This window comes from Homalodisca vitripennis, chromosome 3 (genome assembly GCF_021130785.1).
Source record: "Homalodisca vitripennis isolate AUS2020 chromosome 3, UT_GWSS_2.1, whole genome shotgun sequence".
Taxonomy (NCBI): Eukaryota; Metazoa; Arthropoda; class Insecta; order Hemiptera; family Cicadellidae; genus Homalodisca; species Homalodisca vitripennis.
Window position 1 is genome coordinate 30,433,033 of NC_060209.1, and position 144,179 is coordinate 30,577,211.

Consider the following 144,179-nt stretch of genomic DNA (forward strand, 5'->3'; position numbering starts at 1 on the left):
ACAGCAACAAAATTTGGATGGAATGGATTTTTACAGTATTTTCTCCGTTTACGTCATGTTATCGAATCTTAAGTCACAGACTTAATAAATGTTCAATAATTAGTTCAATTCCAACATTAGTTCCCTCATGAATAAACAAATTGATTCATTGGTAGTCTATTACAAACATAAATTGTAAAAGACATCCTCCACTTCGTCAATACAAAATTTTAGGAGAGAAGCCATAGTGATAATACTCAAGAAAAATAGTATTTTAATTTACTGAGATAAAATAATAGCACAATAAAGTCCACAATTCATTGAATCTAATAACCTGTGTGTTTGGCGTTTTCCTAAAATATTTCATAAGATTTAGGTGTACTAAATCCTGAACCTAACCGTTATTGTACTAAATCCTGAAACTAACCGTTATTGTACTAAATCCTGAAACTAACCGTTATTGTACTAAATCCTGAAACTAACCGTTATTGTACTAAATCCTGAAACTAACCTCCGTTATTGTACTAAATCTGAAACTAGCCGTTATTGAACCGTTATTGTACTAAATCCTGAAACTAACCGTTATTGAACCGTTATTGTACTAAATACTCGTACTTAAACTAACCGTTATTCTTTGTTTGAAGGTTATTTTTTTTCAGTGTCCTCTGGTCAGTCGTAGGTGGTGAGTAGACGAATGAAGACGTATTGTGATCTGTATTCCGTAGTTCAGCTTTAATGATTAGTGTTGTGTATAGTTTTTTATTAAGTGCATGTTTATAGAGTTAGTGAAGTTGACAAACAACATGGTGGTTGTGATTCCTGACCTAGGCGTGCCACAACGCTTTGGTAAGATTTGTTTATTTTAACCTAGTTTGTAATTATGTATTAGGTTAGTTTTTTTTACCTGAAGAAGAGATCAGATTGCAGATCTCGAAACGTAGTGTTACTGATTTCTTGTTTCACTGAACGATGGCAAATGTCCGGAAAATCCTGTTTCCTTCATAACCGTTATTGTACTAAATCCTGAAACTAACTGTTATTGAACCGTTATTGTACTAAATCCTGAAACTAACTGTTATTGAACCGTTATTGTACTAAATCCAGAAGCTTATTGCAATTATTTTTACAACTTGAATTCCATTATTACAAATTGGATCTGCACTGAGCATATTAAATGTTACCATTGACTTTGCATTAATACGTACTGTAATACATTTGCAGTAATTGCTATATATTATTGGTTGAGTGTTATCGAAGCTTACCACTCTAGAGGCTGAAGAAATTTCATTTATGTCTGTCTGTCTGTCTGTCTGTCTGTCCGCACAATATCTCGAAAACGAACTGACCTCTATTAACTTGAAATATTACTACTACTTAACTTGGTTCATTTCTATATGCGTAATACTGAGTTCGATGTTGGTGCATGTCACTCCATATGATTTTACTGAGCGTTAGCAAATGTGTTTATATCGGTGTTAAGGATAGTCACGATGACAGCGCATAGAAATTCAAATAGCAGAATAGATAAATTTGTAAATAAAATGTCCAGAAATATAACATTTCAACAAATGCCTTTTATTTTTAGGGTAAAAAATGATAACGTGGATCATTTGCTACTTAAACTTATGATAAAAATGACATCAATTATAGTTAATTAAGTGATTACTTACGCAGATTACTTACTTAAGACTCAAGAAAATCACTCGAGTCTTAAGTAAGTAGATTTTGGCACCGACAATCTGTGATTAGATTGTCGTGCCAATATTAGATTTGAAAGCACCTTTGCGTTTTAGCAACCTCCTTCGTTTACTGGAACTGTTATTTTGTTGTAAAAACTAAATTAATGAACATAAACATCAATTTATTATGTGGCAAGATATATCGAGAAACCTTTTAATCTGTAAACTTTATATTTTACATAAAACCGACCTTCATTGAAGGCTCTCGGTAGGCTGGCACGATTTCTCTTTTATCTGCCGAGGGTATTTAAAAACTTATCTTTTCATGATTCTGTGACTTCTCAAGAACGAAATGAGCTACTGACTTGAAATTTTGCAAGCCACTTAAGCGAAACCTGCTACTCGAAACGTGTTATTGCGTACACCTACCTTGCATAGAAACAGTGCCACAATTCTACATATGTTCTTCCTGTGATAGGATTAAGTGATAGTAAAACTGGACACTTAAGTATTACTTATATTTATGTTGATATTTACACGACATCGTGCAGCGCACAAAAACGGTATTTTAAATAGTTTTTTGGTAATTCTAAAACATTTAGATTGTACACATTACACCCAATTTTATGTAAGCATTGTAAAAACAATACGCAGATACACAATAGAATTCATTGGACTTTATTTGGAACTTGGATTATTACCACATTTGCCACATTAATCAAGAAACTATGTGGAGCATTTCTCAATAAATTCCTGTTCAAAGAAACACGTTTGGAAAAGGTTCAAAGATTCCCCTTATTTTTCACCTAATATTCGTAGCTGTTATCCACCAAATTATGCTCTATCACGTTCATATTTAATGGAGAAATAATATTTTTAATAATAATTGTGTAATAATGATGATCGGATAATTTGGCATAAACACTGGCACGGAATAGCCGATGAAGTCGGCAACTTCAAATTGCATCGATCTGATTAATCTCGCTAACTGACTGAGTAGCCTCCGGCGCAGTAGGGTTAAGGTCAGTTCATTGACCGCAATCAGAATATTTCAGAGTTTGGAGCGAACCAACACAAGCACACCCATACACCCCAGGTCAACAACTCCTCCATAACTGGTTCCATCTATCTCGCCAGTGCGGTAGGACGGGTTGCCTTGTGGGAGGACTTGCTCACGTTCTCTTTTTGCAGTGAACTCGACTAATATCTTCCTGAACCAAAACAGAGGTCGTTCGTGTCCGTTGAGCCTGAACCGTTGGGTCAGGCCATTAGTTCACATTCTGCAGCTGAAGAAAGTAAATGAAGCTTTATGAGAGTTTTTTTTTATTCTTAGTCGCTGTCACGTTTCAGTAATGTATAGAATTCCAAAAAGTGACTGAAAAACATATTCATAATAAGGTTGGTGAACTACAGTATTAGATTAGAAAGTCTGGAAACACTTTCTAAACAAAGCATTAATCGAGAGGTAATTTCTTGCAACTAAGATTTATACGTTTAAGGGGTTTCACTTTATTTGGAAAATAAAATAAAATTTATCTTGAAATTTGAAAGTACTACAAATATGTAATGTTTTTATATAATGTTAGTATGAAATATAAACTCGTATTGAGTTTTGGTATTGTTAGAGTACTTTTTAATATGTTAGCCTACACGCAAAAATGCACCGAGACAGAATGTAGTCCAGAATGGTCGTTAAATTACTTAAATATAAAAAGCTTTAGCCTCGATTGCTGTATTAAAGAAAATATTAAGATGTAAAGGCCTAACTTCTAAAAACTATCAGTTTTTACAAAGAAAACACACAATAAAACCAGCCACCATAGTTTAATTTTCATTCCCAAAATAAAACTTTAGTGTAGGAAGTAAAGGGTCTCACTAGCAGTTCATAAACTTTGATATATTTGCTAATAAAAGAGCATCAGATTTCAGATGCTGCACGTAAGAGGAAGGTGAACTGGAGCTAAAATCAACATTCGAATTTGCTAATTATCTTCTTCCGATTATTTGTGTAATACTAAGTTATGAACGATACAATTGTACATGAAAACTGAACTTATCGTTTCACAATCACACGTCAATAAAACTTGGTGTTTTACTGTGTCAAGAAATGTTTATACTACAGATCCATTACAAATATTCTTTGTACTCTTGAACTGGCAGCTCCCACCTTTTGTTAGTTCCGGGTCCTGTCTGACATTATACCGGCCCTCTGTACGATTTTCTGCATTCTGGCAGCATTCGGTCTTTGAAAGCTCTGAGAACTTTGGCTTGGTCAAAGCAGCTTTTCGCATCTAGGAGCTTCCAGCTTCTAAGACCATACACCCTTCCTTCTCAACGGTAACTGTCTCCAGTAGTCTTCGGCTTCTAGAGAGTCCACTGCTACCCCCGCCTTCTTAAAGCACCGAGTTTTTTGAAACTCTCAGCCCACGAACATCCGGTCTTTAGCAGCACCCAGTCTCTTCCATCTATCAGTTTTTCAAAATCTCTTTTTGGTAATAGAGCCCACCCTCTTAGTTTAAAGTTTGCATAAAGAGATCTTTAATCAACTCCATACAACTAAGTGGATACAGAATAAAAAAATCTTATTTCTGATACCAATCTATCTAAATTCATTTTTTAATTCTTTCATAAATTGTATCATTCCTAGGCTCCTCTTCGTTCTTCTCAAACAGTTCCGGAAAAAATTGGCTTTACATAGAACTTTCATGCTACTTTTCAAATTCAAGCTTTTGGTGAGATGCAAATTTTGGACAACATTCGTGAATAAATATTTTTGCACCTGGGGCTCCGCTAAAATCCAAATTTCCGTTAAAACAAGGTGTCTAGGATAAATAACAATAAAGGAGTTTTGACCATAGCGCTCCACCAACTTGTGTGCACCGAAAATCCAATTTGAGCGTATATTTATCATACAAAAAGTACATCTATGCCAATTGTTGTTAAAATCCATCCAGTCATAAGTTGTCTATAGTGCAGCTATTGTGTAAAACGGGGTTTCCCCTCTCAGAATCCCTACATCGAACATGACATTGCATTTGCAGAACGCCGTTGCCAATTTACATAAAGATTCTTTAAGAATTGCGTAATCGTGATGATACATAAATAGATTAAATTAAAAATACTCAAATACGTTGCAATTGAGAAATAAAATATGTACCTAGAATCCGTGAATAGTAATTTTAATGGTTTAATTCTTGATTAAAATCTAATTACGTTAAAAATTACAAGTCGTAAAAAAAGTACGCACGCCAGACAGATCAGCTTGGAAGTCTTTGTTTTCGCCACACAGTGGAAAGCATCCTGACCCGGCAAGCGATTCCAAATGGACCGATGTTCTCCATTTTAAAGTTAATAGAGAGGGAGTTCAGATGGAGCTTCACATCAAATGTATATTCTTTAAGTTCAGTCATTCTAAAATGATCGTGTACACAGAGGAAACGCACATCTGCTTTCGTACTTGTTGGAGAGATAAACAGTAAATTGCATATTATAGCTATCATTGCACTGTTTTCTAGTTCTTAGCCATGTTCTAAATTTCAAAACATGTTTGTCTTATCATAGTTTTTCAAGGAATCTAGTTAATATTAATGGTTCAATACATAATATCCATTCTATTTTTGATCAGTAATATCAGTGCCAAATACCATTAAACACAGTATAAATGTCCTTTGCAGTTTAAGTTTCAATGAAGATGACACAGCAGATCGTACAAAACTTGAAACCAACAAATCTAATGAAGTCACTTTATCACATATATTTATAATTAGTGTACAATTAAATATGTATTGTAACCTTCAGAGCATGCTAAATAACTGATTATATAAGTTCTCCAGTTCAACTGAAAAAGAACAGACAACAACTAACAGCTCCTAACCTAAGTAGCAATATAAGTAAACTGCAAATATTGTCAAGGAAAAGGGTAATATTTACAGTTTACTTAGCAGAAAAGCAGTAACTGCAGTGCAGAAACTGGGTGGGGGTTTGCAGATAATGCTCTGACTTCTACTGACAAAGTATGCGTATATTGCATATCTTAAACACTATTGCAGATACAGCTTTTTACCTAACCCACCATTGAAATACATACAGAGTGTTCCGTAACTCTCTGGACAAAGGTATAGTACGTTATTACTCACGTCAAGACAAACATATTTCACCATATGAACATGGGTGTATGTTACTTAGTTTCCCATCTATTTGTATTTATGTGTTTTTAAGAAAATAAAATTAATATCTTAAAATCTAATTCATTAAATTATACCTAATTTGTCTCAAATGTTTATAATAACAAGGTGAGTTACTAAAATAACTATAATTAAATTATCATAAGTATTTTCAAAATGGTGGCCATAAAAGTTTGAAGGTGGCCATGTTTTTGAAGGATAACAGTTTTAGAGCATTTTATCACAAATCTTACGACACCAAAGTTATTTAAATCGAATAATAAGTAACTTATCTAAAGGAGATTTACTGTGAAAAGACATGCCCCGCTAATTGCTCATGAGGAAATCTGATTTCTGTCTGTCGAACAAGTAAACCTAGAGAATTGAAATTTGAGGTGACATTGTACCTGTACTACCTCTACAGCGGTGTTGAAACCCATAAAGATCTCTTAATAAAAATGACATTATCTGCAGAATTTGTTACAGGTTGTCCTGTAACTTTCTGAACAAAAGTATACCACGTTATTGCTTAGGTCCAAACCTTATGATGATAATATTTCACCTTATGAACATGGGTCTCCGATGCTTAGTTTCCATCTGTCTGTCTGTATTTTTTTATACAAAATAATATTTTAAAAAGTAATATATTAAATTTTACCAAATTTAGCTCAAATGTGTATAATAATCACTATATCATAAAATTATCTTTAGTATTTTAATTATCGGCTATTACAAATTTTAAACTTTAAGCATCTTAAAATCTAAAGCAATTTTCCTCAAGAGTTGCGAGAATAACAGTTTTTAGAAGGGTTATATTTTAATTTAATGACAAATAAATTATTGAAATCGGATAATAAATAATTGATTTAGAGCGGATTTACTATGACAAGACATGGCCCACATTGAGAGCTGCCCTTTATTCAGTTTTTGTTTTGATGGCTATTTGCTGAGAACCTCAATCAAGTCTTTTCACAGTAAATCCGCTCTAAATCAATAGAGTAGCTTTTTTAATTTTACAATTAAATATATAAATAAACTAAAAACCAATTTGATAAAGGATGAACAATGTGAATTTTACAAAGAATGTATAAACAGGTCTGAAATAAGGCTATGGGCAAATTTAATGCAAGTACTGAAATACTCCAGGAGACAGGGCGAAGCAAGTTTGAGGCAGGAGAAAATATCGCCAGGAAAGCCGATGTTTTCGAATACACTATAGTATTCTATGAAAGTAATGTGATAAGTTTGTCAGTATCATCGCTGTATTTTCAATATTATGATGAGGAGGACGAGACAGTGGCGTCTTTGAAAATTATTCATTATAATACTTTCAAAAAGCCGTAAAAAGAAAGGACGCTATTAAAATGCCATTTTGGGAAAGGCATTTTATAGAGTACAAACAGTACGTTATGTTTACTATAGTGCTATTTGAAGTGGGTAAAAATATACCTGTTTTGCAATGTTTATTCAAAAGAAATTCGTTCTAACTTGTATGTATAATTAGACATAAAGTATACAACATTTTAAATTCCCTTTTTTAATAGGCCAGTGCTAAAAATGATAACTTTTCTGATAAGTATGAAACGTACCCAATAGTATGTATTTAGGTAGTCTGTTGTAAAATGTAGCAGATTTATATCGCCGGTTTATAACCTACATGTACAGCCTGTTAAAACCAAATTAAATAACACTTTTCCTATCCTTGGTAATTACACTTCCATAAGAGAAAGCGATATAATTTAAGTTAGACAACACGTATTTTTAGAATAATTAATTTAAAAAATTATATAAATAAAAAAAATTGACATTTCATATTTACTTTTATTGAAACGTATAAAACTAAATAATTTGGAAAATGCACTTAGATTTATTACTAAAATATTGAAGGTACAAACAAAATCCTAACACTTTTACATTAGTCTTATAGAAAATCAAGGTTGCAATGGGAAAATAGTAAAATAAACAGATTTTAAAACAAACTGGGTATAATCAAATCGTAGGCTTGCCCCGCTTATTGACTTTTTCTAGAACAATTCGTTGACTAGCTTAATGATATATCTGACATAATAATACACGGGATGAAGCAAAAATACTAGTTTTCTTCTGTAGGGTTGGTTCTTCCGTACTAGGTTTTAACGGTTTGTTCTGTAATAGTGAGTAGAGTAAATTATTGTCTTAAAATATTTTATTTTATACTTAAAGCTTTTTATTTCTGTAAGTTATTCTAAACTGCAATATTAAGTCCAGAGTATATTATATCCTTCTAAAATATTTAACAATACAAAATTTGTTTTAATATTCTTACGTAATCATCTTAATTAATTAAATCAATTTTTGGCGTGAATTGTCAGATACTATTATATTGAAATATTCAGATTTTTACAAGGAGTAGTTATGTTAAAAATTCAAATGTTTGTATGCAAAAAGCAAATAAATATTACCATAAGGATAACATCACATTATCATTGATCTTATACTAAAATATAAAACTGTTAAGAATAGTGTATATTATTCGTCTGTTTACTCAGTTGTAATTTATTTTCGGTAATTCTAAGCAATATATGGGTCAACCTCGATTTTTCTCATATTACAATATAATGTTCCAATAGTCAATTAGAAAAGGAAATGACTAGAATTTCTTGCCGGAAAGCAGTTATAGGGAGCAGGCAACTCATATTACAATATAATGTTCCAATAGTCAATTAGAAAAGGAAATGACTAGAATTTCTTGCGGGAAATCAGTTATAGGGAGTAGGCAACCGCGAGAATTACCTATTAGTGATCAGGGGCACTGACGTGATCTGGGCTTCAAATTTGGAACTACTCGAGTTAATTTTTTTTTTTCTAAAAGAGCAAGCAGCGCGAAGCGCTGCGCAGCGGGCAAGCATCGTGCGTGATCTTCGTATATACTGAATTGATTCAGGCCAAAGGAATGACACAGATTCCTTTACCAGATTTTTACGGAGATTTTGTATTGGGCGGATTATATTGGTTTACTTTGCTTTCCAGCATGTAATTATGTGTTTAAAATTGTTTTACATACATTACCTACATTATATTGTAATATGTAATAATAATTTATCAGAAATTTTTAATAAAAAAAAGGATCACGCACGATGCCTGCCCGCTGCGCAGCGCTTCGCGCTGCTTGCTCTTTACAACAAAAAAAAAAATTAACTCGAGTAGTTCCAAATTTGAAGCCCAGATCACGTCAGTGCCCCTGATCACTAATAGGTAACTCTAAGCAATATATGACCGTCTGGCGGTTGCCTGCTCCCTATAACTGCTTTCCGGCAAGAAATTCTAGTCATTTCCTTTTCTAATTGACTATTGGAACATTATATTGTAATATGAGAAAAATCGAGGTTGACCCATATATTGCTTAGAATTACCTTATTTTCTTCTTCCCCTCAAAAATCAAAACCAAAAGACATGCCCCGCTCTGGCGTTTTATTTTTGGTTCTGCTGTTTCTAGTTGAACGTTATGAATAAATTGTACACAAGTATTCGGGTGTTAACTAAAAAAGAATTTCCTGAATAATTTTCCATCTATTGCATACCTTAATCAGGTTTTAAGAAGTACATAAGTATCCTCTCATAATTTCTCTTAATATAGGTACCTGTAGATATCTAAAAATGCACTAGCTACATTGCCAGTTGGTTAAAATAAGTAAACGTTGCTTTTACTTTTAAATAAGTAAATATCTGTTTCTGATACTTTTTCCAAACTTAGAGCCAAACAGGTATTTGTTAAAACGGCTATGCCTGAACAAATTATTAGGCTCAATTTGTGCCTTCTTAGTTTTTAAATGATATTCAACTGCGATTAAACGTTCCAGAGTACGCTCCACAAGCTATATCCAAGATGGGGTAATATTGAGCCGATATTTTAGTTTAAGAATGTTTATATATGAAGAGGCGAGAGGTATGTTTCTTCTTTCATCTTGAAAAAGTCGTCGTCCTTTTGGTTGTCCTCATTGTAATGTCCTGATGGATATTTTTACTGACCATAAATTATCCTTTCAAAGTATGCCAACTAAAAGAAATGTATTCATTAAAACATAAGTGATGGCTTAAACATAATTTGTCTTATAACTATTTTTCAAATTTTCATTTCATACCATTTACGACCCCATTAAGGTGATTACAGCTCTTTTTATTACAGCTTTTAAGATACAATTTCCTGGAAGAGGAAACATTTTTTTTAATTAGTGATTCTACGAGGAGTGATAAGTCTTTGAAGCAGAATTTAGGAGCATTCTATAATCAGCTCCAATAAATAGCATAGGGTTTACATGAAAGGGACCTATTTTTCTAATAAAAATACATTAAAAACATGAACATTTCATAAATTATGTTTAATTTTAAAGATAAAAGTCATAAATGAATTAAAAACATTGACTCCTGAAAGCTATTACTTATAAAAGCACTTCTAAATTTTAACATTATCACTACCCATATTATTTGAGTTTGATTATAATCATCATTGTTGACTGTAATAATTTCCTTCTTGCAATTTAATTTCGCATGAAGTTATAAAAACATTCCGACGCCACAGCTAAGTTTGCCTTTTGTCCTGATGAAGAAAACACAAATGCATAGGTCTTGGATACTTATTTCGGTCGATAAGCCTTTACTTCTAGCCCTTGTCATCATATACGGAAGGTCCAAGATATTAACGGTGACATAGTGCCATGAGTTTCTCTTGAAGTTCTGTCACAAAATCTATACGAGTAATTAATATGAAGGACTGAGAAGCCTTTTATGGTAATAGGGGGAAAATCCTGTAATTTTTCGTTCAGTGTTTTAAATTGATTAAATTCATTACTGGTGCGACCTGGAATAACAGTTAAATATTACCTTTGTCTTTACTATCTGCACCACTACTGATCAACCACAGTTTTAAAATTTAAATTGTAAACAAATATTTCTCCCTCTTTAACGAACTTAAAGTGTCAACATCCGGCTAGTGACAGTAAAATTGGATTGTCCAAACATAAATAATAAAACTTTTGAGAATTCTGCAATATTCCAGATAACTTTTCCAGGTCTCCCTCTTCACTATAAACCTTCCTCGGATTTCAAAGATAATAGTAAGATAAAAAAAAGGAATTAGCCTCACTGGTCCATCCGACCTTGACTTTAGTGCTGAGCAGCACAATTTGTGATAAAGTGTTATTTACAATATTATTCTATTAAGACATATACTTAAATGTAAATTGATTTTCGGCGATCTTGAAAGATATGAAGAGGTTAAAACTTTAATTGTAAATGCAAAAATGACAAAGTAATATTGTGGCGTGTATATAGTGTATTTTATTTATAGAAACTAGAATAAGTTATAAAAATGCATAGTTATTATTTAAATTTTGAATTAAACAATAATTTTAAACAAATACCATAATATAATGAAGTTTTTATTACAGTACACGAAATATTTATATAAATATATATATATTATGTCATATATATGTTAATGTTCTGTGTCATATATATTAATGACACAATTTTAAGAACTCCTACATACGTGTGTGACATGTCTTGAAAAGGCGGGAGTAAGAGAAGCAAGAATAGAATATTTGTATTTTATTTAACATTATTTATTTATTTAATTAACAAAAAAATTTCTTAACACAGACTGGGAGAAATTTCTCTCTCTGTCAAATAAAAAAGATTACACGTGCTGCGTTTGTTGCCCGTGTTTAGTCCTTGAAGCTGATGTTGTGCTGAAAAAGAGGAATTTTAGATTAACATATTGCAACATATAAATATGTATTCTAACATATTAATTCAAACATGTTTAGTATACAAAAAATATTATATTTTGTATATTACGTAGTTGCGAAAAATTCTGTATAAATACAGATTAAAAAATACCTCAATATAAATATTGAATAAACATTTAATATTATCATGACTGTTTTATTAGTTAATTGTAAATTAAATATTCAATTTTTAATTCTACTTGGTTTGCATTAAAAACAATTAATATAATTCTGTAAATCGATTTGCCATTCACTATTGTTTTTGTCTCGGATAAAAAAACAACTTACAGTTTTTAAACATATGTAGATAAATATGGACTTTGCTGAATTCTATTTATTTATCATCGATAAATATAACATGCTATTGCGATAAATATATTGGAACATATATTTATTCAGGTGGTACGTACCTCACGTAGTTTTTTCTGACCACACTCTACGTGTTTATAAGCAACTTCGCACTTGTTCAATCCCTCAACATCTGCAACTCAAACAAAATTGATGTTATAGATGTTGATTGGTGACATACATTGGTGTTTACAGATGATGATAGTATATTGGTGTTTACAGATGTTGATGATAGTGCATTTGTGTTTACAGATGTTGATGATAGTGCATTGGTGTTTACAGATGTTGATGATAGTGCATTGGTGTTTATCGATGTTGATGATAGTGCATTGGTGTTTACAGATGTTGATGATAGTGCATTTGTGTTTACAGATGTTGATGATAGTGCATTGGTGTTTATCGATGTTTGATGATAGTGCATTGGTGTTTACAGATGCTGATGATAGTACATTGGTGTTATAGATGTTGATGATACTACTTGGTGTTTACAGATGTTGATAATAGTGAATCGGATCACAATAAAATTAGTACAATAAATGTATATAACCATTAGTAATTTACTTTTCCTGTGGTTATTTCCCCCACTTAATCGTTTTGACCACTATCTCAATTTTCTGTGCTGTGCACTTTGTTAACAAGCATTTCTTTCTTAATCTACGCTTGGTTTATTAAAATATGACACTGTTGATCGATTAATAGGTCAACCCACACCCTTTTTAGTAACAAAATCATCAATAGAATAGATGCAAAGTTATTCACACCTGTCTTGAACTAAAACTTAATTAAATACAAAACGTACATTTTGTAACCCACGACGACAATTAGGTCAACTAATTTGAAGGGATTTTCGTTAGAAGTCCAACCTCTCTTCATATTTTACATCCCTAAAGAACAGGAGAAATATGCTATATTAAAATTATATTTTATGTTTCTAATATTTCAATTTATAATTTCAAAATATTAAGATTCAGCGAACCTAAAACCCTTCTTGGTTTTAATTATGTTAACAATATTTCGATGAGGCGTGAACCATAAACTTCATGAACGTTCATGAATCAAAATTTGTTCATTCGTTGCACAGTTGGTTTTCATTATAAAATAAAACGTGAAATTTATATTTTGTGTTGCATATACATTACGTCCGTGGATAACAATACTAGTATGCAAATATAAGAAGTAAATTAAACATTTTACCCTTTTATCACAGATGTTTCATACTATTTCATACTTTACTAAACGTGAACAAAACTGCAATTTCCCTAAATTGAAAACTTAGTTTTTATAACAAAATATATGTGCTGTTTTGAGGGTTTTATGTAACAAAACATTTTTATTTTTATTTGGAATTTTTTCAAACTCTTTAGCTTTCACTATGAACTCAATGATATAAGGTGACCGATATAGGCAGGCTATTTGTTTTCTTAAATATTTAATTCATAATTATCAGTCTAGACAGAATTGAACTTTTTGGAAACTAAAAATATTTTATCCTCATTATTGCAAAATGTTTGCAAAATAGGAGCTATTCAGTTATTAAAGGAAACATTCAGTTTACTAACACATATTATAAACTACATATTTGTAAGATCTGATAGTGCCAAACTGTAGATACTTCAAATATAAAAACATTTAATCTCTCAAATGTAGGCCTACTCAGAACATTTCATTTTTGTCAAATCGACCTATACCTGCATTAGATAATATATCTAAAGTAAAAAAAAAAACTACCAGCAACTCACCAATCTTTTTACACTCTTCAAAAATCTCCAACACCTTGTCAATGTTCTCACGTTTGTGATCGAAAACCTTACTGATGTACTTCTTGGCGCCCTCAGGACTGTACTTGCCATCCTCGTCATACTGCAGAATCACACAGAATACTGTCAATTATAAATACGATCAATACTATCAATCTCAAGCAGAACATTTTATTTATGATACACAATTGGAAGAAATTGGGGGTGAACTTATGACATTTAATGAAAATAATCGTGTAAATCTTATTAAAATTTTCTTTAGTATCAAACTATTTTGCTTGAAGAAAAGGCCATAACAACAGTAGTTACTTTGTTTATAAGATTATACCAATCTAGAAATTACTTCTGCAGTAGAAATCGTGGCAGTAAATTTGCTAATATGCTATGTATTACAATTTTCACTCACACAAAGTAAAAAACATTTTCGGAAAAATCTATTTTATACTGTTTATTGAAGTAATTAATGAATTACTTCATTAAAATATTTTCATTTCGTTAACTTTTATAACTATTATATATAGATAAAAGTATAGATAAAAATGTCAACTCGATAGTTTAATTTACAATTTCTTTTTTGATAAATCTGGAACACACTATTTTGCCAACATAAAAGGTGTTGCTTCTTTAATTCAATGTTTCAATACATTTTAGCTTTAAATTTGAGCTTATTTTTTATAAGTTCTTTATTGGGCTACCAAAAACATTGATTTTTAAGATCATCATGTCAATTTGCATTTATTTTTTTGTAGTATCAATCATTCTCTCGATGAGTGCTTTTATTTAAGGTACTTAGCTATGGTTTATACTAACATGACCAAAAAGGAAAACGGGACAACTTTACTTAATGATATGTTTTAAGACACAATGATATCTGAACCTTATGAAATTCATTTGTTATAATAATGAGTACAGTATTAATTACGTTGTATAAACTTCTTCAAATTTTTCAAAAAAATAATAACTAACTTTATGAAAATAGTAAACGGTTTACTTACGACGCCTTTGAGTCTCATTTTACACTCCAGCAAACACTGAAAACAGGATATGGTAATTAATTTACTAATAATATAAGTATCCTAATTACTTATTAATATTAAAGAGGTCACAGAAGGATATAAAGTGTATAATTAAATAAATTCGGGAGTTAACCCTTTTCATAGCGTTAATCCATTTGTAGATACATCACCCTGACTGTATCAACTCTCAGTATATACTGCAAAAAAAGAGATTAAAACACTGATTGATAGAAACACTGATAGGAAAATCTACATTCGGTGTAGTGGTAGTCTGTAAGGTGAATAAGAGTAGTTCAGCAAACACAAATGTACTGTCATGCTAACAATATCTGATAGATTGATACAGTTTGCTACCGTGTGAATACAAAATATCAGATCTTTACGTTAATAGCGTTTTTACATAAGGTGGTTATAACGAAAAGAGTTGCCTTGGTTGTTTAGGGTATATGATGTTCAGCCTTTGTCGCAAATATAAAAAAAAATATTTACGTAAAGCCACAGACAGGCAAAGACTGAGGGATTTCAAGAGTAAAGAAAGAACACAAAAATCGAGCCAACATTATTTTTGAATATATGGGTATTATTACACCCAGTAAGCCAACCTTAGCTAGTTTGTAGAATAAAAAAGAACATACTATTCTACTAAGTGATTAATAATATTACAATTAACACATAATCAAAGTAAATTTTTTCTTAGAACGCATGTTAGCCATAAAGCAACGCTATTACTGCTTTCAAATAACTATTTTTTCAAGTTGGCTTGCAGTCATAAAATTTAAAGACTCCCCAAACTATTTTTATGTAGTATTCCATTAGTTTCACTAGTATCACTGTCCCGAAACTCGAAAGGGGATTAAATGTTTTAGTTATATCATGCTTTTAGTTATAACTGTCACTAAATACTACCAAGAAAAGAGTTAAAACGCTTACTCATAGAAACACTGATAAGATCATTATCTATTTTACTATATTTATGAAAATTACTATGTTTAGCATATATCAGCTTGGCTCAAATCCGTAATTATCAATTTTAATTTACAGGTTTTTTAATTTTCAATTTGAATAAAAAAACCTGTTTTAGTCTTCGAAGGTAAGACTATAACTTTCGTGTTGTAATCACACAGCGTTAATATCATCACTCACCTTTCCCTTCTCGCTGGACGGTAGTATATCCTTTTTGTATGTGTCCTCGAAAGCTGAAAGAAAAAGTAATTCAGTTAGAAATAGCGTTACAGCAACAATACAATCATTTCAAGCTAAATGTATCATGTATCAATATAAATATATAACATTGTCTCGTATATTATAACTTAACTTTCATATAAGAACTGAACATTTTCTAAAATTAAAATTTATGTTTCTAAATTATACCTCAAAATTTCAGTATTGTTGTACCTCAAAATTTAAACTAAAATACTTAGGTGGACCTTACACGATTTAAAGTTATTTAATGATAAGAGTACTATTAATACGCAGTAATATTCATGTTAGTTTGATAAAAAAGACAAAATAATCAGAAATTCCAAACGAAATTACATTATAACTGGAATGGTAAAACTGGCCAAATATTTTCTCTTAACCATCTAATATTACAAATAAACTTGCACTAGGTAAATAGCACTTTTAAGTAGCTATATATAAATCAACTGTTTAGGACACTTTTGACCGTCCAGGTAGCGACATAAAACTGTACAGGCATATACTGATCATACAATATACACACTTATTACTCATATGGTTTTGGCTTCAGAGTTCTTTCAAGTAGGTATTTTAGAACACTCATGGTGTGTTGAAAGCAATTCTCAACACAACATAAATATCCTGGAAGGAGCGGTCGGTTTAATATTGTGGGGGAAGAGTTAAGGATTGAAGGATTTAATATTTTGATTGGTAAATGATTATGATTGTAAAAAGATTGTATTCACACAAATGTGATTGTTTGCGATACCTGGCCCCTTAAACTTTGCTGCCTTAGCGTGCGCAAACACATTTCCGTAATGATAAAAAAATCCATAATGATTTAAAATTACCAACACAATACAGTAGTTAGTCCACGTGGCACCCAGGCTTACGGTAATGAGATATTCAAAACTAAGTTATTGGAAACGTACAAAGCACCCATACAGCGTGAATAAGGTTACTGAAATGCTGAAGAGATGTACAGTAATAAGTTATATGTATACAGAATCTTCATCAGTTTTTAGGGTAGTTTCTTTATTGCTCTCCCAACTACTGCACAAAACTGAAAAGATCAAATCATGCAACTTCTTTCTAGTTTATATAAGAGCCATATTCATTTTCTTTATTGGTTTTTGTCTCTTGCTGCCTACAGGAGAGATATCAGAAAATACTTAGTAATAAAAATAATTTAAAATTTATTTAATATTCATTAGTATTAATTTTATAAATTATATTATGAAATTAATATTTTATGTATATACATACTTTCTTCTGCTCCCGTCTCTTCCTTGCATTTGTTGAAGAATTTCTCAGCCTCCTCGAGATCCACTTTGGCCTGCAATCACATAAGGCGATTCCTATTAAACTGTTGCAGTGGGTGGAGAATGTCCGTATTCTCCATTATTAGTACTTAGTATATTTAGTTTAAACTAGTGTTATATTATATATTGTAATTTTGTAACAAATTATAACTAAATATCAGTATAAAGTACAACCCATAAAAATTAAGTATTTGCAACTGGAGTATTTTTCAACTAAGCTTCATAAAGACATTGTCATGTAAAATATTTGTTTAGGAAAAATAAAATACAAAACAATTACATTATTTGAAATTGTGTTATTTTATTAGAGAATTTCATAATATCTTTTGGGACTAGTTCCTTTTGGAACAAACCCTCCAACTAAATTTCGGCAAAGTTCGATCTTGTCTCGTTTTATACAAGCTAATACTAGTGTGGCTTAGAAATAATATATATTTCTTAACAGCCTGGTATATTAAAACTTTGAGAGAACAATTGTTTTTAAAAGGAAATTACATAATATTAACTTTCAGCATTGCATTATTTCAGCTGCATACATTCTTGTACAATTTTATTATTATTTCATGTTTTGGAGGAGGTAGTTTGGTTGAAAGTGACCTGACGTCCAACACGTCTACCCAACAAGTTGGGTTATGTCCACAAAAGTGGAACACCTGATTGAGCATGGTGGAGCATTGTTGTGCAACAGATTTTGAGTCAGTTCTAGGTTTATGTACCGGTTTCTATGTTTAAAAAAGAAGAGGAAGATGAAAAATCGGTGCATGTGATGTAAAATAATATTTTTCCAATAACCATACGAGAAACATGCGAGGCAATTTTTAATGTTTCCATGGATGAGTTCTTAAAGGTTAGAATCATCATCATTTTTTTTTTTTTTTTTCTTAAAACAGCGTAGCCGTCTTTATTCGTGTATTTATTAAGAAACACCACTATCATATTGGCCAACTCGGGTAAATAACTGAGGCCGTGTCAAGCGAACCAATAGAGTTGGCTGTCGTGCCAGACCGTCTAACCATATACAAATATTCGTCGGGCATGTTGGGACTCCTCAGTCCACACACATGCTCTGTACATGCTCGGCCATGCTCTGTAGTATGGGGGAGCTTAGGAGGACAAAGCCATGCCTACGTTTTGATCTTCCACTTTGCGTTAACATTAACATTCTATTCAAAAGTGGAAAAGAATTTATACAAATGTAAACAACTTGTTAGAGCCTTTTAATCTGCTATACAGGGTGAGTCTGACCAACCCGTGCAGTATTTACAGCTGTCTTAATAACTGACTTCCAAACTTTTTCTATCTCTTTTCTCCATAAATTTGGCCTCTCTGAATCTGTTAAAATTATTTTTAATTTTGAAAAATGCCCCTAAAGGGCCCAATTTGGGGGGTAGGGGTACTTTTTGGGGAATTTTCAAATGTAAACATGGGTCGTGTGATACATCAATTTAAAGGTCTTATTACAAACCGAACATTTTTGGCGCAAACAAAAGTTAATTATCTTAAACCGTATGTACAGGGTGTACCAAAACGTTTTGAAATAGGACTTTAAAATAAAGTACCGTGTTACCCTACCTACAAAACGGAACAGCTCCAGATTTTTTTCCTAACTTGCTATTGACCTATTTTTCAATGAAATATGTGGTACGGGCATTTTTCACTGGATTTTCTAAATTTAAAAAATATTCAAAATTTAAGAACACAAAAAATCCTAACACTCAAAATTCTTAAATAGCAACATATAATAAATTTTATATCAAATAAAAGGTCTTTTTAAAACAAACTTTTTTTGTATTTAACTTTTTTCCCTATCTCTTACTGTTTCAAAATGGCAGCCGAAAAACTGAATTACGTATATCTGTTTACAAAATGTAACAAATTAATTTTAAATTATATGAAATAAAAATATGTCCTTTAATTTTTAATTTGCTTAATAGCTCGGAATGACCTCTGAACTAGCCATAATCTTACCTTTCATTGATTTTGCTAGTAAAAGGTGCTCGAATTGTAGTCCGTCATTTGCTAAACACAGTTCTAATCTGGAACTTAAGCTATCTACAGCTCGCAACACTTCTTCGTGGCTGATTGAATTTATAGCATTCCGGATTCGCTGCATCATATCTTCGGGTGTTGTCGGTCGTAAAACATAAACTAAGTCTTTCAGCCTACCCCAAAAGTAAAAAGTCCATACAGGTCAAATCAGGGGATCTTGGTGGGTAGTTAACTGGACCACCTCTTCCAACCCATCTTCCAGGATATTGTTCATCAAGCGTTTTGTCGCACGTTGTGCGAGTAGTGAGCCGGAGCACCGTCGTGCATAAACCACATATTGCCAACAACTTCGTCAGGTACATCTATTAATAAGTTAGGCAAGTGATTATTTAAAAAATTGTTATAAGTCTCTCCATCTAGTTTGTCCTTCAAAGAAAAAAGGACCTACAATTCTCCTACCAACAATACCACACCAAGTATTCACAGTCCAGTACCTCTGGTTGTCAACCTCTCGTATCCAGTGGGGGTTCTCATGAGCCCAGTACCTCATGTTGTGACGGTTAACTTCGCCGTTGCTCCGAAATGTAGCTTCGTCACACCATAGTAGATTGCGAAAAAAATGTTCATTTTGTAGCAACTTTTCTCTTGCCCACAAAACAAAAATTCATTCTTTGAATGCCATCATCACCATGAAGTTCTTGATGCAGGGACATCTTGTAGGGATGCATTTTATTGTCTTTCAGGATCCTCACCACTGAACTTTGACTCATACCAGAATCAATAGCTATTCTTCTGGAAGAATCATTTGGGTTTAGTTGCACTGCCGCCAATACTTCTGGTGCCCTATCACTTCTTACAGGCCTTGCAAGCGTTTTTCCCTTATTGCTGTCAGGCTGTACCTGTCCTGTTTCACGAACTCGAATAGCAAGTCTTTGAAAGGCCATTCGTGAACTGAGGTTCTCTATTTGGAAACCGTTCGGCATATACCCTCGCAGAAGCCACATAGTTTTTGAAAACATTCGCCTAACACCATTAGCATATCGAATGCCTCTGCATTTGTGTACGGCATTTCGAAAAACCACAAGCTGTCCTTAACAGCAGACACCAATGAACTGAACTAAGGGTAGCCTTATCACATTTGTCAGATAAAGATGTCTAGCCAGCTTACCGCAAGTGATAAGCCTGTTGAGGGTGGTACAAAGTACCTTTCTAGTCCAAGACTGCATTGAGATTATGCATACATGAATCAATGTTATCTTTAAAAAGATAACATGGAAACTACTACAAAAATATTGGGCCAAAATTACAAAATTAAAACATGCTTAATTTTGGCCTGATTTCATAACAAATTCTGTTTATTTAATCACAAAAAACCTGTTTGTTCAAATAAAAATAATTTGTTACATTTTGTAAACAGATATACGTAATTCAGTTTTTTCGGCTGCCATTTTGAAACAGTAAGAGATAGGGGAAAAAGTTAAATACAAAAAAAAGTTTGTTTTAAAAAGACCTTTTATTTGATATAAAATTTATTATATGTTGCTATTTAAGAATTTTGAGTGTTAGGATTTTTTGTATTCTTAAATTTTGAATATTTTTTAAATTTAGAAAATCCAGTGAAAAATGCCCGTACCACATATTTCATGGAAAAATAGGTCAATAGCAAGTTAGGAAAAAAATCTGGAGCTGTTCCGTATTGTAGGTAGGGTAACACGGTACTTTATTTTAAAGTCCTATTCAAAACGTTTTGGTACAACCCTGTACATACGGTTAAAGATAATTAACTTTTGTTTGCGCCAACCCCCACCCCCCCCCCCCCCCACCCCCCCCCCCCCCCACCCCCCCCCCCCCCCACCCCCCCCCCCCCCCACCCCCCCCCCCCCCCACCCCCCCCCCCCCCACGGTTTCCTCAGCAAGCACTTTTATTCATATAACTTTTTCTCGTATTTTCCCATGTAGATAGTGATCCCATGGATATTTTAGACATAGATTGTTTCTGGTTCATAGGCCCTTTTAACATCACGGAAAACCATCAAACAAAATAACATTACCGCCAGTGCTTTCTGCTTTCGTATATTGCAGCATACTACGGCACTGTTAAACAATTCTACTCATAAATTATGTATAAATGCAGGACATTTGATTTAGTTTAACCTGTAAGCACAGTATTAATCTAACTGATATAATCCAGATTCTAGGTATATATAGGTTATATATGATAATTCGCTACTAATTTAAAGAACAGAGTTTTGTATTTATTACTTTTAATAAAACGATAATTTTATTTATATTCCTCATCACACATTATTAGGACTTGCGATACCATGCAGGAATGTAGCCATGCATTATAACTTTTCTAATTATTTATTTATCACGGGTTTCATTTATAAAAAGAACATTATTTTGTTCCATATAGTGTACATGGTAGAATAAAATAATCTTATCAGTGAAATTATTTAAAAGGCGATTATTTTATGTTAATGAAACCATACAAATTTTAGATTACCTCATGGTTTATCCAGCTCAATTAATTTAATATTTGCATTCATTGTATTTAAAAATGTAATTCTTAGTTTATCATTTGTAAGTTGAAGATTTTTGATCGTAACGGCATGTTCAAAAATTGCACGAACATGTCACAAATGAACTGGAGGGAAACAGCGTGAAAAATAAAAGAGCAAGCTGAGACAATAATTAATTATAAAATGTTACACATTAAACATGACTATGAGTATTAATCCTCCTAGATTGACAACTGCGGAAAATTTAATTAAAAAACTTCGAAGGCACTCTTGACTAAATTGATCTGCAACATTATTTTTGTATTGTATCTGAACAAATGTCTTCACTTTGCCGGTTTATATCGGTTTTGGGTGAATTTACTTCGTTTTTAAATTTGATAGTCATAGCTATTTAAGATTTTCTCCCCAATGGAACAATATAAAATTTTATCGTTCTAAAAAGTTATTTATATTTCAATGTTTTATTTTTCACTTTATGAAGTGTATTAAAGTACTGTGTATATTAAATAAAAGTAAATTAACCGAACCAAATACCTGAAAATTACAAAAATTGAATACCATTAAAGGTAATATTGGTAAAATTCTTTTAAGGTACTCGTATTTAGTCTTGTTTCTGTAACTACGACACAAACTACAAGGGAGCTGTACCGATTATTTATTTTTAATCTCCATTCATATACAATGAAAATAAAACATCTTAATACCAAAATATTATTTTATTAATAATAAATTTATTCGTATTTACCAATAACACAGCTTAATTTAAAACATGGAATAATATATTAGAATGTGTGTAAATATATTAATCTATAGAATGTGTGTAAACTGTTTGTGAACGAATTACATTTATTGCTCTTTATAACATTCGCAGTATTTTAGAACAAACTACATATTATATTATATGATATTAAAATTATTGGAATTCATATCTCTCGACATATCAGTACAATGTTTATATTTGGAAAGCCTTTTAAGTAAGTAAGTCATGGAACATCAATGAATTTAGAATCAGTTTTTGGTATGAACATTAGCTTAATCATGATATAACTAGAGGATAGAGATTTATTTGTAAAGCCACCATACACTTATAATATTATGAAACAGTTGTTTTTATGGTACAAAGTATTTTTTTTTTTTTTTCAGACGTTGAGGGGCTAGATAAATGTGAAGCAGCTGTTAAACATCTTTCATGCGCCAAAATCAAATCTGCACAGGTAACCACAAGATAACTTATAGGTTATAAAATAGATATTCTTATTATAATAAACTAGCTTGGAAGAAGTTTGTGTGCCAGATTTTTTAAATTTTATATTAAATTATGAAGCAACGAAAGTAATAAATTACATTCTATTTGCAGTCTGTTGAAAATCTGTTCATTATGATTACAAGGGATTGTATTTATAATTATTTAATTTAATTTTGATTACTAATCAATAAAATGTGTTTTGATCATTTCAGCAAAACATCAGTATAAAAGATTAGACACCGGCACGTGACACTCCACTGTCAGTAGCAGGGTTAGAATACTCTTCTCGGAAGAACGTCTTTATAGTCATAATTTATGTATTAGTTGTTGAGTATTTTGTTGATAAAACAAAACAAACTTATTGTTTCATTGTTGTGTTTTTTTTCACCTGTGTTTTTATACTTTCAACAAGAGTTTAAGCTCTCAATAGAATATTTCGAACATAGCGAAGGTGAGATTATTTTGTCACTTTTTGACCAGATCGGACTCTTCGGCTAAAAAATATATGGACAGAACGTTTTTGTTATGTAAGCTATGATTATACTTACGAGTTTCAAAATTCTTTTATACTTCGCTGAATTTTTCTTGCATGAATGCTGAATGTTTCATAAAAAATACTTGTAGAAAAAGTCTCGCTTGATTGAACACATTTTTATAAACATAAAGTAAGATGTATCAAGGGAATGTAGAAGTCGTCATAACGACATATATGAGAATATAATTTAACAACAAAATTCTCGATGCACCTTCTTATCTCCTCCCAGTTATCAATTTATGTGCGAATTTAAAACTTTATTTAAATTCGTACGGGTTTTTTTTTACGAAAGAATAGTGTTTAAACTCTAACATTTGAACATGCACTTTCTGTAATATTACTAAATTTTAGGATCGAGTCCTATTTTATTATAAAGCTTTTTTTAATCACAGACAATGATATAGATGTAAAAAGTTAAAAAGTCACATCTAGCAATAAAATAGAGATATATATAATTTCATTATTCTATTATTATAGTTTTATAATTTTGAACTGATAAGCTCAGCCGAAAAATATTTAAAAGTATATACTTAAATTCCATTACACATGTATATTGAATTTGTAATGTATAAAATATAAAATATAAATTATTAAATATATATTCTATGCTAAGTGAATATTTATGTTTGAATTTTATGTAAAAATTATGAAACAGCTTAAAGTTTCACATCAAAATTCCGTTATATAAATAACTTGCAGGATAGAAAAGAAAACATTTGTACACAATGCGCCCCAATATTCCGAAAGACAGAACGAATTTCATATCATTACATACAAAGGCATTAAACCTTCCTCAAAAGCAAAATAGAAGGAGAAAAAATATAACACATAGATATTACTTGAATTACAGCGCAACCCGATGACCAGACTTAGGAACTATAATTGAAAAAAACACTTTGATCACTAGAGAAATTGTTTGCTTCTAGAATTCTTATATCTTACTGAGACGTCTGGATTTGCACTGTCTTTTCTTCGCATAATGCTCCTGGATATAAACACTATTTTAAGTATTTTATAAAATACTGACTGAAAGTTTACCTTCTCAAACGGAAGTATACAAGGGTTTAAAAAAAAAAACACTAAATAAGAGCATACAATGAGTGGTGGTGTGTCAATGAAAAGCTATTTATTAGTACATAAAATGCCGTTTGCAAATCCGACCTTAAAAGATTCTCGTAACGGAAGTATACAAGGGTTCAAAAAATAAACACTAAATAAGAGCATACAATGAGTGGTGGTGTGTCAATGAAAAGCTATTTATTAGTACATAAAATGCCGTTTGCAAATCCGACCTTAAAAAGATTCTCGTAACGGAAGTATACAAGGGTTAAAAAAAAACACTAAATAAGAGCATACAATGAGTGGTGTGTCAATGAAAAGCTATTTATTAGTACATAAAATGCCGTTTGCAAATCCGACCTTAAAAGATTCTCGTAACGGAAGTATAGAAGGGTTCAAAATAAACACTAAATAAGAGCATACAATGAGTGGTGTGTCAATGAAAAGCTATTTATTAGTACATAAAATGCCGTTTGAAAATCCGACCTTAAAAGATTCTCGTAACGGAAGTATAGAAGGGTTCAAAAATAAACACTAAATAAGAGCATACAATGAGTGTAGTGTGTCAATGAAAAGCTATTTATTAGTACATAAAATGCCGTTTGCAAATCCGACCTTAAAAGATTCTCGTAACGGAAGTATAGAAGGGTTCAAAAATAAACACTAAATAAGAGCATACAATGAGTGGTGTGTCAATGAAAAGCTATTTATTAGTACATAAAATGCCGTTTGAAAATCCGACCTTAAAAGATTCTCGTAACGGAAGTATAGAAGGGTTCAAAAATAAACACTAAATAAGAGCATACAATGAGTGGTGTGTCAATGAAAAGCTATTTATTAGTACATAAAATGCCGTTTGTGAAAATCCGACCTTAAAAGATTCTCGTAACGGAAGTATAGAAGGGTTTCAAAAATAAACACTAAATAAGAGCATACAATGAGTGGTGTGTCAATGAAAAAGCTATTTATTAGTACATAAAATGCCGTTTGCAAATCCGACCTTAAAAGATTCTCGTAACGGAAGTATAGAAGGGTTCAAAAATAAACACTAAATAAGAGCATACAATGAGTGGTGTGTCAATGAAAAGCTATTTATTAGTACATAAAATGCCGTTTGCAAATCCGACCTTAAAAGATTCTCGTAACGGGTAGTATTACAAGGGTTCAAAAATAAGAGCATACAATGAGTGGTGTGTCAATGAAAAGCTATTTTATTAGTACATAAAATGCCGTTTGCAAATCCGACCTTAAAAGATTCAAAATAGTCAATGTGGTGGAACACTACTCTCCCGAAATTCTCGTAACGGGAGTAATGGTATTCTTGAATGATACATACAAAGATAAGTTTTATGTGTAAAAGACAAAATTATAATTAAATAATTAACGATCCAATTTGAGGATTTTATCCCAACATTTTCAATAATAAACCCCTATTGAGTGACTATTTAATCTTTTAGTATTTATCGTGTAAAACAAGGCAGCCGCAACCTAAAGCCTTATTTTGCTATTAAAATAATAATATTATCTTAACATGTGTTTAAATTATAACAATATTTTATAATTTGACATAAAATAATTCGACCAAGAGCAATTTCGTCATCTCGAGAACGAATTGAACAATAGATCTGAAACTGTACATGAAACTCCATCAGTTTGGATGATTGGGCATATCCATCCTTGCTATAATAGTTCGACATGAAAGGTGTGATTCCCTACCATGTGTGATCCCAGACAATAATGTGATATGAGTACTCGCCACTCGGATGTGGAGAACTTATTACATAGCTCAGGAAATGACTCGATTCTTTGGGCTCTCAGGAGTCCGTCCTCTTGGTAATATACAAAGACCGTGAAACAAGAAAGGTTGTGATTTCTTTCTCAATCTTTTCAATTACTGCATACTTCGCAAATGATGCGGGAGTGATAAGTGGTATTTAATCTGAGCCACGTATAAATACAATCAGCTATTCTGACCTGAATGCATGCACACAACATACAAGAAGACATTGAAAACAGTGTATTAACCGCATAGGTGATCTTTGCCACTTCTAAGTTTAATGAATGTTTTTGGGGAAGATTTATTAATACAGTGCAAGGGGCTTCGCATTCATAATACAGTACAAACCAGGACTCGAGTCAGCAAGGGATGCTTGACAAAAAAACGTGGTAATTAAGTATACGATGACCAAAACTAAATTTGTATTGTACAAATGACAGCAACTTAAGTCCACACACATCTACACACTAACCCTACACTAGTTAGTGTTTTCACCTTTACTACTGCTCTATACAGAGTGAAAACCTATTACTATCTCCACTATTCTACGCTGTAAGGATAGGTAGTTAATGGGTCCCCACTATGAGCTAGGAGCACAATCTTTCCCGCAGCCATTGAGATTAGTTCCCAGAAAATTCACAAAGGGGGTTTAACACTCCTGTCGACCTGTCTGGAGCCTCCAAAATCGGATAACTATCGTGGTTTTGCAGATTAAAAAACATTGAAAGTGCAAAGTACTTCAGTATTCTTATAAATCAGCTCATGTGAACATTGAAACAATATTAGTGCTATTGTGGTACGTATTATTATTATTATGGGCTCATGAAAAAACAGGAGGCTAGTATGTGGCAAACTTCACAAATAGGCCGTTCGAACTTAAAAGCCACACCGTCGTCCATTGGATCTTTTGTGTGAAATATGCTTGATGCCGGGCGAGTACGGTATGTTCGTACAGAAGAGTATAAAGAAGACTTCCAATGTTTTGATGTCATTCCTAAATACAAGCCATGGTTTAGTATCGTAGCAGGAAATTTGTTGTAGTATTTCTGCTTGGAAAGTCCTCATAGAAAATGAACTGTACATTTTCAAGACACAAAAGTTTCTAGGACTTCGTGCACACGATGGACGCTCCTAGTATTGATCTTCACATTGGTTTTTTATGGGACATACTGTAAATAATAATTTTCTAGATTCCTTTAAGGCCTCTTCTCAGATAAAGATACTTGTAACAGTGAGGGTCGTTTAACTCTCTAACACGACCTGTGTGGGGTTAATCCAATTAATACACATGCAATCTTTGTAGAACACGAAAACAAGATTTTCCAATGTATGGGCAGGAATTGTAAGCAGTTCAGTAGTTCATTTTATAGTTTTTACTTTGATTGCAAACATTACAATAAAATTAGACGTCGTACAATTGATGACAATTGGAGTTTGCAGCCAAAACGAATTGCGCATATTCAGATACTTCACTGTGTTATTATACAGTGAGTCACAGTTCCTGACCCATGCCAACGGCAAGCTGATCGACAACACGTTGGCAAGCCAAGTCGTTGCCTGATTCCAACAAAGTGGCCTAGTTATAAAAAAAATTCCGCTAAAACATTTTACCATACAGAACAAAATTGTAAACTGATTATGTAATCCTGATTCACAAATAAATAAACATCCATTCTATAGGTGAAATAAAAGGCATCTTTATATTAGTACAATCTAATATAAAATACTCGTATGTGAGTCACATACATGAATAATACAGACGCGTTATGTTCATTTATATAATTAAGTTTCATATACTTCGAGTGAATTCACTTTTATAACTTCTACAATTTTATTTTAATTTTTAATGTGAACTTTAACTTAACCATTTTCTCATACGGCTTTCCAACAATGTTCTTATATTTTATGATCAGAGATCTTATTTGCTCAGTAAATCCCACAATGCATCTTTTCGTGAATCGATAGAGGAATTTTCCCTAGGATAGAAATCAATAGTCAACATCGATACCATGTATTAGTGCTACAGTATGAATTGTATAGCTCAAGTTTTCACTTGGTTAGTGGACAATACTGATTTAGGATATCATTTGCTATCAAAGTCGACGTTATTGATTTATATCGATCTTTACGTATAGTATTTGTATATACCTCTCATAATTCAATTTGTTTATTTTAATTTGTAGTAACCGCCCTTGAAATTAATATATATTATATTCCAAATGCTTACAGAGAATAGATACTCATACAAGTTTACTGCAATATAAACTCTCTGTTTTAACATTTATACTACGCAATAATTAATAGTATCGATACATCATTTTTGCAAAAAAGAAATGATCAAGATGCGTTTTCAAAATATGATTTTTTGAACTATTTTTATCATACAAGGATTGTAAAATGTTTCAAAACAAATAAATACAGTTCATAAAATAAACAATAAATTTTGATACAATCTACTTAAAAGTAACCAAAAATGGAGAAATACTGGATGCAAACATCAACACTTAAAAGTAACAATGATGTTAATAATTAATTTACTATTGTATAACTGTTATTGACAAGCTAAATGACTCAATAAATTTGTCATCTTATTCTTATAATATGAGCAGACAACATCTCTAAGGAATTCAGGAAGATTATGTACTAATCGTCCATGGGAAGAGAAACTTCTCCTATACACTTCCGACCTTACTCTGCGGAAGTGAAGCTGTTTATCATGGCAGGTACTGGGTTGAGAGAACTCACTCCTCATGGCCTTGTGAGTCAGGCATTTCGTCATTATGTTTTAAACCATTTCCATAGAAAACATGTTCAGTTTCATCTCAACAAGAAAACACACAGTGCAATCTCTTTATGTAGAAAATGAAGCGAAATGAAGCGAGTCCGGAATCCTTTCTATTCTTGGGGGTCCAATGTAATGTGTATCAGTAAGACAGATAACAACAATTAAACACACTGACAATACCAGAGATTGCATGATATCTAGCTTTACAGATTTGATGTAACAGCTTATTTCTGCATCTAGACAGATCTCTCAGCTTGACATTGAGAATTCTTCTTTGTTGTTTCCAAGTATGTGAGTATTGCTGAAACACTGTAGAAAGTGACAACAAGGCACGATATAGGCCAACATCTGTGCCACCTTTTTTTATAGAAATGTTTCCGTATTAAATTGTTTTAATCTATTTCATATAACTTGTCTACTAAAAATTGTGTGTTCTATACATTTAAAATATTTATTCGTATGTAAATAAACTAGTTTTAGAAACGTTTTTATTCATTTTCTAAGGGAGTATCAACAATATAAAGTACAACGTGAAAAATAAAGTAGAATAAGAATAAAGAAATAAGAAAGTTAATTAAAGAAGGATTTTAAATTCTTAATTTTAAGAACTGATTGCGTCAACGGTCTTGTTTAATGTCATAACCAAACAATAATATTCAAACCCGTATTATGCCTGGCTTGTTTACTTTTTAGCTTCACAATGTCTTAAAATATTTTATTTTAAGCATTTTGCATAGACCATAAAGCGAGCTTTTAGTTTTAAGTGAATTATTATAATTGTTTAAACATTGTTTGATATTGTTATTAGTAATTTAATAACAAATATCAAAACTTGTGTAATATTACATACCTGACACTGAAATTATTAAAAGTACATATTAGCAATAAACTTTGATGTATCATAATACATTTAAAATAAACATGTAACATATTTAAACAAAAAAATTAAGGGAATTTTAAGTGATTAAGTTTTTCTTATTGAAAAAGGTCAAGGCCGTTTAGGTTAACGAGAATTATTCGCCTTTCGTTTAAGCTCTGATCTCTTAACCATGAACACTGAATAATAGGTACTTAATGCATGGTATATGACTAATTATATTTCAGAAATATTATAGCTCCCATATCGTATTACATCATAAGTGCTTTCACTAAGAAAGCTACCAACTTCATCTTTGGAATTCTTCCACATTGGTCTAAAATATTTTAAGTGTTACTGAAATCGTGGGAGCTATTCAATCAAATACACGGAATACAGCATAGTAATTGAGGGTGAAGCCGCGGATACGTGCTATAGTATGATAAAAAAAATAAAAAATCACGAATAACACAAAAATAACTCATAAGTTTTTATATTTTAAGTTTAATACATTTAAATTATTTTACCAAACAGCCAGTTGTATGTAATTTGCTATGTAATGTGTTTACCGTCTTTATTAGGATATATGTTCATTCCCATGGAATCCAAATCAACTTCCTTCCGATTTAGCTCTGGACGATAATACACAAACGAGTTTTAAATTATCTGACCAAGATGTTATCACGATGCAAATGGAATAATCGAGAGAACCCAGTGTATATATTCCAGTGTAATATAATGATTTCATGTAGTACAGGTTTTGTACGTGCTTCACTTCAAACCATGGAGTCATCTCTCTATCTTGCCTTTGTGGTAACTCTCGTCTGTGCCGCTATCACTATTGTTGATGTGAGTATTAAACCTACTAAAATTAATTAATATTTAGACATGTTACTTTTTAATTTTAATTTTTTTCCTTCTATGCTATTTTTTTTTTTTTAATTACTCATTTTGCAGTTTACTAAATATTACACCCATTAAGTCTAAACTATGCTAACATAGGTTGTCTGGTTTAATTCGTAAAATTAAAATATTTTATAAAAAATTTATATTACTACCACGTATTAACACGTCCACGACGACGTATACACCATAGGGTACACGCGATATTTCACAACTGCTGTCGTGTACCTGATCAGGTACACACCAGGCTTTTGTAAAGTGCGTCGTACGTCTGATGGGGTACACGTTGCTATGCATTTCATTATTGCGTTTTTATTGTTTGCCTGTCTTTTTGGTTTGTTAAATTTTGACCCCGCACTTAAATAAATACCTCAAACTATCATGAAAAAATGTGAAATGATTTTTAGGCACCCCTTGGGGTAAATAAAAGAAAATATACAAAAATAATTGTTATTGTGCAAAATTGCAAAGCCTATATTCCTTATATTCGTATTCGTTATACTTATACGTTTGACGTAAAAAACTAATTGCGAGTTTTTTGTTATTACCTATTATTAATAAAATTCGACGTCAAATAAAAATGTCAGAAAAGTGTTAATTTCGTAAAAAAATAATTAATTAATTAATTTCATCCGAAAATGTCAACGTGTTACCTCGACCAGCTTGGTATCACTAAACGCAATTTGAACGTTTTCAAACACACATAACATACATATATATATATATACATGTATTATATGTATATATATTATATATATAACAAATGCTAATTCTATACATATGTATTAAATATGTTTTATAGCTTTAAACTTGCGCTATATTATGATAGGTTATTTTTATTACTATAAAGATTTTAATTAACCATGTTTTGTGAACTAAGGTATATTGCTGAATTATAGAATAACAATTCTACATATGTAATCACATAAATTTATGTTTACATAAAGAAACCACAGCTGTGAATGTTTACAGGGCGAGTTTGACAAGAAGATGTTAATAGAACATGCGAGGACGTGTATGAAGGAGGGAAATTTAAGCAAGGGTATGTATATAAATAAGTTGTATATGTATATATATATATATATATATATATATATATATATACATACATATATATATACACATATATATGTATATATATATACATACATATATAATTACACAAAGATTATATATATATAATCTTTGTGTAATTGTAAGCTTTTTATTAATTCTAAATAATGATTTTATTACGATTTAATTTGCAATTACGTTATAATAAAAAGTGTTATTTAATTAATTAATACGACCATGAAAACAGTATGGAATGTTTATAAGTAATAAATAAAATATTTTAAGCCAACACATTCTATTAATGACTTTCATAAATAAAATGTTCATTATAGTAACTCCATGTTCCGTTTATATTTTCTAAAAAGAAAAGTAATAACGGAATAGTACTAACTACAGTAAAAATACATTTTGTAGCTTAACAATCTACCTGGTCAAATTATATAAGTTCATATTGGACAAAAATCAGGGCCGTCCCCAGTATTTAATGCGCCCGGGGCAAATCATGCCTTGGGGGCCCCCACATAAAAATTACATTTCGTCAGTACAGCCATACCAAGTGATAAGGAATTTTTGGAAATTGTTATATGTAAATAAATACTCCAGTTTTCTGTGTGTAACAAAATACTAAATATATTATATATGTACATTTAAACATGTTTTAGAATAGATAATAGAATATTGAATAGACCTATATACATAGATATAAAGAAATTATTACTTTGGCTCTTTGGCATACAATACTTTTGTGGAACTTTAGGGCTATTAATAGTAGTAACAGATATAAACGCAATGCATAACTATTTCAATCTTAATGTCATAACTATTATTTACCTTTGACAGAGATAGTTTTATTTTTAAAAAGAAATCTTCCTGGCCTTTGCACTAGCAAACTTCTTGATTTCTAACTTCAGCCTTTTACATTCTTCATTTTCAATAGACAGCGTGGCAAGGGATGACAGTCTCTCCTGAGACATTGAAGAACGCAAGTAGGTTTTTATCAATTTAAGCTTACTAAAGCTTCTTTCACAACTGGCAACAGATATGGGAATAGTTAGAAGGATTCGAAGTGCAATCCATAAGTTTGTGTATAGGTCCTTTCTGTCTTCTTAATCACTTTAAAAATTGTAATGGGGTTGCCTTAGCTAGGCTTATTTCATTCACAATAGTTTTGACATGAAGGAGTTCCTGATAAAGTTCTTTTCCGCTTATGTCAGAGGTTTGCCCAAACGATAGGTGTTTCTGTAAATTTTCACAACATTCCTTCAAATCTTCTGCGTGAGGGAGTTGTTTAAGGTCGTATAAGAACCCCCATTTTAAGTTTTGGTTTGAAAACTGAATCAACCTTTCTTTTAGGGAAGCCTGCATAATGTCCAATAGTGGGTAGAAAACTTTCTTTTCAAGTCTTCTTCTGTGGTTGCTTTGTAGTCACTTTTATTTTCATAATCAAAAAGCTTATTTTTTGTTCTTTGGCGTTTTTCTTTAAACAATGGTTCCACGTCAGTGTCACTACAAAACTCTTTGGCTTTTGAAACTGAGTAATTTAAACAGTCTTTACGAAAATCATCTATGAGCTGTAAAGTTTTTGCAGCAGATTTGATGTTAAAGCAATATCAGTGCTTTTATCTTGTAAGGTTTTACTTATCAAGTTTACCTCAAAACAAAACATCGTGCCAAACAATAAGGCAAACCAGAAATGAAAAGTCTTCCATGTGAATTTGGAGGGACTTAGCTTCAGATGAGATTGTAGGGTCATTGACAGTTTCACTCAGTTCTACAAGAGCGTCAAGGACGTCTTTGTACTGGTATCGAACGGCAGATACAGAACTTATTCGAGCCTCCCATCTTGTTTCACAAACCTTTTTCAAAGTTAAACCTTTTAACACGGTCACTGACAACGCACCAACGTTTTGGAGATGATGCGAAAATAGTGTAAATCCTTTGAAGGATTCCAAAAAGTAGAGTAGACTTGACAGATGATCTGGCTCCATCTGCAACAACCAAGTTGAGGCTGTGGCATCCGCAGGGTGTAAATACAGCTAAAGGATATTCTGAGGATATTCGTGATTGGACCCCTTTTTTAGCTCCTGCCATGTTTGCGCCATTGTCGTACCCTTGCCCGCGGCAGTTACTCATGTCCAAACCACATAACTCTACCTCTTCTGTTAACAATTGAGTCAATGCTTCCCCTGTTGACTCCTCAGTAATCGTGTAGCCTATAAAACTTTCTTCAATAACAATTTCACCATCGATCTCCTCTTCTTCGTGAACATAGCGAATGGTGAGAGATGTTTGTTTGTTCCTTAAGACTTACGTCTGGCGTACAATCCAACTTAACTGAGAAGTACCGTGACAGCTCTATTTTCTCGATTATATTGTTTTTCACCTCCTTTGCCAGACAGTTTATCAACTCATTTCGAATATTGACACTTAACATTTGAACTCGATATTCACTCTCTTCAATGCATCTTAAATGTTCCATCATAAACGGATCAAACTCTCCTAGTAACTGGATAAGGCCAAGGAAGTTTCCGTTATTTTTTGTAAAAAGTTTTGTTGAGTTTCCACGAAAAGCCAAGTTGTGTTCTGCTAAGTAATTAATAATAGCAATAATTCTTCTTGTTTTGCCATCTCTCGCCTTCTTCTTGTATTTCGCCCATAAGCTCAGTATAAATTGCTGCATTTTGGTTGATTCTACGTTCAGCTTCAATCTATTGCTGGGTAAGCTTAAAATGCTCAGATGACGTTTCGTGAGATGAAGCTTGCTCATGAAATTTTTTCCAATTATTGAATCCTTGCTTTTTGCCAAAACTTGAGTGTGGATTATTGTCAAATAAACGACATGGAAAGCAGAACACTGCATCAGAAGAGCAAGAATAAACTAACCACCGCCTTTTCACTTTCTCGCCATTTTCTGCGTGGCGATATTGAAAATCATTTGAAAAATGACGCTTTTCACTGTTTAGTGGATAGTCATTATTACTTTTTTAAATGACGGAGCACCCCTTGTTATGATTTCATCTCTCTCTCTCTCTGACAGTTAAATTTTCAGGCCAAGTTGACGGGTCATTTGAAAAATGTTTATTTTGGTAGTTTAACATTTCAACAGTTCCCTTCTTAAGCTTGTCACTGGTTTCCTCCTTCAGTATTTCAGCAGTCTCCTCTACCTCAGTTAAAATTAGGTCTTGTTCACATTCATGGTCGAAGTCCTGGGTATTTGAAGTAGCGAGTAAAGATGAAGTAGGTTGTTGGGTAGTGCCCTCAGCTATTGTGAAGAATTTTGTCAACTTGGGTACTTTACTTAAAAGAGCACTGTGAGCTAATTCACTGTCTTTTGTTAATTTCCGTCTCTGAGTACCTGATAGTTTTTTATACATTTTAATAAAATAATCTGAAATAAAATGAAACTTTTTCAAAAAAATGATGCTTGATTACTTAAAATGAAATTAAAAAATAATTTTTAAATCTGTTGGTCTACATGTTGCGTAGTTTTTATGCCTACGCTACGAAAGGCAAGCTAGAGTGCACATAGTACCTTGGTCGAAACAACATTTACATAATTATTACCAATACATATGACAACCAACACATATTTAACTACCACATGTCTGTAGCTTTTGTATATGTAGGTACTAATACAATACGAAGCTCACCTCTCACGTACACATTCGCTTAATTTCACAGTTCTAAGCCTCTACAAACACTAAACACACTAGAGTAGTTAGCAACCTAACCTATACGGTGTAGACGCAATGACAGTGACAGTTGGAGTTGCGAGTGCGGTGTTGCCAAATGGTCTAAGTTGTTTTTGCTGGGCGGTGTTTCCAAACTTAACTTACTAAAAATAAACAGTATTTTTAAGTATATGGTTCAAACCAAGTTCTTTTTAACAAATATTAAGGCACCGGATTGGGGGTTTGTATGTATGTAGTAGAATATCGTTGAAATTTTGTTTTACAAATTTAATATTGACTATGAGTAAGGCACCTCATAGCCGCGGCGCGGCGCCCTCTTGGCCGCAGCGCCCGGGGCGACCGCCCCGTTCGCCCCCCCCTTCGGACGGCCCTGACAAAAATAATATCTGAATGAAGTTGCATGAATTCAGTCACACATTTTAGACATGCCAAAGATAAAATATAAACGATTAACCATACAAGAAATTGAGAATGAAATGGGATATTTTTCCGGACATTTGTCATCATTCAGTGATACAAAAAATCAGTATCACTGATATCTGGAGTTTTAACAGAGAACACTTTAAAAATAAATTATTATTATTTTAATGCAACTTTTTAACTTTTTAAATTCTTTTAATATTTATTATTAATATATTTATTCATTATCGGTGTTTTGTAGTTTGTTATTTAATATCTATATTCTATTTCGTGTTATTGTATTTGTTAAAATTTTAGTTTATTTATTATATTTATTTCTATACATCTACTAATAAGATGTTTAAAATTGAACAAACAAAGACTGGTAAACCCTGTATAGTTTTTAATAATGTCAAATACAGGCAGCATAGGACTTTGAAAAGTGGAGAGTTATCTTGGCGCTGCCTTGGAAAAAGTTGTGGCGCATCAATTAAAACCGATGAAAATATTACAAGAGTGACGGTTTGTAATAGCAAACATAGCGGTGAACACCCTGTTACGATGCGTTATCTCTTATCACCGCATCGCAACACTCGAGCTGTAGCGACCACTCCTTCGACGGCGCCGCCAGGATCCGACACTCCAAGATCTGGCTCATCGACTGCATCCGCCTCAACATCGGTGCCTGACACTCCACCTGCACTCGACACACCGTGTACACCTTGCACAGGGCCTGTCTATTCCACCCCTGGCCAGGTATCCGTGCTGACCGTCACACCGAGTGGGGGGCTCCCATCTGGTTCACCTGACGACCTGGTAGAGGAGATCTTTATACTTAGAAAAGAGATAGAGCGCCTCAAAAACGAGTATCAAGGATTGTTGAACCACACAATCGAATCTGACACTCGTTTGCTCCAGTTCACCGACGAGATCTTCACGGTGAACAACTCGCCTCGCGTCAACCAGATCGTCCGCGCTTCCGCGACAGTGGACTGCGGGATACAGTGCGAGCTCCCGCTCGACCCACCGTTGGAGCCCGCATCTCCCGCTGTAGACTTTGGTGCACAGTGTGACCTGTCACAAAACCCTGTTTCTTCTGCGGTGTGCAGGTGTGCAGACAGCACTGAGCTTCTAAGTGAATTTAAAACCACAATAGAAGTACTGGAAGCTGAAAACCAGTGCATAAAAAATCAACTGCAAACTTGTGGGTGCATGGTATCTAGTTGTTCTCAGATGTGGTCACAAGTTAAAACAAAGAAACCGGCATATCCTGGAAATATTCAAAACAAATCGTCATTGCAATCACCAAACAAAATTAATAGTCTACCGGCCCACAAATATATAGAAACAAATGTCCCTAAAATAATAACTACAGAAAGAAGGCATAAAATTAATAAAAAAAATAGACATTCCTTTAAGACATCCATTCCCAACAGTAAAACAATAATTATTAATGGCGACAGTCACACCCGGCATATCACGGGACTTGTGCGGGAGTTGACCGACTCTGCGACCTCGATTGGCGGCGTGTGCATGCCTGGTGCCAGACTGCTGGACATAATCAAGCTGAACCAGTCATCCCCTGGACCTGGACCTCGATGTGAGGTACTGATTGCCGGCACAAATGATTTGGCAGTCGGTGCCCAGAGAAATATATTGCTGCCCGACAAGCCGATGCCGAGTTCGTCATTGCCACCCTGCCGCACCGTCATGATCTGCACCCAGACCTTCCTGTCCACGATGAGACCGTCCTCGTCAATGCTTACATCGAGGAACTGGCTGCCCGATATAATGCCAGAGTGCTAAACTTGGGGGGGATCGGCCGAAAGTTCTTCACGAGGCACGGACAACACCTCACAATGAGGGGCAAGCGGCTGCTGGCTAGGATGATTGTGAGGGTCGCATCGGAGAGACCTCTCAAGACTGCGGGGTGCACCGGGCCTGGCGATTCCAACTGCCTCCTCCTCTCCCACCATTAGCCAGGTGCCAGCTGCTGTCAACCCTCAGCACCAACACTCCGGAAGACTGCAGCACATTTCGTACCCTGAAGCTCTGAGGAAATACTCTGTGCTGGACAGTGGCGATAAGTCCGGATCTGCTGCGGCCGTGCCACGGGAAGTCAACGGAGCTCAGGCTGCTTCGATGTCGCCCGGAGGCGGGGTTCTTGCTGGTGCCACAGAGGCCTCCGAGTACATATCGCCAACTATACGACAGACTGACTCGCAATCGACTTTTTTAGGGAGCCCACTTTTCGGCAAAGGGCTAAGTTAGCCAACTCAAATCGGTACAAACAAAAAATACACAATAATGATTCATTACGACTGCTTCATCAAAGTGCCCAATTAGCAACTAACAAATTGGAAGAACTTCAACTTATGGCTGAAGAACTGAAAACAGATATTCTCGTTGTAACCGAAAACGGTTTTAACAGTGAAAATATTGGTCTGTGCAAAATTCAAAATTATAAATTGGCAAACTCATACTGCAGACAGGTCTCTAAGGGAGGCGGTGTTGCTATTTTCTTAAAACGAAATTGTATCTTCACAAACTTTACAATCAAAGAAACGTCTGAAAAACATTTTGAAGCAGTCGGGGTCAAACTTGAAACAAACAAATCAAAATTAGTCGTCGTAGGCATATACAGGTCTCCTGGAGGAAACGAAGACGTTTTCTTTTATAGTTTAGAAGCTTTACTTACGGACCTGGGTAAACAAAAAAATTACATTCTGATGGTGATTTTAATGTTAATGCACTAAACAACAATCACTCATCTACCAAGCGTTTAGTCGATTTGCTAAGATCATTTGATCTTGAACTGTTGGTGAAATCTCCAACGAGAGTAACCACTAATACTCAATCGGCTATAGACAACATTATTACTAATATCTCTGATGTCGCAGTGACTGTGGTCAATACAGCAATCTCTGACCACTATGGCCAAGAGGCTATTATCAGAGGTAAACTATTCAAAAAAGAACCGAAAATTCCCAAACAATAAGAGACACAAGGCCTGGAAATATTGCTCTCCTCAACGCCTACCTTTCTAAAGAAAAATGGGATTTTCTAAATTCGATACAACCGGTTGAACAGCAGTTTAAAACTTTTAATGAATATTTAAATTTCCATTTCAACACCTGTTGTCCTACTAAAACAGTTAAAATCGGTACAAAAAAGACGTAAAATACTTGGATTACAAAAGGCATCCTTGTTTCAAGGGAAAAACTTAAGTTTTTTTCAGAAATCAATAGAACCACGACCAACGAACAATTTAAAGCCTTTTTTCGAGTTTACAAAAGAACTTATAGGAAATCATATGATGTTTCTAAATTAATTCTTTTTTCCAAAAATATTTCCAAAACTGTCTGGGACATTATAAACAACAAAAGTCGCGAAAATAATCAAATAAAAGTCCAAACAGGGGATAGACTTGTGAGTGATGCCTCAGAGGTCGCTAGCGAGTTTAATAGATTTCTTGCATCTGTTGCTGGTGGGCAAGATCCTCGTTCATCACTTCCACAAGGAAACCCCAGGCGTAGACAGAGCCCAGCAACCTCATTGGTGCTGGCTCCTGTGTTTGAGGAAGAGATTAATCAAATAATTCAACAACTTCCAAACAAAAAGTCTAATGACATTAATTTTATGTCAATGTGGCTCATAAAAAAATGCTCAAAGCATATAGTGAAGCCACTGACCAAATTAGTTAATCTATCGTTTCTAACAGGAGTCTTTCCCTCTCTCCTAAAATTGGCAAAAGTGCATCCAATTCATAAGAAAGATAACCCCAATTCAGTAAATAACTATCGGCCTGTCTCTATTTTGCCTGTATTGAGCAAAATATTCGAAAAACTTTTTTTGTCAAGAATGCTAAATTTTTTAAACAAACACAACCAACTTTCAGACGACCAATTTGGTTTCAGAAAGGGAAAGTCGACAATTGACGCTATAGTGAATCTTGTCGATATGGTTGTAGAGGGAATTGAAGGTCATAATCACACATTAAGTGTATTTATTGACCTTTCAAAAGCATTTGACTGTGTTGACCACAAAACACTGCTTGACAAATTAGAATCCCACGGCATTCGAGGCGTGCCACTTTTATGGATTAGTTCATTCGTAAACCATAGAACACAGGTCGTCCAAATTTCGAATCAAATTTCAAAACCTACTGCACTGAGATATGGAGTTCCCCAGGGATCAATACTCAGTCCAATTCTTTTCCTGATATATGTTAATGACATTGAATCATCACTACTGCATGGAAAGCTTGTGCAGTACGCAGATGACACGACTCTCTGTTTTAGAGGAAGTACAAAACAAAATTTAGAAATACAGACCTTTGTTGACCTTAACAATTGTGTCCAACATTTCAATAGCCTCAATCTTCAAATAAACTCATCAAAATCAAATTTCCTAAACTTTTCAATGCGCTCTATAGATATTGAAAGAGGTCCTGCTGTTATGGTTGCAGATACATTATTGGAAGAAGTCTATTCTTCAAAGTTCCTTGGAATACACCTTGATCGAGGGTTGACATGGAAAAATCACATTGATTATGTTTGTGCCAAATTATCCTCAGGAGTTTATGTCTTAAGATCTTTGGCAAAATACTGCCCAAGTCAGGTACTGATTACGGCGTACTACGGGCTAATTTATCCCCACCTTTCGTATGGAATCGTTTTGTGGGGAGCCTGTGCAAACAACCATTTTATGAGAGTTTTCAAATTTAAAAAAAAGCAATTCGCATTATCGCTAATTTAAACTTCAGAGAGTCGTGCAGGACAGCTTTTAAAAATTTGCAACTGTTGACTTTGCCATGTCTCTACATCTTAGAAACAACCTTATACTGTTTGTCTAAATGTGCCTTAACCAGAGGACGAGACATACATGAATATGAGACAAGAGGCAGAGATAACTACCGTTCGGGAATGCACAGAACGGTGGTTTATGAACATTTGCCTTCGCAGGCAGGTGTTCATTTTATAAACAGATTGCCAAACAAAATTAAAAATGCCTCAACGCCCAAGGTGTTAAAAGCTCGTATCAAACTCTGCCTGGCGTCAAACGCTTTCTACAGTGTTGATGAGTTTCTGGCATTCAACTGGGAGACCACGCGATGAGGAAACTGACTCCAGCGCCGAAAGTGGGCGTAATTGGCATGGAATGAATGGGGAGTGAATGTTTGAATGTTGTAAGTTTAAATGTGGCCTTGATGTGGGATGAATGGAAAAAATTTAGACATGAAAATTGACGTTTGCTATGCAATGTATATTGTCAACTGCAATTAAACGATTTGATTTGATTTGATATCAGTGGAAAGAAATTAACACGAGTTAAAAGTTTTAGTTAGGTTCTGATTGTGTAAAAAAAATTATGGTTGCCTGCAAAATCGGTTTTACGGGCGAAGATTTTACGTGACAACGTCTTTTTCTCGGTAGAATATTTATTGATATGAATATTATTAAATTGCACAACAGGAACAAGGAATTGAATGAAAATAAGAATTGCACAAATTTTAACTATAGAAATATATTTTGTTTACTAAAACATTGTACATAATTTGAAATTAATTAAAATTTGTTATTGTAAATGGTAAAGTTGAATAAAACATTTACTAAAATTGGAATTTGAAATTCTTGCTAAACACAGTTAAATTCTAACTCCGCGCGTGGTGATTGGTCGGTTTAGTTCGTTTGTTTGGTCGCACTGTTATGACAGGTTAGAGGTTATAATTTGTTATTTTAAATGTTTGACTAGCAATACGCGCTGTTTCTTCTCAATCGACTGAATTACGATTGATTGCAGAGTGATTTAAACTAATAATTTACTTAACACTATCAACATTTGTCAATAGTATGACATAACCTATAAACTCAGTTTCTCAACTTTTGTGTCAATCTAACAATTAATCAATCAATCATAGTTTACGATAATGAAATATCAGTGTACAATTATTTACCTTTATTGTTGTAGTTGTTGTAAATGACGAATCTAAGCACTCCACATTTTCACGAATAAACATAGTTATCTGCTTTATCCCGTGCGGCGGACCCACAGTTATCTGCTTTATCCCGTGCGGATCCCGTGCGGCGGACCCACTGGACGGGCATCGTAACGTTAACGGGCGTTACACTTTTTCATGAGTGACTCCGAGCCGCAACCTAATTTAAGACGTTGTCACGTCAACAGAGCGAAGAAAAAAAAGGTGCAAGAGGTGACACTTAAGGTCACTGTTGCATAGTGATTATTGTCCCTGGTGCAAACAGGAAGTTGTCTCGCCACAGAAGTGACAACTTGATAACGTCTCAGCGTATACGCGTTATCATCCATAATAATTAGTGTTGTTATTACATATTCTTATTTGATACTTTTTGTCAAACAATTTCCCAAAAACTATGAAACATTCAAAATTATCAGGGTTTTTTATGTTTAACATATGCTTATATACGATATTTTTAAAATCATATTTAAAACCTTTGGGCAATCTTTATATTCATGTTTTAGATTATTGTTACATTTCATTCAGTTACAAATTAATTAAAAAGTAACAAAATATTTAAAACAATAATAATTCAATTAATTTGAAACAAATTTGGTACTAACATAACTGATACACCTTAGACCACTTGGTTAAGTTCACACTTTTAATTAACTTAAAAAATAATGTAATTAACATTATCATACCGAACAACAATTTTTTATTTAGATTTCAAAAGATTATTATTGGTTTTTCGGTTTTTAACATATCTAGAGTATGTATTTAAATACCTCTTCCGGATCAGTCGGAAGACAGGTAGATTTCACATATAGCCGTTTCAAATCTTTTTAAACATATTTACTTATAATCGATTTTATACTCCCATCACTTTAAACAGTCATTACCTTGAAACCTTAAGAGTTATCGAAAAGTAAGCAAGGATAAATGTTGGTTGAAATAGCTTGAAAATTGTAAGAGAAATTCCAATTTTGGTTTATGTTATAAAATACGCGAGAAAAATTCAGTGCAAATGTAATTGACCGCCATCTTGAAACGTTAATTTGTCTAAAAAGTCACAAAATCAGATTTTATTTAGTATATTACATCCGTGTAAATAAGAACGGGGAGAAAGAATGGGTTATTCTTATCTTATGCAATCGAATTAAAGTCCTATTTTGTAGTATGGAGTTTATGCCAAAAATCTTTAAACCTTGGATATTTACACTGGTGCACAGTTTTAAATGGTTTACAAGATAAAAGTGTGTTTTTGTAGCAAAACTAATGTCATTTTACTAAAAGACTTGATTATCTGACTATGAATTGTATTGACAATAATATAATGGTCCAGAACGCTTACTTATCTAATGTTTGACTCTTTCGTCGAGCCACTTTACATGCATGTATGTGTTATTATACTGTGAGTGTTGTTACAGAGGACATGGAAGCTGTCAAGAAACACGAGTATTCTGAAGAAAAATACAAGGTATATATATGTCTACATATTTAATAGTAACCTTTCCATTTCAGAAAACTTATTTATTGCTACAAATTATGCTAAAATATTACTTGGTTAATTGTTTTTAATTAAATATAAAAGCGTCCTACCATTTAAACGTACTTACTTTTTCTGTAAGACTAAAAATGGTAGAAATTTCAGAGGTGAAACATCAATGTATAACACTAAAAAAAAAAAACAACTCTTGGCTGATATTACTTCTAATAAATATCAATGTCAACAAAGAATTTTCGAATTTTCGTAAGGTTTGCTTTATTTAAAACAACGTAAGAGTACACAAAATCACATGTCGCGTAACAATCTTCGCTAAGTCTACATAAAAATTTAAAGCATATAAGACATCATACGAAATAGAAATTTTAAATTCCCCTTCAGACAAGAAATAAATATTTTTACCCTACTAAGTGAAGGATTCAATAACGCTAACCCAAATTCCATATTAATATTAACATGCACCATCATACATTCTTATCAGTAGATGAGTTTCATTAAAAGCTTTAAGTCTGCAGAAGCTATTTATTGAGATGCATTGCCACATTATATATTTATATTTTTCTTTACTAAGTTATGTTTCATAGTAGAGTTTAGATAATAAACGATCTGATGAGGTAGAGAGGATGCTGCAACGCAAGAGAGCGCTGAAATAAAGTCTGACTTTAACATAGAATTTCACCCCATTACTTTTTATTTTTATTGTATGAATAATCTACATGTGTTAATATGTCTCATGTTAAAATCTAATGTGATTGCATCAAGCTTCTTTACAAATTTATTTATTCTTAAAAATCATGGTTACCCGTAAGACCGAGTAAGATTACTCAGCCAAATTCTATCGAGTATCATGCACTACCATCGAGCACTGTGTTGCTAATGAAATTTTGTGCAAAATTTCAAATCTGTACGTCAGTTCGTTTTCGAGATATCGCGTGGACAGACAGAAAAACAGAAACGTAATTTTTACAGCCCCCGTAATTTTCACTAACGGGGACACAAAGCTTAGCCAATGACACAAAATGTTTTCTTCCACTTATTAGGTTACATACAACTTTTTAGTAATGATACTATTGTAAGTGTGAATAAAGTTTATTTTTTTAAATTTTATAGTAACCTTTCAATGGAATAAATGAAATTTTGTTTTTGATTCATCTTTTAAAAATATATGACTTCTGTTTTGTTTACAGTGCTTCATCATGTGTATTGGCGAAAAGTTAGGATATGTAAGTAAAACTTTACGTGTATTAATGTATCATTTCAATTAATCAACATACTATTATAATAGAACTTGCATTGCGATGGTAAATTAAACAGCGATATGCTTAATTGTGTACTGAATTAAGTTTCGTTATGTTACAGATAAAGAACTCTAAATTTGATGAGGCGGGAGCCTTGAATGCGACAGAGGCTATTTTTGGTGATGACGATGACAAAAAACAAAAAGCTGGACAGATAGTAAAGGACTGTGCGCAGAAGTGTAAGTGTTGAAAGTGCATGCTTTACTTCAATATTATGTTTATAAAAGATCGGTATGCTTTTCATTATTGTAGATACTAACTAACTTACATAAGATAGCTCAATGTATTTACCTTTAAAGATGATTTGAGCTTTTTGATTTATATATATATATATATATATATATATATATATATATATATATATATATATACAGAATTATTCATCCTTATACGAACGAAAAACCATACAGTGTAGTTTGTTCGTTGTAACATGTTGAATTGGCGTGAGAAACTGAATTTAGGTTAGCATTGCTGCATCCATATTTTACTTCATCTATGAGTATTTTTTTAATATATTATATACAAGTATATACTCAAATTAAGGGTAGGAACATTTAATTTGAAATTCCATTATATTTTCAATGTCAACAATGTGCAAGGGTTAACTCATGTTGCAAGAAAGTAGTCAGGAAAATATTTGGAGGGGGGGTCCAGACAACAGATATTTTCCCGTAGTGGACCCCATTTAGGGCCACATTAATTAGTAAGACCCCATTTTGTTCCTTAAAAAGTTCTTGACCCGTTTCTTTGTTTAGAACGGTCTTTCAGCAGTATATGACAGTAATACTGAATTATTTAAATAATAATAATCGTTTACTAAAAAGGTAATTGAAAAAATTGAAAATTTTGGGGAGGGATCTGAATTCCCTTGGACCCCCTCGCTGGCTACGTCCTTGTCATTTTTAATAAATGAGTTATCAGAGAACTTAACAGGACGAGAACTGATTCCTCTTGTTGTTTTTCTCACCTGTAGATTGTTGTTCTACGAATATTTATTTTTCAAAACATGCCTTTAGATTTAATTGTAAATATTTATATCGTAATATAAATATACATCTCTCTGTTACTGACTTATTTGTGTTACAACTAGATAACAACACACCAAGTATCACGGCGAAGTTGAGTGATAGATTGAAGGAGTTGCATACCATTGCTACCAGTTAAAAATAATAAATTCGTAATAAATGTCTTTTAATTATTTTGTCTGAAAACATTCCGGTGTAATCCACGGCCTTAAATATATTTAATAAAAATAGAATTTCGAGGATAATTAATAACTTTTATACACTCTTACCTGTTCATTAGAATAATACTAAACTTTCATTAGCTCAAGGAGTAGCTTGCGAGCGATCCATGTCACTGTAATGTTTAAATACGATGTCATTGCAGAATATATTTTTAAGAAGATTTTAAATTTACAATTGTGTATTAGGAACCGTCTATACATAAGAACTATAAGTGACACCTATTGCATAAGTTCAAGACTAAATTGGCTACAGCATTTCTAGGTAAATTCTGCCAATCACCGTGTACAGTTCACTTCATCATTGCTCAACATCACAAATATCGAAGCCACTCATATTGGTAAACATTTTTTTATTTTTAATGTATTTTTGTGAATGTTATAAATTTGTATTGCACAAATGACCATATTGTGTCTCCATCGTTGGGGAGAGCCCATTAATGTCTACTTCTACTCTCTCTTATGAATATTTTGTATTTTTAACGTCATTTGTTTGATTATGTTCTATGAACTGAGACAGAATGAACGCAAATTAATAAAACACAACAATAATGAAATACCCAAGTGTTAAATATATTATACAACACTAGTGTTTATTTTGACAGTGTGTTTTTAGACACAGTTTATACATTGGCAAGATGTCTTCAAGGTTAATTAATTTTTAACCTCAGGACTAACAGAATGAAGCGTTCTTTAGCACGAACTATGGCGAGTTATTCCAGTGCTGACAACCTATTCTGTTTCAGTACAAGAAAACCCAGGTAAAGGATGTGACGTTGGACCCTCGGCAGCAGAGTGCTTGGAGAACGGGATCCTTGAAAAAGGGGTAAGCATCATGATCATTCCTGCAGCTACTTTAAAGCAATGCATCTCAGTTTTTCCCTCAAAACACAATAAATGAATATTATAACAAAGTTATTTAATAATGATAATACAGTACAATTTATAGCGTTTACTGTGAAATTTAGACAAGTTTTCATTTTAATAGGTTATACATTCAATATTTCAAAACCTTACTTTATGGAACTAATAACTTTATATTATAATACTATTGATGTTAGATGAAATCATTTGTAATCTACATTCTTAGGCTTACGTCAAGACCATTAACTAGATGTTTCTGGTTCATGCCGCTTTGAAAATTGCATAAATGTTTCTGCACGATGCGAGCCGAAAATTCTAAAATTATATTCATGACACGTAGTTGTGTAATACTATGTAAAAATATTTCTGTACATCCATGACTTATGTTTCAGGTGATGGAACAGAGTGAATATACCCCGTAACGTCGAGGCAATACGCTACCCTGAACGCTGGCCAAAATTATGTGATGTCATAACTAAAATATATCAAAATGGTTGTTTTCCTTGGAATAAATAAGTAAACCTTTCATTCTGTATTTATTAACAACTACTTATTCTAACCCCTTAGGCGTACAACCCTCTATTTATGCCCAATAACATGTAACCAAGGATAATATATCATTTGATATTCATTTCATTTGGCACTGTGAAAACATGGAGCACAGACTAAGCCATTAGCACTCAACAAATCAAAGATTATACACAAACTTAAAATATATATTCACTTAAGTACTACCTACGATTGTTAAAATTGTATATTGATTATGTGATGCTCATTCACAAATATATACAAATCCGTTCTAAAGGTGAATAAAAAGGGTGAATATATAAAAAAAATTCATACCGGTGCAATGAATATCTGTATGACATACGAGACTAATTTTAAGCTTTAGGCTTTATGTTAACATTTATATTACTAGTTTCTAATAAAGTCTAAAACTTTATTATAATTTTATGTGACCAATCCTACTTTCTCAAACGTCTTTCCGAGGCTTTTCTCATAGGTATAAGATGTAAGATAGGTTAAGGATCCAAGATGTATAAGTTGTATAGTAAAAGCCCACAATGAAGCTTTTCGTCAATCGATAGAGGAATTTCTCCTTAGATAGAAATCAATCGGCAACATCTATACGTATATAAGTATTCCAGTATTAAATAAATTGTACACCTCAAGTGTGTAGTGGACAATACTGACCCAAAAATGTAATTGCCACCAAAGTCGTAGTTATACTGATTTAAAAATGTCCCGTCTTTTAGGTGGCCTGCCGATTCTTAATAGTACACTTAGAATCATTTGATGAGTTGGGTCAAAGTAACTAATTATTTTTGTAAACATATTTAGATAGTTTTCGTTATGTACTTCGACCATGAATGAAGTCAACTACAGTATCAACTCTTGCGTCAGCACATCTTCATAAATGTGTACAACTCTAAAAGGCTTATGAACACATCTGTTGATTACATCGCTGTGTGACGAGTACATCGGTTTAGTTATATATTACATGAACTCGCCTTCGGCTCGCTGGGGGCTACGCCCCCAGGCCCCCAAAATAAGTGCTTAAAATTCGGGGATAAGAGGAATTCGGTGACAGGTAATTTAGAAGTAGAATTTGTTAATTTTTATCCCAATGTAGCAAAAGTTTTGACTTTAAGGCTTAAGTTTTGATTTTGTGGCTTAACCGTTAGAGATACAACAAAAAGCGACTGGACCTTTCTTGTCGGAAATTTAATTTTCTCTTTCGATTATGCCATCAGATTTAAGCTACGACCTATAATTTAGGCATTACAGAGCTTAGGACAATAGACTGCACTGGGCAGTTTAAAAATATCACGTAAAACTTAAAAAATCAATACTTTAAAACGCGTTATGCGGCCAAACCGTTGAGGATAGGACAAAATGTTACCAAACACTTTTTGTAGATCACGCAATTTCATAAATCCTTTTAAAAATTTGTTTTGAGCTACGACCAATTGTTTAGCCGCTATCAAGCCCGGAATGTAAATTTTTAGGCGAAAATTTCCAAATATATTCACTTAATCGCGTTTTGCGGTCAAACTAATGGAGATAGAGTAAAAAGTCACTGAAACTGTTTTGTAGATCATCTTATTTCCTAAATCCACCTTTTGTTTTATTTTGACCTCCGACCAATGGTTTCACCGCTATCTACACCAAAAAAAAAAATTTTCACGTAAAAATTACACAAAAAATGCACGTAATTACTACGTTTTTTCGGCCAAACCAATGGAGATAGGGCAAAAAGTCACTGGACCTTTTCTGTAGATCGCGCAATTTGCTAATTTGATTGGTTAATCAGATTTCAGCTATGACCAACGGTTCCACCGCTATCGAGCTCGAAACATTATTTTTAGCGAAAAAATCTCTGGAATGTCAAATATTAGAAGGTTTTGTCGCTTAACCATGGAAGATAGACTAAAAAGTCACTGGACCTTTTTTGTAGTTCACTTCATTCCTGACTTTGAATTTTTCGTCAGATCCGAGCTAGCTCCAACGGTTCGCCCGCTATCGGGCTTACAAAAAATGCCTCCAGGGGTGAAGAATGCATGAATTTTCTCGAATTTTTTTGAGAGGTTTAAAAGTAAAAAAGCCCGGTTTTCAGACTTTTCCTCCGGGTCGTATTGCAAAAGGTACCTGCATGCCAAATTTCAAGTTTCCAGCACTTCTAGAACTATGTTAGAATTTGTATCTATATATCAGTGAGTCAGTCAGTCAGTCAGTTTCACATGCGGCTGTATAGTATATTAGATAATTCTTCACAAACAGTAGCTGTCACTTAAGTATCGCTTGTGAACCACCTCTTTTAAAGGACTGGAATGTGTTTTTAGACCGACTTTTCCCTAGCATACGGGAGAAATATGGGAAGATAAGAAAAACATTCCCTTCGTCATAATTGGAGGGCTGCAGGTTTTTACATTCAGGGAAACAAATTCCCGTTTCTCCATGCATTTCTCGGACAAACAATATTTTGGACAAACCATATGGCACCACATGAACAACGCAACCACGCTTTATGTACAAAACAATGGAAGTTATACAGGAAATGTTTAAACTTAACTAGGTCTAGGCTACATGCAGTTCTGGGACAAATACCAACAGAACAGGAACGAACAAACCAAGTACTTATATATTTAACCTATTGAGGGTTATTCTCATTGATTCGCTTTTTAATACTCTTTTAATTATTCTTAAAAATTATGTTCAATAATTTCATTCTAGTAAACATTTATGAATTAGATTAATCCCTAAATATTCTTAGTTTTGTTTTTCAACTACGTATTCAGTTTGTAAGTATATTTATTTATACTAGTACAATATTTATAACTAAATAAATCTACATTTCGTTACTTATTACAAATATAAAATTCTAACATCAAAGATGTACTCTATTATATAAACAGTCAGGATTATTTTGTGTATGTAAGGCTATGCATTCTAATTGTTACCTGGACACTAAAAAAGGCGGAATTGTCTGAGTATTCAAACATTAAACTTCATCCATGCTTTCTTTCATGTTTTTACACAGCTTCTTCTAATACACATCTTTCCACTTACTGTTATTTTTGATAATAAAACCTTTTTTCTCAAACTTTACTTTTCTATCACTAGTACAGATTTAAATCATTTTGGTATTCCCCTAGCTTGCTTTGACAATGGAAGGATTGTGAAGGTAACATAATTTTCCGGCTATTTGCCATCGTTCAGTGGTACAAACAAATCAGTAACACTACATTTTGAGTTTTGCAATCTGATCTATTCTTCTGCTGAATAACTAAACCATTCGTAATTATAGTTTATTTAACAATTCACAAATCATACCAGAGTGTTGTGACACACATAAGTCAGGAATCACAACCACCATGCGGTGTTTCAACTTCAATTACTTTAAAACACGCACATAATAAAAACAACACACAACACTAGTTATTAAAACTGAACTACAGAGTTCAGGTCATAATAGGTCTGCCTGCATTCGTCGACCAACCACCTACGATCGTACGACACAACATGGTGATTGTGATTCTTGACTTATGTGTGCTACAACGCTCTGAAAGGATTTGTTGATTTTATCCTAGATAATAATTATGTGTTAGGTTAAATATTCACCTGAAGAAGAGATCGGATTGTAGACTACGAAACGTTGTGTGATTGATGTTTTGTATCACTGAACGATGGCAAATGTCCGGAAAATCCTGTTTTCTTCACAATTCCCCTAGCATTAAAATGTTCCAATATCTGGCATTTGTCTTAAGGTGATCCAAATATGATAGTATACAATAAAATTGTTTGTATTTTCAAAGTGTATATGATTTACTTTGATATGCTTAAATTTTCAGCTTTAACAGGTTTGATTTTAACCGTCTTGCAAACGTTCAAAACGTTGAACATCGTCACATAGTATTGGCACTTTATTTACAAGACACATACGTGCATAATGGACGTTAAACCAGTTTTCTAAACATTACACTAGCTCTGAATTAGCAGAAAAATTTCTAAAAAGCCAAAATAAATACAATATTGCACAATATAAAAAAAAACATTTACTGTAAAGACCAGTTGTATTCGTAATAGGTAAGCCTCGATACTACCTGCTTCATCTTTTAAATTAAATAAATAAATATTTCATATATAGGTTACACCTAGGCTGTTTTTTATTTAGGAATTCTAAAAATCTACTTAATTAAAGCCTTTCTTCAAAATAATACGTCACCAAACCGTATTATTTAAAAAAATACGATGCATAGATAAAAAATCTATTATTTCTTCATCTTATTCTCAAAGTGAAAATTAACTCACACATTGATAAAACATGGCGTACCAATCTGTGTTTTGCTGAAAGTTACACTCAGAAATCATACTTATACTATTTACTGATTAGAAATTGTTATATTTATCTTAGGTAACATATTTATTTATAGAACTCATCATCCAAATGCGGGAAGAATGTATGTCTAGGTATTATAACAGTACCATTTACAAGTACACAATATTGTATTTTGTAATAGGCGAAGACAGAACTATTTCTGTAATTAAGCGAGGAAGATTGCTTAATTCTTCTCAAACCACTGAAGAACTGTTGAACATACATTGATTGTCTCACAACATTGTGTAGTCTTAGCATTTAATCAGGAACGATATTTAAGGTAAATTTGTTAATTTTATGATCCTGTGGATAATTTTATGGGTAAGAACTAGACTTACACCAGACCAGAATTACGAGTAAATACGTGAACTAGGAGATCTTTGCAGAATTTTCCACATTAATAGTTAAAGTATGTCCTTGAATAACAGGCTAATGAAAGGACACTTTAAGCCAAGACCTCTATGTTTACCATGGGAAAAGTATTAGTGGTTTGCAGTATTCTATAAAATCAGAGAGATGCCTTCACGAGAAGATTCATACTCAAAATTTGCTTAATTTTAAAGTGTCTTGTTGAAATAAAACATCAACTTAAAAGTTTGTTCGTTATTTACCATTTTGCTTGCTAGAAGAGTGTGAGTAACACTTTAAGTAACTAATTCAAGTTGTGCATCACTTTAAGTATTTTACCGGGTAAAAAAGTGATATAAAAAGGAAGGAAATTGGCTAGTCGTAACAAAACTCACAGGAAGGTACTTGGTGTGCTAACCTTTCTTGAAGACGTATGAGGGTTCCTACAGCTACTGATAATAATATTTGTCCATGTTATGTATCTTGAACTTATTCAGAAAAGAGTGTAAGGAAGATTTAAAAAAAGCATAGACGCTGCGCTAATAACTGACGCTGTCCATTTGAAACTTTGAAAAATATTAATAAGTACAACAAAATTGAAAAACCAAAAAGAATTACAATTTATTTTTAATATGACATTATCAATTAACGTTATATCAAAATAACGTATATGTATTATGTTAAAAGAAGAGGTAATAATTAGACATGGAACTTGCATTAAAAATACCTCTATTTTGTTTATTTTTCATTTGACTTACTTCACTAAGAGGTTATCGCAATGGTGCTGTTTACGCTCCGATTGAGTACAATAGAACGAAGGAAAGGTTTATACAATCAGACAACACGTATCAGTCCATTACAATCACTCCCGTGTAGCGACGATCGCAGTAATGTAAACAGGAAGTTAGCTTGCAACAAAATGACAGCTTGACAACAACCACTCATTACTGTACTGCTACAGTCCTCATCAGCATCGTGCCCTGCTTTACCTAATAACTTTTAAAGAATCATTTATTGCCAAATTACTCAATTTGTAAAACGGTAGTATATTCTCAAGATTTATAGGTATGAATTTTGACAGTATCCGAGGATTGAAACTGTGTTACCGAAATAAACATATTGTTTGCCATTGATAAAAGGGCAATGCAATACGTTATTACAATTTGACTATAGCTTTTGAAATTATCAATCATACTCTAGACAAAATTTGAGACATCTAAGATTTTTTGCTAAAGTTCTTAAATGGCAGGGGGCCTTAAGTATGTGGAAGGAGATTCAATGTGTTGAGAGCATCAGATAGGACTGTAATCTATCACATTGTGGTACGTCGCAACCACAAGGATCTGTATTCGCCTCTTAATTTTTTTAACTGTATTTAAAAAAAATCTAAATTCATTTATTTTCAGAAAAGCATTGATTATATTGTGTTTATGTATAACTATATCTAACCCTCTAGAATTGCTAATCGACGGTGAAAAATTGATTGAAAAAACGTTTTTTGATTATATTAAACCTAAATTACATGCATATTGTTTTACGTAAATACATTTACATTAATGTTTAATTACATTAATTCAACAATAAATAATTGTAATAATAATAAACAAGTTAAAATAATTCATAGATGTTAAAGATATTTCTTTTTATAACAAAATATACAGAAACTCTTAGTTTAAAAATTAAGAAAACATTGGAGTTGTAGATTGAATATGAAAAATACTATACAGTTATTATAAATATGATTTGACAATATATATTTAATAAAGTGGAAATTCGTTCTCAAAACCATTGTGATTGATCTTTGCTTGCCTATACTTTGAGAGAAAAAGTTGCCAATAGGGTTATCAAAGCTGGGTTGTTTAACTATAATGATATGTCAAAAGAATGGAAAGCTAACATAATGGGTCATATATTAACGATATAAGCAATGTATGGACACACACAGAGTTTTAGTCATATGCCGATAACTTACTTATGTATGCTCACTATGTTGGTAATATAATGCAGGATTAGGATTTATTATAGAAATATTAACCCTGAACAGTAGGTCTGTCTGTGGCGCATACATTTTTTTACTGTAATAAAACGCCTAAAAAAACAAAGTTTGCCTGAGTTGTCACTTCCAGATGGTGCTTGATTCACGGTGCTCAGATATTTTACTCATCAAAATAGTTAATTTTTCAGTAAAGGATTTCTACAGCAAAAACATTGACCCTATAGATGGCGTTAAATACTACAAAAACTAGTCATTAAGTATAAAGCAAAATGTTTATTTAATTAACAAAATATCGGTTGCGCTTTTTCAAGCGATGAACAGAATTAATTATTCCCAAAATACTAAATCCACTCTTAGTATTTTGATTTATTCCAAATTCCCAAATGAAGAGTTAGAAGGAGGCTATTAGAATGGTTTTTGTTACTGAGAATGTAACTACAAATTTACCTTGTGTTATAGCATAGGATAACTTAATTCAAAGGGCTTAGATTTATTTATTTTTTTCGAGAATAGAACAGCCGGTAATACACCCAGGAAAATCGATAATAATCCATTATTTAATGAAGTAGTTTCATGTTTTGTATTTATTTGTTATACATACTCCTAAACTCTAGTAAACTCTCTGAAACCGTTATCCATCTCTATAACTGGTTACTGTATATAAGGAAATACAGACAAATTTGTCCTTAAACACACATTGATGTATACTGTGATTGTATTCCATGTTATGACGCACTCCATCAGGTGACAACCTGATTGTCCAGGGCGATCTCTCCCAGCCGTCCTTATCTGGCCCATCGTTTCCTGCAATCCTCACGCCATCATGACGTCACCTGTTGGATTATAAGCCCTCCCCAACTGTGCACTGCCCTTTCCCTTCTCTGACCATGGTGAGACACATACTACAAACCATCGCGCCTCTAATGGCCGTCCTTCTCATAAAAGTGAGTATAGTTTGATGTTTTGTAGACCATTTTGCAGGAAGCTATTTTACTTCATATTAATAACACAACTAACAATATAAAATGTTCTTTTGGTGATATTTGTTTTATCATTCTCCTCATAAAAAGTGTGTTAATGTGTATTTGTGTGGACTTTGTGTGAACTGTTAAGGATATTTTTAAAAGTAAAAATAGCAAACAACTAATCTACAAATCAATATAGCTAAACTCTACTTTTTTCTCTTGAAAATTAATAAAAATCATAATTCGTACACTGGGATAATTAATATTAAATTACTGTGTAAACAGTTAACATTAAAATGGATGTTCGATTCTCAGGGGGCTTCTGCTAGGAGGGTGTCCACGGAGGGTCTGGCAGCCTTCAACACATGCAAAACACAAGAGAACGTCTCTGATGGTAGGTGGAAAGGAGTATATACTCGTTCATGACAAGTTTAGTAAGATAAATTACTTCTGTAAAAGGATAAAGTTCGGTTAGTCTGGTAAGAAAGATGCATCTTTGGCTCTGAAATGCCGCAAAGTGTATCTTATGTCAAAGAAACATCGCAACAAAAGTTAAAAAATTGTAGGTGTAACATGTTAAAACTCTGAAACCCCAATATGAGCTTTGTTTTAATATCTGAGAAATGTTTCAAAGTAAAGTATACTTTTCTGGTGTGCTTATTTACGTACAAACTGGTAACATATTAATGTATTTGTCATTTACAGAAGAACTAAAGATTATCAAACAAGGATCTGTGCCTTCCACAACAACTGGAAAGGTATGCTACAGCTGTTGTATTGTAGACGTACAAATTAGTGGGTAGACTTTTGTATTAAGCTAGAGCAATCGGGATTCAGTTGGGGAAAATGGTGTCTTAATTTCTCAAAATAAGTTTGGTCCTAGCCCTTTAATATACCTTTCATGAATACAAATAAATACAAAGATACATTCTTATTCATGAGGAACTAACTTTAGGCATTTGAAGCAGAATAACAGGTCTTTATTTAAAAAAAAAAAAAAACTTATTTCCAAGTAATATGTAGTTAAAACGATACGAATTTTCATCTCCACGTTTATATTTTTAAATAATAGTTGTAGTATGTGTTTATATGTTTTTTTCTTAGATTTTCCTCTCAAATAGCTTAGGCTACAGGGGATAAAAAAACTGCATCGTAAACAAATGGTTATTCTTGAATAAAACAAGTTTAAATTAAAAAAATGTGATATTATTAAATTATATTTAACTTTAAAACTTTAATTTACATATTTTAAAGTCATAAATTATGCGTTATAATCCCGATACTGAAGCTTTAAAACTCATGTTTAAAATATTGGAAAACAATTCACAATTTTAAATAACAAGGAAGATTTTTTTTTAACCGCTGTCAAGTGAGAGAACAGGTTTCGAATACGGGCAACTGCTATCTATTCTCAAAAATAAATTGAGTTTCATTTTCATATTATGTTTACAAATATTTACACGTATAAACCATCATAATGCTAAACTATCAAAAGCAATTGAAGTTAATTTAATTAAGGCGAGTATGGAATATGACTTATTCCATCATGCTATGTTGAAGTTTTTCTTCTTTAGAAATATTTTTATCTTTAAATTAATTATTGGGTAGTTCGTTGTCACATCTGATGTAGCCTTGTTTTATTATGAAGTTCACATCTACAAAGCCTTAAACTAGTTTACTTGAATAAAATCAAATGCATTTTTAGTATATTTAACATTATATAAATTTTTTAAAATAGCTACCTAATTAATAATGATTTTAACTTCATTTATTTAAAATATAATTATTAAATTTTAAATTATTACTACTGATATTTTTATGTTTTAGTGCTTTCTGGCTTGTATGATGGAACAATCACACTTGGTAAGTTGAATATAATGACAAAGTAGATAAAATTTACAAATTTTACTAATAATTCTTTAAAAATAATAATTTTTACAGTAAATAATAACTATAGTAGCAGTATTAGGTATACAGTTAGTTAAGTGGACTTAAGGCAATCTATGTCAAAACATAGCCTACTGAAAATGTTACTTGATTATCTGATCGTTAACTCCGAATTTGAAGACATCGATCATATCATCTTACAGTGTTGCCAAGTTGTTCAAATTTGCACTACCACGTTCATTATCGCGATTACTATCGACCAATTTTTACGGTTCAAGCACCACGTTTATAGTACAGGCTCTTTTTTGTTAATACAAGTATTTTTATAACAAACAGAGAATCGATGCTGTAACACTGGCCAGTTATCAAAAATAATTTGAATTTATACTGAAGCAGTTGATTTTGTACCTTTGAAGCAAATTCTTGCAACCATTGCTCATCCAAAGCGACTCGATTTTAAGGATCCTTTATTTATTCCTTGAAGGAAGGAGGAAATGGGTGAGCCATCCTGAAGCTTAATCAGATTTGATCCCAACGACATAATGTGATAGAGAGAACCTGATTTAATATGAAATCCTAGCTACTTTTTATACTTTAAATACAAACTAAGAGTCAAGTTAAATTTGCAAAAATAACATATCATAATCATTTATGTTATGAGGAATTAAATTTCCATTGTAAACACTAAATTTTTCCTGCACTGGAAACAAATAAGTATTTATTTAATACACATAAGTAGTCGTATAGCGAAGTATAGATGCACCCTTATTGTGATAATTTATGTTTGTTTGAAGTTTGTTTTTGACAATGGAGAGATTGTAAAGGAAACAGGATTTTTCCGGACATTTACCATCGTTCAGTGATAAAAAAATCAGTAACGCTACATTTCGAGATCTGCAATCTGATCTCTTCTTCAGGTAAATAACAAATCTAACGCATAACACGGTCACCTGGTCATATTGTTCCCGGTCCTACGATTTTTTGCTGTCCAATGGAATCTTCAGTTAATGTGGATACATAGTCTTTAACTAATCCTTACGTCATAGCATTTCGTAGATGTCTGTGTCTGAGGAAATGTGTATTTCAACGTCGAGATGGGTCGGTAATAGTTCGTAATTGGGTGAAGACAAAACCTCTGAAATACCTCTTAAATATTCTGATGATGATATTCTGTTGATGTTCCTCGTTTTTGACACAGTTCCGTACTACGTAGAGTATTATTTCAAAAATATATTTATTGCTCTGTACTTGAATCGTATTGGTGCTGGTTGTGGTAAACAAATGACACATCGTCGGCCGCTCACCACATAATAGACTCACGGTGAAATACGAGTAAGCATCCTTTGTTTGGTTACCATCATATCTAATTTATGTTTGGAAGATTTCAGAGATATTATAACAACATTATCAGTTGTTACAACATATTCATATTTCGAGTCGGTCGAGAAGCGAATTCTTTTAAAACAGCTATTAAAAGAACATTGAAAGAATCAGCCGCTGAAGGAGTTTATAGTTTGCCATAGGATATTGAATGTACGAGTATGAAGAGTCCAAACGCCATTGTTTAAACTGCATGGGTTATCCCCATTTCTCTTGGAAGTCCTGATTGACTACATTTAGTTCATGTCCGGAACAACTTCCTCTTCACAAGGTGACTGAGTGTCAGGTTCCGAGCTTATGTTCGTGTCAGTTACGTGATGCAGTGTATACCAATCTCAAGGTCACAACCATCATGAAATTATATGCGACAGCATGGCAAAACTACATCTGGTGATGATAGGGTTGTGGCGGTAGCAGTCGTCAGACACTGAAGAAGGACGAAAGGTCGCAAGATGTCGGACTTTGAATCTGAGTTACAGACAGCGCAAGATCAAATCCTGCATATTCTGTCGGTGGCCGTGGCACATATTATCAGTTCCGTTGACCTTGTACAATACAAACTCTCCTTCTTATTCCGTTTGATTAGGTCTTCGCACATGCTAGTGGCACATGAGGACAGGCACTGAAAAGAGTATCAGGCTCCCCTTTATAAAACAACGAGAAAGAGAGGCGTAATATGGGCGACAGTCAGTATGTTATTGACGCTGAGGTTGGAAGTCAAACTCTTGTGCTAGATCATTTACATGCTGTCAAAGTGGCCAATGATAGAGATAACCAGCTATTCAAGACGGCTATGTCTCGGACGTATAATGTTAAGCCCACTGTTTTTATTTTCTCGGCTTTACGGTAATCATTTAGGGGGAGTTTGGTAGTTCGAAATGCAGATATCTTACTCAATTTAGGCACAGTTTCTAGGCTACTCAGAACGGTAAACCCAGCGTTCTGGTAGGTAACCAAATAAACACTGATGGTACGTGGAACAAGATTGCTCTAAAATGCAAATGCTCTAAAAAGTTAATCAACTCAATTCTACCACGTACAGGACTCTGAATAAATAAGTAAGTACCGGTACCTTTTTCGTTGTCATCTGCGACCATCATATACCATTCTTTTAATTTTCTATTTACACCCATCCTTAGTTACCCTCACTCACGTTTGTCACTGAAAGCAAAGGTAAGGAGCGGGAAGACAAAAATATAAAATGTATTGTTTTAATTCAAAAATTAAAATTATGATTTTTGATCTTGATTGTTTCATAATATAGGCCTGCTCTTCACTCTGCATTTCGTAATACTAGTATAGGACGAAAAAATACGACATAACTAATCTTCAGATAAAATCATCATTCTAGCGATAAACAAAAATTAGATACTTGTATTCTACACCCACGATCTAAGAATCCAGGTCAGACTTCCATTCATAATTTCTGTTATTCTAGGAACACTGTGATAAGAGTATTGTAATACCATTAACCACAACACATTTGCTATTGGTTAGAGTGTACCGTAAAATATCTCTTACCCAAACTTATGTCTCGTAAGAACATACCGTAGTAATGAAAGACGAAAGTCTGATGAATTGTTTTATTATCGATACTCTGTCTACATGGAAACAAAGGCAGCTATTTTCTGGTTTTGAATTTGTTCTTCAGTATTAGACCCCATCAGCAAAAGATGTCACTTACATTCAGCTTTAACTAAATGGGCCGCAGAACTTTGTAAGATGCTTCTAACAATATCCTACACATGGAATATAACATTTTCATTGAACAGATACAAAATTGTAATTTACTCAGATTATATAACATGGCTTAGTAAAATCTTATCAAACTTTTTGATGTTGGTAACAGCTACAAACTTCAGATCACCAGAACACTCTGGCTTGGATTTCGGTAACTAACTATACTAGGTGAAATTTACAGACCCAATTCTACTTAAGCAGTTTAAAGATTAGTTTTCAAAAAACTTTTAGTTCAGCCTTTGTGCTTAATATTTATTATTAACACGATTTTTCTGATTCTGTATGTATTATTGTGAACTCGTACTATTCAAAATAAAAGTCCCAAAAGTACAGCAATATTATTGTATGATACAAATCGTATCATAATTCTCACTGAAAAAGTAGCCAATCATATTTCAAGTATAAGTAAGAGGAGTATGTTCCAGTGGCACATTGCAGGAAATATCTCATAACAGATTCTCTCTGTGCACTTTCAGCACATTGAGGATTGATAACAGATCAAAAACAAATCTGAGCTGTAAGTATATTCTGTAATATATTTACAGAATAGATTCTACAAAGTATACGGATCAAAACAAATCTGAGCTGTAAGTATATTCTGTAATATACTTACAGAATAGATTCTATAAAGTATATTACATTTTAAATTTGTCAAAAGTAATTAAATACTAAATAAAACTCTCCTTTCCAAGAACCAAGCAGTTTATTTTCAAAGCTATTTTAAATGCAACAAACAAATACTTAAAAGCGTACAAGTGCTTATATATTTATACTTTTCTTCCCTTATTTATCATGTCATCAAAATTTAAAGACACAATTTTGTTCTCCATACTGAAAATCATTGTAACTGATTTTCACTCATCGTGGATCTCATTTTGTTTTTCACTACAGCAATTTTTATAAAATCTTTATTGCCGTTAAACATTGTACAATGCAATAAGATTCGTCATAGGTAAACATTTAAGTGCTTTATATAGTCATACCCTAAAATATAAATATATAAAATTTATATATTATTTTAATATAATATTTCAAGTATAAGTAAGAGGAGTACTTTTTAGTTGCACACAACTCAGAAGGAAGCAAATATCTCACAACAGATTCTCTCTGTGCAATTTAAGCAAAAAATATAAAAATGTCAAACAATAGTTTGTCTCAGATCATAATTTTTCTACTTTGTCACACTAAAAACCAGCAATTTTGTCAGTGTCTGCCAACTTACATGAAAGCAGCGTATTAGACTCAAACTACAAATTTCAGTTGCTTTATTTCATTAGCTGATTGTCATTTACCTGGAGGATGAAATACGTGTCTTACTTAGTTGTAAGGGTAGCAAGCTTGAAAATATTTGGTAATAATTTCTTTTTTGGCACCCAGCAAAAGTAACATAACTGACACTCGATTTTTTCCCAGGAAATTAGGAGCATTGCTCACACAAATGAAAATCTCAACTTCTAGATTAACCGACAGAAAATACTGAGATGAATTGAATAGTAATTGACATTTTATTTAGTTTAGTATTAACTTTTATTCTTTAAACTTTTTTTATTTTCAACAAATGAAATATTGAAACTGAAACCAAAATTAATCAAAAGTTGTGATTAATTTTTACGAACTCATGTAAAAGTGCTTCGGGCAAGAGAGATAGAGAAACATGAAATGATATTTATCATGATATAAAATCATCAACTGATTAGATATAAAAATGTAGAAGCAACTTATCCATGTTATTGAGTCCAGGCCTTGTCAGTTGATGGTGTCAAGCTTGAAGGATCTTCTTTTGAAGAGTGATTTGAGATCGTACTTCAGGTTCATCAAACACACGTAGCTAACAAAAACTATACCAAAACTATATTAAAAATTTGTACAGTATTTGTTGTTTCTATGGAAATTTATAAATTAAAATGTTTATTGTTGAGAATCTTTGATGTTTCATCAGAATTTAAATGCAGTTTACAGTAACACTCCTGGTTTAAATACTTGTACTATTGTAGGTCCAACTGTATCTGGCTATTAATTTTTGAATGTGGACAATGTTCACGGCCTTGTAATGAAGGAAAGTTATGCATATAGAAGCAATGCCAAATGTTTTCCTTTTAATTCAATCTAAAAGGATTCCTGACATGTTTTTTTTTGGGGAAATTGGTATACCTTGTATCCATTACTGTAAAATCGAACATTTTATATTAAAGAAACATTTGGTCAAATCTTTGATGATTATTTTACGATATTTACAAAATAACTATGTATATTATAATTTGTGTGATTGAAATTGATGTAAATAAAATGAATTCGACTCATTTAATGTTTCTGGTTTAGCAAACGTTTCAACTCGATTTTGATCCTCCTTTCCCTCAATTTCATCATATATTATTACTATCAACAAAAGGAGGAGGAGCTTCTTGAGTCAATCTATTACAACACTACACTAGTTACTGGATTTTAATAAATTTCCATTACATAATGTGTGAAATTTATTAAAAAAAAAAAAAAAATAACTTTTATTACAAATAATATAATTAGCACATTTTAAAGTTTAAAAAACAACTAGCGGACAAGGAATAGAGCTTTAAAACTACTTAAATATATAATAATGCAAACTTTTAACATTATTATTTTACAATACATTTCTGTTCTAAAATTCTATGTGTTTGCGATTGATGTGAATGGTATAAAAATAATGGGAATTGGATGGTTAACCATTGCCAGGTAGGATGCAGCAGAACTAGTAAGGGTGAATAATAATAATATGATCACTTTCCTCATTTAATCAGTTACATTTTGCATTATTTAACTGATTAACCCATTGGCCTTGTATCACTGAACGGTTCCGTGACAGCTAGTCTGGGCTCAAAATTTATATCACGGAACCGTTCCGTGACAAGTACAGCGCTATCTAAATAATTTTTTTTAACTCCTTTTTCAACCAAATGTTAGTATAAATTAGACTAATATTGTTGTAACACATAAGAAAAACTGCAATACTACAATTAATTGAAATTTAAATTAATAATAAGTTACTATAAGAATATTAGTGTACTACAAGAGAAAAAATCAATATTCTTGGAATTTTCAGTATTTAGAAAAAACATTTATTCTGACAAACTATGCATATTCTAGTATTGCTAGGTAGAGAAATGCATTTCAAATAAAATAAAAGCAACAATGGGATATTTTATTTTATATTATTTGAGTAAAAAAAAATTCTTTTTTAATTAAAAAATTCTAAACTTTTTTAGATTGTATAGCATTATTATTTTTAAATTATGACCAAATATATCACTATCTATTTATTATTAAAGCCCATTTCATGTTAATCCAAAAAGATATAAAATATAACCAAATAACTTGAAAAATAAATTTTTTATAAACATATAACAAAACTCTTACGTTTTTAGCATTTTTAATAGGATGACTCCAGTTGAGCTGATAGTAAAAATATGTATAACCCAATGGGTTAAACAGGAAATGCAAAATAAATTAAGTGATGAGTTTAGGAAAACACCTGAAACCAATGATACATAAATTATTGTAACTCTGGAAATTTAGTATATTTTTTAATAATAACTATGTTCTATAGCATAATATTTCAAACTGTTCCGTTTCAGGATTTTCAGAATGGTGTGAAAGAATATGAATTACAATGCAATACAACAATACATTTCTGTTTAACAGCTGTTAAATGGTAAAATAAAATAAATATTATCAATGAATACATATCTGTTACAGATGAAAGATGGGAAGTATGATTTTGATCAAGCTCTGAACATGGCTGAGGGTACACTGAGAAACAAGAGAAAGCAACTTAAGAGAGCCAAGGATAAAATAAAGACGTGCAGAAATCAAAGTACGTATTGCCAATATTTTTCATATGCAATACATGCCACAATTTTTACCATAGCATCGTAATTACAATTTTAGAGTTAAGTCACTTCAGTGGTGTAACTAGGACCCGAGTTTGGGGGGAGGGGGTGAATCTGAATAAATCAAAATTTTAATAAATGTAACATCCCAATGTTACTTGCCGCAAGTATAAATTCAAGGGAACAACTACAATAACAGTGTGTTAAAACTTTGCCATCTTTTGTTCATAAAACAATAACCAGCAATACTGCTCACCATTATAAGGGAAGAATAAGGACCTCTAGCAGAATATAGTAACACCATCATTGACTCATGGCTTGCTTGTGTAAATTACAGGTTTTCAAGAGACAGACCGATGTGAGCATGCTGCAGCTGTTGCCCAATGCATGAAGACCTCCTGAAGGCAAAGGTATCTACAGTACCTACCTTCACAATGGCATTACATACAGTACTGTTATATTATAACTACTGAGATCATTATAAGATAAAACTATTCTGTCTTCTACTAATCACAGAAATTCATTTCGATATATGCAAGATTGAGTTTCATGATAATCCAGCCCACACACTGGATTTGGCTGAGTTCTAGAAACCGTATCACTCAGGAAATATATCAAGAGCAACTGAGTTACAGACTTGAAATTTTTAACGAGACTTCATTTCTACACAGGAAAGATTGACATTGATAATGGTGTATTCCCTCAACGAGGTTTAGCTAAAAGTTAGCAAAACCTATCACACAGAGGGCTGAAAAACTGTCTCTTCTGTTTATTTGTCTGTATGCAGGATATCCCAAGAACTAAATGACTTATGGGTTGGTAATTTCACATGAAACTTCAACAAAGCCTCTTATGGGAAACATGGTCTAGTGTACTCCTTACTGCTGTAAGAATAGGAATTATGGTTAAAGCATTCCCACAAATCTTTATTAAATTTGAAATACAGGGTTTCAGCTGCAAATTGTAAGCAATAATTGACAAAATTTAACTTATTTATGTCCTTAAGAAACCTTTTTTAATTTAAGCCAATGAAAAAGGTAGGCCAGGTTTAGAGCACAATTTTGAGAAAATGGGTTTATTTTTTATTTCGTTTTAATTATTTAAAATGAAAAAGATTTTTCCTTCATTGTTATTGTTTTGTTTGTATATTGCACGTCTATTTTTACTTCATTAATATGAACATATATGTACTTAGCTAAATATAAACAAATTTATAATTTTTTAGGATTAAGAATTCTGTATGAGTTGTTAAGTCTATAACAATGTGCATACTATCTGCAAGTCTAGAAAACAAATTCAGCATTTTCCAAAATAGGTTTTTGTTTTATTATATATTAGCAAAAAATTTTAGTTCAAAAGCCACTATTAATAAAATAAAATAAATCAATGTACTATTAATGCCTGCAATACTTAGGATACCACGGGCAAAACATAGATGCTTTAGTCTTTCTGTTTGATGATACAAACTGGTTATCATACCACATACCAGGCTACTCACCCCATCCAAGCAGTTCTTTTTTTTGGTGTGCTTATAACAGTAAATGTGCATTTTTCTGTAAAAATTTTATAAAATTTAAGGCAGTCCCTCCTTCTATGAGTCTTGTGTTTAAGTTTGACATGGTTCTTCCAATATATTAATATTTTGATGTAGTATTGTAATCTGCTAATCATTTATCCTCCTAAAAGGAGTACTAAATAAATTTTAATTTATTATCATAAATCTGCTGGTTAGGGCCACTAAGTTGTTTAGTTACAATTTACACTTGGTACTTTTTAACTCAAACATATAGTGGGACTTAGATGAATATTAATAGATGATAATCAGTATACATAAAGTCACCATGGCTGAGAAACAGTAGTCTAAAACAATGTTCTGTAAGTTTGACTCTTAAATTAATCATTATTGTAATAGTGTCCCGTGACATCTTGAATGTTATACAAGTACTTACTACGTTATCCATGTTATTGATTTAGCATGAAAATTACTTATTATTATTGACATATGTGTATCTCAAATAAACATTTCACTGGGCTCAGAAAATGTTTAATTTCTTGATAAAAAAAGATGATTTATATTTCAATCATTATAGAAGTTCAATCTTTACTTGATTTTCCTTGTCTAAAAGTTATTGCTTTACGAAACTTCAATAATACATTATGATAAAGTTTTAGTTTTATAAAAATCTTGCTATTTCCCGTGGTTTTGCACGCTTTTCATAAGCTTGCCTGTGTGTGTGCACTTCTGGTTGAAGTGAATTATATTTCCAACGCCGATTTAGAGTACCTTGTGGCAACTGACTCAAGAAAATCTGTCAAAAGTGTATGTTTATAGTCATTGTACACGTACATGAACTTTATTATAAAGTGGTCGAACAGTCACCAGCTTTAAGTTCAAGCAGAAATTTATTTAAAGACAAATATACATAAAAACTTATTGCCATCAAATAGTGTTTGGCTGTTTAATATACGTAACTGTCTCGTAATTGCAGTTTATAAAGTGCACGCGCTTTTATATTTTGTAGTGCCGCCTGGTAGTGAGTTACATCAATGGGAATAGTATATAAACATTCTAAGTGGAAAAATACAAATAGTTTCTGAGTATATAAAGGACATACAGAAAAAACATTCATGTATATATATATATGTATATGTATATATATATATATATATATATATATATATATATATATACTATATATATATATGTATATATATTTACAGATTTCAGTGTTTGGTATAGAAGCCTAGAGTGTGGTATATGGACTTTAAAATTCTGAGATTGACTTTCCTGACATTGAATGGGAGAACTTGATAATCAGTTTCTGAGGATTTTAAGATTTTAAATGGCAAAAGCTCTGGTGTCCAAGTTCTTGGTATTTCTCTAAATACTTAATTACCATTGGATCAGAATAAAAATAGGTTTTAGAAAATTTGTGTTTATAGACCTGACAGAAATCAAAATTTAAAATACCCAACCACCAGTCTCAAGAACAGATTTAGGTACCTAAATCTCTAGCTATCTAAAATATATTACAGTTAGTTCTTATTGAAAGTATAAGTGTAATTGAATAATGAAGTGTATAAATTAAGTTAAAACATGATATATAAAAACATTGCATATTTCAAAATAAAATTCTCAACTGATTCCAATGCTTATGTTCTTGTATGGAGTATGAGTATTCCTAGAAATAATGATATGTTATTTTTAGATGTGAGAAACATTTCAACAAGGTCCTTCAAGATATCAAGAAGTTAAATTAATGAAATACAGCCAGATATAAGAAGTAAAACTTACATTAAAGGAGTATATCCCTTATGGTATTTATTGTTCTACAAAGTATTCGAAGTAAATTGTACACCTTTATTGTTATTAAAAACAGGTACATAATAAATCAATCTCAAAGACTGAATAAAAGTGTGTTTTATTTATTCAAACTTTACTTTACTTCCAAGGTAAGTAATACATCTGCAAATCTAAGCTCAATGGTGTTTACTTACTGGAACAATAATGTTAACTTTTAAATTTCCATTTACGGTTCTATTATAAAATTTGCTTTAAAATAATGTAACGTTATTTTGAAAATTCCTTTCATGCCTAACAATTTACAGATACTTCCAATGGTGAAACCAAACAGAACTACAAAACGCCCAGTGTCAAAAAACAGTCTAAAAGCTCAAACACACAGTGTTTAAAGAGAACTCACTTTAGAATAAATTCATATTATTTAAATTGATAATACGTGATGCCAGTAAATCTTTAAGGGTTAGGACTGTGGAAAATATTTTACAAGGCATTTGCAGGAAAGGTTATGTGTCAGAACCTTTCACAATTCAAGAAATAATTTGAAACTAAAGGAGAGCCCAAATACTTCAAAAGACTGGTTGGATCAGAGATGACCTATGACTCTCTGTATGCTGTTCTAAATATTAGAATAATCAGTTGTTGAGGTTGACTGCATCTCAAAAGTACAATTTTGAAGCAAAGGACATCTGATATGAAAAGTTGGTGGAGAATTCAGTCATCTTAGAGTACAAAATCCTAAATAAGTTTGGTTCTTACGTCTCAGCTATTTGGGCAATCACTAGGGTTCTTCTTTGCTAAGAGGTAATTTATTGGTAAGTGCTATAGCCTCAGAAGGTCCATTGCAGATCCTGGAAGTATGAAATGATGCCCTAGCAATTTACAATTTCAATCCCACAATATATTCTAAAAACAACCAATGAGGTTTTCTTGAGGAAACTGACCATCCTTGCCCAAAGTGCCAAACGATCTTGTTTACACAAGACAGTCAAATGTTCCATAGTACCTTCTTGCATATGTTATTACCTATAGAGTGGATTATTTCTAAAATATCATTGTATGAGCATATTTCTCAGATATACGTGTCCAGAGATTGGAGAATACAAATCCATGCACCTGCTCATGGAGAGAACCAATGGAAATCCGTGGGACCATGAATGAAAAACAAGCTTATTCACTTTAAGCCATGCAGACATTTTCATCTTCTTGTATGTTAAGTGTGCATCTAATTAAGACAGCTGTAAAGCCCATACTCTTTGAGTTTCCACAGAAAGGTTAATGTCCTGTTTCCATCAAATGACTATTATAACAATTATTATTACAAACATTACATTATAAACTATAAATTACAAAGAAATCAAGTAAATTTAACAGTAATCTGCCAGTTTCTTCTTCCTCAGATGATTTGTTAGCGTCAATAATACAGATTTCTCACTCAATTTTTCCAAATCATCACCTAGTGAGTCAACCTTAGCCTGCTGGACAAAGCCCCTTCCATGACTAATGCAATTTAGAAACTGTGTAGTAAACATCAATTTCAGCAGTTCTTCAAGAGCACTGATATAACTTCATTTATTATCTATGAAACTATCAAGTGACAGGACTCCTAGAGTTCATAACCTCCTGTACAATGAAGTAAATTCAGATTTACACAACCAGAAATATTCCTCAGAGAAAAGTATGCCTGATTACACACCTGCTGGACTACAAATTTCCAGACCAAAATATTTTAAATCATGGTTGGAATAATGGTTACTCCATACATCCATACTTAAAAACCAAATGAAGGTCTCTGATAATATTTCTAAATATTTTTATAAATTATGAGAAATATAACATTTCTCACTTCAACACAGAAATAAGTATATAAAGAAGTTTAAACTAAATTACCACAATATTTTATTCGAAATACAGTGTACTCATTTCAGGAATTGTACACAATGACTATATTATGAAATTTGCATTACTTTAATTACTGAAGTAATTAAAATTGTAATTGATACCATTTATTGCACTCATGAGCATAATATGAATAAAGATGCTTTGACTTTGAGTACAAACTACAGTCCAGGCACTGTTTACAAAACCATTTATTTATTTATTTATTCAATACAACATTCTTTAATGTTTCGACTTGTCCAGTTCACATTATTTATTGATGGGGTTCTAATAATTCAGTTTTATACATAATTAGACTTACTGCCAAATCAAAATTTTCAGTAAACAATGTAAAAGATGATTATTTTATGTTAAATCATAGGCAAAACTTTCAAAAATTTTTCCTGATTTAAACAATACTCTATGTTTATTCATGTTCATGTTTTTTATTTAATTTCTTGCTATACAAGTCCAATTAAAAATTAAAAATGGATTTTTGTTTACTATTTCTCAGCTGATCTACTATCACACAGAACATGTGTATAACCTCAGATTATGCTAGCAAGGACATAGTCAGCAAGGAGGTCCAAGGGGTCCGGAACCCCCCAAATTTTTAATTGTTTCAATGACTTTTTTAGTGAACGATTATTATTATTTAAATAATTCAGTATTGTACTGCTAAAAGACCGTTCTCAATACAGATGCGGGTCAAGAACTTTTTAAGAAACAATATAAGGCCTTACTTTCAATACATTTTGGGAAAATATCAGTTGTCTTGACCCCAAAAATGTTTTCCTGGCTACGATATTGTATACTAGTAGCATAATCAAAGGTATAATAAACCTTATACCATTTCCAATGAAAAGCAAATATTGTTTGTAAAAACAATACAAATATACAATCAAGCTTATCTTACCAATGATTTGTAATTTAAAAAGTCCCAACAGACATAAAAAACTGGGGAACGCCACAGGATGTTGCCCTGACCCGAGGGGAAGTCACCAGACATTTTTTACTACCGAGCACAAAACAGTGGAAATGACTGGCGCATTGTGACAGTGGACATAACTGTGGCTATATAAACACAAGTAGGGCAGGATGTGAGTTGGATTTGATCAACATGGACACTTGCTACAGGGTTCTCGTTGCTGCGATTATCGCCTTCGCCTCAATCCAACTGGTGAGTTACCTCAAATCGTTTTAATTATAACATTATAAAAGTTGCCGCTGATTAAGCAGATGCTGCAAAATCTAGAAGTGATGAAATACTTATTAAATTTATAAACTAAAAGAAAAAACTGTTAGTAAAATATGTGTTTGAAATTTTTTATTGACGATGGAAGAATTGTGAGGGAAACAGGATTTTCAGACATAGGTGGTTGGTCGGCGAATAAAAATCTATTGTGATCTGTATTCTGCACTTCAGTTTTAATAATTAGAGTTGTGTTTTATTTTTTTTAAGTGCATGTTTTATAGTTAGTGAAGTTGACATACAACATGGTGGTTGTGATTTCTGACAATGCTCTGGACTAATTTATTTATTTAAACCTAGTTTGTAATTATTAGGTTAGTTATTTACTTGAAGAAGAGATCAGATTGCAGATCTCGAAACGTAATGTTACTGATTTTTTTTACTACTGAACGAGGACAAATCAGCAAATCCTTCGTAATATGTGTGTAACAGGAATCTGTTATTAGTCACGAATATTTGTCATTTTAATATGAATTTAATGGAGGATTGCTGATAAAATCATGTAAATTATTAGCATGAAATGTGTGGAGTAGTAGATAATTTTCTCTGGCATGAATCAGCAAAACAGATCTTTACATTAACACTTCAAAATGTCTAAACACTCTTGCTAATAAATACAGTAATGGAGACAAAGTTCTTGTAAAAAACAATGTCTTATAAAAATATAATACAATAGCAAATATAGAATAATAGTACGAAAGCTGAACATAATTATATATTACATGCAATTCCATATCACATTATCATAAATTCAAAAAATCTTAGGGTGTACAATATTTTTTAGCTCAACTACAAAATATGTGTGACAATAAATTATGCTTGTAACTATCAACTTCGATTTTACTTGTACACACTGTGATAACTTGTAAAATACAATATTATCATGTTATCAAGACCCACGGACATGAATATCTATCTAGATTATTTTACACTTTTGCTCAACATTAACTCTTTATGACATAAACATACTAACAATACTGTAGAAAATAAAAAAATAACATTGTTTGGGACAATGATACTCAATAGCAACCAACATCCCAAGAAGACAACAAAGATTAAATTTTCTTGCATTGTGTTATTTATTTGTGCTGTGTTATTGGCTGTACTTAGAAATATATTCATGTTTCATTAATGTTTTGTAAAACAAGAGCTTGAATATTTTGCAGATAACTGGACAACAGCTTGATATCCAGAAAATGTACGCAATGTGTCAGGAAAAGTCAAACGCTACAGATGGTAAGGGATAGGCTCAATATTATTTAATAATTACACAATTTACAACTATAACAATTTTCTTCTACTATGCTTTCCTTAAAGTGATATTTTATTGTAAGTAGAAATGTTTTAGGTTGATATATTAGGGAGATGCCTGCCATGGTTAATTTGTATAGTTCTCTCATTAACTGCTAAAATTAAGAACTATTACTTTTAAGTGTATCACATTGTAAAACATTAGTATTGGCTTTAAATTTATCAAAATATTGGCAAAAAGGGTTATTAAACAATAATTTTACTATATTACTTTATTATTATTTAGTTTATAAAATAAAAAACTAATTGATGGAAAATTGATTTTTAATTGGTTAGATTTTATTAAATAACATTACAGAATATTATGTCTGTTGCAAAAACCTTGATAATCGATTTTTTAGTCAAGAGGTACAGTTTGAGGCAAATAAATTTTTCATACAGGACAGGAAATAATGATAGTACTTTGGTGTGTTAAACTTATTAGGCTGAATTACATTATTTTAATATGGAATGTAAAAACTCATTTCCATAGATAAGGAGAATAACTGAATGAATATGCTGTGTAATAAACAAGGAAGTTGTAAGTGATCCAATACAGGTTGGAAATATATTTAATAAGTTTTTTTGTAAACGTAGTTGATAAAACAGTATTACCCAATTTACCTTCTAGAAATAAAAAACAATTAAATTTTCCACATGCTCATACGACAAATAATAGATTTAGATTTAATCAGATTTCAGAAACTCATTTAAAAAAAATTGTCATGTCTTTTGAAAATAAACCATCATCTGGAAATGATGAGGTTACTATACAACTAATAAAACAATCTCTCCCATTCATTTTACAGCCATTAGTCCACTTAATAAATTCATCTCTAATTTCAAGCTATTTTCCGAATCAACTAAAGATTGCCAGATTAATCCCAATTTTCAAAAAAGGTAACCCAAATGACCCCTCATGTTATAGGCTGGTGTCTCTTCTTCCTGTGTTTTCTAAAATATTTGAAAAAGTAGTTTATATTCAATTAGTGAATTATTTAGAAAACAATAAATTATTAGATAAGCAACAACATGGCTTTAGATCGGGAAAGTCCACTACTACCGCTGGCATTGACTTTATTCAGTCAATAATCAACTCGGTGGATAGGGGTGAAAAGGTAATTGGAATTTTCTTGGATCTCACACGGGCATTTGATAGCGTCTCACACCAAGAACTTCTAATCTCTCTTAACAATCTAGGTATTCAAAATAGAGAATTATTATGGTTTGAATCATATTTAACAGAGAGGAAACAATACGTGGAAATAGAACACACATCATCTAAATTAAAACCGAGCAGGTGTCACATTATAAGAAAATATAAGTCTGAAATAGAAAACCATTAAATATGGAGTCCCTCAAGGATCCATTCTGGGCCCATTACTTTTCCTCTGTTACATTAATGGACTACCTAAGGTGGTTCCGCAGGACTGTGGCATTTGTTTGTTTGCAGATGATACCAACATCACCATATCAGGTAATTCAGAAGAAGATATAGAAATATCTTCTCACATTAGTCTAAATTTAGTTAAACAATATTTAGATAACAAACAATTACTCTTAAATTCAACTAAATCAAATTTCATTTCGTTTTCCACTCAACAATCAAGAATAACACCCAAATTTGATATTAATTTAAATAATAATGATATATCCCAAGTTGAGCACACAAAATTTTTAGGACTCATAATTGACGAGAATCTGTCATGGAACGAACACACTGAGCACGTAATTTATAAAATGTCTTCTGGTATCTATGCACTCCGACAGATGTCGCAGATTTGTAGTATACAGACATTGCGGACTATATATTTCTCACTAGTACATTCACACTTAGCCTATGGAATTAGTATATATGGTGCAACGACAAAGAAAAATTTAGACAAAATTTTACGCCAACAAAAGAGAGCTCTTAGAGCAATGTTTAGACTAAAAAAAACAGAATCTGTCAAAAATTTGTTTTCAGAACACAAAATTTTAACTGTTTACAGTCTATACATATATGAGACAGTGATATATATAAAACAAAATGAGAGAAATGCAAAACCTACAAAAATTTTACATCATTATAATACTAGATTTAAAAGAAATGTCCCTCAGCACAAATTAGAATTTTTTCAAAAAAAGAACTGATTTTATGGGCCATAAATTTTTAACAAAACTACCAACAAAAATAATAAATGAACAAAATCTTATTAAAATGAAAAAAGAGTTAAAAATATATTTGATAAATCTGGCTCTGTACTCCCTTGATGAGTTTTGGGAGGGAAGACATTGGGAATGCCTGGTATGTAATTTTAGTATTTCATGTATATAAGCTTCTGGATTGTTTATTTCTTATTACATTGTATAATTTTAATTTTAAATGATATATAGATTAATTAGTATATTGTAAAAAACTTATTGACACTATTCATGTATACGCTGTACTATGTACGAATAAAGAATTTTTGAATCTTGAATTCTTACACGCTCAATCATGCAAAGAAAATTAACAGAGTAGTCCAGTCGGACTGATGTAAATTATCAAAGTTTCACCTTAGTAAAGCATATTTATTAACCTGAGTGACCGGTTAAACATGAAAATACATTATAAATGTAGGATGTACTCAGGAAAACTTGAATTCATCCTGGATTTGTTTATTGGTAGTGATTTATTTGTGTACTTTAATAAATAACGCCAATTTCAAATTGTCATGACACAAAATCATAGTTGTTTTTTTATGGAATTCAAATCATAGCAACTAGAATCATGTCCATAAAGGTTGTTAGAGTACTTTAAGGGTAAACTTTAGTCAAAAAAAATGTAGGTTTGATATTATCAATGAATTATGTACATTTCCTTAGAATTAATATGGCATATTAATCTCTAATATAGTAATCTCTAATGAAATAAAAGTCCAAATACTGTTTTATTTCATACAAAATTTACAGTTTGGTGATGCCTTTAAAAGCAACACAAAAAACAAATTCTGAAGGGATAGTTTAGTCTTAAAACTTTAAAAAATGAGCTTTGTTGTTCAATGTATTTTACTTATCAATCTGTTTGCTTAAAATAAAGATAAAGAAGAAATAATACAGATAGGAAACAAACTTGCAGTTATAAATGCTTCACAAGATTCTTTCATACTGTTGCTATTGTATAGCAAGAATTTTTAATCTAGAAACATTCTTTTGTGTTGTACAGAGGAACTATCTGCATTCCAGAGAAGTCAAAGTATTCCGACAACAGAACACGGGAAGGTAAGTTTGTTATTAGAGTTAATCACATTTCAGTGACATTCGATTATTGTCTATGTATTGTCCATTAAATCAATGTAGTAAATTTGAACTTTTCAGTCGGAGATGATGTGATAGAGTATTTAAAAATATAATTCCTATAATATAAGATACAGTTATTTAATTGTATTCCTTACATTGTTATAATTAATTTTATAAGTGAAATATAATTGTGAAATACAATGTAATTAAAAGTAGGTGGGGATACTCTTCTTAAAATATTAACAATTTTCTTTTCTTAGATACTTAATATCACGGCTTATGTGCCAAATAATTTTCCACTTATATTCATCACACAGATCAGAACTAGACTGATAAACCAATAAAAACGAATGTTTGTCTGTATATACTTTATAGAATTGTAAACTATTTGACCGATTATTATGAAAATTATTATTTGTGTATATAAAGATAAAAGTTTTCAAAGTGCCTGTACAATATAAACTGCAATTACGAGACAGTTACGTATATTAAATAGCCAAACACTATTTGGAGGTGCTAAGTTATGAAGTATACTTGTCTTTAAGATAAATTTCTGATTGAACTTAAAGCTTAAGTGTTATACCACTTTATAATAAAGTAATACATATATGCGTACAATGGCTATAAACACACACTTTTGAAAAATTTTCTTGATCGTGGCGGCGTTGGAAATATAATTCACTTGAACCAGAAGTATACACGGGAAACAGCTAGTAATACATAAACAATGCAATGCAACATTCATACAGTACTAGACAAAGAAATTATACTGTCTCAGATAAGTTCAGGCTTTAACTTGGTTAAAACTCATCATGTTACTATGGACCCAAACTATAGAATTTTTACATTTCAACTTGCAAAAGGCAAGTTGTGATGTGTGTGATGTAAAAGACTAACATGTTATGTAATGTAACTTTAAGTATATAGTTATAAAAATTTAATAATGTATCATATTAAGTAGTGATATAGTAAAATATATTAAGTTTGATTTTACAAAATTAGTAGCTTGTATGAGTATATTGACACGTGTTATGCACATATGTGAGGCATCTGCTTGCAGAAAATGATTTATTTACTTACCCACTACTTTGATGAATACTTATTGCTATATTAAATTTTTTAAAAGAATATTTAGAATATCCAATAAAAGTCAAACTCAAATACATTGTGTTCTATTAAAAGATGTAAAATGAACTCAATTTAACTTCTTTAAAAATTATTCTGTGCTGTTTCAGTGTCTTCTAGCATGCATATTTCAAAATACTGGAGTGGTAAGTATGCAATCATCACTTTAACACTCAGTGATTTGGCTTTCACTTGCTCATAATTAAATTTACCACTTCCTAAATATCTACAGAGTTGAAATTATTCTCTCTAGTTTCAGACTTTTCTTTGTCCCACTGACATTTAAAGTTTCTCACAGAAAATACTAACCAAGTGGAATGAAGTTTTATTTTTCAATATCAGAGCTCATCCAGGCTTTAATACTTAATAATAACATTAATCATAGTTGAGCATTTGTAACTAAGGTTTCAAAAATTCATTAGAAAATAACAAACTTTTATACTCATATTTTTGAAATCACTTCACTCACTGAAGTGACTTTTGAAGTGAGTGATTTTTGAAGTCACTTTGGGAGTGCCGATAGCCGAGCGGTCTAAGACGTTGGACATTGACATGAGTTAGAGATAGCGCGGGTTCGAATCCTGTCTGTGACCGTTGCACTTTTTATCAGTACCAAAGACCTTGTACTGTACCGACTCTCCCCCTTATTCTGCTTGATAAGATCCTCGCACAGGCCAGTGGCCCATGAGGACGGGCAGAGTAAGGCTTAAAAGGGGATCGGCTTCTCCTTTTTTACATTACATACATTTTTACAATACTAATTAAGAAAACAAACATTACAGAATAATAAAACTGTTGATAAATGATCAGTTTTGAGTTTGTGAGTCTCTACCATGTACCTGCCCCCTCATGCACTTATATAAGTTCTTAAAGAAATTTCACCTGACAAGAGTAGACGAGTAATTTCTACTCAAATATTGTTTAAGTAAATTATAGTCACTTAAGAGACAATTATTATCCAAATGCACTTAAACTTTGGGTACTTTAGTATTATTTGGAGGCCACTATTTTTGGAAGTTTTTTTTACCGGGGACCTAAAAAAAACATTAGAATGAACAGCCTATATTTTAATCAATGTTAAAATTACATTCCATTATGATGATTGGTTCTTGTTTTCTGCCTTCCAAAAGGAAGCGATGTCGGCAATGAGGCCACTCTGTCCCCATCTACTATTTGTTATAGACTATCGTAAAAGTAGGTAAATACATACGTATGTATTATAAATATAAAAATGTAACAAGCACTCACGTGATCTAAGCTTGAATTTAGGTACTATCTCAAGGGAAGGTTTTCTTCTACCGAAGTCCACAGTGATGGCCAGGGGCATTTCCAATTGGTACTTTCCTGACCTCACATCACCTACTAGATCATCCAACGTGATCTTATATCGGAAAAGAAAAACATCCCTTGAGATTGTACTCAAATTCAAGCTCAGATTATGTGAACGTTCATAAAGGCTATTTTTAACTTTGGTGCTACTAATAAATAGTAGTAGAACAGTAGTCTTAACCTACTTATATCACGTTATAACATTTAGTAGGTAGGGACAGAGTGGCTTCCTAACAACATGTAAGTTTCACAGTAACTCAAATACAGTCTGTTCTTTCTAAAAATGTAGTGTTTTAAAATCCATGGTTAGAAAAACTCTACCAAAAATAGTAACCTTCAGATAATAGTACCAAAGTACTAAACTTCGCTTGAGGTATTGTCATAAAAAGAAACACAATTTACAGATAATTTTTAAGCTACACTGAATTTTATATTTTCCGTATTTAAGCTTTTTCTGACCCAGATATGTATTGCTTATCTCTCAAGACTCGTTTAAAATAATAAATATTAGTGTAATTGTGTTCATTCCTAAATTATAAAAGATTTCAAAAAAGCAAATAATTTTGTTATTGACATCAATAACAAATAAAATAATCTATTGATATGTACTACATACCTTGAGGGTTACCAAACAATAATTAACACACCTTAGAAATTTATAATTCTACTATCTTATACTACATTATAACAACGCAGATGACCAAAGAAGGCAAGTATAATGCGGAAGGAGTGTACCAGCTGGCCAAACAGTCATACATGAGATCTCCGGAAAAACTGGCCAAGGCTCGGCAGGTTGTTGATATCTGTGCTAAGGAGGGTGAGTACGGCTTTAACATTTATATATTTTAAGTGCATTTAAGAGAAACAATGATAAAAATTTCATAAGTAAGAGACATTGTTTAAATATTTCACAGTGAAAGTATAAAGATAACAGCAAGAATATTGCAAATATTTGTTGTATTAACAGTCATAAAGATACAAATGCATTACTTTTGTAATTTTATTTGAAATCTCAAACTTGATAGGACTCAAATATTTTCAAATTAGAAATGCTCAAAATACAATTACATAAAAAACAATAACGTATCATTGTGAATTTTTTAATCTCAAATATCAATGTTGCCAATATTTACATCAAAGGATGTATTTAGCAACTCTATAAAAAATTCAAACTAAAATTCTCATGCTGCACATACTGTGCCTTTTCCTTCTAAATATTTTTCATGCTGAAAATTTTTTACTCTAATGCAGACATACACCGCAGTCAAAGTTCCAAATATAAGAGGAAGGAATGTAAAATAACAAAAATTATATTTTTACAGTGAAAAACTCTGAGGACAAGTGCGAGGTAGCTGTAATAGTGGCCAACTGTACTATGGCTGCTTCTACTAAGGTAAACGTTATATTACACATTTCTTAATAATTACCTACCAGTAATCTGTTACAGTGTTTGATGTAAAATTCCAAGGGGAAGCTCAAACTTAATCATGGTAGAAGCAATAAGCAAATATTTTACGGTTAGAGAGATAAAAACTGCATCCACAATATTATTAACGCACTCACAATCCAACTTATTCTTTTACTTACCAACTGCAGACATTAATAATGTAGTGTATGGTTCCATTTAGTACATAGAGGTTTAGGATTTCAGATACTTTGTTTTCAAGCTAAGCACAAAACAGGTCCTGTTTCCATGGTTGTCTTGTCTAAACCTGTGCCTACCTCCATACTCTAGCTGGTGATGATCTTGAACTTGGTTATTGAGTATTTCTGCTTCAAAATTCGAGAGAGTAATGACAAATTAGGTAGCTGGCTATTCCTTTCATTTTACAATTAGGCTCTGTTACATATAAGATAAATAACAATTTGCAGTTGGTTTCTTTATTCAGAACCATTCTCCAAATGCTTCCATTCCAATGTATCTCTTATTGGCACAAAGTTTAACCCTCAACTGTTCGCAAGACTTGAATCGATAGATGACTCAGTGCCACTGCAGAATGCACGACTCAAATCAACTTGCACTTGCATACTATGAGTGTGTCAGGGTTAAATGTTCAAGCTGGCAAAGAACTTATGTAACAAAGTTCTGCCTGAAAAATTAATCATGGGTGAGATAAACACTTGTACTCAAGAAGGGATAAAGTGTGTATGATGATCAATTACTGAACCAACCCTTTCCTGGGAGTTATCTTGATGCAACTCGTAAAGCCTGACATACTACTTGACATAAAGCCTTCATCAAGGCAGAAGAGCTGTTAGTACTTGGAAAACAGCTGCAGATACTTATTTCTTCATGTTGTCCCTTTAGTTTTCAGAATTCTCTAACGACACAATCGTCCCACATACAAGGGATCATATATGTCGTATCCATCAATATCACATGAGTGGAGTACCATGACTAGGATACTTGCTCTTCAATCACTTGATTGTACAGTTACTTTAACCTCTCCATGGTTGGCTTATAAATTTCTTGAAACATGACATGGGCCAAGAATATACTACTCTTGCTAATCCTAAAACATTGAGATAATGGGAATCACATGATTGAAAACAAACACGTAGTAGCTCTCAAATATCTCTATTAGACCTTTACTAAGCACCAATGTGAGATTAATCTAGATAATTGATGTTTCAGATATTGTTTGAATATGTGTAAGCTGATAGGCGTTACAAAAATGTTGTGTGTTGTCTTGTGAAATGTGTGACAGTTTTTTAATTCAATCACATTTTTTACAAGACTGCCATACTTTTCACAAAAGAACATACAGCATTTCAATACTATCATCATATATAAAATAATGTCTCGAGACATCATTTGCATTAACCTACAAAAATGATGTCAACTTCACATTACATTTTTAAATTGCATTAGGACGACTGACATTATGAGCTACTTTACTACTGCTATGGTTATGGAAAAATTAGAAATAACAGTTTTTGAGAGTATATGACAAGCTGTTTCATGTTTGCTGTTGTGAGGAAAATATGTTTAGTTCAATTGATGATAATGAGTTTTCAAATGTTTACTACCTATCCTAAGTAGCAACTTCTGGGATCTTACACTAAGTTGTTTGATAGCCAACAATGATTCTCAGATTAAAACAGTACTGGGTAACCTCAGTTGTTTACAGTAGCGTTGAACATGTTTATGTTACTCAGCCTACAGTAGCAGACCTTTACAATGTTCAGATCAGCCACCTAGTACTCAGTATTAGCTGTATTGTAAAACGTGAGAAAATAAGCATATGTCCATTTTGAAACTTTTAAAAACCAATCTCCTTTAACAAGTGAGTAAAAGCAAAATAATTAATTATAGTTCATACTATAATCATATCTTTTAAATTGTTTTAAGTAATAAATTTATTTCTATGTTTCAGCTGGGCCTCGAGTCTGTATAGATGTGGAACTCCTGAAGCAATTTTACTGGAAATGATTTGTAATTGTATGAGTGTACAATTGATTGTGTTATTTATTTATTTTATATGTTAAATACAAATACTGCTAAAAACTGTCTTCAATGCCTATTTATTTTTAGTAATAAGAATGTTATATTAGTAACATTGGATGTTAATAAGGGATTTTTCAAATAAAACAAGGTAAGCTAAAACTTGAATACCACAACTTGAATACCTTACTAGGGTGTAAGGATTATTTTATGAGCATATTATGAAGTTGAAAAACTGTCATAATTAAATTTACTTAACTATTCCTTCAATAAACCTTAGCTTTTTTTTATAAAATTTAAATATGAATTAATAAGTTAGTATTGTATTAATGTAGAGAACAATGAGGGTAAAACAAAGTTAAAGTGGCCCACAAAGTATACATGCACGTATTTCCTTTTAGGCAATTAAAGTAATTATGAATCGTATTAAGTAAAAAGTATTATTATTAAATCGAGTCATTTTAAAAAAAGCTCAAGTCTTTGTGTTTGTGAGTATGCCCACATATGTTTGTCTACACATTATTTCAACAATTGTTTGACGATCAGCACTCTACTCATGTCTACTGAAGAGTAAGACACAGTCGAAAAGTTAAGATTTTTTATTCAACCCTTTCCTTATACCAAATGTGGAATACAAGCGATTGACTTTTTTTTACTGTAGTAAGTTTTCTCAGTCCAACCCAAACACAAAACAATCACAATTTTAAGAGTAAGAGATAATACCTAACCATTGCCTGTTATAAAAAATGCAACGTGCACACAAATGTTTCACAAAGTTTAATTTTGTTAATGATAAGGGAAAGAAACCGGTCATCAAAGTTCTTTTTTAATACTCTTAAAAATTGCTTTTTTGTCTATGAGCATTTATGGAATTTGTATTTAGGCCCCAGAAATCAATCTACATTCTAGATCTAGAATAACCTAACTTGTTAATATGATCGGTAGCTTTATTCAAGCATAATTCCTGATCTTCCTAATTGTCTTACATCCTAACTTGTCATTCAGAACATTTATAAATGATGAAAGTTCTCTGGACTGTACATTTTGAAATATTTAAATTACCGATAACTGATCAGATTTTGAAAAAGACCAAGAAAAACATTAATATAGGTATAATGATTGAAAACGATCAAAATTAACAAATTTATTATCATAGTAAAAATCTATTCTACACATTTGGTTTCTATTCTTTAATATTTTAGTGCTACAGAATCTGGTCTAATGTCTTATCCCTCAGTACTAAAATGTCCATAGGAAAGTTTCATAAACTCTGTTGCTTACAGACTTTTTTTCTTATTTTGTTTTATACATTAAATGAAAGAATTAGTCACAAAATATAAACAATATTTTGCACAAATTAAAAAATGTAAGATTTACAAAAATTAAAATAATGTTACAGCAGATTGAATTTTAAGTGGTCGTGGACATAATAGTGTTTAATACCATTTTATAGCTAAGTTGTATCGCCCACAGAGATCCCTGTACTTTTAAACTATATCATAAATAACTCAGTGATGGTTTAGCACCATACAGATAACAATCACACTGCAGTTAAAGTTTAAAGATTACACTGAATCTAAGAGTCAAACAGAGACTTTAAGACAACCTTAGGTCTGTTATGTGAGACAGGCTGTTTCCGCTTGTTGTAAGAGCCAGAAGCTTGTTGCGATGGTTGTGACGACAGGCAGAGCCAGTGTCTGTGGTAGTTATCCACTCTCACATTGTGGGGCAGATCCTCCTTCACCACGTACGGGATGTGCCAGTCACCCCTCGCGTTGCACTGGATGCTCTGCATGAATGACACTGGTTCCTGCACACAAATCAAACACTAACATCTGCCAATTTGATCTAACTAATTAATATAACATGAAATGGTAACAGATTAAACCATTTTTTGGGTTGTTCTATGCTAGAAGTGAACCACCATGGTCTATATAGACGTTTATGATTATAAGTTAAATTGCCATACAACATAAACTAATACACATAGTATCTGTGGGCATGCAAGAATGTAACAAAAGTCTTTGTATAATCAATCCAACAAGTGAAACGTAGTGAAAAACTGACTAAGGTAGATAAAGTATTTCTACCACAAAATGTAACTTCTTTAATCCAACCAATGAACCAAGATATAATCTAATAAATGGATCATAGCTGAAAATACAGGTTTTTTTTAAAAAGAACTCCCAAGTTTAAGTATAAATTTAATAAACAAACTAATTAAAAACGACATCAATGAGTATGTGTCATGAAAGAGAAGTCCAAGTTTTGTTTAATGTTAGTAGGCTTCAACATGGGATCCATTTGTTGTCCTGCACACGTCGAGACAATATTCCGCTTTTTTGCTATGTATTCACCAAACATTTCAGATGTAATTGCCCCAACGTTTCTTAGGTGTAAATGATTGATGTCTCTCATTTTTTTCACAGAACATTTTTTATGTGCCCCCTAAAGAAAAAGTCCAGTGGGGTTAAGTCTGGGCTTCATAGTGGCCAAGGTATTGGGCCAGCCCTACCTATCCACCTTCCTGGAAAGCGAATATCAAGAACCATGCGTACACGGTTACTGTAATGAGGTGGGGCGCCATCATGTTGGAAAAAACACAACCCTCCTTTCCACCTCAATATCGTCCATTTGGGGAAAGATATTCTCTGTAAACATTTCATAGTGAACGTCTCCGTTTATTGTTTTTTCAACAAAGATGAAGGGACCAATTACACAATCTTTCATCAAACCGCACCAGACATTAACTTAGGGAGTGTCGCATAGATGCTTAATGACTTCATGAGGATGCCAGCTGCAGGGTAGCCAAACTTGGAGAGTTGATGAATCACATACCACAAACTAGAATAGTGTATGTCACTTGGAACCATTAAAGCTAGGGAGTTCTTTTTAATACATTCTGTATATCAGCTCAATTTTGAGACAAGAGATTATGAAATCCACAGACTAAAAAAATTAATTGACACAATGGTTACTTCATTAGATGAAATGAAACAACGCACTGTAAAGGGGTTGACATGAAATGAAAAATTCCATTATTAAAGAGGCGGAGTTAGGGCTGTCAAGCCCTCTCTACCACTCAACCTCATATACATACAGAAAATTAACAAATAATTGAATACAGATACTGTAAAATTTTAACATAATTATTCTTTATAATAACATGTAAACAAAATTGCTTAAGTTACATGAAGTAACTCATGCAACTACTAATAATAATACTTAATAATATATTTCTTAATAAAAGATAAAGAAAAAAAACTAACAACGTAAAAAAGAAAATAATAGACCAAAAACACATTCAAGCTCTAACATATTGTCTGACGTCACACGCTGTGAGCACCACCCACCGTGACCCCTGTAGCCCACCAGTCCCTGACCCTCGCCCCGAAGCATACACAACCCTCAATACTTCTAATATCGTCAGGATGAGCGTTACAAAGGCAGTGAGCCTGAACAGTAAACAACCTATTAAAAATTGAAGTTTCAAGAATGATAGCTGGTGAAAAAATTATGAAACATGCTTATTGATGTCTAGGATTAAAATTAAATCTAATACGGTAATTCTGGCACGCTGCAATCTGTCCAATAGCTAAACAGTCAAATCACTGATCACGACGTCACATAAGTTAAATTGTGGAAATATAAGAGTCTTAACCAATATCACCTTAATATTGAATGGCAAAGCAAATAAAAAGCAAACTTCTATAAACAATGGATGCCAATAAAGACTTTGTTACAAATTATTGTAACATAGTTAGTCCATTTTAGGCTTGTATTCATAGTCAGTCCGAGATTCTTCAATTTATATTTTATTGGTAGTTTAGTTCATGACAGTTAAGTTTTATTTTCTGCGGGGTATCCCGATTAACCAGTCTCTAGTTATCTATAGTCATTGCTTGCGTCTTATTTTCATTCAGTTTCAGTCCATGTTGTTTAGCCCAAAAGTTAATTGCTTCCATATCCAAGTAATGACACAGAAGAGTCAAGTAAGAAGTAAACACCTGAGTAAATCATCAGGGTAAAAATAACTATTTGAATGGCTGGGCATGGTGTAAAACCGTGACAGAAGTGACGATTGTGAGTGACATAGCTGTTACAGAATTTATCAAAAGCTTATACAAATTATCCAAGCAACTGACTAATATGATTGCTGTGAAACAATGAAGAACTAAGTAAGGATCAGATTGCGGGAACTGTTTTGCTGGTTGATAAAGAAACTGCTACTCCCCTGGAAGGTTCACGTCTGGCTGGTTTATAACTTCCAGTTGAACCCACAGTGGGTACAGCAAACCGATGTGTCACTTAAATCTGGGCAACCTTATGGATGTCCAGGAGTGGCACATCACTAACCGCAAATGTTGAGGTTCTGAGGTGCAAGGGCAATTCGATAGATCTAGTCTACTGTAGGAGATAACAGTTGGAGTTGGTAGGGTTTGTTCCATAAGAGTCAAAGGTTCTTGCCAGCCTAGACAAGAGAGATGGACTCAGAGCTGGCTTCTCCTTCTTTTGAGAAGACATGACTTGAGATTAATGCCCTAAACTTTTCCTCATGAATCTCGACAGGAGGTGTTCCCAACTCTCAACCTTTCCCATTCAAAAAATCCTGTCACTATGGAAGTAGCACAAAGGTCCTTATAGGGCTAGGTGCAATTTTCTAAGCTTCTTGTCCTAAGAGAACAAAAAAAAAAGAAACCGTTAATGAATATTCTGATAACAACTAAGAGTAAACTGCCCGGGTATTACACATGGAACCAAGAAAGCCTTTGGTATTGCTCTACTCAATACATTAAACAGATCACATTTTCCACAAATTTGCAATTGAATATCATATTAAAGGAACTACCATAAATATTCAATGCAGATAAGAAAGAGAGCGGAGAAAAGAACCAAGTATTTACTGAGAATGTACCACTTACTTTAAGACCCACATTGCCGTACATATCAATGTAAGAGATGCAAGAACTGGTGCTTTGCCTGCCACTTGATAAATGTGGCTTGTAGCTTCGGGTCAGCGAGCAGGAACTTGTGTCCTCTCATCAGGTCCTGGGACACGAAGCACGTGCCAAGACCACTGTACAGAGTAGCGTACAGCAGGAACGGGTCATCCTGAGAGCTGAGGCAGAAACAAACTTCAAATATTGGTCCAATCCCTCGATATTAAAATCTGATAAGTTTGTAAGTTAAATACTGTATGGTGCTCACAAGTGGAGTTGCAGGAAGAATGTGCCCTCCACATGTCAGGGCTCCCTGTCAATGCTTTTCATGCATTTCTAAAAAACATTGCTCATGCTAGACCATGAATAATTTACTTAATTTTTTGAATAAAATAACAATATGGATTTAATTTGTCATTGCAATGAATAATTTGACAATATCTTTTCTTTAATTATACAAATTTTGTTTACATGGTATAATTAATAATATTGTTTCGGTCATTGTCCTTGTTTTAATATTTTTCTATTAGACAATTTTCATTTGTTAGTGATTCTAATGTATGTAATTAATTATTATATAATATTATTGTAAAATTGTTTAGTATACCCAGAAGGGATCACTTCTGGCTGGTTTATACCTCCCAGTTGAACCTGCTACTGGGCACAGCAAAAACCGATATGTCACTTAAATCTGGGCAACCTTATGGATGTCCCAGGAGCGGCACAACACTAACTGGAAATGTCGAGATTCTGAAGTGCAAGGGCAATTCGATAGGTCTAGTCTACTGCGGGAGATGACTGTTGGAGTTGGCAGGTTTGTTCCCTAACCTTAGAGGTTCTTGCTAGCCTCTAAGGCTAGAGACACACAGTCCCGGTTACCGGGATGCCGACCACCGGGTTGCCGGTAAACGGTTTGTTGTATGCTGGCCACACAGTCCCGGCGATAAACACCAAATTGTCTCTCAGTTAACCTTTGAGTGTTGTTCGGAACGAATCATGCTATCCAAAGTGAAGTTAGTTTGTTGTTTAGAGGCTCTAAATGAATTACCAAAACAACGAAATAGGGTACATTGGGTTCATCCATTCAATGTAGATGCTTAAAGCTGAAAAATGTTCCATAACGCTGGAATACCGTGGACACATTCTATAAATTTGTCTGTATCAAACATTATCGCAACTTTACACTACCCTCGACAGTAAAACACGATACACGATTACCAGCAGCACACCACAACAGCTACACCACTGACACACAGACTTGACTGGAATCGGGACCCGGCGGCCGGCACTGTGTGAGCACGCACGACAGATATCAAGTGTTTTGTATTGCCAACCCGATTTTCACCGGCTGCAGGGCTCCCGGTCGCCGGGTAGCATGCTTGCCGGCCGGTCTGGGACCGGCACGCTTTGTGCCGCACAGCACCGGCATTGTGTGTGCGCTCTTCAACAAACTACATGTTCTCATCAATCCCGGCCGGGATGCCGATCACCGGCATCCCGGTAACCGGGACTGTGTGTCCCTAGCCTAAGGTGTGCCACCCCCTACCTACTTTGACTGGAGAGGCTGGTTCAGAGTTCAGAACTGGCATCCCCTTCTTTCGAGGGGACATGACTTGAGATTAGTGCCCTACATTCTTCCTCGTGGGTCTCGACAGGAGGCGGCTCCTACCCCCAACCTTACCTATCCAGAATACTCTGGAGGCAGCGCAAAGGTCCTTACAAGACTAGGTGCAATTTATAAGCTTCTTGTCCTACAAGAGCAAAAAGCAATGTTTAGTATTATTAATTGTATTGCCACTTTTGTAGTTATGAATTTATTCATATGTTTAAACTACATGCACTAAAAAAGTATTGATAAACACAAACACGAAAGAGTTAGCCATCTTGTAATAGTTACCATAAATTAACAACTTTAGTTCAATAATAAGTATGTATTTAAATCGGCACTATACATGTTAAACGTACAGTAACTATCAATAAATTTCGATAATTACACTGTTAACAACGACTAAAATTACTAAAAACAATTTAAATTTGAATAGGGCGCGTGGACATAATGCGTACGAGTTGACATTAGGGTAGGCAGACTCTACGGTAGAAGGATTGGGAAAGTTCAATGGCGTATTTTTTGAATGGCTTGTTTGAGGAATTCGCTAGAATCTACCCCCTTGACTACACTAAACATAAGCTTTCCTACAGTAAGAACTGTATTCAACTCTTTAGCAAACTAACACTTCTGCTGCTCCGTACATATTATTTATCTTCCTATTGTACAAATTCAATTCACACATGTGGAATATGTGGATGAGATATATTTGGACTCATCCTCAAGCAAGATTGTCTACACACCTTGCCTACCAGAACTTGATATTATCAGTTCAGTTCACTGTTTGCCATCTTAACACCTCAAACTAAATAATATTTCTGTACCTTTTTCTAATCCGAAACTCAACTCTGATGCTTTATAAACCATTTATTGGTGACGATGCGACATTATCTGGACACAAGCTTAAAGCACATTTAAGTATTGAAATAATGTTCATTATAGGTTCAACAACATAGAGTCTATGCAATAAACAATTAGGTAGCCTATATATCTGTAGCTCACCTACATGGGATATCCTTATCTACGTCATGGATGTCTCATTTTGCTTATAAAATATGGGATATTAAGAACAATGTTATTACATTCAGACTTACAATAAAATGTATGGTTCATAACTAAACATCCTCAATTGCTGAGACATTATGTAGAATCCTTTGGCATTTATCAAGGACAATGTGGCCTTAAGTTGTCCACAAACAAAAACAGTGCATTATATTGGTTCCTTGATATTTTCTGCAGGTAACAAATCACAAAATTACTTACATATCCTCAGTGAGAAATACATGTGGCATTGTTGTATATATAGCTCATGTCTTCTGATGGCCACCTTTTCATGTGTTTTCTTCCAAGAATCAAAATTTTTGCTTTTTGGCAAGCAAAATGTTTCACCACTGATTTTAACTGAAAAAATTCACAATGCATTACTTTTTTATTTATGGTAATACTGCATGTTCCAATTATATTTCAAAACAAAACATACTCTGTTAAGTAAAATTACTTATAAAATTTATTTACTCATATTAAGTTAATATGACTACAGTTATATGGTTCAGTTTTAATATATTCAAATAAGTTTCAGTTAATAAACCATATAGAAAAAAAATACACTCCCCTACCAGAACAAAATAATTAAAAGTTCATTCAGTTAACATATCACGGTCATAATAACAATTTGATTCATGGCTTTATAAATGACCAAAGATTTCACATAACCTATTAAATTTAAAATAGGTTAACACTACAACTGGCAATTCAAATTTCCCTAAACAGCAGCCCTGATATAAGCTCTTTTAAAAGTTGATACAATGCATCCATTCTGGGCTAATTATTTTTCTTAATATATATTTTTTGTCGTTAGATGTAGATTTCTTCTTCTTCTTCTATTGGGTGGCCTATGCACTTATACCTCAAGTGCCTTTTGCGCACCCTGGAAGCACACCATGAGGCCGCCAAAAACAACCTATCAGAACCTGGGGAAATTTACCACCCTTGTCCAAACTACCAAAGATGGCAAACCGCTCACTTGTTATCGTAGGACAATATTAAAGAGCAGGTTTTCAGCAGTTTTCTCTTACTCGTCACACATTCTACAGAGCACATTATCCAAAAAGATACTGACTCTGTGAATATGCTTCCTCAGGTAACCATGTCCAATAATCAGATCCACAACCCGAGAAGACACCAATATACTTAGTGAAAGAAGGTCAGACACCATCCTAGGGGAAGGCAATTATAGAACCTTTCTGCTCATTCTTAGACCTGGATGCAGCCTCCGTCTTCTTTCATGTTCAGTGTGAACCCATTTTGAGACAGCCCAAAAGGATTTATACCTAGAAATGCCACTCAACGAGACGCTGTGCCCAAGTTGGTCAGGGCATGAGCTCTTTCGTTCCCAGGGGAAGAAACGACTTGATAGTAATCCCAGACAAGTTTGGAGTTGAACACACTAGAGTCCAACGCCTTCAGTGCAGTCTAGCAAGATATAGATTTAGATATGATTGTATTATTTATTTTTTTTAACAATAATTTTACTGCTTTGTGTTTTTTCACAAAATACATTTTTTTTAACCAATACACCTCTAGTAGAAAACTCCAAGGCTTGTATAAACAAAGCAGTACAGTATGCACTATTATACTATTAGCCTCTGGCCAGTGTTCAGTGGTTGGCCAGTCAGTGCAGACCTATTGTGACCTGCATTGTTTGGTTCAGTTTCAATAATTCGTGTTTTTCTTTTATTAAGTGCATGTTTTATAGAGAATTTTAATTTCTTTATTTTTGTTCCTGACTTATTCATATCACAACACCCTGGAATGATTTGTTTATTTTGACCTAGGTTGTTGAGTAGAATAGTTTATTCAGCACAAAATATCTCAAGCAAATTATCAATAACAAACAGTAAACGAAAGGCTAAATTAGTTACTATTGGTACAATTATTTTTAAAAACGTACAAAAAAATATAATTCTTACACTAAATGTTTTTTAAAATATACCAACATTTATAGATTTATATTCATTACAAAACAATTAATTAAGTAATAAAAATTTATTAATTTTTTATATACTTGAAAAGTGGTCGGATGTACCTAAATTTGTTACTATAGGTATGATTATATTAAAAACTTAAAATAAAAGAAACTAAATTTTGATATGGAAATATTTCTCTGATTATATTAATTTTACAATAAATAAATAATAATTTTGAACTTTTGCTGAAAATATTGGCTTAGTTGAGGTTTTAGAAAGCAATAAAATGAAAACCTATATATCACTGTCAAGGCCTAGGTTGTTTGAGTTTGGCAGGTCAACAAGTTCCTTAATGTGAAAAATCTGCCTACAATTTTGGGTCATTATTGAAATGAGAGCCTAAAACAGTTATAACCCAATATAAAAAAACCATACCCCTGATATATCAATAATATTGTACCTCTCAAACACTTTCACTGCACTGCACAAAATACGCTAGATTGAACTAGGCTTATTAATTACTCGTATAACATATCACATTTAAAAGAAACTACAGATTGATTTAAAAAGATTCATAGTAAACTCATTTAAAACTAATTAATAATATCTCGTGAAACGGATATCTTTTGTGACTAAATCTAAAGACCAAAACAGACAGCCACTGGCTTCAAAATGGGTAGATGATGACGATTGTTCTGTGACATCACTATGACATCGCTGTTGCTCATCATCATCATCATCATCTGACGTTTCCGTTATCACGGGTCGTCGTACACAGCCTCCTTCACTTTTGGCTGTCATTCCAGGTCTCCTCTTCCTCCACCTGCATTTTCTGTAGTCCCCTTCTCTCTATGTCTTTCCACACTTGATCCTCCCTATGTCCTTTCCTCGGTCTTCCTCTTGGTCTTCTTCCTCTTTCCTCCTTCTCCAGTGCTATTCTAGACATTCTATTATCTCCCATCCTCTTCACATGCCCCATCCACTGTATTCTTCTTCTTTCCATTGTCTCTTGCAGTGAAAACTACCTTCAATCTTTCTCGTGTTATATTTCGTTCCTTATTCTATCTCTTCTTGTAGTCTTCTCTATCCCTCTTAAAAATCTCATCTCTGCAGCTTGCAATCTGCTTAAATCATTTTTAGTCCACGTCCACGTCTCTGCTCCATATAATAAAATTGGTTGGAAATAAGATTTATACATCAATTACTTTTGATTCTTTCCCAATGTTCCAACCTCCACACATCGCTGTTGCTAAAACAGCAAAACAAATTTCACTAATGAAATTAGCAATTCTTTTTGTTCGAAACGGTATATAAATAGTAGTGGTAGTGTTGGCTTATGTACTGTTTAAACTGCCAAAAACAGGTGCGTGTCAGATTTACAAATTATAATGCAGATTGTTACTTGGGAATCGATCCAGATCAACATTATGATGTTCATTGCCAGGTCCAGGGTTAATCCTATGACCTCAGGGTATTGAGCGGCCAGGTGAGCCAGTTGCGCTGAGTTTTTTCAGGCAAACTCACTCAGACGGCATGGTACAATACCACAATCGTTTTATTCATCTTTGGCAATGACAAGAAGCCATACATTTTCTAGATATTTGTTGTATTTGTACATTATTTTCTTGTGTATATTGATTAGTATATAAATAAGACAGTTTATTCTACAATTGTTTTAAGGGGAGCAGGCCACTTTTAATATCCCTATCTCCGCCATGTTAACTTATGTACCTATTACTTAAAAACTATAATAGATACAGAATTGAAACTTTGCATGTACATACATACACCCTTTTTACATCTTTACACCAGAGGATTTTGGAAAATATACTTTACTTTTATATTTATGATTTTTGTATTTTTTATATTGTTAAAAAAGCCTAAAAAATAACTTTGAACATTTTTTTGTTTTTTTTTTAAGTGATATTTTTACAAACCCTTTGGTATAAAGTTGTATTACGATAGCTTAAAGTTGTGTAAACAATTTCATGTCTTTACTATTAACGGTTACTGAGTTTACAGGTACATATACATGAAAAATTATAGTTTCGGAAAATGAAGAAAATGTTGAAAAGTAACACTTAAAAAGTTGTAATGAACAGGTAAATAAAACTATACTGCCTGACTGAAGCTTCTCTATTGCATATTTATTCATTATTCTTATCTTTTACAGTTGTTTTCTTTGCTGATATACCTCTTGTAAAGCTTTTCACACTGAATAATAACGATTTGTTTCTTGTAAATACAAACACCACCACAAAAACTGTAAAAACAAAACAAAAATACAGCTGTCAAAATTCAGCTGTCAAAAGAGCCGTGGTGTTCAGTGCCTCTAAAATACATGTAGCAGTTCCATTGAAGTAGTACTATAACAAGTAAATAATAGTACTGGTGTAAGAGAAACGCACAAATCGGTTGCGTCGCGCTCAGTTCTTGATTGTGAGGATTGAAGTGTGCGTGCAAAACCGTTTAGAAAATATTTTTTTAAAGCTAAATTATCAAAAGAAAACATATACATGCTATATACCATTGTAAAGAGGAAAATTTCAGGCTATTTAAAAACTGAAAAAACCAAAAAACCAAAGAAATTGAGTATTAAGTGGTCTGCTCCCCTTAATACAGACACATGAAATGAAAATAATTATGTTCAAGTAATCTATTGATAAATCTTGATGTTATTAAATATTGAAAAATGCCTTTATTAAAGAGGCAGAGTTAGGACTATCAAGCCCTCTCTACCACTCACCCTCATATAGTATACAGTAAATTTACAATAGTTTAAGACCTACATTATTTTACAAAAACAACAAAGACGCTTTAATCGTGCATAAAAGTAATTATAAAACAAAGTTTTGTACAGTATAACTTTTTAGAAAAAAAAACGAGAAATTGTTTAGTTCATGTTAATCTGCAAAAACATGACACTACACATAAAGTAACGTTGCACCTCTTGCATGAGATTCACAATCCATTTTTCGCATTGTAAGCTTACATCACCCGATCTCTTGGTCAACTACAACAAACGTCAGACAACTGAATATTGTGGCTAAGTAGCCGACGTGACTTTGCCAGAGCGCTGACGACAAACGAAATCAATGACGAGCGTTCCAACAAACAGGAGGTCAATTCAGTGCTGCCAGTAACAACATGAAATGAAATACAATCTTATTAGTAAAGGTAACCACCCAGTAAAGACCATTCCAAGTTATCTGTCCGATATTTCCAGAAAAAGAACTGCCCTTATCAGTAAAGTGTGGTATCACTTAGACCAAGTAACCAGCACGTGGCTCGATATCCAGCCACAGACTGCTCGGCACGTAACCAGTACGAGTGTCTACCGAATTTGATAAAAATCGAATAATCTTTTTGGTGTATAATATAGTTTCAGCTGTAATTTACCCTAATTAAAATTCAATATTCAATAACTGTTGAACAAGATGTTATTAGACATTAAACATGTACCACTTTATTTAAAATCTAACGAGATATAATTGTTGAGATTTCATCCAAATTGGACTATTGAGATTCTTTAATAAAACGGCTAAGGTTTTAGTGTTGGTAAGTGTATTAAATTATCTACTTTGTTGTTTTGTTAACAATTGCATAGTCATTTTCAGTCTGAAATGTTACCTGGAATGCAAACGTACTAGGAGATCTTCTGCTTTTAGGAACTTTCAGTGCAATGTTCAAGCCATCTAGAACAATATCGTATGGAGCAGTTTTTTCTAAAAATGTTAGGAATTCATTAAACTCTTCAGGTTTGGTCTTCTGAAAAAATATCTTTTCCAATAAGAACTGGATTAAGAAATGCTTCCTTTCAATTGGTTATAATCTTCTGGACTAACTGAAGCTTGATCTAATTTTGCATGACAACTCTTGCATTTCTCCCCTGTAAAAAAATACAAAAAGTGAATATTTTTTATTTACAGCAGTTTTAATGTGTAGTAGACACGAATGCATGAATGATTATTGGAGATTTATCAGTGATTTAGAAGTTTTCTTAACCCCTTGACTGCTGTAAACGTACATATACGTTTTTTTCGTCCGCGGAGCCCTCACTGCTACGCCCGTAAATGTACGGAACACGATGTATCTCTTTGTTGTAGTCCAACTACTACTGAACAAAGGGCGCCCACACCATCTAGCGGGGGCCTTCAATATGGAAATTATCTGGACACTATTCTCTTGTTTGAGGTTGGTGCTTTGGGCCTTACCTCGATATTTTTTATATTTTCAAACTACCACAAAACCACGTGCAATTTTCTGAGTTCTGAATAAGTTTTGTCCAAATGGTCAGTCAACAGAAGTGGTTCCTTAGTCTTGTGCTTTTTATGTGTTTTCGGACTTATTTGAGGTGTTTTATTTATATAGTGTTTATATTTATATAAATATAAATTACTAGTATAGTATTAACTACTGGAAAAAACATAATTTTGTTGTTGTTGGATAAATTAGACTACCATTATGATGATCGTGCTCAATGTAGAAATTGTGCTTACGCCGAACTACTCGATGGTATAAGAAGCTTTTTTTCCATTTTTATTGGATATGTCTATATTAAATGCACATGCACCATATTAACCTTTGTCAAACAGGCAGAAAAAACCAACGTTGCAGCAGTTACCACCTAGAGCTTGTTCGCCAAATAATGCGTTGATAATTTAGGAACCACGGACAAAACAGAAAGGGTGGCCCGACCCCTCCTGTGGGATGATAATTTTTCAAAAAAAAAAAAAATGCGATCTAACACAGGCGTCATTTTCCATCTTCTTGTTTAACCATCCACGGAAAAAAAAAAGGAAAAATCGCATCAACGTATTTGTCACGTTTGGTAAAAACACAAAACAAGGAGGAACAAGAAAACGCCCGCGAAATCGCGCTACCAGTTGCGCTGAATGCGATGTTGGTGCTGTGTGTTGAGTGCGACGTGGTTTTGCACTATTCCACGAACTCAAAAAATTATTCGAATAATAACTCAAAGAGCTTTACAAAGATGTTAAATACAAAACAAATGTTCTATAAATAAATACGTTTCTTTTCATTGTGGAGTATTATTTTTCACTTGCTAAAGAATTATAAACAGATAATTTCCTACCCATCTCTTAGTTCCTATCAACCCCCCTCCCCCCCACCATCCCAATTTATATAAAATAATACGGGTTTCCCCCTAATTACTCCTTCATTGTATTTCTGGAAACTGGCCCTCTAAATATAATAAGTACTCAGAGTGCAGTGTATAATATTGTTTTATGCCAATAAAATTGGATTAACATTAATTTTCGGTTGCAAGTGGCCAAAAAAACTCCCCCGCAGTGAGGTGATGTCAAGTACTGCAAGAGTAATCACAGCATTCAAGGGGTTATACTAATTTTTTCCCCCCACCCCCCCCCCCCCCCACCCCCCCCCCCCCCCACCCCCCCCCCCCCCCACCCCCCCCCCCCCCCACCCCCCCCCCCCCCCACCCCCCCCCCCCATTAATCTGCTATATACCAAAATCAGTCGATTTACAAAAATGACTGTAACCAACAGTGCTATGAATATTACCTTAAAGCAACTATTCAAAGATAAATATAATAGCAATCGTTAGCACACGTATAATTCGGCTCGTAAATTTAATGTCACTCAATCACCACTCCGAGATTGTGTACAAATAAATATTCGTTGTGGCTAAATCATTCAGTCAAACGTAAATTTATATTAAATAAAGATGATAAACACTCGTAGACGTTACAATTTGGTCGCTTAGCTGTGGTACTAGCAACAAAATAATTAACTACTAATTAATTAAACTCAACCAAGACGTCACCCTTCGGCAATTGTTTTGATAAGAGTCTTTTTCCCATTTCCTTACTGTACTTGGCTCATTATCATCTACTATGTCAAAATCTATTGCAAAAAACTTGTGTCTTTTTATATCACCAACGAATCGGCTTCTTACAGCACAACAATACATTTTCAAAGTTTATTTAAAAACAAACTATTATACACTTTAACAAATTGTTGAGAACTTTGGAACTTTTAGTCTGTAATTGAGCGAAGCAATCTGGTGTATTCCATGTGTTTTGAATGAGATAATTCTCATTACAATCCATTGTGATTCAAATTTTTTTCTTGTTTCTATGCTGAAGGTCAAAATAAATTACACCAAAGTCGTGAAAACCGGTTACACAGTTTTTCTCTTCGTATTGTCTGACCGGAAGGACACTGGCTAATACATAGGTATTATGATCTGGAAGTTCCCATCAGTTTCAGGTTTTAATTGTTGACGCCAACACTGTGATTCAATTGATCAATTTATGTGTGATTAGTATCACTGATCATATTAATTTGCGCCAGATACTCGAACGCATATACTTGTATTTATATTTTTTAATCTAAAGTGATGTATGTATTTAATTTTTATGGCTGACGTGCGTCAATACCATTCAATGATACCATTCAATAATTTACATGTGGTTAGTATTACTCATCATATTAATTTGCACAACATTATCATTCAATAGTATACCCTTATGTTTGATCTTTTTTCTAATCTAAATTGGTTTATGTAATTAATTTTTATCACTGACGCAGTTGTGATACAATTGACTAATTTTACGTGTGATTAATATTAAATATTATATTAGTTTGCTCCACATTATCGCTTAAATAAAAATTCTTGTATTTGGATTTTTCCAAATCTATATTGATGTATGTGTAATGTATGTATTTAATAATCCTTAATAGCTGTTGTTTTCATTTCAATTAATATTGAAGAAAATAATGATTATTATTGTATATACGATTGTGACACCAAGGAATAATATTTACGATTTGTTTTTCTCTTATGGAAATAGAGATATAATATATGATATGTGTACTTATCAGAGATATATATATTTCCAAATTTTATTTTGGAGGAAAGAATAAAAATATAATATTTATTTGAACTTTCAGGATTATTTCAAATACACCGAGAAGAACTACACATATGATACTATATTTTGGGTATTCCATTAGATTTTACATCCACAATAGCCTATGTCTCACTTTAGAATACTTAATATTTCAATATTTCGTTAAGTTTTGAATTGTATGAAGCAATAACGGTTAGTGATATTTGTTTGTGATTTTATCAATTAAAAGTTATCTTATACAATTAGCGAAAGTCGTTATGTCATACTAATAACACATATTTAAGTGGTTTTACATAGATATAATTTTCTAGACGAGTATTGAACGATACTTTTCATCACAATACAAAACAAAATCATATGAAATCTTTTAAAAGATTATCTGACATTTCATAGTCTAATTCTTCCAATAGGGAAACGCAAAAATAATGTATAATTAATTTTGGTGTTAAAATCAGTTCTTAGAACATATTGCACTATCAAAACGAATAATGGTATTTCAATTGCTTATAAAGGGAAAGAGATGTTTACATAGGGAAAGTAATGCTTTGGAGAGGGAAAATCAGCTGATTTAGCTACAAGCGAAACGATCACTTTCGCAAATCTCGTCTGTATTAGAAAGTAGTTCATTATCATACAGATTGATGAAAACAATTATCTTTTGAATATTTTCGCTAAGTTCGTTAACCAGTTGCGTACGCAGATTTTCAGTCCAATGTGGGGACCGTTCAGTTTTTTTTATTCGCACCTTTATTTATGAGCCTAAAGGGAAAGTAAACATTGGTTTAAAATGTATATAATATTTCTTAAAGATTTTCTCACAAACAATTTTGTTCTATCTAGAACGATTAGAGAGATATCGCAAAACAAAAATGGATGCTGTATATATCTCAGGTAAGTTCACTGCCCAGTTTGGTACAGCATTTCTTAAAAAAAGCACGGCTTTGAAAAATTATAACTCCATTATTTGTCGAGTTAGGAAAAATCTTTATTTCAAAATTTGTTCTAAAATAAAAGGTACTGCTATTTAGGTTTTGCCAAAAATTAAATACACATCCTCCGAGGACGAAAATATTGGTAATAACCGTAAATAACAAAGCAGATAATATTGCATATTCTTAGCATGCAAGGAAGACATATGATCTGCGTATATGAAAGCTGAAAACAAAATATCCCACACTTGCCAAATCGGACCTACATATTTACACGCAATAAGTTGAAAAGATCAACTACGTTCTGAAACTTTTAATCTTTTACTACATATTTTTATGTCAATATAGAAAGTTTAGACTATAAAAGTTCAAAATAATAGGAATATTTTCAAGAATTATATATATTTTAAAAATTAGTAAAGCCCATATCAAACAAAGAACATAGAGGTATTATTGTTAATACTTATGAAAAAAAAATATGTAATTGGGATTTAATAATGTGAGCTAAGACAAGAAATTTTGTATAATATTTGATAATATCATAACAGTTAAATCCACCTCATCGACACATTTCTAAACTAGGTGTACTATCAGTTACATAATTACAAAATTCTACCCCATGTAAAATATTTTGTACGATTTTCAAAACCGATATTAAAAATATTTCTTACGATATCAAACTGAATGTGTTGCATGCCATTAAAAATCAAATGTATTATTTCACAATACAGTATCCAAAAATTATTTTTAACAATTTTGGAAATCATAAAAGAATGCTAGCTTCTAAATAAAAATAATTTATAATATAAAACAAACCGTATTTCCTCGGTAGCTGAAATAATATTTTGTATATTTTTTTTAATGCTACATAGAAGGACTGAAAGTTAGATTACCCGTAACTTTCAAGCAGTGATGTTATTAGTTACTCAGGATTTGTTCATAAAGTATTGAGACTGGATAACGCATGTACAGTAGGTACTTACGTGGGCGATGGCGATGAAGGCCAGAAGCACGGCGAAGAGTAGTCCTTGGCTGCCCATGGTGAAGTCTGCAGTCAGAGTTCAGGTGGCGGTTTATATATCCACGGCCAAGGTCATGGACCGGCAGTGGCCGGCCCCAGGATCATTATATTGGATCAATTCGTCCTCCGTAATCGTCAATACGAATTTCTGCATTATATAACACTTCCAATGTTATAGCTTTGTGGGAAGAGATATATAGCTACCATTAAATAATTAAACTTACATATATTTAACTTACCTTTCCCTAGTTAAACGGAAGAAATTGACTGTCACTTGGAAATGCTAAATAGAAGATGCATTGTTTTTTACACGTTAAATTACACAACGCTGGTGGAATGATAGATAACTCCCAATATTAGTCAACGATACTCGTATGACTTCCAATTATTTATAAAATCCATCATCTTGAAGACAAAAGTCCTTATAAGAATATTAATTAGTTTCTAAAAACGTGGACTTGATATAGGTACAATCAATCTTAAATTATGTCGGTAATCATATTCAATTATGACGATTTATGCTTCTAAAACTTCTATCGTGAAACATTTAGGGTTATCAAAAACTAGAAGAATAGATATTGCTTGAAACTACTTGGGAATTTGATGAAAAGTCTCAATTTTAATGTGATTTTTGAAATATTAGAGAAATATTTCTCACAAATGCGAATGGCCGCCATCTTGAACATTTTATTGCGCAAGACTAGTTAAAAACTCATCATCAAAGCTATGTGCAAATACTGTTTTGTACTAATCTGGATCTATTACCAATTGCGGTAGTTATGGTGTTCAAAAGCCCGCGTTATATTACGTTATTCCATACATGAAGGGGGAATAAAACGTATGAATACCTCATATTCATATATTGTTTCAATAATTTATATTTTTGTTTACATCTTGTTGTTTATAAGCTTCATATTGCTATTGTATCATATTCTCTCGATTTATACACTTATTCTTTTTACTTTATATTTTGTATTTATATTATCTTATCGCTTGTATCATCTATTGCGTAATTTAATGTAAAATTGTTTTGTCCGTTAATAAAATAAAATAAAAAATATTAAATGTTTCATGATAGCATCTAGAAAACCACTCAGAATACCTCTGTAGGGTATAAAATTGTTCGATTAGCATCACGAGATTGCCCCTGCCCCCAACATCCAACTTTTGGGCCCATCTAAGAGATTAAAAATAAAACCTCCCGTTAAGTTGCACATAATTGTAAAGATCTTTATGAAAGATGCTTTACAGTAAAACCTAGAGGTCGCTATCGCAATCCAATACAGAATAGTGGCTAATTGAAATGCTTATGTTTAAATTTGTTAAAAATACTAAGTTATAAACGAATTTGTGGCATTTAATCCCCTTTTGAATTAATGATTTTTTATCATGAAAGTGAAAAAATAAGTGGAACTGTTTGTAAAATCATTCGGCTTACTAACTTCAGTGTTTCTTAACAGATGATCAAACTGTTTTGTATCAAGGGTCTGACAATGAACTAACCCGTTGGGAATCCTGGAGTGGAAAGTTGGATTGATTCCTGCGGATAGTGAATATCTTGCACTATTCGGTTTCCAAAACCGTTTATCTACCGTGATTTTGATTTATATACATCTTTAATGCACTTCTTTACAAATTAATCACTTTTTTCAGTCGATAACACAATAATTCTTGAAGGTAGCACCTATTTTTAAGAAACACACGTATTATAAAATTAAGTACAAAGTTTATTAGAGATATCGCATTGTGTAGAGAATTCATTCCTATTGCAGAATTTATAAATACGATGTTTCATAAATAACGAAGGAAACATTCATGGTGTGTTATATTTTACATTATGTCAATAACGAATTGGATAATTGTATATTGACATGTAACACAAGGCTATCTCAGGCTATCTCAGGAGGCTAACTTAGGAGGCTATATCAAGAGGCTAACTCAGGAGGCTATATCAAGAGGCTAACTCAGGAGGCTATATCAAGAGGCTAACTCAGGAGGCTATATCAAGAGGCTAACTCAGGAGGCTATATCAAGAGGCTAACTCAGGAGGCTATATCAAGAGGCTAACTCAGGAGGCTATATCAAGAGGCTAACTCAGGAGGCTATATCAAGAGGCTAACTCAGGAGGCTATATCAAGAGGCTAACTCAGGAGGCTATATCAAGAGGCTAACTCAGGAGGCTATATCAAGAGGCTAACTCAGGAGGCTATATCAAGAGGCTAACTCAGGAGGCTATATCAAGAGGCTAACTCAGGAGGCTATATCAAGAGGCTAACTCAGGAGGCTATATCAAGAGGCTAACTCAGGAGGCTATATCAAGAGGCTAACTCAGGAGGCTATATCAAGAGGCTAACTCAGGAGGCTATATCAAGAGGCTAACTCAGGAGGCTATATCAAGAGGCTAACTCAGGAGGCTATATCAAGAGGCTAACTCAGGAGGCTATATCAAGAGGCTAACTCAGGAGGCTATATCAAGAGGCTAACTCAGGAGGCTATATCAAGAGGCTAACTCAGGAGGCTATATCAAGAGGCTAACTCAGGAGGCTATATCAAGAGGCTAACTCAGGAGGCTATATCAAGAGGCTAACTCAGGAGGCTATATCAAGAGGCTAACTCAGGAGGCTATATCAAGAGGCTAACTCAGGAGGCTATATCAAGAGGCTAACTCAGGAGGCTATATCAAGAGGCTAACTCAGGAGGCTATATCAAGAGGCTAACTCAGGAGGCTATATCAAGAGGCTAACTCAGGAGGCTATATATCAAGAGGCTAACTCAGGAGGCTATATCAAGAGGCTAACTCAGGAGGCTATATCAAGAGGCTAACTCAGGAGGCTATATCAAGAGGCTAACTCAGGAGGCTATATCAAGAGGCTAACTCAGGAGGCTATATCAAGAGGCTAACTCAGGAGGCTATATCAAGAGGCTAACTCAGGAGGCTATATCAAGAGGCTAACTCATAGGCTAACTCAGGAGGCTATATGAAGAGGCTAACTCAGGAGGCTAACTCTATATCAAGAGGCTAACTCAGGAGGCTATATCAAGAGGCTAACTCAGGAGGCGAGGCTACTCGAGGCTAACTCTATATCACGAGGCTTTTATCACTAACACATTCACAGCTACTCTCCAGCACAAGAACACAGTGGCGTCAAAATGACTCATATTAGCGCTACAGGTAGTCATTGAGAGATAATCTCAGACTTATTCCTGTTATGGTTAGATTCATGACGAAACCTCCTCCAAACAGTTTTTTCATTGGCCAAATTACCTGGATAGCTTTTGTATCACTTAAGACCTTGAAACATCTAATTGTAATTGGAAGAACTTCTCTGCACTCCAAACATCTCGTCTGAATCTCTCACGACGGAGATTTTATCCAGCACACTTAACTAGGAAGCGTATCAGAGACTTCGAGTAAATCTACATTTCAAGATGTATATGTTGAGAGTAGATGCAATCTTTTTTTTAAGATTGTATTTTATTTTATTATTTTTTTAAGATTGATTTTAAGATTATTCAATAGTGTACTTTTTAAATGTGTAAATCTCCTTATGGTAATACAACCAGACTTAGAGAAATAAACATACAAAATGTATTTGTTAGCTCTATCCAAAACGCTCTTTACGTTTGAATATTCTTGGAATCGCCACACATGAACTAATGTGGCGAAACTTCTTTAAAGTAAATGTAGTTTATTGTCTCTGGAGCAAACGGAACAGCAAGTATATTTTTAAATATATAGATAAAGTGTAAATACTCGCTAAAAATCACTATGACAAGTTAATGAAGGTTGCTTTTGAAATTTGAAAATTTGAAAATATATATCACCTATTGGTTAGTCTCATAGGCTATAAACTTGTACATTATAAATCCTGGGTTAATTTAAATTACAGAATGCCCATTTTATATTTGTGATCTGATCCATCTGATCCATAATTATGATATTGAGGATATTCTAGAGCATCTCTCACTCAAATCAGAGTGGTTGAAACCGTACTTGCACCTTGAAATTTAACCATAATATCGCGTTATAAATTTTTTTAATGTCTCTTCTATAAAAAAGGTTATAGGAAAGTATTGGTGAAGATTATTTTCACCCTTTGCCTCCAAATTTGCTTTTTACCAATCCTATAAAGGCACTGAATGTTCATTCCAAATTTTGATAAGATCAGAATTATGATTCTGATTATTACAAAATCCATACCAGCACCTTAAATTTCACGAGTACTCATTCTAGGACTTTTAAAAAAGCTTTTGAGACTTTCCTTAAAATCTATTAAACTTACAATGCTATTTATCCTGGTACCCTATATATACATAAAATCTTTCAGTATCTCCAACCCTTTTCGTACACAGAAGTCAATATTTTTTGTAGCTGCATCTCCTACGGATTACCCCTACGTGCACCTCCGAGCTAGCAATACTCAATGAGGTGTCATACATAAAATGAGTATTCACTATTCAGAGATTGCACTGACGTAAAATTTACCATAGTACAAATGGTGTTTGCTCAATTGTACAAAACTTTATTCGATTAAATAATCGAATTCAAATTCGAATTCAAATGAATGTTCTGTTCTGTTACCTGTTACGGTAAACAACTAACTAGTAACTTCTAAAGAATGAAACCGCATCTTTTCTGCTTGCATAAACGCAATATTTAAAAATTTTCAAATAATAATTTCAGTTCCTGGTTTATTTTTACAATGAGACACTACTAAATCAAGTGAAAAAATTGTATTTTTGTATTGCTCGCTATTTATGTCGCCATTAGGATCACAAATAGGTGTTTAAGTAGAAACTTTGTCTCGTTAATAATTCACAATTACAATGATTTTTATTCCTTATCAGTAAATAACGTTGAGGGGTGGCACTTTTGTTGTGGAATTGTTTTAGGGAACCACAATAGGTCACGTGACTCAGGAAAGTTGAAAATATTTTACACCCTAGCTCTGCTATCTTATATCCGACTCTTTTAAATAAAAAGCATGATCAAGGTTTGGGATATAATTAAGGACGAAATTTGTACGAGTTTAGTTGTTTTGTATATACAATTATGTTATCCCTCGTGGCACTCCTTTTGTCACAAGAGCCTACTCTCCATTTATTCATAATCACCTTAACATTCTTCAAGTAATACACAGACGTATAAAGTTTTTAAATTAAGTATTAAATAATTTTTTATATCGCTATATAATTTTTAATGTAATGCTATATCCACGTAAGTTTACAGAACTAATATGGTACCTACACAATATAAAACTGCAATAAAAAATGTATCTGCTTTCGGAATATTTCGATTAAATGTGATATTAAAATATGTATCCTTACATTTAGTTAGTTTAAAATATTTAGGGAATACTTATTTATGAGAATAAAAGTTACTATAATATATAATGAAGAAAATATAAATATATTATTTCGTGTTATTAATTCATGTAAAATTGTAGCTTGTGCATTTTAATGCAACTGTGGTAGTAATTCCCTTTTATTTTTACAAAGAATTTGTTTTTACAACAGTCAACAGAATTCGAGTCATTAAAATCTTCCAGTTCTAATTTAAAAAGCTTAGATGGTTTCTCACATACTTTAACATTATAATTTGAAAATTAGTCTATTACCTAATTACAATATACTAGCAGTTACCAAACTTTACATTGTTTTTGACGTTCTTGTAGCATACAAAGCAGTTACCTTTGGATGCAAAATAGAAAATTCAAAATTTGTTTGGGAGTTTTAGATAGTTTATTTCCTTGCAAGGCATATTGCAGTGTACTACAGTGTATTATTGAATATTATATAGTGGCCAGAGGTTGTTGTATTGAAAGAATTGTCACAACACTTTTTTAGTTATTATTACGATAAACACACAATTCTTATAAACAATGTCACAATATTAAAATGTGAAAAAAATGAATTATATTAAGAACCTATTTAAAAATAATATTAGGCTTAATTATTATTATTGTTATACCAAATAAAACCCGCCATTTAATAATAACTTAAATTTTAACTATAACACTGCGGCTTATATAAGCTTACTATTTATTGCACATAGTCAAGAATATGAGAGCTAATTTGAATTGTATAGGCACATACATGATTTTTCTTGTAATTACAACCAATTAGAACATGTATACGGGGTTTTTGATCTACTATATTTTACGGACAATCATAATCACTGCGTCTTTGTCTTTCGTACAAATCATGTATTAAATGTAGTAATGTAATCCACTTTAAAACTCTGCAGTAAATAATGCATACAGAGATTTCTATAATAATGCTTATATATATATATATATATAAATGAATGTTTTTTTGTTTGTCCTTTATGGAATCGCAAAATATTAGACAGACCATTATGAAAATTTGTATGTAGTATACGTATTTTTCCACGGAGAAGGTTTATAAGCTATGCCCATTGATGTAACTCACCACCAAGCGGCGCTGCTAAAGATAAAAGGTTTCAAAGCGCCTGCACACTATAAACTGCAATTACGAGACAGTTACGTATATTACATAGCCAAACACTATTTGAAGGCGCTAAGTTATTATGTATATTTGTCTTTAAGATACATTTCTGGTTGAACTTAAAGTTTGAGTGTTAGACCACTTTATAATAAAGTACATGTACGTGTACAATGGCTATAAACATAAACATATTTTCTTGATCGTGGCAACAAGGCAAACTCTACATCGGCGTTGTAAATATAATTCAATTAAACCAGAAGTTCACATACACGGGCAAAGCTTACGAAAAGCGTGCAAAGCCGTGAGAAACAGCTAGTTATAAATACACTATTGGGATTTATCTATTATGGAAAACACATGGAAAAACTCACTGTAAAATCACGTAGCCAAATTTCAATCCACCTACCTACCCAAAGTAATTTTTAATTACTTTTAACAAATTAATGAAATTATTTTTAATTTAGGCTGACTACGAATTTACTAAGCAAACAAATGTATCGCACATAAAATTTACAAAACCCTTGCTTATTTCTAAACCTTGTATACTGTTTACAAAATATATCTATAATAAATAAATAATAAATATAAATATAGTAAGTAGTATTTACTATAAAACATGGTTTTATTATTGTTGGTTGCAGGAAGCTTCAATCTCTGGTGCATGAGTAATTCCCTGAAGTATTCTCGAACACAGGACCAAAGTGGTACCAAATTACTAGTATTAGTGCTATAGGTAGTTATTGAGGTAGATCCTCAATTCTGACTCTCATTACAGATCAATTTTCGAGGAAATAACCTTCATTAAGAATTTTTTCATAGACCACATTGTCTGGATGACTTTGATGTCACCCCCTTGACCTTGAAACATCTAACTGTTGTTGGAAATACTGCAATTTGAGGAAATCAACATCTCGAGTACTTTTTTTAACAATTGTAATTAATTATGTAAAGGTATGATGATAAACATACATACAAAACGTACGTATTAGCGTTGTGCAAATCCGCTTCAAATATCCTTTACCTTTATATATTCTTGGAATGTGAAGCCATTTTTCAAGTCCCGAACAAGACTTTTAAATATAAATTAACTGCATACAATGATAAAATTTACAGAATCTGCTAACGGTTTAATACTTATCGAAACCTTAAACCTAAACTGTTTTATATGTGAACTTTCTATACATTATTTTTTTCTATAGATACAATTTTTAATTCCTTTGGTATTAATTTTACATGATAATTAAGGCTTTGTAGTAAATGCAAGTCACAAATAAAACTATAACAAATTTTTGACATTGTTATTTTGAAAACTTTAGCATAATTATTTTTTTCTTGATACAAATATGTGTGCTATCACTGACCACCTTAGTATCTGGGCAGTTATAGAATTAGTAACGGGACAGCAATAGCTATGTACTTTAAGTGTACAGGTAGATTTTAAATGCCTCCACCCTACTGAAGTGAACCAATGAAATGCCAAATGTATTGAAGAGCATTACACACTTGTGAAATGTGAAAATTTGTCATTGTAATGCCCAAATAAACATTTATTGCATCTTCCAAAATCTCTTATTCTTTTTATACTTTTTTAGCCAATGGGTCATAGACTCGACATTTTAAAATGAAATGAAATAATAAAATACATATTTGATTACTTAATTCTGAAAAGTATTTGACTGTCAACCAATTTTATTGGTGGCAATAAAACATGATCAACAGAGTTTAACATTACTAATTCTTTTATACCATTGAGTCAGTTCTTTGTCCACCTATTTTTACTTTGGCACCTTTAAGAATATGATGGGAAATTTTTCTATTGGTTTTGATACTGTAATCTTTTTCAATATTTTGTACATTTTATTTAAACAGTGTATAGTGAATATTATACAAGATTGTAATTTACGCAAACAGCAATAATCTTTAATTTAAAGATTGTATTTATTGTTAGCAAAATAGAAAAAAAATATTTAAACCTCGTCTTTCTTATACCTTTCGTACATGTGAGGCAATAGTAGTTACAGGTTAAAAGGTATAAAATTGCTCAACCAAAAAAAGACTAATAGCCTAATATTTTGTGTTTTTGTTTTTTTATAAATATTATTTGGTGAACCTTTAGGAAGTATTGTATTCCCTCACAGTGACGTAGCCAGAGAGTGAATCTATGAGGTCCGGACCCCCCCCCAATTTTTATATTTTTTAAATTAATTTTACGGAAAATGAATACTATTTTTTTAATAATCTAGTATTGCTAACATGCACTGTTGAAAGATCGTTCTCAAAATTGAAACGGGTCAAGGACATTTTAAGGAACAAAATGGGGAATGACGGTTGACTGTTTATGCCGTACTTTCCATTTCGGAAAAATATCAGTCGTCTTGACCCCCCAAAATGTTTTCCTAGCTACGTTCTTGTTGCCTCATAACATGTACAAAAGGAATAAGAAGATGAGGTCTCAACTTTTTTCCCAATTTTTTATAAAATGACATTAAACTAAAACTTAAATTTTAAAACCTGGTGTTTATATGATTGAAAACGTTTTGTACCTTCTATTATAAAATTTTTAAATAAAATTAAAACAGTAGTAATATCAAGTTTTTAACAACATGATCCGTCTATCGTGTGTAGAACAACAATTTTCACTGAGCCTCACACTAGCAAATTATATTCGCAAAATGTGGTATAGTTTTAGTTGTTTTGGTAAACAAGACTTCATTTCCAGATAGTAGCAATAGGCTTACATAAATTAATATAAACCTCTATTTATAGCTGTTGACATTCTTTACAAACTGTCCCTGGAATATATATTTTTCTTATGTTTGTTTTTTTATCTGCGTTTAACATTATATAAAGACAATGAGACACAGCTATAATATTGAAGTTTCTAACATACGATACTATATAATGAAAGATCAAGATATAGATTTATTTCTAGTTTGGTACTCTAATTTCTAAAATTAGTAGTCAATTATTATTTTATTTTTTATTTAGCAAAAACTTTAATTTGCAAATACATTTTACTTATTAAGAGCTAGCTGAGGGACGTTCACTCAGCTAAAAGATATAACTAATATGAGTTTGAATAATCCTTTTTATTTTTTCTGATATTTTTATTGGTTATTGGAAAAAAATAATTTAAAAAATTGTAAATTTTAGAAGAAAAAGATAATAAGAGTTATGATTCGTATTATTAATATTTTTAAATGAGACAACTCCCACAACGCTAAGACCAAAAATGAAAGCGTAAAAGCGCATGAGCTTAGTTCTTGTGGAGTAAAACTCACTTTTTTCACTTCAGCAGGCTCTTAACTCTGAAGAGACAACTACGCCTTAAACCAAAATGTTTGATAGTTCTTGGTTGCCACCAAATTGCGTTTACATATTTTTTTTATACATATATTCCAGTTATAGCCTTTTAATTAACAGTATAAAACATGATATAAACAAAACACAAATTTAAGGATAAAAATATAATAGCCTTTAAACTACGAATGGGTAGAGATTTAAATAGAGAAATAATATACTATTCGCTTCTGAAAAAACCCTCTTCTTTAAAACTATGGCAAAGGAAAATATAAAACATTTGTATTGTTTTAACTATTGTATTTTGTTTTGTTTCTGACAAAACCAGCACAACAAAAACAAGATAACACTTTTTCTTCGTGTTGGCTGAAATTATAGATTAAAACCAGTGGCCGGTCATTTCTGTTGCCAGTTGTTCATCCTCTAGTCTTTGAAGCTGATGTTTTGCTGCAAAAATAGTTAATTTTGTATTATAATTAACAATATATAATTTCCTACTGTAGTTTGATTTTAATATGTAATTAATTGTTAAAGCTAAACTTAACAAATTAAATGTCTTACTTCAGCAAAAATGTTTTATAATATTCCAATCTAGGAGTGAATTCCAGATTCCATGAGTTACTCTGTACCAGTATCTTCAGACGCTGCACTAAGTGATAAGAGCTATTCTTTCCCATTTTCAGGTCAACTCTTCATAAAAGCCCTTTATTTTTTAAAAAAGGGGTTTACCATTATGAACCGTATAATTTGGCTTCATTGAAGGTAAATTCAGGTAAATATCAACAACAAATTCAGAATTAACTTTATGACAAATATAATTACATATGTATAGCAAAATTTAAATAAACTTTAAGTGACTAGTTCAAGAGAGAGAACTTAAAAATTATTAAATAAAGGCGATTCCTTACAATTTACAGAATATCATAAAAGTACTTAAGAGCATACACTGTATAACTTTGTTTTCTTTTTCGCTAATGGATTCACACTTTTTGTATTTGTGAAAAAATGGTTTCGTATTTTAATATCGCCTCTAATTGTAATTTTTCCAAATAAACAAAAAACAATAACAATTTTTTTAAAGCTAAAATTAACATAACTGTACCATAAATGTACAAAAAAGACGTAAAGTTATAGGTTATAAAAGGTATAACACAACGTTTCGAGTGTTGAAATCTATCCTCTTCGTCAGGTGGGAGAGGTATTAATATATTTTATTAAAGACAATAATTTATTATATTTTACCGGTATGCATTGAAAGGTCTAAATCAAACTTGCTTTATTTTATGATGCATCTAATTTGTTTTATGTGTTATATAATAATTAAAACATTCATATTTACCTCTCGTGACTTGGTTTGACAACAAGTAGCATACTTGTAAGCGGCCTCACACTTGTCCAGACCTTCCACATCTATAACAGTCAAGCGTTACCATTAATGCCACATAAATTAACAAATACCTATCTATACCAAAACATTACTACACACAGTTCAAAACTGACACGTTTTCCTTAATTTTCGTGTTTCTGGTATGCATTTCCAGTGTTTCTAAAAGTATGCTAAAATAGAATTTTATTATTTAACAACCATGGTTTATTTCTGACCACTAATACAAGCCGTAAGTAACCCAGCGTGATTTTTAAAATGATGTACATGTATACACGAATAGCTTCTTCTCCTCAATAAAATTTTTTTTATAACTATAAAATAATCAACTTATACATATTTACATTTATTTCAATTTAGTGTTACATTAATAGAGTTAAAGATTAAATTTGTCCTATACATCTTACAATTAATGCTCTCTTTTAATTTTAAATTAAACTATTTGCAAATATCTCATAAAATGTGGTGTTTCCGAATCTTCCCAATGACCATATTGTGTGAGATCAATTAATTAATAATTAAGTAGCCAAGGATTAAACAAATATTTTTAGTCAGCCTATAGTTCTAATTCATTTCATCTGAAATATTACACAATGTAATCTGTAAAAAAGTTACCATTGTAAAAACTTAGTTGATCGTGAATTTCGTTGAGTACCCAAAACGTAGGTAAATCTCAAGTTGATTTAGTTTACCTTTACTGGTACATAAGTTAGGTTATTTATTTTTTCAATACTTTTTGTTTTATTTATTAGATTTCAACCCCAAGCAGTATTTAAATTAATTTAAGTAATTAATTAATTGGTTTTATCACTGCTTTAAACCAAGAGAAGGCCTAATCTAATTTATAAATTTAAAGTATCTCTACTTTAAATAAGAGATAAGAGTAAGTCTCTCTATTTTGTAAGTTTTATATAGTCTCTATAACTTTCAATTACCCATAGCTAGTTTAAAATTTACCCGAAGAATATTGCTAATTATTTGTTAAGTAAATATTGTTTTGAGATCTATAACTTAAAAAATCATTATTTATAGTTTTGGAGATCAAACCAGTTGGAGTATATTCCCTAATCCCTCGGGGAAAAAATAAATTTGGGACAGATTTCAAACCCGTGGCGCATAAAGAGTTAACAACCTCTCATTACTTACCCAGCTTGTGACACTCTTCGGCAATCGCTATCATCTTCTCTACGTTCTCGGGCTTGTGCTCGAAAACCTTCCCGGCATACTTCTTAAGGCCCTCTAAGTCGAACTTGCCGTCCTTGTCATACTGTAGGATCAAACGGAAAACATAAATATAAATATTTCTGTATTGAAGATCAATTATACAGAGTGTCCAACAAGTAACCCGCCAGTCACTTCTCAGGTGGTTTCCTCTCATCAAAATAATAAAAAAGATTCATATAAACATAATTATGTCCGGAAACGTTTTGTTAGGAAACTACGGCTAGCGAAAGATTTTGCCCAATTTTCTGGGAAAGGACAGAAATAAAGCGAAACTGATGCTTTTATGGCATAATTTAAGGTATCGGATTTTATGTAAAATTGAATTAAAAGTTCAAAAAAATACGTCCTAGACCTGTAAGCCCACCCATATCTGAGGTACCTGACAAAATTTAGTCACGAAAACATTTTTTATTGGATTTCAATTGCATTAACTTCTAAATGGGTATAATAAACAGGACAAATTTTTAATGAAACCTTGTAGAGAATTTAATTCTGTTTTATTTAATTCTGAAGAGAATGATGTAAAATAGGCCAATAAAAATAATATATAATACACATACGCAAAATAAGACTGAAAATGCAATATATGTTCTTTTAATCATCATTCTTCGTAAAATTAATGTAAATAAATATATTACATTAAAATAATATATACATAAATAAATTAATGTATTGATACATTAATTTACATTAATTGTATTACCTCTCAATATAAAATAAATGTGTGATATTATTGAGAACAATTTCAATATCTTCATGTCAAGCTCAATAAATTAATGACGATACATTTTTACAGAACAAACTTTTTATACTCAACATCAAAAATTCTAGCTTAGCATGTAAAATTGGTAAAGTTTATAATTTATTTTATGAAATAAATTTTATAAAAAACAGAGTTAGAAATGTAATCAAAACTTTTTAACTAAAATTAAAGACAAATACTTACTACACCCTTGTGTCTCATAACACACTCCAACAAGCACTGCAAAAAAACAAAATTGTTAGTTTATCAATTTATACATTTTCAAAAATAGCAAACATCGGTACTAACATCTGTAATACTTAATCTACCAATTATCTAAGTATTACAAGTTCAATTTAGTTCAGTTTATTTACTAATGTTTGTTATGTAACTGTATATAATGAATTTCTTTTTCTTGTTTGCTGTTAGAATCAAAGAACCAATGTGAAATGTTTAAATTAAATTTATAAAGGTGCATATAAGTTTATTTTCTTACACAATATACATTTTTGCTTCCTCTTTGCATTTAACCCTAGTATAACACATAAATAACTCCCCACTCAAACAATTCCCCATTTTCATAAAGAACTCATTAATAAGTTTTTTAAAAACATATTCAAGTTTTTCATTGAACATTATAGGATATTATTATTTATTTCCAAAATAAACTTATTAAAATAATAATTCAGTGGCACCAATTAGTACTACTTGGTTGAAAGACGTTTAAACTTTTCGCATTGTTGACATACAGAGTTTACTCACGCAGTACGTACGCTTTGTATTATTTTTTTTAAATTGTAGTCGAGGTCTTTTAAAAATAGCTTCAGTAAAAGATTACAACACATTTTGAATTGGATTATTCCACGAATTTTGTGAGTATTTGAAGTTCCCCCCTTTGAAGGCCTAAATAAAGACAATTGAGTTCTAGGGTATGATTTTTACAATACATACATTAAAGATGACTCGAAGGAATGACGTAATTTTTATTCTTTAAATAATCGTACCATAATGATACATTTAGTAAAAACCATGCCATTTGTAATATAATATATTTTTCATAAGGAATATAATTTTTAAATCATAAACCCGTGAAAACATTATGAAGCCCTTAGAGAAGCTCTAATTTATGTACTTCATATTTGTATCGTCTGCCTTTTTGTAATTGGGACTGACTAAAAATTGCCTAAAACTACCAACTTAACATACCTGTAATTACTCATTGAGTTGTCGATACGTTTTACTTCTCGTACATGTTCTGTATTCAGGGAAGTTCTTTTAAAACGGATATGAGGGATTGGCATTTAAAAACTTCTTCTAATCAAACGTCTATTGCAACATCTTAATATTCCATTTTCAATTTATCACTTACGCTACTTATTTTATTGATTCTGACAATGAAAATTTCACATTTTTATTTTCAATGCTTTTCTCAAGTTTTTTAATGTGGATTTTAATTTACAAAAAGTACAAGCATAAACGTATTTCCATTCATTTATACTTTCATTGTTGTATGCACATGTAAAAGTCTCTTGTGGTGTTTTATTCTACACAGGCAGGCTAGCCTTTGGTTTTAAACCACAAAAGATGTGAAATCTTTATTGTGAAAGCATAGATTTTACACTACGGAACAAAACAATGGACTCACCTTTCCTTTGTCACTGGAAGGAATTACTTCACTCTTGTATGTCTCCGCGAAATCTAAAAAGTAAATTATTTGAAGGGGAAAAGTAACAAAGTAATGACATATTGATATTGAAAATATAATTAGTTTTATTCTATAAACAAAATTAATCATATTACTTTTCGTAACAGAATAATTTTGAAGTAATGCTATCACGGAAATTATGGTATTTGTTTTTATTTGTCCTGCCTAACTAAGAAATAAAACAAAATTGTCTTTATAGGCTGTCCAGAGCAAAAAAGCAATTATAATAAAAAATTACATTGTATGCTATTTATTTTAAAATACAATATGTGTTTCATCAAGGTATATTCTTACTATGTTTCAAAATGTCTTTGATTTGAAAAGTATATGTTGCTGTCAGGTTTATGTTAAATGAAATTTCGTACTATGAGTGGGTTACGAAATAAAAGTCCATAGTTTTTGAAAAATTAAAAATATTTAGCCACATTTTTCAAATATATTAGAAACGTAACAAATAAGTGTATAATTTAAAATGTTTATGCAGTTATGTCACCAAGTCTACAAAACATTCCCATGTCTTTGTACACTAACGAAGTAATTACACTTGGTGATAGAAACTAGATATTTGTTGTTTCTTAGAATTGTTAAACGATTTAAAAAGTTAGTTAGTTGTTAAGCCAAAATATGCAACTCGTCAGTGGTAATATTTATTAAATTCAACAAATGTCTTACTTGCATGTTTTAAGTTATTTGCAATATTTGGAATTAAAATAGTCATTTTATAAACGAAATAATCATGATTTAATTTAATTTAGTTTTCAGGCAAGTGTTTGTTAGAATATTTAACTTCTTCATTACTTGAGTTTTCAGCGTTTGAATATTCTACTCAAATAATAATTTATGTTCAGCACCATTATTGTAAATATCCAGGGGGCTATGGTTTATATTTTAAGCTACAACATGCATCGAGCTCTGGCAATAAACATTTAAGTTATGAGGTCATCCTACAATATTAAAATTGTCAACAATCTTAGAGGTTTACTCCCCAAAAATACACTAAAATTAAATAAGGACGACGTTGGGATATTCTCAGTACCGTAAACATCAAAATTGGTTACATATTTTCCCAACTGCATAACTAGCTCAATGTTTTATACATTAAAATAACAAGTGAGGCCAGTTGGGCAACACAGATTTATACAGAATGTTTATGATGTCTCCCATAATATTTTGGGGTTTTTTCTTCATGTCAATAAAACAAAAATGTAACATAAACATATGATCATAAATGATTAGTTTATCTCCTGTATTGCTGTATGTCTTTTTTAGATTTTATTTATATTTCAGAAACCAGAAAAGGTTAAAAAATTCAAATTTAATATAGATATTGTTTTTGTCTCCCGAAAACGAGGGAAATATTAACATTATATTGTTAAGTTCCGTTTTAAGATGGCGGATTGTTATTTAAAGCGTAAAACCGTAAAAACTAATGATGTTATGACAATTGAAGATGTAAATACAAACATTTTGATTCCTAGATCGTTAAGATTACGATTGGTCAGTAAGTAATGGAGATATAAGATTTTAACTGTAATAAGAGGTTATTACAGTTATATTATTATTATATATATTTATATATATATATTTTATTATTATTTTTATATTATTATTACCTTATTATTGTTACAAGACATTTTGCAGTGCATTACAAGTTCAAAGCTTAGATCTACATTATTTATTTGCGGTTTTTGGGTGTCATAATGTTTGAAATATAATTAATTTATATTTATGTTTAACTTATAATATTCTTCCCATATTTTCATAATCTTATTACTTGTTATGTTATTAAGCTTGAAAAACTTCAACCGTCCGCCATCTTGAAACCCAATATATAATATATAATACTAATATGAGACAAGAACAATAATTATTCAAAATTTGAATCTTTAACTTCACCGGTTTATGAAATAAAAAATCAAATCTAAAAATCCATACAGACAGACAGTAAACAGTATTTCTGACCCATTTTTATATCAAAATTTTTGGGGTTCCTAAAGCCTTGACCGGGTGAAAATATTCCCAAATTGTAACTGAAGAATTCGCAATAGTATTAAACGGATAAAACAGAGCAACGTAAGACCCCACAGAACGTAACGAAACTAGTACTAACCAAAACAACAAAGTAAATTTATCACCTATGTATATAAATATTATTGGTTTATATTATATAATAATATTATATCCGATAGTATGTATTACATAATAATATTATATTTGACTAACATAATAACAAAATTACACACAGAGTCTCTAAATCTATTTTTATAGTTCCATTTACACATTAATTGCTTAGTTTGTCTTGCACTTAGTGTAGTATACTTACTACTTGCATTGTTGTATACTTACTTTCCTCTGCCCCGGTCTCTTCTTTACACAGATTGAAGTGTTTCTCCGCTTCTTCTACATCGTATTTAGCCTGCAATCACAATGTTTGTTTTATAAGTTTATGTATGTAAATGTATTTAACGACGTATTTTGTTGTCTCCTATCCTACGTATATATATATAACCGTTCTGTTTATTAACAATATGGTTATTATATAATTACTGAAAATTATATTTTTCTTTTTTTTATATTTATTTTACACTTATACAGAGTCAAATATTTGTTTTTTTAAATACGGAATATTTTGTGCAAAGTTAATTTCGGAAGTATCATATTAAGATGATTTCATAAATAATTTATATTTTTGAAACTCGTTATATTCTAAAATTTTACTCAAAATTATGTCTCACAAAGTGGCTTGGTATTGGAAGGATTACTGTATCATTTTATTATTTAAATATTTATAATCTTTTGTGTCAGAAGAATTTTCTAATTATTCCTGTAGATAGTACAATGGATTTCATAAAATGTGGAAAGGCAAACGATATATATTTCTTGCGGAAGACTGTATTTTTACAACATAACATAAATGAGTTTAGATACTCTTACTCTTGTTAAGTGACGATGAAACATATAAAGGTTGTTCAGCAAATTTCCTAACCTTAGTTTGACAGAAAATAAATTTAATAAATGTATTCATAAATAAGCATCTTTTGGCAATCATCAATCTTTAAGCATCAAAACAATGTGGTTGCAAAATTTATTTTCAGTTGTAGAGCTCACACTTTTTTATATCTTCGATTGCTTTTTGAATTTTTTGTTCAGTTCTAAAGCTGACAGACAGTACAACCAAATATATCTGTTCTAACAATGTAAAAATACATAAGTTGCCTACAAATTCCATAATTTTTGTAAATCTAAAAATTACTATCTGTTACAAACTTGATTACAAAAATGTATACACAAGAAGCTTTTTTAAATATTTAAAATGCATATTTCTTTAGTTACTAGCGCCAGTCAATTTTTCTTTCTTGAAACTCCGTATCTATAACTTTTGAAAATTTCGACAGAGTAAAGTTTACAGACAATAAGTAATTACGTTGTTTAAAACACTGCGGGAAATAAAAACATCCAATTTGCAAGTAGTATATTTGCATTGTTTACTTCAATTTCCTTGTCATTGTTAGCAGGCAGGAACTTTCTGAACGTGGTTGTTACAGAAAGTGAGGCCCATAATTATTTTACTGCACTTCCGTTTCAATATATTTTTTCCGTTCCCATTTCCGTTTACTAAGTATTGTTGCCAAGGTCTCTTTGTACCATAATCAGCTGTTTCAGAACTAAATTTTACTTTTTGCGGCCACAGAATATGACAATAGGCATCTAGTGAGCGCGTCTTTCATTGTTGTAAGCAAACTACTCAGTATTTAAAAGTATAATGAATATGTTAACAATGATTTCCTTTGTTCAATATTGGCACTTTTATGCTTTACTGACAGCATAGACATGGCATATAATATAATTATGCATTTGCTTTAACAACGGAAATACTTCTTTTCAACAAAGCCACCACAGCGAAGCGTGAATAGCGGCTTTGCGTGACATAATACAAAGTGATCAGAGTCAAAGCAATCAGTCACCTACTCACTGTCAGTACACAATAGAGACAGAGTACAATGCAGACTCGTCGAAAAAGTTAGATAGCTTAAAAACAAATTATGACTCACAAAGGACCGGTGATTGACAGAATAAAAACAAACGTTGACAAAATCGAAACGAGGCTATCTAAATTTGTTAGGCCCGGTTGCTTTCTTCTTTGTGCACAAATCAGTTGGCGCGTGATTTTAAGCTCTGACGAGAAATATTTCCTAAATATTTTCAAACTGTTATGTTGCACCATATACTAACAAATACTTATTATCGATCTTTCTTATAAGAGATAAAAATATCTATAAGTTCAAATTGTCTTGTTTTTTTTTTTTTTAAATTAAGTAACTAACTTATAAAAATCACCCAGTTATTACTTTTTAAATTTATTATTTCACCCAACTTTCATATTTAAAAAAAACAATAAAAATAAACCTTGAATAAATTTAAGAAATTTTCAATAAGATTAAAAAGGAACAAACAAAATTAACTCATGGAAAATGAGAAAGGAAAACGTTTTTCAAACTAAAGTTTGAATCACAAAACTATTGTGTTTGTATTAATCGAATATAAAACATAACTAAGGCAAAGAAGTAATTTCTTATGACTAGTTATTAAATTTACCAAACTGATTGCAGGGATTAGAAAACAGTTTAATTTGGGTACCAAGTCAAAGTCTCAAATTTGTATTCGAAGAAAACATACAAACTCCAAAATCTGAATCAGAACTGTCATGATATTGAATTATGCAAAACTCCTTTGCAATCATAAAAAATTATTAAAGTACAAAAATTAAAAAATGTATTCACGTTGACAAACCACTTTAATGCATGTTTGAAGTATGAAAGAGATTTTAACAATATAACTAATACCATGTATTTTAAATTCGAAATTAATACACCGATGAAGTTACAAATGAGTTGTTTAATGATAAATCTTTTGCTTATTATGTTCATATTTATTGTTTTATATGTATATTATTAATTTATGTGCTTATGACTCTTAATTGCTTAATTTGTTGCTTTAAATCTTAGTTGTGAGATTGATTTCACTGTTATAGTAGAACCATATATTGGTTAATAACATTTATAGTTGGTAGTATATGTACAATATATTTGTTGAAATAAGGATTACTTAGAGTTTGGGATCGGAGAACCAATTTTTATTGTATAAGCACACAACTCAATTTTTCGAGAAATCGACAAAGCAATTTTCCCTTGCAAATAAATTTATCAACAGCCGCGGTAGTTTTGGTTGAAGTCAAAATTATAGGCTATCGAAAGGTTTAAAAACATAAAAAGAATAAGTTTTTCTCAGATCACACTTTTCTGATTTTCTAGATTTTGCTCTTATAACCAACCGCCATACACGATAACTGCTAAATAAAATATACAGGCTAACATTTTGGCTGACAATTTCTTAATTATTATTATCTCGTGTCCGGCTCTGATTTAACTATTATTTATGTGTCAAACGATGAGTTCTTGAATGTGTCAGCTAAGAAAATTTTAATCTGAGAAAAAAATATTATTTCATATTTTTAACCCTTTTGATACCCTTCCATTTTAACCCCCAAAACTATCGCCCCTGATAATCGATTTCTGTCACAGGCACATGTTCTCTTGCGAGTTCACGATGAAGTAGGTTGCGCTCTTGTGCAATGCAAATTTGCTCTCGGCTCCTAGGCGTAGCAGTTATCTTTGGATAGATGAAAACTTTATAGACGAATGTCATGTATCTCGTACATAGAAAGCAAACAACTGATGGATCTGCAGTGGAGATGACTACTCACTTTGGCAAAGGCGATGGTGGCCAGAAGCACGGCGAAGAGAAGACCTTGGCTGTGCATGTTGGAGTCTGCAGGCCCTGAGGCCGCTGCTGATTATATATACCCACGGTCAAGGTCAAGAACTGCCACTGGCCCGCCCCTTGCACTGGAGTTTAATACTTCGGTCATTTGCATTAATTCCAGGTAATAACAATTTGTCAGACGTAAACAAAAATGTTTTGGTTGGATATTTTATATATATTATTGTAATAAAAACATTAGTATTACATTAACAAAATTTTTAGTTATATAAATACATGAAAAAGTGTATAAGTGTTTTAAAGAAACACATTTAATTTCAAGTTTATTCCGAATTTAGCATATTTATATAATAATAAATATTACTTTTCATCATAAAAAACACACAGGTTATTGCTGTCTTTGATGCCATACATCAGTTAGACCACGTCTTGTGAATGCTTTAACGTACCAAATAGTGACTTTCAGTAAAGTTAAGAACAATTTTGTAGTTCGTTACAAGTTATTTATACTTATTTTTACACTATAACAATGGTTTGTCCATTTTGCTTGAGAAGCACTGTTGCTATTTTCAGTGTATGTACCAATGGGTGTTAGAGGGTTAAATATAGTCACGTCAGCTAAGCTGGAAATTTGAGGTTAGCTTCTACATAGGCTGTTAAATGATTCTTCTTTAAAAGCAATTTATATGATTGGCCTTGTGGCCAGTTACTGACAAATATATCATGAAATTATATTTAGAATTTTCAAAATTGGCGGACATCAAAACTTTGAATATCTTAAGAACCTGCAATCTTACATCCTACTAATATTATAATTGTAAAAGTTTGAATGTTTGGATGTTTGGATATTTGGATGTTTGGATGTTTGGAGGTTTGTCCTCGAATCACGCTGAAACTGCTATACGGATTGTGCTGAAATTTGGAACAGATGTTGCTTTTGGTCTGAATTAACATTTGAAGTGCTTTTTACCACCCATAACACATTCATTTCACCAAATAAAGTCGAATTCAAATTGAAACATTAGTTTGTTTACATTTGAATGTTATGATAAGAACTAAACGTAATAACGTTTCATAATTCAAATTAAACTGGCACTAAACAGCTGTTGACAGCTATAATTCGACAAACTTTCTGAAACATCTGTTTACATTTAAATTTGATCAATACACATAGTAAATTAAACATTAATATATAAATTTTACTCCATATTGCGCCAGTGACGAATTAAAATCATCTAATCCATTAAATACTGTTATAAAACTAACCGTAATTAACAAAGTTATCAATGTTTTTCACATAAGTTACTTTAAACTGATGGGCTTCCTTGACATTATGATATTACATTTTAACAATGGCTTACGGAAAAACAGAGAAATGAATACTAACATACCTTAACGATTCATTATTTCCCTGGCTACTGTCCAAAAAACTTGTGTAACGTAAAACTTTAATAAAGATTAGTTTGGAATGTTGCATAACCTTAATAAGGATTTTCCCCTTATACTGGAAGTACATAAGAAGTAGGTAGGACTTCTCCCTAGGTCGTAATAGGCTTTTCAGTCGTAGCAAACTCAACTATGCCAACACGATTTTGACCAAAATAGATTTCCGAGAACTATATAATCGAACGTATATAGTATTTTAATCGAGGCAATATGGTAAGCTAACCTGTGACATAGTAGGTAAGTGAATTTAAACGGTCTTAAGTAGGCACTTTTTAACCGAAGTACGCATCTCGGTCCTATGTAAGTATATATATATATATATTTTTTTTCGTGAGAACAACAAGGCAAACTCTACTATGGTACTGGAAATATCTTAGACCTGAAATATATAACAAGGACTGGAAATAAACGCTTTTTGACCAAATAAAGTTTCCGAGACATGTGTGATGCAAGATGTGTGTTTTCTTGATAGGGATTACAAGGCAGATTCAGCTGTGACGTTATGTATATAATTAATTAGAACCAGACATGCTCCTAGACGTGCCAAACATGATATAATAATTAAGTTAAACTCTGATACTATTTACCATGAAATTAAATAAATTTCTTATTTATAGAGAAGATTTACTGTGACAAGACATGGCCCACATTGAGGTTGTCAGTATAAACACCGCCTACTTCACGTTGTATCGTTTTATCTGAATTTATATAAGTGTATAGATCAGAGGGGTGGTCTGGAGGGTTATATAATTTCATAATCCAGGGTGTCATCAGCTATTTAAGTAAGTGGAGTATTGAAAAATTCCATAGACTTCCAAAGTGTTTCGTATTGCCGCATATACAAATGTATAACCCATAACATAGCAGCTCTTAATTTGTGTGGCCCCAGTACTTAAGTTATTATACATAATGTTGCTATGAAGGGTTGATTCAATGTGAATATTTTGCTCAATTTCACATTCTTCTTAGTGCATCGTCTGGAATCTGACGCTGTCATAGTCTAGACTCCTTGAATGTAGAGTCATGTTCGTCTGAAGAGGTTCAAAATAAGTCAGCGACGAAAAAGCTCAAAATGAACTGTTTACATCGTTTCGGCATCAGAGACACATAGCCTACAAAACTTAGTGTAATATTTTTAACTAAATTTTTAGGTCCTTCGTCGCCAACTTATTTTGGATCTCTTAGACGAACAGTACTTTAGGTGAACTGGAGCCAAACTCAACATTTGCGCTAAAGGTACTGTTGGTTGTATGGTGTTTTGTAGCAATATATATCATATCCACTGTTGTATCACTGGTAGGTGAGAAAAAGGAAAATGGAGTTGTGGGACAGGGCTGATAACACCTGAAAATTTCGCCTGAGAATGTTTTAGGGGGGACTAACCTTACATACGGAGTAATGATAAAACTGGCTGAACTATAAATCCAAAAGGGTGGGAGAGTCACACAGGGGGAGGCTTTAATCTATATACGTAGGTTCCGAGGGCCAACCTCTGCAGAGTTTGAATTCAATGAAAATCATAAATAAATTGCGCATTCTGATTTAGACGAGGGTGGTGCCATCCAGGAGTTTGTTGCTGACCAAGTGGATAGTAGCGCAAAAACCCTTGGTGCTTTATATCTTTCTACCCTCAAGTTGTTCCACGTGGATCGTGTCTGCATAGTAGTGCACTCTGTTGTGCAGCTGATGAGACAATGATGCACCTCTTCGTCTACATTACACTTGACTTTGTAATCTAGGTAGCACTGAAGTCGAAACGATGTTAAGAGTTCGATTTTAACATCATCTTCACCGGCATATTTTTACCTCTTCAGACTGGCATGACTCCAAATTCCAGCAGTCAAGTCTGTGACAGCTTCAGATTCCAGACGTTGCACTAAGTGGAAGGAGAACTGGACATAATCTCAATATCCATATATTATAACGTTTTATGAAAGTATGACAAGCACATAACTTCTTCAAATTTCTTAAGAAAAATAAATGAAAAATTATAAATGACTAATTTTATTATATGAATTTTAAAACTGTTATGTGTTTTCCTATGTGAAGCGAAGATGTAAAAACTCTTATTTACAATTTCGTACTGGCCTCATTCTACCAAACTGTTATTTATAAAACGTTACTAGTAAAGCGTGACTACAAAAATAATAGAAGTATTAATAAAAGAAATTGTATTGTTAAGGATTGACAATGAATTGAGGAGCAATTACTCGTAGTTTTAATGAATTTACTATCCTGTCGTCGTCGTATATAAAGAAACAAGTTTTATTCTTTCTTTTAATTTTCTTATGTGTCGACCGTTAAAGAACCCAGCGGGACACATTATGTGGCATGACATGTAACCAATTTGCTATTGTAGTGAAGGACAATATCAAATTCTTTTTATTCTTGTTATCTCCGTTCTTTTATTCTCTTATTTCTTTGACCCTGATTTTCTCCAATGACCAAGTCTCGTAGTTAATTTTTGAATGAGATCATTCTAATTCAACGGCTACTGTATCTTTTTAAGATTCAACTAGACGTCATATTAATTACCCATGAATACACTAAATATACAGGGTGAACGATATAAGTGTGCTAGTCATTTTACTTTAACACGAAAAGAGATGCTACAAAAAACTAAATTGACACTTTCCTGTAGTCTACATATCTATTAAATAGTTATTTAAATGAAAAGTAACACAAGAATAAAAATGTATTACATTTTTATTTTTTACCCCACAAAACCTCAAAAAAACGTGTTTGCACTTAAATTTTTGAGTTGGCCTCCATTTTTAAAATTGACTTACTGAACAAATTTTTAATTCACCAAATTGTTATAATAAAACATCCAGGTAAGTGTATATTAACATCTTATAAAATCTCTTTTAGTTTTCAACAAAATAATTACTGGCACACTTATATAAATCATCCTGTATAAATGTTGATATTATTAAACTCATTTATTGGGTTAAATTATATCTTATCCCATCTCAACCATCGGAATACGAATCTCTGAACTTATAAAAGCAATGTCACTTTCCTCTCATCTCGATGGCGAGATGTCTCCAAGTTTTGCTGTTATTTAAAGAAATTGGGAATAATCCTCTGAAGATTAAACTTCTGAGTTATAAACCTTCCAAGAATTAGCTGAACCAGATTTGTCACCTTAGTACCTCTAAACAGAAACATCAGTGGCATTCGTCTTGAGCTTCATGGAAATTTATGTAAATCGGGAGGAATCTCTATTTCTTCATTTCAAACTTACCTTGATTCGCTGCACCAGGTATTGATTGCAGTCTTGGAACTATCTGGAAGCGTTTTCGAGACCTCATACATTATTAAGAACTGTAACTATCGATTTGGGTCTCAATGGATAAATTTATCAAGTTAAAAAAATGATATTTATATATTAAAGTAGACACACCGTTTTAACACAATTATTGTAGTAGGGACTCCATAGGACGAATGTTGGTACAGGTTTTTGGTACATTGAAAATTGCTTACTGTTTTTATCTACATACATTTCATAATATTTCTAAACCATTTTAGCTCCCATAAGCTTCTGGTAATCATAGTTGAACCTCTTCATGTATTAATCTATTTAGTCTGTGCAAACCGATGGTAACTGTATATAATTATGAAAATTTGTACATCTGTTTCTCGAGTGACTATTATAAGTCCTCCCATACACTATCCAACTCGGTTCACTGAACCACATGTACCAGAAAGGTGTGACGCACAATGTCGGACAGCGATTTTCCACACACTACCGAATATGATCGGCCGTTCAGTCCGGTACGTCGTGGTTTGTGCGTGTCTTGTTAGATGGTAAACCAGAGGTTGGCCAAGTCGGTCCGGTTAACCAGATGTACCAGAAAGGTGTGATGCACAATGTCGGACAGCGATTTTCCACACACTACCGAATATGATCGGCCGTTCAGTCCGGTACGTCGTGGTTTGTGCGTGTCTTGTTAGATGGTAAACCAGAGGTTGGCCAAGTCGGTCCGGTTAACCAGATGTACCAGAAAGGTGTGATGCACAATGTCGGACAGCGATTTTCCACACACTACCGAATATGATCGGCCGTTCAGTCCGGTACGTCGTGGTTTGTGCGTGTCTTGTTAGATGGTAAACCAGAGGTTGGCCAAGTCGGTCCGGTTAACCAGATGTACCAGAAAGGTGTGATGCACAATGTCGGACAGCGATTTTCCACACACTACCGAATATGATCGGCCGTTCAGTCCGGTACGTCGTGGTTTGTGCGTGTCTTGTTAGATGGTAAACCAGAGGTTGGCCAAGTCGGTCCGGTTAACCAGATGTACCAGAAAGGTGTGATGCACAATGTCGGACAGCGATTTTCCACACACTACCGAATATGATCGGCCGTTCAGTCCGGTACGTCGTGGTTTGTGCGTGTCTTGTTAGATGGTAAACCAGAGGTTGGCCAAGTCGGTCCGGTTAACCAGATGTACCAGAAAGGTGTGATGCACAATGTCGGACAGCGATTTTCCACACAACAACGAAGATGATCAGCCCTACAATATGGTACATGCATTGTTTATGGTAAACCAATTGTGTTATGTTTCGGCGGATGCAGCCCTATATGGTCCTCTAATCCTCGCATCCGACGAAGTACCATAAAAACAATACATACCATGTCGGATAATGTACTGTACATCTAAACGTTATAACCACTTTTATAAATAAATGTTATCTTGATAAAATCATAGCGTTAATATAAAACTTGATTCTATTTTTAGACCCAAAGCCAATGAGATTCGATATATATTATAATAAATTATAAATATCTGTGTTATTTGCAGTATATCAAATTTATTATTGTTTATGTTAACTACATTAATGCTTCCAAGGGATTGTTATTCCATAACTTCCAGTAGTTTAAACAAAATATGCAATCAAAACATTAGCACATATATTCTTTTTTAACTTTCTGGTTAATACTCTGTTCCCTTTCAATTTTAATTTCTAGTTAATATTTGCGTACAAATTCCAATATATTTTTACTGTCAATTAACATTGTTATAGGCTTTTTTAGTTTGTTAATTCCTTCGGTGTATTTCTGATTTACTTTCACCGCTGCTATTACTGGCTTCATCAACAAACTCGTTTTCTATTCTTTATATATTGGGAAATATCCCATCAACACAGTGAATAAACTGGAGAGTTACTTTATACACAGCGATTAAAATCAAACAGCACATATAATCTGATATGGTTAAAGGAACCAAAGATGTTTATATACAATGTCTTTAACCATATGCTATATTCAAAAATCAAAGATAAACACTAAGCGAAATATGGAAAAATGTGATTTAGTTGTAATGACTTTTTAATGTACTACTTAATGATACAACTTATACAATTTGTTCATGCAAATATTACAGGATTTTAGAGATGATGGTAGTAATAATGATAAACTTGTAACCGATTATACACGGGAAACTATAGATGAGAAAATGATAACACCAGGGCCTGTAGTTTAAAATAAACTCAGACGTGGATTTGCAAATTAAAGATGGTGAGCGGCAAATTGCGTGCGTTCTTCACCGCCGCAAGGTGATCTGATAATTGGGCCGACTGGTTTGGCCTCAGGGCCTTGGCCTCTCACTGGGGAACAGTTCATTGATCGCAGCTCATAATATTCTTGTGCACAAAATGCATACTCACAGACGCGCGAGCGCGCTCTGTAAGAAGAGTTCGGGTTTTTAAAGGGGGTTTTACCAAGATTTTGGTATTTTATTCCAAACCAAGAATAAAAATCATAGTCTAGGACATAAGAGCCAGTACACAACCTGGATTTTCTTACAAAGTGATAAACAAAGTTTTCCAATGAAAGAAATCGTTCGTCAGCCAAGCTAAGTACATTTGAAAATGTAATGAATCTGGGGGATACCAAAAGGGTAAGAAAATATCTAGCAACTAGATAAAACAATGAAAGCCGTCACTTTGGGCGTATTATATAGTTATATGACGCTGATTTAAAACATATTTACGTGTCTTACAGTTTTTAAATACATTAGGATAGGAAAAGTATGATCTAAGAAAAATTATGTTTAATTTGTTTAACCATTTGATACCTTTCCATTTGAACATCCACCAAAATAAGCGCAGCTGACGATCAATTTCTTTCTTAGGGGAAAATTCTCGATTCTAAGTAAACGTATTTTGTGTGTTATTGGTACTCAGCTCCTGGTTCATCATGGGAAATATAAATACGCTTATTTTTTACAGGTTACACAGCTAGGAAAGTAAACTTTCAATACATATCTTATTCATATTTTTACAGATAAACTTTTGTATGAGGCCCTTTTTAGTGTTTCAGTTTGTTTCGTTTTAGCAATTTAACAGTGCATTGATTAGCAGACTATTTCCTTATTCTCATAATCAGACTTTTATCCAATCGAAAAGATTCTTCTCCAACAGAACATCTTTTGGCTCTTCAGCTTTGCTACATTTTTACCTGAAAACACAAAATTATTTAGTTTGTAAAAGTCATCGACTAAATATATAAATAAACGCATCAAATACATTTATGTTGATGTAATAATTCGTAAACATGTATTTCATTATTATTAAGTTCTGTTCTCAAATAAATTTAAACTTTAACCCCCTCAAGGTATATTTATAAAATTTACCATCCATAATCGTTTTTATGCACTTAGCCTATTTTATTTCACTTAGCTGAATTGAGAACTCTCTATTTCATACCTGAGATTTTGTAGACCTTTACAATCTATCAATTTTTACAAAATAATAGTCTATTTTAAATGTAGTGATAGTACAGTTAAATCACTACAGGTAATCCTGTTGTAAATTTTACACTTTTAGATATTAGTGGTTGGTTATAACAGCTTTTAGCTATTGAATTAAATATAGATATTTTTAATAATACAGATTCGATATTAAAGTTGGTACTAGTGTTATGTGATGAATGGAGGGATGGGAAATTGTTGTTAGATTAATTATTCAAGGAAAGCAAGTTTTATACTGTTACTAGCTGTTACCCACTTCTTCGCACGCAATATTCAAAATCAGTGTTTATACTACTTAATAAAAGAATTTATCATTAATATGATAGATTCTATGACATTTTTCAAACGTAAGTAAGTATATGTCAGGTACATATTATTGGAGTGTTCATGGTTAAGGGGTGAGTGTTAAGCGTGACTTATATAATGTTTTACACATATTGTGGAGCATTTCTGATTCGAATTAACTATACAGTATTTCTGAAGCCATAGCGCTTAGTTTGCCTTGTTACCCGGATCAAGAAAATACAAAAACAAAGGCATCGGAAACCTCCTTCGGACTAATTACAGCCTTTGTAGTATACTTCCGGTCTAAGACATTTCCGGTGACGTAGTATAATTTGCCTTGTTGTCTTGATGAAAAACTATACATGCATACGGAGGACTGAGAAGCCTATTACGGTCTCTGGGAAAACTCCCGCAATTTCCGTTATAAGGGAAAATCCTAATTAAGATCATCATGCAACATGTCAAAATAATCGTTTTAAAAGATTTTGCGTTACAGAAGTCATGTTGTTTTTAGGACTGTAGTCTAGGAAAGAATGTACCGTTAGGGCATGCTAGTTTTCATTTCTCTGTTTGTGCTTAACCCACTGTTAAAATGCCATATCAGAATGCCGAAGAACCCCACCATTTTCGAGTAACTTAAGTAAAAAGATTCACAGCTCTATAATGCATTGAAGTTTCTGGCGCAATCTGGAGTAAAAGTTTAATGTTAACTTTATCTTTGCTAGATCACTACTGATTAAGGACTGTTATACAATTTAAATAGTAAAATAATGTTTCTGCCTCTTTGACGAAGTTCACCTGAAAGTGTCAAAAGCTGTCAAATTTGGATTACGAAACGTAACGATTTCCATTTTTCGAATTTAAAAATAGTCCAGATAACTTTTCAGATCTTTCTTTTTATAAAAACCTTCATCGAATTTTAATGAATATTTTACAAAAAGAATTAGCCGCGGTCTAGCCACTTTCGAGAATAAAGCTTAGAAACACATCTTTGGATTTGTTTTTTATAAGATTCTGTATGAAAACGTGTAGGTCGCCTTACCCCATCCCAACTACAACTCATAATCCTCATATTGCCAACTGTACACAACAACCTTAAGGATCTAAAGAGATACTATTACTATAAGTCACTTAAGGATGTACATCAAAATTTATTCGAATTAAATAATCTTACCCCTTTCAGATTTTCCTGGATACAAACAGCCAGTATATAAGCGTGCTCACAGGTGCCTTGGTAGTCCTCTGGCACCTTGTCAGCTGGAAGATTACAAACTTGGTAAATACCCCTTGTAAAAGTACTGTTCCATGAATCAGAAAATGTGAATTATTTGGATCAAGGTCTAGGTATACTAGTCAGGTGGGCTGTGAGAATACCCTTACTCATGTCCAACTAGGCCTCGCACATATTTGCGTGCACGCAACATTTCAGTTATATTGATGAAAAGGTTTTTACAAATTTTAGGAACACAAACACACTGATATAGAAAGCAGTACTGTTATCATAAAGTCAATTAATAGTATACTACCAATTTTTAGATATGCTACAAGTTTTACTAAGCGTCTTACTAACTTTTTTACATAATCGGAAAAAAACAATTGGGGAATTTGTCATATTGTAATACCAGGTTTCGAAACCATATTAAAATAAGTTTGCCTCCTTTTAAGTCAGGTACGTCTTTACAGCCATCTTACAACCTTCGTGTGAAGCGACCTTTTGATCATCCAACGAAGCCTAAATGCCTGACAAAGATGATGACCATTTGTTGCAATACAGTATATGGTTGAAAACCTCAAACTGTACTATTTTAAAATATAACGATCTTGGAACAGTACGTCTGTGCATAAACATGGATTCCAGTATTCCAGTACGGATCTCCTACTCCCAAAAGTTTTATAACGACATAAATTTTAGTCCCAGAAATTTTTTTCATCAGTTTTCGTTTTAACTAGAAAAGCCCAATGTACAGCCATGAGATTTTTTGTCTTTAAAGCACTATCCAGAAACAAAGTCTCTTCACCGACAATGACAGACTTTATAGACCTTATCCTTTATTATTACTATGACAAATTACTCTAAAACTAGCATTATCCACTGTGTGTTTTGGTTGCCACTCGGAATTTTCGTGACTTTTTAATAACAATTTTGTAGAAAGACATTGAAACTTCTGACAATTTTGTAGGAAGTTCACTTATCATAAATATCCGTTTATGATCACATGCCTCAATGCTCAATAGTAGTAGCAGATTTACGATCTCACACAATTTTGTCATGTTTCTATTCCGAAGCGCTACGGCCTTTTGTTGCAGTATCACACTTGGCAATATATACTTGGCAGGATTATGATTTAGTGTTCTTAACTGCAGAGGTTTGCCAGAAGCCAAAGCCAGTAATGTAGCAGAGAGGTAGTCAGCCCAACGCACAGACCTGGCATATCGCTCGCCTTTTGTTCTAATGCTTTAAAAGCATGCTCTGAGGTTGAAAAAACAGGACTCGTTTTTATGTATTTCTAAGTCATAACAACTATATTTTACAGCAGACAGAAAAGATGTTTTATTAATCTGTATAACACAATTAATAAAAAATAATAAAGCTTGAAAAATTATAAAATTATAGCAATTTCATGTATTTTATTGAAACATTACCTACTAACAATACAGTGAGAGTATTTATTATAGAACAAACAATACATCTAGAGCTCAGGCTGATCACTTTATCACTTACAAATATACTGGCAGTTCTTTGCAGTCTCCTCCATGTCCCTCACCATCATCGGGCGTTCAGGGAAATGTTTCTTCAGGAACTGGTAAGTGTTGTCCTGGTTGTATCTTCCGTTCTCAACCTGTAAGAAAGCCTTACTATTGTATAACCTTAAGATAAATCCTGGTAATATACATTTTTACCCAATTATTATCATCCTTCATATTTTTTATTTTATTTAAAACCCAGTTTGAATCTATATCCTTTGGGTCGTGAAGAAGTCATGACTTTGACTTGTTCACCACTATATAGCTGTATTTTATTGTTTGTCAAATAGTGAATTGTATTGTATAATACATTCCTCTCTAATATGACCACTTTTTACGCATAACACTTAATCAGACAATGTTTATCGTATTCCTTCCCACAACTTAATTTGCCTTTTGTTTCACTGTTTACATATACATTTTGTAAATTATCAATAAAGTTAAAAAAGTACTTAATCCTTTTTCATTTACTAAAAACTATTAACAACAAAGTTTAATAAAATCAGACAATTCAAAAAGCAAATACAAAACATGAAGTAATTATTATGTACTCATTGTTAACTATTTTAAATGAAGAGATATTTTCAAAATTTACGTACCAATATAAGTTCCATCTTCAAAATTAAATTTGAACATCTAGTGATATAGCCAAATTGGTGTTGACACTTACATTACCGTATTTCCTAGAAGCGGACAACTATGGTAGTTCGAACATTACTCTATGTCACAGACGATCTGTAGCTTAAGTTTTGAGAAGGAAATGCTTGTATTCCTTTATTACGGAATTATATTATCTTCTTATTTGTATAAGGTAGTTAGCAATATAAAGAAAATTCAATACACATTTTCTTACGACATCCTTTGTTCATTAACTTTTTAGAATGAATTTCATTTTTAATTAGATTTTTAAAATATTAGTATACGATAAATTTGTTATTGCTTTCATAAAAAATATTGAAACTGACTATAACAATAATATAATTTTATTTAGTTTGCGAAACATATTTTAAGGGTAATATTGTGTATATTGTGTATAAAATGTACGAAAACATACTTTTATAGAATTTTTACAGGCTTCAAAGTAAAATTATTAATTTTAATTTAATATTTTACTTACCAATCCATGGTTGGTCATCATACAGAGCAAAGTGCACTGAAAAAAGTTGAAAATATTTCAATAAAACAGATCTCAGCTTAAATTTCAACTTAGATAACGTAGGCTAAATCCAGAAGAAATAAATATTTTTTACAGTTATTAATTCTGAACACTTATACAATAGTATCATCTGTAATAACTTATTATAATAACTGCTAATAATAAATTTTATAATATGTTATTATATGTTATGATTAGTAAGACCAATGTAAAATAATTCGCTAACGCTCAGCCATATCCCATGGGGTGACAATCACCATCATCGACCTCAATGTTGCTAATATATAAGTGAAGCTTTATGTAAAATTTCGTCTATACGTCAGTTCGCTTTTAAGATATCGTGCGGAATGAAATTTGTCCATTACCTCGAGTAAAAGCTTCGCTAACGCTCAGCCAATTATAGATTAATTTGGGAAAATTACGACTCACCCACCTTCCCAGACATGGTTTCCGGAGGGACCCTCAGAGCAATGCTGTGTAGATCATCTGAATCATATATCAATACACATAAATTTTATAAAAAAAAACTAATGAATATTAAATTTTACATTTAGAGAGAAACATTTACATTGAAAGCTGTAAATATAAATTATATTATGGTATGCATCTAAATTAACTCTAGTCTGTATTAGTATTATTAATAATTTCGTCTCATCAAGAACTGTATATTCATTTGATAGTTGCGTTCAAGATTTTCAACCTACACTACGTCAGTACAACTGTACAAATATTATCGCTAGGTTATAACCAGATCAACCAACATCGAGCGTGGCTACTGCTTGGATGGGTGACCGCTGAGCGATCCTCTTCTTGCAAGCAGCCCGCCTGTCCGGCCGTTGGTGGTGGTCCGGAAGTCACCTTTAAGCCGTTGGTTCTTAGGTTGTATTAGAAAAGGCTTCTTAACCTTAACTTTGCATGGTAAAATAAGACGTACCTCGGCTGTACTCTCAGGAGATGTTACTGATGTTAATAGTAGTTCTGAAGTCCTTTTATAATTTTGTTTTTTACTATGAAAGGAAAGAAAAGGAAACAGGATTTCCGGATATATACGCTTTTTTGACATATAAAATTTAGTTTCACCATCCTGATCTCTATATGAGGAAGAGATAAGATCACTGTTTTCGAAACGTAGTGTTTTTTATGTTATCTTTTTTTATGAAAGACATCTGTTACCTTTCTATTGTATACCTTCGTATCTTTCTTTGCATTCCCTTTCTTCATATTCGTGATGATAGATACAAAAGTCATCACACCGATTTCGTTATCGATCTTAATAATATTTTTATTATTTTGTTATTTTAACATATTTTTTTATTTTAATTAAGGGACTCATTTATTAACTCACCCCTTGTTGCCAATGATTGTTCTCGACATTTCAATGCTTCTACAAACAATTTTTCTGGTGGTAGGTCAGCCTGAAAAGATATTTCAAATGTTCCTAATAAAATATATATTAAGAATCTATCATAGTTGTTACTATAAGAAAGTTATGATCTATGTAATATGTTTAACAGTATTTTGCTAATTTTTTTATATTTTATAATACAAATGGAAATTTGTATTGTAGGTTATTGTCCTTATTATTCGAAAAATTTACCTTAGTGTAGAAGACAAGGTTTAAATTTTGAACATGAATCACAAAACTTAATCTTACTAATATTATAAATAAATATGTAATATACAATTTACTAGTGGGTGTTTGCATATCTGTTCTTTTATTTCGAAAAACAACCTTGTATGGACTTTTTTAAATGTATGATATTACAAAGGCCTATTTAGGTTTCTAAATTATTATACGGATATCAAAATAATAACACAAATACTGAAATAATATAACATTCCCTCCTCTTTCTACCGTCTCTTCTCTATGTAGAGGATCTTATTTTCTTTGGTAAAATCCTCGCACAAGCCAGTGAGTAGCCTTTGAGAACGGACAGAATCAGTCTTGAAAAGAGATCGGTTTCTCTCTTTAAAAAAAAAACAAAACAAAATAATACTGTAAATTATAAATGAATTACCAATGTAATTAAAATGTCATCTTTCAATATGTATAATGTTATAATAGAAAAAGATATTAGAATATTTTTATGATATTAAGGTACATAAAACGTATTTCAATTTAGTATTGTTATTATTGCTGTGCACACTATTTACCCATATAAGATTGTATACGTGTAAATTGTGTGTACAAAAGATATTAGGAGAGGTTCAGGTTAACCATTGAGCTTTCCGCATTATTGGTCTTATTTTGAAAAAGCAACTTATATCTATTCAATTTATTCAACTAATTTAGAAGAAAGCTACTATAAAAATTTGAGTTCTCTTATTACTAATCTCATGCATAAAAACTCATTCTTTAACAAATACGAGATTCAATGTCCCTTGAACTTTAATATCTTACTAATTTTAAAGTGGATCAGGATACAGGATTATCATCTAATGATCTTCACTTATCTCATGATGGTCGTAACGCATACTCAGTAATAGGTAAGCCGTTTAAAAGGTCTGTACCTGTGATGTCTGTGTTATAGTGGTTCACAAGTTGCCTATGCAACATAAATACAACTTACCTTGATGAGATCTTGGTTCCACAGGACACATGTCACAAACGTAACAATATTTATTAACAACATAGGGGATCAAACATGCAAACAAAACATCTTTAGTTTATTTAACTGTACAATTAATTAATCTCTCTTTACTGATTAGTATAGAACTATAATAAGACATGATATCAATATCGTAAACTGATTACTATCTGTACAATATGCACAGTGACTATTAGATACAGTACAAACGTAGACGACTAAAAAGGATTATTAGTAATTATCAGGATCACTCAGCGTATTACACTAATGCTGCACTAGGTTCCATTACTAGTAGTATAAGATCTAGCTACCAGGTAGCCTGTGATCAGTAGTAGCTGTGAGCATTTTAGACTATTTCTGTGATGATAAAACAATAAACAAGTTCAGCAAAAAAATGAAAACAGGTGCTCCTCGGTGATATAAAATATAACATTATATCCTAAACAGTTTTTTCTGATGACGTCTCGTTTTTGAAGAAGTATCCCAGCTGGAATCCTCATCATCCGAACTAAATTCATCCGATTCATCTTTATTTTTCTTCTTCTTTTCTGTGAGGCGATCCTTCTTTATTTTTCCCTTCCTGAGCCGTGGTGGCAGCCACACCATCGGTCCATCCTCCCTGCTCTCAGAGGAGTTCAGGACCCCCAGGAGGTTGTCCAGTGTGTACTTTTTCGCCGGTTTGGTCACAACCTCGAACCTCACTCTAGGGATGTGTTTCTTCTCCACCTCAAAGTACTTCTTGACCGGCTTTATAGTCGCCTTCTTCAGAGGATTCTTCCACACGAATGGATTATAGAAGGCAGCACGGCAACCCTAGAATAAGGATCTTTCATAATTGTTAGAACTAGGACTTGTGCGGATTTTAATTCTAAAAGAAAGTAGGCCATAACTAAGTAATTTTGTAATTGTAGAGCAAGCTGAGAGAGATTCAATATCCATTCCCTGGTACACAACCAGTTTGCGTCAAACCAGCTAGACAAATGGGGAAAGTTACAAGACTCGTACTGATGAGAAAATTACTATCTAATCATACAAAGGATGTTTTTTCTCCTACTTCTGAATATAATTATTAAACGTACAGGTGCGTTTTGTACTTTCAAACATAAAATGGCAAGAAGAGAAAACTTTTGCAAACTGCCATTTTTGCTATGATATCATCCTTTATCTCCATTACACCGCATTTAGCAAATACAACCAAAAGGTTGTTTTTCAAAATACCTTTTTAACTGATTATTCTCCATAAATACAAATTATTGCATTTAAACCAAATTCCATATGTGTACTTAATTTGATAGGTATTTGTATAGTCGTATGGAACACATATTGTTCAGTTCTATGTTACTAAGCTAACTTCAAAATAACGCTGAAGAACGTGATTATTTTAATAGGTAATTTAATTATATTATTAAGATTATTAAGATTACTTAATAGATTATTTTAATTAGATAAAAATCACGTTTCAAATATCACGTGTATTATTTAATATTATATCGCTTTAATATATTTCAGTGTATACTTTTTATTTACAGCAGGCTTTAAAGTGCAGTAATCCAAACAACAACAAAAACGTGCACCGTGTATTTTTAGAAATGTTTCATCATTATAAGTTATAAAAGATATAACTGCACAGGACAAAAGTGACAGGACTGGACTGGACTCCAAGCAGCTTTTGGGTATGTTTTAAACTCTTTTCTATTCCTTCTTTATTTATTTCTGTTCGTTATTTTTGTATGTATTAATACCTCCCTCACCTGACGAAGAGGATAGATTCTAATCCTGGAAACATTGTGTTATACCTATTATAACCTATAACGATGGTTAATGTCCAAAATTCTGTCATCCTTTCAAATCTTCCTTCGTCAATATCAAACTTTAAACAAAGAATATACTTTAACCTTTTTTTTATTATTTTAATTTCAATTGACGGACGAAACAAATATAATTGTAGGTTTTTCGTCTCGTGCTACACAATTACATTAAGAATAACAAATTGTTCATGTACAGGTATTGGTCAAGCAACTTTTAAAATTGAATGTGTAAAACCTTTTTATGTGATACGTAATTTTCTTTTGGTCGAGGTTGAATGTATTTGAAGTAGTAGTTGTTAAGAATGATAAAAATACAAGTCGATATTAATTATCGCAATCTGGAACGCAATTGTTCAGGTTAACAAAGGCTGTTGTTCCAAAACTTCCAATGAGTTTCGATTGGAACAAGAGAGACGTGTCATTAGAATACTGTACGAGTCTCCCATGCAATAGTGATGACCATATATCATTGACGTAGACCATGAAAAGAATTTGACTGAGGATGGAGCCCTGAGGAACACCACACCTCATTCCAATTGGTGTTGAAAGATGATTTGATATTTGAACCTCTTGGGTGTTATGGTTTAGTAATGTAACAAACCCTTACATTTTATGTCACTAACCCTTTATATATGTTCAGAATTTTTGAAAGTAAACGAGCTAATTAGAGGTGTCATAATTAAAATTTACCGGAACGTATTTAATGCGCCGTTTGACGCAAGCCGCGACCATGTGGGCATATTGGCAGCGATCCATTGTCTGTGTGCTCCTCTTCTTTACTGAAACAGGAATATTTTCGATTTAAGTCATTTGATCAGCTTCATCAGTTTTAATTCACAAAATTAAACTCGGTGAATATTTTAAGTAGTTGGATGCACGGACGCCACAAGGTCAATATAAAAATTGTAACAATACTAACCAATCTTCTGGCAGAAACGCGCCCCCCGTTCCATGTTGTTGCAGTAGGGATTCTCCGGGAAGTGGGAACGGAAGAACAAGTAGGTCCCCCTCAAACTGTAGGTGTCGTTCACCAACTGCCCAACAGTGGATTCAGAGATGGTTAGTGCAAATTATAATAAAACTGAGAGTCAAGTAATGTCTTATAAGCTGAAATAACTGTTTGACACTCTTCTTGTTTTATCTTAATTGTTAAGCTTATTACTTACGATTCCAGCTCGAGATTCCATGCACCTCAACATGCACTGAAACAATTATAATATACCACTTACTAGTTTTAGTTTATGATTACATTGTACTTTTTTATGTATTTTTTCTTGTGAAAGGAATTAATTTTCCAGATTTATTGCGTACGTGAAAGTACATATTATTTTGATTGATATGTTTTAAATAGTAATAATATAAGTTTAATCGATATTAAAATACATAATATAATCTTTGTCACTCTTAAGATATGGAATATCAGTAACTTGTATTTTTATTGGACATAAAATCAGAAGTGAGTGATTATTTTGTATTTTATTATGTGTTTGCAAGATTTTTTCACTATATTAGTTTATGTCTAAAATATGTGTGCACGTAGGTGTTTGCGTGTTTTCTATGTAAATTATAATAAATGTACATAATTTATGATTTATAATAAAAGTTTATTAAACGCTACTCTGTTATTCATGACTTATTGACTCAATTCAAACATTGTTTTATTATTTAAACTGTTAAGACTTAAAAAATTGTTACCATCTGTTTTAAAGTTTATTTTTATTATAATCACATGTTATTTTGTTTTCATTTTGTAATTTACTCGGAATATTTGAACATAAATATGTTACATTCACATTATGAGTTCTATGTTTATATTAAGTATATAAAAACTCGAAAGCTTGTTTTGTATATTTTTATAGCGTGAAATTATTTTTTGCACGAAATTCTTTATACCATATTATATTACACTCTCCAAAGATTACGTACGGGTTCACGAACAATAAAAAATGTGTTATCTTGAAAAGAGTATAGATTTTTAAAATATGCCATCGTTTCATTTGGCCAATGATATCAAATGTCCAAAATCGTTTTAAATTTTCAAACCATCAAGGTCGATTTCAAAATAAAAACAAAGAATTTTACGTACCTTGCCAGATTTTGAGTCAGGTAAGTATCCCATTAGAATATCATTCACATCATCTGCAAATAATCAAATTATATTTAGCTTCATGTTTAACATACTAGTACAGTCAAAAGTTTCTAATTGTATTTTTTGATTGTTCATCAAAAACTACCACATGTTACATACCTTCAGTTCCGTTGACTTCTTTGAGCTTTATACACTCCCTGGCCAGGTTATACACATCAGCCATCAGGAGAGCGGCCTGAGGAATGATGCACTCAGGATTAGTAAGAGTATTGTAGTAGTACGATTAAGTGCAGAAGGAATTGATAATCTGGTCACGCGCTACGATGTATTTCAAAATGAGCGGAAACTATGTAGAAATTGGTTTAGAGTATGCTCTGTCATGTAAACATAAAACTTATTTTAAACAATTATTCAAAATCAAAAAACTTTTTCCCCCTAAACGGTACTTAATTTCCGAATACGAAAAATGTGTCATTACTTGTTATTACAAAGCAGTAGATTTGCAGTTTCATCTTAATTTTAGGATAAATTCATTTAAAGATGATATACAAAAGAGATAAAACATGTAAACTTGTTTAAAAAATTAGAATATCAATTTTAAGATTGATTTATATTAGTTTATTACGTAATTAACAACTTCTGAAAGGACCAGATTTTGAATAGTGAGACAATCATAATTGTTGTTTTTGAATCCAAACTCAATGGTTTATTGTTTTCAAACGAGGTCTTTTTGAATCGTACAATATTTATTGCATATTTATTTATTGTATGGCTACACATAGCAAAATACATCATGTTCAATTAATCTGTAAGCTCCAACTCTTTACTTGAATGAGTGTGCTACAGTGAGATTGATTATACACAATAAATTATGTTCAGTTAATCTGTACGCTTTAACTCTTTACTTGAATAAGATTGTGCTACAATAAGATTGATTATACACAATAAATTATGTTCAGTTAATCTGTACGCTCCAACTCTTTACTTGAACAAGAATTTGCTACAGTGAGATTTATTATACACAATACATAATGTTCAGTTAATCTGTACGCTCCAACTCTTTACTTGAACAAGAATGTGCTACAGTGAGATTTATTATACACAATACATAATGTTCAGTTAATCTGTACGCTCCAACTCTTTACTTGAACAAGAATGTGCTACAGTGAGATTTATTATACACAATACATAATGTTCAGTTAATCTGTACGCTCCAACTCTTTACTTGAACAAGAATGTGCTACAGTGAGATTTATTATACACAATACATAATGTTCAGTTAATCTGTACGCTCCAACTCTTTACTTGAACAAGAATGTGCTACAGTGAGATTTATTATACACAATACATAATGTTCAGTTAATCTGTACGCTCCAACTCTTTACTTGAACAAGAATGTGCTACAGTGAGATTTATTATACACAATACATAATGTTCAGTTAATCTGTACGCTCCAACTCTTTACTTGAACAAGAATGTGCTACAGTGAGATTTATTATACACAATACATAATGTTCAGTTAATCTGTACGCTCCAACTCTTTACTTGAACAAGAATGTGCTACAGTGAGATTTATTATACACAATACATAATGTTCAGTTAATCTGTACGCTCCAACTCTTTACTTGAACAAGAATGTGCTACAGTGAGATTTATTATACACAATACATAATGTTCAGTTAATCTGTACGCTCCAACTCTTTACTTGAACAAGAATGTGCTACAGTGAGATTTATTATACACAATACATAATGTTCAGTTAATCTGTACGCTCCAACTCTTTACTTGAACAAGAATGTGCTACAGTGAGATTTATTATACACAATACATAATGTTCAGTTAATCTGTACGCTCCAACTCTTTACTTGAACAAGAATGTGCTACAGTGAGATTTATTATACACAATAAATTATGTTCAGTTAATCTGTACGCTCCAACTCTTTACTTGAACAAGAATGTGCTACAGTGAGATTTATTATACACAATACATCATGTTCAGTTAATCTGTACGCTTTCCAACTCTTTACTTGAACAAGAATGTGCTACAGTGAGATTTATTATACACAATAAATTATGTTCAGTTAATATGTACGCTTTAACTCTTTACTTGAACAAGAATGTGCTACAGTGAGATTTATTATACACAATGAATCATGTTCAGTTAATATGTACGCTTTAACTCTTTACTTGAACAAGAATGTGCTACAGTGAGATTTATTATACACAATAAATCATGTTCAGTTAATATGTACGCTTTAACTCTTTACTTGAACAAGAATGTGCTACAGTGAGATTTATTATACACAATAAATCATGTTCAGTTAATCTGTACGCTTTAACTCTTTACTTGAACAAGAATGTGCTACAGTGAGATTTATTATACACAATAAATCATGTTCAGTTAATATGTACGCTTTAACTCTTTACTTGAACAAGAATGTGCTACAGTGAGATTTATTATACACAATAAATCATGTTCAGTTAATATGTACGCTTTAACTCTTTACTTGAACAAGAATGTGCTACAGTGAGATTTATTATACACAATGAATCATGTTCAGTTAATATGTACGCTTTAACTCTTTACTTGAACAAGAATGTGCTACAGTGAGATTTATTATACACAATAAATCATGTTCAGTTAATATGTACGCTTTAACTCTTTACTTGAACAAGAATGTGCTACAGTGAGATTTATTATACACAATGAATCATGTTCAGTTAATCTCTATGCTCAAACCCTTTAATTGAGTAAGAGTGTGCTAAAGTGAGATTGATTATACACAATAAGTAATGTTCAGTTCATCTGTACTTCCGAACTCTTTACTATTCCACTCATTTTAAAGACTCTGGACGCATGCTTTATCATTATAAATGATTTTGCGAGATCTTTTATAACATATTTCATGGATAAATAAAATGAAAGTATTTTTATCATTTAAGAATGAGTACAATAAGTAACTTATGGTACTAGAGAACTGATAAAACACACAAGTCTGGAACGCTGGTTACAGAGTAATCAATTAACATCACCTATGTATAGTCCATCTTCATTAAACAGTCAATACAAAAATAGTAATGGGCTCTTACGTTCTTTAGCTTTTATTACAATATGTTTATGAATTGTTGCTTATTTTTTTAATCTGTCATCAACAATTCCTGTAGCCAAATGTGTTTGCGGACAAGACTCTCTGTACAAGTATTCTAGGTAACTACCAATTGTATAGATTGTGCGAATGCCATAGTATTGCGAAGTCACGGCTGCAAGAAATATGACTTGCGATTTCAGGCCACAGCAGTGAACTGACGCGAGATCCAGAAAGGTCTGCCTGATGATTTGCACCTTCATGACAGATGAATTAATTCCTTTCTGAAGAGTTCGTCGAACTTCTTACATCGCCGGCGCCTTTCTTGGTACCGGATAATACAATCTGTAATGCACTGACTGGTAGCACAGTTGCAACAAGTGTTTGTCTTAACTTCTAAATGAGACACTTTGAATCATTTGATTAGTATTGCATACAAGTACTTCCGTACTTACTTTAAAAGACTAAAACAGTTCTAACAGGTAGAAGGTATTATTTTTAACTTAAATTTAATTCCAATGCAAACAGTTTTACTGAAAAGTACTTACTTTTAGATACTTACAAATGCATTAAATGCATTAAATATGCACACACACACACACACACACACACACACACACACACACACACACACACACACACACACACACACACACACACACACACACACACACACGTATGTACTACTATTTGTTTGTGTGTGTGTGTGTGTGTGTGTGTGTGTGTGTGTGTGTGTGTGTGTGTGTGTGTGTGGTGTGTGTGTGTGTGTGTGTGTGTGTGTGTGTGTGCATATTTAATGCATTTAATGCATTTGTAAGTATCTAAAAGTATGTTTATATATATATATATATATATATATATATATATATATATATATATATAAATGACTTTTATATATATAAAATTAAAATCATCACCTCTTCTTTTACCTGAAGAAGAGATCAGATTGCAGATCTCGAAACGTAGTGTTACTGATTTATTGTTTCACTGAACGATGGCAAATGTCCGGAAAAATCCTGTTTCCTTCAGTATACATAAACAAAGTATTAACTACGGAAATACCTGACCACATTTATAAGTATTTTAAGCCAGTACGAAAGTTATGTAATAAAACAGGCTAACAAAAAAATATTTAACTTAAAAAACATATTATGAATAAAGTAAAATAAAGAAATTGCTATACATCGAAAGATAAACACTCTCTGTGGCGTGTGGATTACTTAAAGAATAGCAGTTTAAATTCCAAAATACGGGTTTTACGGTTTAATTCGTAACTTAATATATACGTAATTAAATATATACATACTCACAGAATTAATTTCTCATTATGGATAAAAAATTAATAATAATCAGAAAATACTGTCATCAAGTATTTAAACTAAGGAAACATCCACAAAATTTACATCTTTTGAATTTTATGAGTGAATACCTAATCATAAGATACCAATATAGTGAAATAGTTTGCCGTTTAATGTTTTCCGGGACTTATACAGAAGATAAATCTGAATCTGTAATGCATATTGTAATAAAGAAGATGGATTTAAAATCGACTCTTAAAATGATATCTTAAAATTAAGCATAGTCACATTGGTAGGTAGAAGGTGATACATCACAATAGTATGAAAATAATGTCATTAATAAATTTGTGTAAAATAAAAAATGCACAGTAAAACCTACCTTTATTGCTGTTTTGTTTAGAAAATAAAAGTGATGGATCATGAATAGGTTTTTTATTTAGCAATAAAACTTCATTTCTCAATCAAGAGTAAAAACATATTAAATATATTCTAACTTACCTCAATAATTTTTATACTCAAGAGAGAACATAGGAGAAGTTTGAACTCCATGCGTTAATTGAATCTTCACATGTTCACTAAAATATTTTAACTCAATGTGTACTCACAAACTCATTGGCTTTAAATAGTTTAAACGTTTAGAAACATTTCAAGAAATGATTTCTTGGAGCCTTTATTTATTAACAAACAAGTATTTCTAATTAAGTACTCTCCCACATGTGCTGTATTGAACAGATAACGCGCAATAATTGAAAGCTGTGATTTTCTGATAAGGGCCTTTATTACGGTGACAATACCCAATTTGTATAATAAATGATGCCATGCCTTAAATTTTAAACAATATATGTTTTTTTATGTTAAAATGTGTAATCAATAGTATACTGCTATCTCAAATGATTGTTATATTTCTCCAATCTACTTAATACATTATGTTGTGTATTTAAATTGCTAGTAATACACGTACTTGCACAGTATGTATCGTATTATTAAAATTACGCTCCCAATTTACAATGGATCTTAAAGAAAATCTATGTGGACACTCTACAATTAAATCACAAGATATAGGTTATGTTATTATCTAGTCAAAGACCCAGGCTAAAAACCATTATCTT

At 32.2% G+C, this 144,179-nt stretch overlaps 6 protein-coding genes and 1 long non-coding RNA gene across 9 annotated transcripts; 3 read left to right on the forward strand and 4 right to left on the reverse strand.

The window, feature by feature from the left end:
- Window positions 1-11,392: 11,392 nt before the first annotated feature.
- On the reverse strand, window positions 11,393-99,301 carry LOC124356748 (general odorant-binding protein 19d-like). Its single transcript, XM_046807932.1, has 7 exons — window positions 99,173-99,301; window positions 17,153-17,222; window positions 15,851-15,903; window positions 14,687-14,722; window positions 13,674-13,794; window positions 11,997-12,067; window positions 11,393-11,547 (listed from the first exon to the last, which is right to left on the reverse strand). The coding sequence occupies exons 1-7, from the start codon at window positions 99,227-99,229 to the stop codon at window positions 11,524-11,526; spliced, it is 432 nt and encodes a 143-aa protein (XP_046663888.1). The 5' UTR covers window positions 99,230-99,301; the 3' UTR covers window positions 11,393-11,523.
- On the forward strand, window positions 21,103-23,334 carry LOC124356750. Its single transcript, XR_006921891.1, has 2 exons — window positions 21,103-22,933; window positions 23,178-23,334. It is a non-coding gene; the product is annotated as an uncharacterized LOC124356750 (long non-coding RNA).
- LOC124356746 lies at window positions 30,748-47,446 on the forward strand. The gene is made up of 7 exons (XM_046807931.1): window positions 30,748-30,826; window positions 31,853-31,922; window positions 43,432-43,481; window positions 44,696-44,731; window positions 44,868-44,985; window positions 46,796-46,875; window positions 47,306-47,446. The coding sequence occupies exons 1-7, from the start codon at window positions 30,761-30,763 to the stop codon at window positions 47,333-47,335; spliced, it is 450 nt and encodes a 149-aa protein (XP_046663887.1). The 5' UTR covers window positions 30,748-30,760; the 3' UTR covers window positions 47,336-47,446.
- Window positions 55,018-67,386, forward strand: LOC124356749 (general odorant-binding protein 19d-like). Of its 2 annotated transcripts, none has more exons than XM_046807933.1 (7): window positions 55,018-55,080; window positions 55,417-55,495; window positions 55,807-55,859; window positions 56,929-56,964; window positions 63,838-63,955; window positions 64,309-64,381; window positions 67,181-67,386. In XM_046807933.1, the coding sequence occupies exons 1-6, from the start codon at window positions 55,024-55,026 to the stop codon at window positions 64,371-64,373; spliced, it is 408 nt and encodes a 135-aa protein (XP_046663889.1). In that variant the 5' UTR covers window positions 55,018-55,023; the 3' UTR covers window positions 64,374-64,381; window positions 67,181-67,386. The 2 variants fall into 2 exon arrangements, with proteins under 2 accessions (XP_046663889.1, XP_046663890.1); XM_046807934.1 differs by having other exon boundaries at window positions 64,309-64,375.
- Window positions 99,302-109,261: 9,960 nt separating the features above from the next.
- LOC124356751 (general odorant-binding protein 19d-like) lies at window positions 109,262-119,952 on the reverse strand. Its single transcript, XM_046807936.1, has 7 exons — window positions 119,798-119,952; window positions 116,380-116,449; window positions 113,974-114,026; window positions 112,533-112,568; window positions 111,509-111,629; window positions 110,318-110,388; window positions 109,262-109,425 (listed from the first exon to the last, which is right to left on the reverse strand). The coding sequence occupies exons 1-7, from the start codon at window positions 119,852-119,854 to the stop codon at window positions 109,402-109,404; spliced, it is 432 nt and encodes a 143-aa protein (XP_046663892.1). The 5' UTR covers window positions 119,855-119,952; the 3' UTR covers window positions 109,262-109,401.
- Window positions 119,953-126,445: 6,493 nt separating this feature from the next.
- LOC124356753 lies at window positions 126,446-134,898 on the reverse strand. Of its 2 annotated transcripts, XM_046807938.1 has the most exons (7): window positions 134,772-134,898; window positions 133,547-133,616; window positions 132,635-132,687; window positions 132,163-132,198; window positions 131,023-131,140; window positions 129,475-129,557; window positions 126,446-127,723 (listed from the first exon to the last, which is right to left on the reverse strand). In XM_046807938.1, the coding sequence occupies exons 1-7, from the start codon at window positions 134,832-134,834 to the stop codon at window positions 127,712-127,714; spliced, it is 435 nt and encodes a 144-aa protein (XP_046663894.1). In that variant the 5' UTR covers window positions 134,835-134,898; the 3' UTR covers window positions 126,446-127,711. The 2 variants fall into 2 exon arrangements, with proteins under 2 accessions (XP_046663894.1, XP_046663895.1); XM_046807939.1 differs by lacking the exon at window positions 133,547-133,616 and having other exon boundaries at window positions 134,772-134,889.
- LOC124356752 lies at window positions 134,841-143,852 on the reverse strand. The gene is made up of 7 exons (XM_046807937.1): window positions 143,569-143,852; window positions 138,846-138,921; window positions 138,684-138,736; window positions 137,764-137,799; window positions 137,517-137,631; window positions 137,288-137,376; window positions 134,841-135,602 (listed from the first exon to the last, which is right to left on the reverse strand). Exons 1-7 carry the CDS (start codon window positions 143,617-143,619, stop codon window positions 135,222-135,224), a joined length of 801 nt encoding a protein of 266 aa, XP_046663893.1. The 5' UTR covers window positions 143,620-143,852; the 3' UTR covers window positions 134,841-135,221.
- Window positions 143,853-144,179: the final 327 nt, after the last annotated feature.

What these genes read in the sequence shown, in the direction of transcription:
- LOC124356753 (XM_046807938.1), bottom strand. Translation starts at nt 134,834, where the DNA reads ATGTTGTTAATAAATATTGTTACGTTTGTGACATGTGTCCTGTGGAAC. An exon ending in GGAACCAAGATCTCATCAAG is followed by an intron (nt 133,617 to 134,771) that starts GTAAGTTGTATT and finishes ATATCTTTTCAG; the next exon opens with GCTGACCTACCACCAGAAAA. An exon ending in TGATGACCAACCATGGATTG is followed by an intron (nt 131,141 to 132,162) that starts GTAAGTAAAATA and finishes GCTTTCTTACAG; the next exon opens with GTTGAGAACGGAAGATACAA.
- LOC124356751 (XM_046807936.1), bottom strand. Translation starts at nt 119,854, where the DNA reads ATGCACAGCCAAGGTCTTCTCTTCGCCGTGCTTCTGGCCACCATCGCC. An exon ending in CTTCCAGTGACAAAGGAAAG is followed by an intron (nt 112,569 to 113,973) that starts GTGAGTCCATTG and finishes GTTTTTTTGCAG; the next exon opens with TGCTTGTTGGAGTGTGTTAT. An exon ending in CGAAGAGTGTCACAAGCTGG is followed by an intron (nt 110,389 to 111,508) that starts GTAAGTAATGAG and finishes TGACTGTTATAG; the next exon opens with ATGTGGAAGGTCTGGACAAG.
- LOC124356752 (XM_046807937.1), bottom strand. Translation starts at nt 143,619, where the DNA reads ATGGAGTTCAAACTTCTCCTATGTTCTCTCTTGAGTATAAAAATTATT. An exon ending in AGAAGTCAACGGAACTGAAG is followed by an intron (nt 138,737 to 138,845) that starts GTATGTAACATG and finishes GATTATTTGCAG; the next exon opens with ATGATGTGAATGATATTCTA. An exon ending in TGGAATCTCGAGCTGGAATC is followed by an intron (nt 137,632 to 137,763) that starts GTAAGTAATAAG and finishes ACTGTTGGGCAG; the next exon opens with TTGGTGAACGACACCTACAG.
- LOC124356749 (XM_046807933.1), top strand. Translation starts at nt 55,024, where the DNA reads ATGGTGAGACACATACTACAAACCATCGCGCCTCTAATGGCCGTCCTT. An exon ending in ACAAGAGAACGTCTCTGATG is followed by an intron (nt 55,496 to 55,806) that starts GTAGGTGGAAAG and finishes TGTCATTTACAG; the next exon opens with AAGAACTAAAGATTATCAAA. An exon ending in AAAGACGTGCAGAAATCAAA is followed by an intron (nt 63,956 to 64,308) that starts GTACGTATTGCC and finishes TGTAAATTACAG; the next exon opens with GTTTTCAAGAGACAGACCGA.
- LOC124356748 (XM_046807932.1), bottom strand. Translation starts at nt 99,229, where the DNA reads ATGGGCAGCCAAGGACTACTCTTCGCCGTGCTTCTGGCCTTCATCGCC. An exon ending in CCTTCATCGCCATCGCCCAC is followed by an intron (nt 17,223 to 99,172) that starts GTAAGTACCTAC and finishes ATGTGATTGCAG; the next exon opens with GCCAAAGTGGATCTCGAGGA. An exon ending in AGAGACGGGAGCAGAAGAAA is followed by an intron (nt 15,904 to 17,152) that starts GTATGTATATAC and finishes TTTTTCTTTCAG; the next exon opens with CTTTCGAGGACACATACAAA.
- LOC124356746 (XM_046807931.1), top strand. Translation starts at nt 30,761, where the DNA reads ATGGAGTCATCTCTCTATCTTGCCTTTGTGGTAACTCTCGTCTGTGCC. An exon ending in ATTCTGAAGAAAAATACAAG is followed by an intron (nt 43,482 to 44,695) that starts GTATATATATGT and finishes TTTTGTTTACAG; the next exon opens with TGCTTCATCATGTGTATTGG. An exon ending in TTGGCGAAAAGTTAGGATAT is followed by an intron (nt 44,732 to 44,867) that starts GTAAGTAAAACT and finishes GTTATGTTACAG; the next exon opens with ATAAAGAACTCTAAATTTGA.